The 127,409-nt window shown below is 39.6% G+C and overlaps 3 protein-coding genes across 13 annotated transcripts; 1 reads left to right on the top strand and 2 right to left on the bottom strand.

The window, feature by feature from the left end:
- The first annotated feature begins 16,488 nt into the window (after window positions 1–16,488).
- Window positions 16,489–39,233, top strand: MIER3 (MIER family member 3). Of its 5 annotated transcripts, none has more exons than XM_074568800.1 (13): window positions 16,489–16,701; window positions 17,448–17,472; window positions 19,448–19,593; window positions 21,535–21,669; window positions 23,095–23,215; window positions 25,395–25,480; window positions 25,673–25,745; window positions 28,188–28,339; window positions 28,795–28,876; window positions 32,768–32,859; window positions 34,749–34,876; window positions 35,063–35,208; window positions 35,295–39,233. In XM_074568800.1, exons 1-13 carry the CDS (start codon window positions 16,693–16,695, stop codon window positions 35,750–35,752), a joined length of 1,653 nt encoding a protein of 550 aa, XP_074424901.1. In that variant the 5' UTR covers window positions 16,489–16,692; the 3' UTR covers window positions 35,753–39,233. The 5 variants fall into 5 exon arrangements, with proteins under 5 accessions (XP_074424901.1, XP_074424900.1, XP_074424904.1 ...); XM_074568799.1 differs by having other exon boundaries at window positions 32,765–32,859; XM_074568803.1 differs by lacking the exons at window positions 16,489–16,701; window positions 17,448–17,472 and adding an exon at window positions 20,644–20,779 and having other exon boundaries at window positions 19,498–19,593; window positions 32,765–32,859.
- Window positions 39,234–45,679: 6,446 nt separating this feature from the next.
- Window positions 45,680–53,898, bottom strand: SETD9 (SET domain containing 9). 5 transcript variants are annotated; one of them, XM_074570466.1, is made up of 7 exons: window positions 53,753–53,870; window positions 53,412–53,609; window positions 52,654–53,009; window positions 50,779–50,902; window positions 49,471–49,586; window positions 48,132–48,237; window positions 45,680–46,052 (listed from the first exon to the last, which is right to left on the bottom strand). In XM_074570466.1, the coding sequence occupies exons 2-7, from the start codon at window positions 53,429–53,431 to the stop codon at window positions 45,965–45,967; spliced, it is 810 nt and encodes a 269-aa protein (XP_074426567.1). In that variant the 5' UTR covers window positions 53,432–53,609; window positions 53,753–53,870; the 3' UTR covers window positions 45,680–45,964. The 5 variants fall into 5 exon arrangements, with proteins under 5 accessions (XP_074426567.1, XP_074426566.1, XP_074426565.1 ...); XM_074570465.1 differs by having other exon boundaries at window positions 53,436–53,609; window positions 53,753–53,868; XM_074570464.1 differs by lacking the exon at window positions 53,412–53,609 and having other exon boundaries at window positions 53,753–53,898.
- A 4,583-nt stretch (window positions 53,899–58,481) lies between these two features.
- MAP3K1 (mitogen-activated protein kinase kinase kinase 1) lies at window positions 58,482–120,578 on the bottom strand. Of its 3 annotated transcripts, none has more exons than XM_074570237.1 (20): window positions 120,464–120,578; window positions 83,195–83,345; window positions 80,424–80,630; window positions 77,042–77,242; window positions 76,015–76,131; window positions 75,310–75,458; window positions 72,776–72,897; window positions 71,897–71,978; window positions 71,588–71,765; window positions 70,541–70,831; window positions 69,962–70,083; window positions 69,314–69,405; window positions 68,874–69,063; window positions 67,223–68,501; window positions 66,171–66,323; window positions 64,634–64,796; window positions 62,988–63,119; window positions 61,847–61,989; window positions 61,249–61,380; window positions 58,482–59,932 (listed from the first exon to the last, which is right to left on the bottom strand). In XM_074570237.1, exons 1-20 carry the CDS (start codon window positions 120,469–120,471, stop codon window positions 59,783–59,785), a joined length of 4,062 nt encoding a protein of 1,353 aa, XP_074426338.1. In that variant the 5' UTR covers window positions 120,472–120,578; the 3' UTR covers window positions 58,482–59,782. The 3 variants fall into 3 exon arrangements, with proteins under 3 accessions (XP_074426338.1, XP_074426339.1, XP_074426337.1); XM_074570238.1 differs by lacking the exon at window positions 120,464–120,578 and adding an exon at window positions 119,336–119,835; XM_074570236.1 differs by lacking the exon at window positions 120,464–120,578 and adding an exon at window positions 118,939–119,035.
- Between the last annotated feature and the right edge of the window lie 6,831 nt (window positions 120,579–127,409).

The following is a 127,409-nucleotide window of genomic DNA, read 5'->3' as shown; positions in this document are numbered from 1 at the left end:
TTACAAAAATGTCTCGAAGTCCTGACAAACAGGAGGATTTTTTAATGCATTCTGCAGGCATAGATATGCTATCAGAATAGCCCATTTTCATCATCTGACAAAATTACTAGAAATTACTGGAGAGCAACAATTACTAGAAAAACTACTGAAAACGAACAACTGAGAAAATCAGCAAGCAGAAAAATACATGAGTTTCATCTTTAAAAAAAAAAAAACCCTGACAGAAGCTCTGGAACGGCAGTGGTCGCGTTTACCTCCAGCCCAGCTCTGCGTCGTTCCAATTTTGAAGAGCAGCAAAGGTGTTTTTCCAGGTTCCCATCGCAATCCCGGTGGCCGTGCTGCCACCTCCTTGCTGTGCCTCGTCCTTGAAATGGTTTGTCCTTCTCCTCGCCCTGACCCACGCTGCAGATGCGAGGCCCCCCCCGCGCACCTCCATTGTCTTCTCAGCCCTGTCACCACCAAGCCCGGAGCCAGGAAGAGGAGCAAGGGACAGCCCAGCCCAGCAGCCCAAGTCTCACATGTCTACCTGCGGTCACCAGGCCCAGGGCACCAAAACTGCCCACGCTCTCAAGTTTCACTGTTGAAATCTTTTTCAAAATAGTAGCTTATAACCTACATATTGATCAGTTTAGCCTGTATCAGACATATGCTGCAGTGGTAGCTAGAAGCTAACGGGTTTGTTCAACCCAGAAAAGTCACCAAAACCATCTCAGGACTCAAGGACTCGCTATGCTGCATGATTCAAACACACATAATATCATGAGACCTCTGACCAAAGGGATCACATAGAAGTCCCAAAGCCACATACACAATCCTAAAATATGATACATATACAATCCTAAAATATGACGGGTAACAGTATCTAGGAAAACCATGAGAAGAGGTGAACCCAAAGCAAAGTGAAAGCAAAGTGTGTAGAGTCAGTAACACATCTCCAGGCCACCTTAACAACGTACACTTAACGGCTATATTAATGATCTAAAATGACCTTTCAATTCATTTGAGTTACAGCTAAAGCTACAGCTATTCTGAGCATCTTCCGGTTTTGCAATACGTTATATACCATGGGTATCAAAAGGGAAACACACTAAGTAGCAGGAGATTATAAATTTATCCATATCAATCCTCCTAGTAAGTTTCTGTTCGTGTTGCTTCATATATGATCCTTCCATTTCCTTCCAGTGACAATAACCACATCAGTTCTAGTAACCACAGGACAGGCTGCTATAGTCATTGGGGAAATTACTTTAAAAGTAGTAATGGCGAATGGCTTTGATTTATATCTCTAATTGCTTCATAAAATTGTACAGATAATGCGGTCGCCACTTCACGAAAAGCAAGGCTTTGACCCAGCAAACAGCTGAGGTGATGTCCTTACCTTACCAAGACCACTGGCAAACCTCACACTGAGCCCAAAGCAAGAGCTCCCCGCTTCTTACACGCTTTCATTTACACGTCACGAGCATTCAAGCAGTTCCAGCAAAGTCAACAGCACATTCTTGGCATGCAAGGATTAGTTTAAAGGAATTAATTTGCAAGTCTGCTGGCATGTGAATTTGGATTGTGAAGAGGTTCCTGCCACGCACAGCGTAACTATACCAGCTGGTTCTCCTGCTACACACAGAGTTTATACCACCAAAACAATGCTTCTACTAATGCAGGTTGTTTTGCTCGTGTGGGGAATAATTAAGCTACACTGATAAAACCATACGTATTCCATTGCTGATGAAGAAATCCTAGCATAAACGCAGTCATTGTCTGTCATGAAGAACAAGAGGAAAGACAGAAGAATGTCAAAAGCAATATTTACAGCATTTGTTGGCTGTAAGGCATGTTATTTGATCTTCTGAACCCAGACTGTATCAGGATCTTCAGAAGTATACAGAGCACAGAAGAGGGTGGGAGCACTTAAGTGGTTGACATTTAAGAGGAACAGCTTCTGAAACTAGGTAGGCTGAGCAGAACACGTCTGTTTTGGAAAACTGCTATGGGAGGCTATGATCTTTATGCCGGAAACTAATATGGGGGGAAGATACGTCCATATGAACAGTTCTCTTGTTAAGCAAACTTGGAAAAGTAGGCCAAGACTTTTGCCACAGATGCTCATGCGTTTTTAAAAGTCCTTTCAACAAACCATGATACGAGAAAAGGGTAACTCACGTGGAATTTAGACAACAGTTGAAATTCAGTAACAAGCTAAGAATTACTGGTTTTGCATGACCTAGGTACCTCAGAGTAGTCTGATGAATAGAGAAAAAAAACACACTTAGCACTTTCATACAGATTTAGTATTCAGAATACTCTATCCAATTTAAGGTACTGTTTGGTGTAGGTCAGACTGCAGACTGAGGTAACTGGAGAGAGCGCTCATTCCCTGTTCAGGGACTGTCTTCAATAGTATATGGAAGTAATTAATAAATACAATGAAACAAAAATGTGTGGAAAATGCTGAGATGTGAGAAATGAAACCAGAAACATTTCAGCTCCCACCAAACACAAACAGTCCATACTTAAATGTAAGTCTTTGTCGCAGACGCAGTGATTAACTTCACTCGTGAGAGAGAAGCAGTGAAATATTTATTGATATAAAAACGCAATTTAACAAAGTTTGACAGTAAATGCGACAGCGTTTTATGAGATTCGATGGCAAGGCACACTTGGTTATTTACTGCCCAGAGGACAGGGTCAGACAGAGCTGTCAGGGAGACCCTCCCGTTGAGTCATGAGGTTCAGAAAGGACCCCCTTGCTTTCTAAACTCCTTCTCAGAGAGGAGTCTGTGTGCAGCTGGATCCAATCCTAGTCATAGTCTTGGTCAACGGTTTATGCCTAAACGATTATACCTGCGCAATGAATCCTTTATATCACTTAGCTAAGACTTCAAAGTTTAGCATGCCATTAGCCACTTACCGAGGATCTGTCGTGGCAAGGAATCTCTTAACCTCAAGGAGTGACCTTGAGTCAGCGGCCCTGCTCAAGGGGAGATCCTGGCATGCAGCCTGCCGCCACGCAGGAGAGCTCAACAGGCCCTGGGCTGTCCACTATTTGTAGAGTAAGATGATTGACCTATTGTCATATTTGCATAGCAGCAAGACAGCTAGGTCCCCAGTCCAGACAGCGTTTGTCTATGTTGCCATCCGTCCCCTAAAGTCCAGGTGCAGCCCATCACAACCCCCACTGACAGTTATGGCTTGAGCCGGAGCCGGGGAGGGGGGAAGGGGGAGAGCACACTGCCACAGTCTTAGGACTCATTTTAATATGAAAAATGTATAACGAATTTAAAATTAAATTATTTACTGCACAAACTTGGATGATGGGATGGAGTTTGAGACCAAAAGCTAAAAATGTATTTTGGCAGGCACTTGAAATATGCTGACTTTCATTTGTTTTAGGAGTAGAATACAAGATACTTATGTGAGTGTATCACACACACAGATTGTTAATTAAGCGGAATCTAAAGAAAAATATGGAAATATACTTAATTCCTTACTATTACACATTTTTGTGTCACTCCATGAAGATGAGATGTACAAAACACTTGACCTTGAACTACAAACTCAGTGTGCCCAATATACAATCAATCTGAATCAAAGAATCAGGCAGAAAGCCAAAATGAAATTTTTCAAATAACAGGTTTAAAATCTGATTAATACAGATATGATCTAGAAAGCTTCTGATGCAGTGAGCCCAGTCTTTAAAAACTTGGAAGAAAATGTCCACCTAATATTAATAATAAAAAACCCAATTCTAATGTATGTTTTTCTCAATGGAGGAGTATTTATACAATCAGATCCCAAATACAGTAAGAATTCCTCAATACAGAGTTCTAATAAACAGACCTTATTGAAAATTTTAAGTATCTTTCAGCTGCACGTTCACAATATGACACATTTTAAGTAACAAAATTAGAAGAATGGAAGTATTATACAAAAATGCTTAGCAACATCTAGTCGTTATTATTTGTAGTAACATGACAAACACTAGTATAAAGTATCTGGGCTTGTCTATTTATCTGCATTATCCCTTCCAGGAAAGGAAGGTGAGCTGACTTTTCCAAGTGCTTCAGGATTTCAGTGGGTCTACTTACACAAATAAGACAATGGGATATGACTGTATTAAAGAATTGACCGTTATTTTTTGCATCGTAGGATGTATAACCTCTAGTTACCTGTTTTTTCAAGAGTTCTCAGCATCTCCAGGAGCAGCATTCTGAGCAAAGACTTCAATAAAGCTGTAGGTAACAGATCATATTTTGAAATTATACCTAGGTATTAATTTTGAATGACACATAAGTATAAATTTGACCTATATTATTGAAATTAATTGATCGTTTTATCTCTCTCAAGATAGTGACTCTTTCTAACTGAAAGAATCTATTTCTTGGTGACACTAGTGAAAAGCCAGGATAAGAACTCAGAGGCTATTACTTTGCTTAAACTAATTGGAGGTAAAAAGATTAAGAATCAATCTCAGTTAAGAAGAGCAACTTCTCCATTTCAAATTCTTCACCTACATTGTAACTGAAAATATCCTGATTAGTAGGTTTTTTCCCCTTTAAGAGCAAAAGCATCCATTTCAAAAACATTGGGCAGTATTAAACGAAGGGTTATTTGAAACTGTTTTAATAGTTTATCTACATTAGGTAGTATTCTTTCACGTCAGTTATCTAAGCTAACGAACTGAGGTTAAAAGGGTGCAATTGTTCTTCAAATGGGTCCCAGGTGAATACTGCCTACATGATATTTATTCTATTGAAGGATAAAGTCATGCTATACACCTTTTCTAAAATAATAAGCAAGCAAATCCTAAATGTACTCAACTTCATAGAATCATAGAGTCATTCAGGTTGGAAAAGACCCTTGGGAACATTGAGTCCAACCATCAACCCCATGCGACAAAGTTCTCCCCTACACCATATCCCCCAACACCACATCTAACTGATTCTCAAACACACTCAGGGATGGTGACTCCACCACCTCCCTGGGCAGCTTATTCCAGTGCCTAACCACTCTTTCTGTGAAGAATTTTTTCCTAATGTCCAGCCTAAACCTACCCTGCTGCAGCTTGAAGCCATTCCCTCTTGTTCTATCGCTAATTACCTGTGAGAACAGACCAGCACCAACCTCTCTACATTGTCCTTTCAAGTAGTTGTAGAGAGTGATGAGGTCTCCCCTCAGCCTCCTCTTCCTCAAACTAAACAGTCCCAACTCCTTCAATTGCTCCTCATAAGATTTATTCTCCAGGCCCTTCACCAGCTTCGTTGCCCTCCTCTGCACTCGCTCCAGCACTTCGATATCTCTCTTGTATTGAGGTGCCCAGAACTGGACACAATACGCAAGGTGTGGCCTCACCAGTGCTGAGTACAGGGGGACAATCACCTCCCTCCTTCTGCTGGTCACACTATTTCTAATACAAGCCAGGATGCCATTGACCCTCTTGGCCACCTGGGCACACTGCTGGCTCATGTTCAGCCGCTTGTCAATTAGAACCCCCAGGTCCTTTTCTGCCAGGCAGCTCTCCAGCCACACTTCCCCAAGCCTGTAGCGATGCATGGGGTTGTTGTGGCCCAAGTGCAGGATCTGGCACTTGGCCTTGTTGAAGCTCATTCCATTAGCATTGGCCCATCGATCCAATCTATCCAAGTCTCTCTGTAGAGCCTCCCTATCCTCATGTAGATCAACACTCCCGCTTAACTTGGTGTCATCTGCAAACTTACTGATGATAACACTCTATGTCCTTATCAAGATCATCAATAAAGATGTTAAACAGAAATGGTCCAAACACTGAGCCCTGAGGGACACCACTTGTGACCGGCCGCCAGCTGGATTTAAGTCTATAGACCACCACTCTTTGGGACCGTCCATCCAGCCAGTGCTTGATCCAGCAGATCGTATGCTCATCCAGGCCATGAGCCGCCAGTTTTTCCATGAGAATTCTATGGGGGACAGTGTCAAATGTTTTTCAAAAGTCTAGGTAGACAATATCCACAGCCTTTCCCTCGTCCAATAATCAGATCATCTTGTCATAGAAGGAGATCAGGTTCGTCAGGCATGACCTGCCTTTCATAAACCCATGCTGACTAGGCCTGATCCCCTGTTTGTCCATTATAAGGCTTGTAACGGCACTCAAGATGATCTGCTCCATGACCTTCCCTGGTACTGCGGTCAGACTGACAGGCCTATACTTTCCCGGATCCTCCTTTCTGCCTTTCTTGTAGATGGGTGTTACATTTGCTACCCTCCAGTCCATTGGGACCTCCCCAGTTAGCCATTACTTCAGGTAAATAGTGGAAAGTGGCTTGGCGAGCACGTCTGCCAACTCTTTCAGCACTCTTGGATGTAACCCATCCGGTCCAGCCTTCCTGGGCTCCTATATCCTTCAGGGCAGTGTCCCAAGGGATTTTGTGAAGCAGTCTTCTGAACAGGTCAAAGTTTGCCCTCCGGAAGTCTAAGGTGGCAGTTTTACTAACCCCTCTCCTTGTTTCTCCACGAATCAAAAACTCAATCATCTCATGATCACTGTGCCCTAGACAGCCACCAACCTTTACTTCCCCCACAAGTTCTTCCCTGTTCACAAGAAGCAGGTCCAGAAGGGCACCTTCCCTGGTCAACTCCCTTACCAGCTGTGTGAAGAAGTTATCCTCCACACATTCCAGGAACCTCCTGGACTGTTCCCTCTCTGCTGTGTTGTATTCCCAGCAGATACCCAGGAGGTTCAAGTCCCCCACAAGAACAACAGCAAGCGACTGCGAGATTTCTCCCGACTGCTTATAGAAAGATTCATCCACCTCACTGCTTTGGTTGGGAGGTCTATAGCAGACTCCCACAGTGATATCAGCTTTACTGGCCCTCAACCTAACCCAAACGCTCTCAACCCCATCATCACTATACTTTATTTCCGAGCTCTCACATAGCATTCTCTAACATACAGGGCCACTCCACCGCCTTGCCTTTCCTGTCTGTCCCTCCTGAAGAGCTTGTAGCCATCGACTGTGGCACTCCAGTCGTGTGAGGCATCCCACCATGTTTCTGTGATAGCCACTATGTCATAGTTTTCCTGGTGCATCATGGCTTCAAGCTCCCTCTGTTTGATGTTCATACTGCGTGCATTGGTATGGATGCACTTCAGGTGAGCTAATGATTCCAACACCTTTTTATGAGTGTGGACCCCATTTCCTGCAAGGCCCTTCTCAGGTGCTTCCATGATTTCTAAACATCCATCCCTTCTCTCAAATGAAATGGCAGAGATAGAGTCCTCATTAGTCCGCCATCCTTCAAGCCCTGGCATGCTTCCCTTGGGTTTACTGCTGACAGGCCCAGTTACCTTCCCTTCCCCCCTCACATCTTCTGCCCTGTTTCACCCACAGAAGTGAAATAACAGCAAATGAATACTCACTGTTCTAAATTTTACAAAACATTCAACATAATAACTGTTAATCACAAGAAACAGTTTAAATGAAAAGGAACAAGTTGAAGGAATCAGGAAGTAAACATACAATATCAAGTGACTAATTTTTTGTAAGACGCCTTGTCTTTACCCAACTCTTTTCTCTAAAAAATGAAATCCATATATTTTCCCTAAAAAGATGCTAGCTAACTGATGAACTTGGAGCATGTTAATTTTGAAATAATGAGACCACATGACCAACATGATGATAGGATCTCACATGTACTTAAATATGAGCGGATCTCATTTTAATGCAGGTGCACTTCATAGCCAAATCTATTTGCTTTATCCTTCCTTTTTCTTTAAAAAAAATCTGTATTGACACCAACTTGATATTTTATTTTCCCCATTTTTTAATGACTAGAAGTGAAGAAAACACTTTTGTAAGGATTTTCTGCAAGGTTTACCCACCATCAATGTACATATTGCTGTGTTTTTGAAAAGTACGCGTAGTCACTACAGAGGTTCACCTTAGGAAACCAGACCAGGAGATGTGCTGTTTCTCTACACAGACAGACATGATAAAGGAACTGCATGTAGAAAAGTCTGTCAGTGTCTTCCCAGCTATTTTAACTGATCTAATGAATAGAATAATCTCTCCCTTCCCCAGCCCAGCCTCCCCCAAAAAAGACACAAACTTATACCACTTTTAGGTCTGTTTGCTAGATGCTTAGATTTTGTCATGTATACTAAACACCGCTGGAAGCCTAGATTTTGTCATATATACTAAACACCAGGGGTTATAATCACAGTTCAAAGATCTCCTGAGTTTTGTGGCAAGATCCCCCAAAAGAACTACTATCAAGGTTGACAGAGTCTGCTCTGCTGCTGCAGTTCCTTACCTTTATTACCAATCAGCCTTTGAAAGAAAAAAAAAAAATAATACATCACATATGACCAAAATAAGATTCCCTTTTCATAAGTATTTTCAAGAAAGACTAAAATGGGCTTTCTGAGTAGCAGAAGGTTTCTTCCATCCTTAAGCCAGGCTGAAACACCCAAGCAAAGCTTTAGCATTTTAAAAAGGTTAAATGCAAAAGTTTAAAGAGGGAGATTTACCACTTTCTGAGTTGATCCTCTCTCTCTATTTTTCCCTTCATGGACAAAAACAGGCAGCAGATGTTCTACTATCTGTTGTGTGGTCCTGTTATCTGAAACTTTGCAAAAAAAAAAGGAAAAGGCAACCCAAGGAAATTAATGGTATGAAAGACTGTGAATAGGGTCAAAAGCAAATGAAATATTTTCTCAGACTTATCTTCCTGGATGTTATGCTGTTTTCCATATCCCTCTGAACAAATTTCAGAGGCTGTCTTTTATTTGTTCAGAATTGGACATTTAAAAATATGGTTCCTTCCTAATGGACACTCACCCAACATAAGTGATACTCACACTCTTACATAGTGACATCTTTGTATGTTGCTATTAGAAACTCCTGGTATTTGTAAATAAGTGGAAAATAACTCTAAATTTGAAATTGCGGAAATACAAACTTTAATCTATGAAGATGATGCAACAGCTTCAAATCAGCATTGTCTTGTTTTGATTTGCACTTCTGCCAGAGATCCTGCATTAGGCTTTGGCTGAGTTTTTTTTTATTTTTCTGTGCCTTAGTTTTTACATCTGCAGAATATAAATGTTTGTGTATCTTTTGTGAACTTTTTGAAGATGATGATACTTTCTGTAAACTTGCTAATTATTATAAATTGGCTCAAACGAAACAGGCAAAACACCCTCAAAATCCAAGTACAGGGTTTCCTGTTTAGGAAACATTCCTTCTCAATCCTTCCAAAACAATTATATCCTATTACACTATACTGACTTTGCCAGAATGGCTAATAGCATTTTTTTACTAAGTAAAAACAAGTTTCCTGTAAATATTTTTCAAATTATCATGGCTATTGTGTATTCATTTGAAATATTTTGAGAGATACCAAAAAGCACAATGGCTTTTTCCTTCATACAGATGTGACACATCTACCAATGCTATAAAATGAAAATTAGCGAGATGTAATACTATACTTAGGGGTAATTGTTTCTCGTCATGCTCTTAATTATTTAGAGTTTAATCACACACCTACCCTTTCATTAAAAACTCCTACACTCCTCCTTGCCCAACAGTAAGGCATACAGAGGAGGTACTCGGTCATCTGTTTGTCTATGCATAGCTGGCTAACAGTTGTTTTCAGTTATATTGCAAGTGAAGTCACATTTCAGTTTGAAGACAACAAGAAAGCTGCTTTCTCTAAGCAAGAAACACTTCCTGGGGAAAGCTGGGCCCTGGTGGGAGCATGCGGATCATCCCCTTCTCACCGGGATTATCCCACCCCTTCAGTGGTAAAACCAGGAGGGCTGTAGGAGGTCCCTGCTGTCAAGCCTTCCTGACCTCTGTAAAATGCCCGAAGGAGCTGTGGTGGGCAGGAGCTTGGTGGGGGTGAGTCCCTGCTATGGAACAGGCAGGGAGAGGCCACCTGGGAAGTGCAAGGTAGCATTGCAGGTGCTTGGAAAAGATGGGGAAGGGTCTGGAGTCTAGAAAGAGGGAGAAACTCAATACAGGCTACGCAGACAACATGTGAAAGAGGCTGGTGGGCCAACTGACCAAAATACTGTCTAGCTAGAAACCCCTTGGCACTTTAAACTGATTGACAAGTAAACCCAAACAAAATCAGTGATTCCAGTTAAGGATGATCTGGATGGAAGTAAGTGCTCATTGAAAAGCTGCTTCTCCTGATAAAAAGGAACTGAGGGAGTGATTTGGCCAGGAGAGTCAGGCTGCCTAAGTTCCTGCTACAATAACTAACCTTGTGTTTACAACTATTTATGATTATATACAAATGAAATTGTTTAATTTCACAAAAGAAACCATAAAAGAATCCCCTAAGTTAAAATATTTTTCATGCTCACTGTTGAGAGATATTAGAGATATTAGTTGTTTAGCTTAAATAAGTGAATTTGAATAATTTGAATGAAATTACTTGAATAATTTGAATAAATTACTTAGGGTTGTAATATGGTGTGATTTATGCTGTTTGCCTAGCTTTACTTAGCATTAGTAGCTAGATTTGCTGAAGCCTTTAGGCTGCAATAGAGTTAATTTTCTTAGTAATTTTCCTAGCAGCTGGTACAGTGCTGCGTTTAGTCTTCTAGTATGAGAAAAACATTGGTAACACACTGATGTTTTGGCAGCGTTTTTCCCTAAGTTTGGGACTTTTCAGTTTCCTATGTTCTGCCAATGATCACTGGCACACAAGAAGCGTAAACTAGAAGATAAAGATGCTCCAACCGCCATCAGAGACTGCAAATCGATAAGATAAGAGCAGTCAACGGCCTGCCTACCAAGAAAGAATTCAATAAGGTGTTAGAAGACCCCAGAACAAAATCACCATTGGACTAAAAGACATGTAAAGAGCGTGTGAGGGGCGGGTGTAGAGATTGCAAGGGTGTAATTCCCCAGGGATTTCTTTGTTCACGGTCCCTCTCTGGAGGCACCCAGCTGGCTGACCCTGCTGCTGTACCTTGCAATTAAGTTATTTATTTTTACAAAATCTGATGCCTGAGACTCTGCTGCAGAGAACCTGGGGTTGAGCCTGAAGAAGGAGGGAAAGTGCCCAAAAGCGTGTGTGTGTGTCAGAGAGAAGTGGGAAGGGTTCACCCATCTGCTGATGGGGAAGGGACCCTGGACCCAGCAGTGAAAGCCTGGGGTGGTCTGTGTGTGACTCCTTCTATGGTGTGTGAACGCTCAGGCAGCGGCTTCTCCTTTAACACTCACATTTGCACCATCTTTTATGTAATTACCAGTGCTGTCATTACAGGCATGTGCTGTATCTGTAAAGTCTGGGTAAAACACCTCCTTGCTGTAAAACTGCTGGCTGTTGATAAGCTTCACCAAAAATAAGCTGGTTTGCCTATTACTAAAATTTAATTATTATTATTACTATGAAAAGTAAATCACGTAAGACTTTTTATCCATGTTCTCTAGGGAGAAATTAGATTTTTCTCTTATAAAAACAGCCGAATATGAAAAGCTTGGGAAGGAGGTAAAGGGAACTATTCCCTTTGAAAATTTGGCATGAGAGGTAAGCGAGCAACACTATTTAAAAAGGTCAGACTTCCTTACATTATATGTCAGTCCAGCTAGTACTGCAGAAAGCTGTGTTACTTGCACTCACAAGAATTAAAGCACTGGGAGACAACAAAACTAGGGGATTTAAAAGCTTTCTTTGCCTATCTATTCTCTATCGGAGTTCTTTCCTTCCTCCCATCTCAAAGCTCAAGGAATGTAGATTTGCAGGAGATGGTGACTTGTAATTTTACAATTTTATCTTTATAATGTTATCTTTTCCAGTAAGTTAAATAGCGCTGGCACGTGGTCATCCATAAAATCAAACTACTAGGATGGTCCCTGCATGCTTTGTCCCCTGCTCCCACCAGCCTGCATCCTCAGTACCCTTCAGGAGTTACTGTGCTCAACTGCAACAGGCAGTCTCTGAAGGAAGCAGAGGTTTTGCTCGCAGAGATGTGGACAGTTCTGTGCTTTTTTAGCAGTTGAAGTGTCTAGGAACAATTCCTGAACATATTTAATTTACTAGTAGAGATACAGCCTGTGGGTCTAAGACCAGCTCCATTTTCTGAACAAGCAGGCCTTATTTTTTGCCATTACACCTAGAGAAAAAGGCTATTTGAAGCCATTACTCTAGGGCTTTGGGCCACAGGTTTGCTGGAAGACCGTGGACTGAAGTGTGAAAGTATCACAACATTCACTCCACCCAGATGCAGACCAAGACTTCAGACATAGTTATGGTATTCTCTGGTCACCATGTATCTGTTGGATGTACCCATGATAGCATACACCCAAGAGTGCAGCAAGTAACAGACTTAATACTTAACTTTATCATTCTTTAATGGTAAGGGAGAAAAAAAATGCTACAGATCAAGAGATTTTCTTCTAGAGCTTCTGCACTCTATCTCACAACTCCTCATCTATAACTGTTCAGCTATGTTGCATTATTGGTTTTGGGGTTCTTTTAAGGATTCTTCTCTCCTAATTCATTTTAGTTCTTTCAATTTTTTTGACTGTTTCAATTAATTGAAACAAAAAAATAAATTCAAATTCTTCTTTTTTCCTTTTTTTCAATCTGGATTAATTTAGATGACAAAACATAGTCAAAATATGGACATAAAATATATCTTCCTCCATTACTTCAGAAAGAACAGTTTAGGCAGATTTTTGCCCCATCTTCTTGATTCAAATTCAAGAGAAAAGACACCTTGAAATACAGACTTCCACACAGCCTTTTATGTCCAGCAGCTATGGAAAACTGCATTATGCATGGATGTAATGATTTGATTCACTGTATATATGCATACACATATTTTGTTCAGCTGTCTCTAATTCTGAGTCCCTGTAAAATGGAAAGAGCAATCTCACATTGCCTTTCTGCTCAGGGCGGCGAGGCAGAGAGCAGAAGCACACCCGTGAAAGCACTGGGCTCCAGTGGAAGCTCCATACCAACACCATACCAGACTCCACAAAAGCACAAGGTAGTTGGATTTCCAAGCTACATTTTAAAAGCATACCACGCTCTCACCCCTGTTTCTGGAGAAAAATGCTAATTGAGAAAGAGGTGGTGCAATCACATCCTTGTTCCTTTCCATACCCTTCAAACAGCTTACCCTGGTAACTTCACCATCCTCACTCTTTGTCTTGATCTGTACTTAGTGAAAACCACTGGGAGCTAAAACATGTTGTAACAGCAGAGAACATAATTGCACTATAGATATTGCTATCAAAATCCAGCCCCCACTCAGATACAGGATTATAGCAGCCCTTTTCAAATCTTCAGGATCCAGATTTTCACCATCTTTTTTTTTTTGTAGGTACTGGGATCTGCAAATATTTGTAAGCTTTTCTGTATAGCTGCAATTTCCAAGTGCAAAAATGAATCTCAAGGAAAGACAGGAGAAGAAAATGCTTGGGTTTTTTTCACTGTTATGCTTTAGAACCCATTAGGTTTTACTTTCCCCCCGCCCCCTGTCTTGCAGCCCTCCAACCACAACTCTGAGCACTAGTTTTTCCAATTCTTACTGCAACTTATACAACAGCTCTGGAACACACCTCATGACCTGCTATGGTAGAGCTATGAGTTCATACTATTTTATCGAAGTGGTCTGAATTATAATAAAAGCCCCTCCATTCTAAATCTGATAATAGATTTTAAGTGGCAAATTAATGACAGAAGATTTTTCTGTAAAATTACACACAATTGAAAAACTTAATCATGTTAGTTAAAAGACTGTTGAGTAAACTCCTTCAGAAGTTAGGAAATAGCTACTTGCATCCAAATTGGGGAGCATTCCTATTAAGAATATGTATATAGTAGCAATTCTATACTTCTCTGAAGTGTATACAACTTCCTTAATCTGTGTATACAGCTTTGGAAAAAGGCAAAGACTGATCAGGGACTTCCTTAATCTGTATATACAGCTTTGGAAAAAGGCAAAGACTGATCAGGGATCATTGGAGGACATACTGCTGGAGCAGCTTGTGACTGTGACAACTTTCCTATAAAATGTGTTTCTGCAGTGTCCTGGGATTTTTATGTTGTCAACGTCTTACCTCAGGTAAACCAAGAGCAGGTATGTCTACATCTTAGGCTGCTGTGTAGTTTGAAGGTACATAAACAGTTATATACTGGAATTAGACTAGGCTCAGCAGTGCAGCACATGACATAAGTCAATTTACTCTGTTTCTCAGAGCAACAGGTCCAAGCAGAACAAATAAAACAGCATAGAGCTCTGCTAATTTAGTACATAAACTAGCTTGGGATCTCTACACTGTCTGCAACTTAGAAAGTATCCAAAGAAGCCGTTCACTTCATGATACACCTCAAGCCTCCTGAATTCCCCGTGTGGGACACAGTCTGGGACACTCTTTGTCTTGGTTTGAGGTACAACAGAACCAATTTTCTTTTCAGTAATTTTACTTTTCAGTTAAGCCTCTTCTAACTCTCTGAAATTAATGGCATGTTATTCAGACAGTGTCTGCTCCCAGCGTGATAAGGCCTGATGTTTATAGTTGGTGCCAAGGAATGGTATCTACAGAGGCTCTTGCTTATACTTGTTGCTGTAAGAGCCAAGGTCAGATAACTTTGTTATTTGCCCCATTAGAGGGTCGGAAGTGGAAAACCGTAGAGGGGTTGCATCTGTGGGGAGGAGCGGACAGGACAGGTGACCCAAAACTGTCCAACAGGGTATTCCATGCCATCTGCCCCAAGCTCAGTATAAAAGCTGAGGGATCAAAGGATCAGCCTCTTTCTTCAATGGCCGACATCTGAGGAGGACTCACTCTGTTCATCTGCCTTTGGTCCCAGTCCATATGTTCCTGAATCCAGATCTGGAGTTCAGTTCCCATCCATCTCTAAGTCCAGTCTGGGACTTTTCCGATACCTGACATGATCTCATCCTCAGAGCTCAATGCAGGTTGTATATATTTCATTATTTTCTTATTAATAGTATTATATTTTCTTTTTATTATTTCATTATTAGTATTTTATTAAAGTAGTTTAGTTTCTTTTCAACTTGTAAGTCTCTGTCTTATTTTCTCTCTGTCATTCTCTGAAAGGAGACAGGTTGGGGAGAGCATCTGTTGTTTCCGTGGCCAGTCCAGCCCGAACCTCAACACTACTGCACCTGAGTGCTGCTGTGACACACACCACCCCCCAGCAGAGCAATAGCCAATAGAGCAAGTACGGCAGACACTGTTTTGGCCAGAAGCATAAACATGTGACTCCATGTCCTGGCTTAAGTCTTCTAACACTTGGAAAAATTGCACTCTTAGAAGACTTTAGTGTCTGAATTTGTGAAAATACTTACTTTGTAGCCAGCTATGGTATATGGGTTTCCAGGTCTCGGTGCTTTCAAGCCTTGCCAGGTACAGGGATGAGGAGGAGCAAGACCCGGGCACTTGACCTAAGCTGGCCAACAGGACTATTTCACCCCATGAACGTCACATTCAATATAAAGTAGGAAGTTTGCTGGGAAGTCCTCTGTCTCCCTTGATGGCAGCGGTCCAGAGAGCTCCTTGCCCTGGTGCCGGACCCCTGAGCCCTTCCCTTCCTCCCAAAGCTGCAGCGCCTGCCGTGTCCCACATTTGCAGTCCGCTGCAGGAGTGCACAGCTTCTACTGATAGAATGGGCTGGGTATGATCCTTGTGCATTTTATATTGGTGTCGGGATCAATACTGGTTCTTTAGGGTTATTAATGTTAATTATCTAGTCTAATTCTATTAAACCTGTTTATATTTCAACCCTCAGGTTTCCTTGTTTTTCCCAGTTCCCCTTCTGGGGTGGGGAGGCATCAGAGTGATAGCATAATTGTCTCAATGACAATAAATTGTGTGGGTTTCTCAAACCATAACACTCCAAAATTAAAAGCATGTGTCTTTATAGCCCGGGATGAAGAAATCAAGCTGAAAATGTTCCAATTCCTGCTTCATGTGTACTAGGACAAGAAAATACCACTAAAAAATGGAACAGATACTACTTGCATGTGAAACACCTCAACTTTTAGACAGAAAAACGCAGTGCAAATGCCACTTTCTCCTAAGTCACAGCAGGCAGCCAGCAACGGGGAGGTCTGAAAGCTTTGACATTTCCTTGCCTGCTCGGGACAGCTGGGTGCTGGTGTGGCTGCCGGCCTTGCTCCTCCACACCGCCACCGACCGAAGCCCAGGTGGCACGGACGGGTACCGCCCGCTCCCGGGACAGGGCGGCAAAGCCCCGGGGCAGCCAGCGACGGGCCGGGCCGACCCCGGCGGGGGGTGTCGGCCTCACGCGGTCTCCAGCCGACCTGGGGGCCCCTGCGGCAGCACGGCGAGTGCCCCGCCGCGGGGCGGGCAGCCTCTGCCGGCACCGGCTTCCCCGGGAGGGGCGGGTGGAGGGTGGAGGGCGGTGGCCAGCGCCGCGCCCCTCCGGGCCCAGGTTCGGCGGCGAGCGCCCTCTCCGGGCGGGGCACGGTGGGCCCGGGCGGGAGGAGCGCCCTCGCCGGCCGGGGCGGGAGGCCGCGGTGCCGGCGGAGGTGGGGTCCCGTCGCTGCCCCTGCCCCGGCGCCGCCTCCTCCGCCCCAGCCCGGTCCCGCCGGCCCCTCCGCTCCCTCCCCGGCCGGCTCCGGCTGGGGTTCGGCGGCTGCCATTGGCTTAGCGGCCCCATCCGGGCACTCGGCGCAGCGCTGCTCCTCAGCCCGATCGTCCCAATATGGCGGAGGTGAGCGGGGAAAGCGGGCTGGGGCGCCGGGGTTCGGCCGGCTCCCCGGGGGGCCCCACCGGCGGCAGACCCCCCGCGCCCGCCTCCACATCCCCGTAAGGCGCCTCCGGGGCGGCCCGGGGCGGGGGGAGGGGGGGCGGCCGGCGGAGCCACCGGGGCAGCGGGAGCCTGCGCGACTAGGCCGCACGGCGGGCGCCGCGCAGCGCGGGTGCCGGGTTCGCAGCCCGCCGGCGGCCGACAGGCCGCGACCGGGCGCGGAGGGGGGCGCGGTCGGCGGGCCGGGCCCCGGGGGACGCGGGCCGGGCCGGGCCGGGCCGGTGGCGGCGGGGCCGCCGCAGCACGGGCGATGGAGGAACGCCCGGCGGGAGGGAGGAGGAGCGAGCCCCGGGCTGGGAGTCGGGGAGAGGCGGCGGCCGGTCCGGCTGCCTCCGCCGTTGCCTGCCCCTGTCACGTCCCGCCCGGGCCGGGCCGGGGGGAACCGGAGCGCCGGTGGGGCCGGGCGCGGCTCTCGGGGAGTTCTAGCAGCGGAGGAGGAGGGAAGGAGAGCGGCCGGCGGAGAGGGAGCGAGGGAAGGAGGGATGGGAGCGGGTGAAGGGGATGGAGGGGCCAACAGGGCGGGACGCAGGGGCCGCGGCCGGCGGGGAGCGGCGCCGAGGGGGGCGGTGGGGGAAGGTGGAATGATGGCCCCTGCCCGCTGCCGGGCCAGAGGGAGCCCGCTCTCACCTCGCTCTCTCTTCTCCCCGCAGGCTTCTTTTGGGAGTTCGAGCCCAGGTTCGTCCTCGCCCACCGTCGGCACCCGGCCCGCCGCCCTCTCTTTCCTCCCCCTCTTTCCTCCCCCTTCCTAAATTCGTCCCCTCGTAGCTCTCCTAGTGCTTCATGTGCACGCAGTTAGACGCCTGCCAGATTTTTAGGAGGAGATGCGCGCTGTGGCGCCTTTCCCTTAACGCCGGTGGCAGTTAGTAGTTGTCCGCTCGGAACCCAAAATGAAAACAAAGTTTCATAGCGCTTTTAAGTCAGCATCTCAGTAAAGCCATTGTAGCTTGGAGAGAGACTGTTTCTCTTGTTGCTGATAACTACAGGCTTTTGTAAATTTTTGGCTTCTTGGTAATAACAGAAAATGTTTAAAAACATAATGATAAGTAATTTTTAAGGCTTTAACTGCCATTAAGGTTCTTTGGAATACTTTACACAAGCAAGCATAGTTAACATCAGCAGGGCTACTCTCGTAGAAGTTCTTGCGGAGTGTATTTGCCTCTGTGTACCTGCGTTCTGCATTGGCTGTTTGTCCTCTTTTTTAACTACGCTTCTGAAATCTATTGAGCTTGTATTTTTGAATATGGGTTTAAATATTTTAAATGGGATATTGAGCATTCAGAGCTACTATAGAAATGGGACTTTTTTATCTAAAGTCTGTGAGTGGAATAGAACTTCCACTTGAGTTACTCAAATGTAAAATGAGGTAGAATCGCTATTAGAAGTAATCATCTTGAGCATACATATATAAAATATATATTAGATTAAGGCAGCTGACAATTCCTTAAAACTGGGTCAGGGTGTGATGGCCAACAGCAGGGAAATTCAACATGTAATGTCGTTATTGTAATTGGAGTAGTGTTATCAGCTATACTGAAAGTTCCATGAGACCATAATATGAATAGCATGTGGATAGAAAGCATTTTAGGCCTGAATGTTCACTACAGTATGATATTATGAACTTTCACAGTATTGTCTTAAACAAGATAAACAAAGTTTACTTTAATTACCTGCATATAAAGAGTGAAGACTTAGCATAATTGCTGAAAAATTAGTTAGATGCCTTAAGACTCAGAAGTGTTAGTATAAACTACAGTCTCTTCCAAGGCTGGAAGCAGTGCAAAGAGGGATGCTGCTTTATTTTTTTGAAGTGGATTGAAGATTTGTAGCTATTTCCTTCAAAACTTCCGAATAAGTTCTTACGTGGAAATAATTTTTAACAAACCTTTTATTTGCGGCTTGTAAGCCAAGGATTGCAACAGAGCACTAGTATGTAAGGACTAGAAGGCGAAACCAGAAGTGGAAGGCAAATATCCTAGTCCATTTCTTTTCTCCATCCTGAAAGCCGTAGGAAAGTGCACATTAAAGAACAAAACAACCCTGTAATTCGGTGATTTTCATTGTAGAACACGGACTTTGTGGTGCAAGATATTTGCGTCTTTAAAAATCCCATCTTTAAAAGGTCCATCTGTAAGGCTAAACTAATCTGAAGTGAGTCTCATTGTTTATTTTGCTCTCAGTAGGAAGCTGATCCATAACCCGTTGTCTGTTTACAGTGAAGAACTATGCATGTTACCATATAAATTACATACATAGAATCAGAGTCTATAAATCACGGTCTTGCAGTATCTGAAATTTTGTGACTTGTGTGTTTGTACTTTAATGATGATTTCAAGGATGTTTTGAACAGCCTTACTCAGTAAAATATTAATTTGGAATTGTACTTTCTGAAACTTTGTTTTAGTACTTTAGGTACTTCTCCCAAGTGCCCTATACTGCAAGAGAGAAAATTGCACCTATTATTTACAAATATGAAAAGGGAAGACCAGCTAAAACAGCTGAATTTATCAACTAGTTAGGTGTTTGTTCCAGTTATTCCGTTAAGAGTTCTGACCGTGTATGTAAAAGAATTCATGCAACTGTATTTTTTTCTGTGATGTAATTTCATATATTGGTATAGAAAAAAGTGACTCAAATTAGGTGTTTTTGATAGTTGGCTCTTTATCGTCTGAGGATCATGACTTTGACCCATCTGCTGAAATGCTGGTACATGATTATGATGATGAACGAACTCTTGAAGAAGAGGAAATGATGGAAGAAAGCAAAAATTTCAGCTCTGAAATTGAAGATTTAGAAAAGGTAAGAGCGACTCGCACTCTCAATAAATGTCCGTACATGTTGTAACTTTTCTAGTGAAAAGGACACTTAACCAGTTCCTCAGTTTGTATTGTATAATGCAGTTTCCTGCAACGTGCCTTTGCAGCTTGTTTAAAAAAAGAAAAGAAAATCAGGTTTGATAATGATATAGCAGTGCATCCTCACGAAAAGGCTGAACTTAGCTTCTCAAAGACATTAGTGTTATGTTCAGTTCGTGTTTTCTTTGTCATTTAGCAGTCTTTTCACTTCAGTAAAGAAATCACTGAAGCAGGTTTTAGAGTCCTACCATCTAATATCACTCACCACTTCTCACTTTTGTAAGTTGGATATAAGTTGAAACTGTACATTTTGCATACATTTGTTAAGTGACAGCTATCTGTATTTCATTCTGTTGGTCAGGTTTTGCTTTTCCAATGTGCAAACAAACAGTGCTGTTTTAGGCGTGATGGATCACATTCATTTGCTCTGTAAATGGTAGTTCTGTGTCTTGAGTTTCATCAGTTTGGCATTCGGTGGGTGTACAAAATGACCAGCATGCTCCTTGGCTTTTCCTATTCCATTTTACACTCTTTAATTACGTGTTTTTCCTATTTACACTTCTTGTTCATCTGTGGCAGTGCATCACCCATTTTAAACGCCTGCTGAATGCTGAACATCCACAAATTGATGCTGCTTCCATTACTGTTCAGTGACCCACTTACACCACTCAGCATAACTGCAGATTTTGGTCAACAGAGTTCCAGAAAGGTGTAATTTTTAGCATCAGATATGAGGCTGTGTTTTTATAGTCCATGTGAAAACAGATTTTCTGAATGTGAAGTTGGCAGTGTTTACACTCCTGATTACTTTTTTTTTCTTGTCCTGCTACCTTTACGTTTTCGCTGATTATGAACTTGCAATTACAATAGCGAAGCAGCTAGCCAAGGCTGGTTGTTAAAATGGACTTGTTATTCCACAAAATTCTCTTATTGCTTCTATAATAGAAGGAAGAAGAACTGAGAGCTGCTCATCTTTAACGCTTTATTACTTTAGGTCCCGATCCTGGAAAGACTTGGACATGAGTTTACGTTTACCCATTATGAAAAGTCTTTGCAGGACCAAGACCTTAGCTGACTAAAGAAAACAAGTAATTTAATCAGTGTATGAGTTCAACAAGAAATTTTGAAAGGTAATATAACTTTGAAAGGTATAAATATTGGAAAGTATTTTTAATATCTTGATAGCTTGAATCAGGTAACTAAAAAATTCCTCACTGTTTATTGTTTTATTGATTGTACTAGGATGCAAGTGTGAGGATGCTGACTAAAATAATTTGATCAAAAACTCTTGGAAAAACAAAGTTATAAATCAAGCCTCTCTCTTGACTTTTGCCTTCTGTATCATTAGTTGTCTTTCTCCCATTATCTTGTCAATGGTCATAAAATTTATTGTGTGGGAGATGGGAAAGGAGGGCTTGAAAGTTGTTATATTTGTTCACTTTTGTGGGGGTTTGCAGCGCACTTGCAGGTGTAACTATGTAGGACCAAAGTCTTCAAGTTTTTCTGCATTTTTCTCTTGTAGGGGGTTGTTAATGTTCCTAGGATATCTTCTGTCTCGAGGAATTACAGCCAAATCATGCTCTACAGTATGAATCAGATAAGGAGCAAATTTTTAATAATTACTCTTTAGTTCCATCCAGTAAACACTTTTCTTCAGTAGCTTGATGGGACTTCACTATATGCCAAGAGACATGGTTATGAATTATTTCAGTCCTATGCTTGAAAATATTTTAAATCTTTTATCAATATTCCTGTTTTCAATTAAGTTTTTCTTGGTTTATTTTTTTGCTTTTGATCTTCAAAAATATGTTTTATCCTTTTAGGCCTGAACTGTTTACAAGTATTTGGCAATATGTTGAAATGTTTGTAAATCCTCTTGTATTAGGAAGGAAACATGCCATTGGAAGATTTACTGGCATTCTATGGCTACGAACCCACGATTTCAGTTATGGCAGGTTCCAGTGCGGATAGCTCTCCAAGTGAACTTGCAGATGAACTTCCAGATATGACTCTAGATAAAGTAAGTCAGAATTGTTTTCTCCTGTATTACGGTTTAAAAGCAGAAATCCAAGTGACCTTAAATTATATTTCACTATCTCTTGATATTACAAAATAAGTGTCTTTGTTAATTTCAATACACAGTATTATTCTGAATTCATTCTTTTTCGAGGATATTGAGGATCTGATTCTAATTAATCACATTTACAAATGCATAGCAACTTCAATGGCACTGTGTTACTACAAATGAGAAATGAGTAAGTTAACAGTTCTTCTAAAACACATCCACAGAACTTGAAATAGGTTGGGGTTTTTTTTCCAGTAGCAGTGGGGTTTTTTGATATATGCAATGTCCAAAAATTATAATTCCTGCTTCCAACACATATGTCAAGTATCAAAAATACACTCCTGAATGCTTTGGAATGTTGCTTTCAAATGCATATCATTTGGAAAGGTCTTAACTTTGGAGAGTGAGAGATTGTTTTATGTACAGTGACTATATGTGTTGCATTACTGATGTAAAAACCTGAAACTCCAGGTTTTGTCACTTGCAGCTAACTTTGAATTCTGAGATTTTAATCTGATTTTTGGCTATAAAGCATATGCAGCTAGTAGTTTAGATTATAAAGTATGTAGGTAGTAAGTAAATGTCTTTTTTTTTTTTTTTTAAACTTTCTGTGAGTATGATGTAATGGTAAACTCCACAGAAAGTAGGCTATAATGATGGCTCTGCACATCTGATTCTCATTAGGATTCACAATTGTGTTGAGGCTACAAAAATGTAGCCAGCTTGTTGTCTAATACAGTTCTTTCCCTTCCTAACCTCTAATACAGAGGGGTTCAAACATGTCTGCTAGTGGAGGAAGGGTGCTTTTTCTTTCTTTCTTTCTTTCTTTCTTTTTTAACCTACAGAAACATTATTTTTTTGTGTTTTGGGAAGGTAAAGGTTGTCTATTTTCTGCAACTGTCCTCTCAGCAAAAGTCTACAAAACTGCCTGGCGCTTTTTTTTTTTTTTTTTTTCCTGCCCCCCTCCTCCCCGAGTTTAAGGGGTAGCAGCCTTTTAAAGCTTTGGTATATCTGTGATGCAAAGAATGACAGAATTCTAAAGTTTTGAGGCAGTTTCCGCTCACGTTTTTCATTGGAAGCAGTTGGAAGAACATCTGAGATTGATGCTTGCAGAAGTTGTATCTTGTGTGTTTATTTTAATAGAAGACAAAGGGGAAATGAACTCCTGTGTTCAACTCTGAAACAAATGGTTATATTTGTTCTTAGATTTAGGAGGAGTAAACTAGCTTTTTAATTAACAGATTATGGTCTGATAAATTTATTTATGGTAAAATAATTTATTTTAATTAACGAGACTTACAGTTTGCTGGATCTAAATGCTCAGCAGTCTATACTTAATAGTCAGTCTGAGGTGGTATTTTTTTTATTTTAATGATACAGGAGGAAATCGCTAAAGACCTCTTGTCGGGTGATGATGAAGAAACTCAGTCCTCTGCTGATGACTTGACCCCATCAGTTACTTCCCATGAGGCTACTGACTTCTTTCCTCGGCCATTAAGATGTAGGAAACCAACTTTTATGATAGTACTCAAAAAGTTTCAGCGTTATATATAGCTTCCTAGCTTAAAATACCAAAATCGCAGAGTAGTGCTGACTTCACTGAGAATTGAGAAACAGTGCTTTCCGGGATGTTGTACGTGAATGTTGTCTTTGGTTGATATTACTGATTACCTGAAAGACTTATATTTGGTACTGTGCTCAAAGCACAAGTAAAATTAATTACAAATACAGTAACTTCATAATTAATAGTTAATGTGGTATTGAGGAATACCCTTCATGATTTTCAGTATGTTAGTGAATCACATGAACATGTAGCCCATTCTTTTAAATTAGTGTTTCTCTACTAAGATTTTTGCTGCTGCTTTTAAGCCAGTGACAACTCCGTGCACCCCGTACATGTGAACTGGGATGCGGTTTCTTTGTGATCATGTTCCTTCACACATGCATCATTTTTCCATAGGCCTTCATGGGGTGAACCAAAGTGGTTTTGTATGGGATGAGGCCTATAAACCTATGACCACCAAAATTTCACTACCCATGGAGCTATTATGGGAATGATCTGAGAACCAGTGGTTCAGTTATCCAACCTGGACAAGATATTCCTCAGTGCCTGTTGCAGCTCATTTGTTCACTGGAGTACTAGAGCTAGTTAGAGTGGAGGATTTTTATCACGATTTTAATTTGGCAAGTATCTTAAGCTGTTCCTGGGGGTTTTCATTCCTCTAGAGAAGGGGAATAGTAAAGGGGATGTGCTGCCTTAGTCGTCGGTAATTGTAGCCCTTTACATGCTGCCAGTTGTGTAATAAACATAACACATTTTTATTGAAAGAGAGATACAAAACCCTTAAAATTTGTAATGCCCTTCTTTCAGTTAAGCAAACCCCAGGATTGCTGGCACTTAAACATTGCTTGTGAACTGTTAATGAATATCACACTGAAAGTGCGGCAGCTTTATAAAAAAAAAAAATAAACCAGCCCTTCATCTTACTGAAAATTAAGAAACAGTCATCTTTGTTTTCAGCTATCATGGTTTTCTATGAGAATGTTGCTTTCTCTAGTAGTACTTTTGGCCGGACGTTTTAGAATCGAACGTTCGCCATTTCAGGGAGGGAGATGTCAGTTCTCTCAGTGCTGTTGGCAGTTTCATCTTTTTTCCCGATCTCTGTCCATTCCTCAGATACTAAGATAACATTAAGTTTTAGATAAACATGTCTAATACATAATATAGGATATTTTATTAAATTCGCATTAATTGGAAAAAATAATTGCTTATGATTATCCAGGCATATTGTTATTTCATGCATTCAGGTTAGCTTCTTGCTTGCTGTTTGTAACAACAAAAAGAGATAGACTGGTGATTGTGGTAATGACTACAGGAGAAGAGCCTCAGTCCATGCAGTCGTGGATATTGTCTCTGATGTTGGTGATTCTGTTTAGTTGTGATGAAGCTAAAATTGCAACCCCGTTTATGAGCATGTTGTTTCTGAAGTTTGAGAATACAAAATAGCTTTAATAGCATCAGAACTGTAGATTCCATTCTGCTGGGGATTATACAGCTATAAAAATAGAATTACTTCAGAACCCAGTACCACAGCACTACAGATTCTAAAATACGAGTTATTCTATGGAGTACTGTATTTAAATTGCTTGGAGTCCAAAAAAAAAAAAAAAAGATTGAAGAGGAATAAGCAGTCTTTTGCTGTCTTTTGCGTATTCCATTTTGTATAGCTCTCCGGTATCTTCAATTCATGCCGAGGCAGCTTTGAAGGAATCTTTTGAGTGCCCATTAAAACTTCTGATGAAAGGGTTTAGTAGGTAATAAAGACATGCCTTCAACTTTACTTTCTTTGTGATTAACCTGAGTCTAAGTCATAGTCCTGGAAGGTTTTTGTTTTTCTTATATCTTTTCTGCAAGGTACAAGTCTTTATTGAGAAAATTGATGAAGAAAAATGATCTCATTTCCTTTTGACTGTTAGAAATTGTTTCAGTTCTGCAGTGTACAAGTACCAGTGCCTTCAGACTTCACACTAGTTTGATAGAAATGTAGATCAACAGACTTGCGATGAGTGTCTTCCAGTATAAAAGCAGGTGTTCCTTTCAAAAGTAAAGGGTATCTTTTAGTTCTGTGTTTGAACTGAAAATTCTTCCTAGCTAAAACCAAACTTCTTTGTGTCTGAAGCGAACACTACGTGTGATGGAGATAAGGAATCAGATGGTGAAGACGTAGAGGCAGACAATGGTAATTCATCTGAAGATTTGAGAAAGGTAATAATTATATCTTAAAAAGTTAAAAAAACTTTACTGTTAAGAAAAATGCATTCAATTTTATAGTATTTATCTGAAATAGTACCTTAATACTGGAATTCTTTGCCAAATGCCAGCTTGTGGCATTTTTAATGCTTCCATACACAAAATACTAAGTTAATAACTTTCTGTATCTTTTCATTACGTCTTCAGGAAATAATGGTTGGTTCACAGTACCAGGCTGAAATTCCACTTTACCTTGGCAGATACAGTGATGATGAAAAGGGTAAGTTCTTCTAACTGTTTTTATTTTATGTTTATACATAGCACTTGATGGAAAAATGTTATTTAAATTTATAAGGTAAATTCAATGGCTTAGCTGAAGTCTCAGAGACCTTAACAAAAAAAAAAAGGCACTAGAAAACTGAAGTAACGCAACCACATAATTATATCTCAGAAATGTGATTCTTCAACTTTGGTGGGACGTTCTCAAGAAAACATAGGAGGCTGGATTACAGTGTTAATTCTGAAGTATGTAGTAATATTAAGAGGCAACAAACCGTGGGTCTAGAAGGAAATATTTTCATGTGAGTATCATAACTGGGCTATGAGCATGTAACTTAGTTTACACTGAAGATCTTCAAAACAGTATTTTTCTTTGCTTATTTTGTGGCAAGCACAACAGTGTGGATTACAAAATGAATATGGAAAACAAAGCAATAAACGGTTTTAAATTTCCATAGCATGACTAGAAGATGTAGGTCTCAGGGCACACTGTCTTTTTAAAAATACGATGTTTTAAGTATGATGTTATTCCAGTGTAAATTTTGGTTAAAAACGGCAATTGTGCTAGAGTGAAAAAAAAAGAACTTACTTAATAGAGTTTTATTTTGTGTCTTTAGAAACCTTCATTATGAGAAAAGTATAGCACATATAGCTATGGAATTCAAAAAGGAAGTAATGAAAGAAATTTGCTCATGGGTGGACATCTGTGAAATTAAGGAACAATTTGGGGGATCTGTTAATAAATGAAGGGCATTCGGTTCTTTTCTGTAAATTTTCAACATTCTGTAAGTTACTTCTATGTGAACTGTAATATTTCATAGGAATACTATTCTAACGAAGTATATCAAGTCTTCTCATTATCAGCTGCTTTTTTGAAGAATGATTCTTTGCAGTAGAGAAGAAGAATGTTTGGTATGAATGGAGCTGGAAGCATTAGCGAGTGAACATCTCTTGTGTTGCTTAAGAGATTTAGGGAAGCCTCCTATTTTCTAAGATTCAAGCATGATGCTTATGAGTTGTAAGAAACGGAGGAGTAAGTAACCAGAGAATGACCAGGAAGGGGTTAATCTGACAGCTTTCTGTGGAATGAGCTGGTGCTAGAGAGAACCAGTGACTCTCTTGTCTGATGGCATGGCCAAGAGCAAAGAGGTAGCTCCCAGACTGGAGAGCCTGAGGAGCTCCTCTTGAGATTATCAGCCATGGACTCCAGCAAAAAGTGGTGGGTTGTCTTGGTGGGTAAGGGAGGTCGAAGCTGAGCATCAGCAGTGCTTGGGAGAGGTTGGACCTGGCTGTAGGGGTGTATCATTCTGTGAAAGCCTCCTCTGTACCCCCTGAAGAGCTTCTGACGGCAAACGGGCTTATATGTCTGCTCTGTAGTCCCAGCTGCCAGAATTTTGCTAGCAGGCAGTTCTGCTCTTCTATAAACCTTACACTTGTAACACGTCTGTTTGAAAGCTTTCTGTGTTTTTAAGCCATAACAGAACTTTCAGAGATGTAATTTTATTCTTCACCTTAGTTTAATGTTGTTTCCTGCAGTTTTACGAGAGATTTGAGAATCTTCATCCCTTCTACTCTAACAGCCATTATGCTTTTGTGTTTGAATTGAAGAACTCTAATTTTGTATTGCCAAGAGAGTATGTGAAACATTATGTGCAATGTTAATCTCATCTGTTGGTCAGAGTAAAGGATTTAGAGTTTAGTCTAGAATTGAAGCATGTGCACAGACTGACAAAGGTTCAGGCCATGTCTTGCCTATTTCCAATAGATTGTCTTTCAAATAAGCTACTTAAGAGGTGCATATATGATTTCAGTGTACTATGAAGGAGGACTATACATCCTGATTGCTTGTAAAGTATGCAGCGTACAAGTTCTTAACAGCATTCAGTTGTTAGTGAATGGAAAAACAAATTACCACACTGAGACCTACTAGATTCCCGTTCTGTAAGTAATTTTTAGCAAATTTTAGTTGAAAATGCCTCATTAGCCACCTCCTCTTTTTTTTTTTGACATGTAATATTTGAAATATTAAAGCAATATCCTACACTTTTTTACAGTAAACTATAGTTTATTTTTTGAAAACAGCTGAATAAAACTGTGAATGGTTTTGCTAGTTTGTTTATATGAAGATGAAGAATACATACACGTAATTTGACTTGAAGTGTCTAGCTGTCTACAAGCTGCTCCTCTGTAAAGACTCTTCATCTCAAGAGTTCCATCCCTTGCCTCATCCTCATGGAACCTGAATCTCTTCGCCATGCCATACAGCAGAGTCTGTCCCTTAACTGAGGCTTTTGGGGAAAAAGTGAGGTGCAATTTAAAAGTGGCATGATGGTGCTTGATTTGATTACTTCTGCGTTCCTGTTCTGTGTCTTTCTGAAATAGTTTTTAATGTTACAGCCTTAAAAATGTCACACCTGGTGTTAATGGATTTCTGTTTTAACAGCCTATGAAAATGAAGACCATTTACTTTGGAAACCTGATGTGATCTCAGAAAGTAAAGTTAAAGAATACCTTTTTGAAACCTCCTTAAGAACAGGAAATGAAAAAACGATTGGCAGAATTCCTGAAGGACTACATACGCGGGATAATGAACAAGTATGTTTTATATCCTGTTCCGTTTGTGACAGATTGCTTTGTAATTAACGTGTGCTCTCTTTCTGTGCCTTGTATTATAAAGGCAGCAATACTGAATTTCTTTATTTATTTTAATTAGATGTTATTGGGGTCAGGATCTTATTTGTGATTTTAAGCACATGCTTAAAATTACAAGTATTTGAACGTTGGCAGTGTTGTGATCTCTGATGTTTCCGATTGCCATGCTGTTGACAAATCCAGCTTTTTTAATAATTGCATATAATGTTTCACATTTTAATTAAACCTTACCTCAACTTTTGGGTGGTTTTGGTTGCTATTTTAAATTTTTCATCATATGTAGAGATAAATCCTCTTTTTTTTTACATCATATATGCTCACTGAAAGGCTAGTTTTAGAAGTCTAGATTGGATGTTTGCAAACTTTGACTCTTTCTAAAGACTTTTTCTACTTTATAGGCGCTGTATGAACTTCTTAAAAGTAGCCATAATGTTAAAGAAGCAATTGAGAGATACTGCTCAAATGGAAAGGCATCCCAGGGTAAGAAAGAGTACTTGGTTTTTCCAAAATCTGTGTTTGGAAAAAAAAAAAAAAAAAAGAATAAAAAAAAAATGTGTAGAAAAACCTTGAGTAGATTGACGAGCACATACCTTTCCATGATGTCTTTAGCACAGATTGGGTGTATTCTGACTTGGGGCCAGTTGGAAATTCCTGCTAGAGGAGTTTGCAACTTGTATAAAGGTTGAGGATCAGCTTTGCCTCGTCCCTTCTTTCCTCCTGGCACAAACTGAGGAGAGGGGTTGGGGGAGTGGTGATTTTGCTCCCATAAGGCTGTTCTCACCCATATTATGGTATCCGTTTCCGATCATGATCAATTAGAATCTTATGACATTTATCCAAAATCAGGAAAACATAGCTGGCTATATAAGTAAGCCCCATTCTATTCTTCACTGTGCTAACATTGTGCTGTGCCAGCCCTAAACTGGTTCCACTGTTCCGTAGGTCTTTGGTAGAGCGTGGAGAGCTTTACTTGAGTTAACAGTGGAAAAAAAACTTCCATCTTCTTTGTCCCCAACTTTGTTACTCCCTTAAAGGAAAATCAGAGTTCATCATTTAGCAAAGACAGTTCTTTGTCCTGGGTGTCAACATATGTGTTGCATAAAGCAGAAATGGAGTATAAGTCCTGGTATAAATTGATATTCTGACAGATATTCCCTACACTCAAGTCCAAAGGGAACTTGAGTGTTCACAAATTAGGTGCTGTGCAAGCTAACTATGTAAGGTAAAGCTGAAGGGGACAATAAAGACTATCAGAGCGGTGCTTCATAAAGCTCATGTACAAGAACAGATTGCGTAGTCCTAAATAATAAGGAAGTACCAGTTGCAGGGTTGTATCCCTAAATCCCACACTTCTCTAGGATTTAGATTCCTGTTTCAAGACTGAAAAATGCCTCTGCCCATTTGTGGTTCAGAGCCCAGAATTCTTTCCTAAGGACTAGTACTTGCACTCCTATTCCCCACTGCATCAAGTCAGATGGGACTTGTTATACCCCCATTAAAAATGGTAAAGAATGACAGTACTGTTGGTGCCTGACTCTTACACTAACCGTTATGCTGTGACCTACTCTACCCACTGAAGTTCACTGCTATTCTCAAGATGAGAATTAAAAATCTGCCACTCCCAAGATAATTTCTTAACAGGGAGACTTTACGTGGAGATCTTTTCTTTTTTGAGGCTTGAGAACTTTGTAGTATGGAGTGCAAAATTAATGGGGTGAGAACGAAATAAAATGGCCTTGCAGTGGAATGATTATTGCCTTTATCTGGGAGCAGAAAGGTCTTGGTTCCAGTGTGTGCTTACAGGAATGTTTTGAAATGTGTTTTTTTTTCCCCCATTGGCTTTAAATGTCAGCTAAACAGAAACTTTTTGGATCATCATTGTGAATGTAAGATGCCTGAAATATCCCTTCTTAATTATATACAGACCCAAAGCCATAATCAAGATAGCAAAGCATCAATACTTGAGACAAAAGTGACCTATTCAAATAGTTGGAGCTACTTTGTTTTAAAAGTCTTACTCTTTTTTAAGTGATTTTTTTTTTTGTTGTTCTTGTTTGTAAAACTGATTTCCATCTTAGAAACTGCAGGTTTTATCTTTTTTTTTTTTTTAAAAAAGAGAGATTTGCAGTCCCTCCTTAAGAAGTCTGAAAGGGTTATTCATGGGATCTTGAGGAGCAGATGGTTATTGCTTTGTTCCAGACTGCCTGATACCCCTTTTGTTTTTCAAAAGCCTGGATCAGAGTAGGTATAGTCCCAACCAGTTGGTCCTGTATGGCTATCTGAGGTATGTCTAGCACTAAGGCTTTCCTCTGTGGCTTATTATGCCTCTTTTGTGGGTCTACTATCTCAGCAGGGGCTTTATGAGATGAGGGAAAGTGTCGGGGCTTCTGGGGAGTCTGTCTTACTTGCTGGATCTGTCTGTTGTCTGCGTCAGCTCGGAATCGCCCAGCGGGTGTTGGTTCATCCCACCCCATTTCTCAACAATGATTTACAATGCCATGCATCAAGTCTGCTCAGGTCGGGATGAGTTGGATGCGACGTTGTCCATCCTGACTGTCCTGATGGTTATGTTCTATGTTTTGTCTTATTTTGTCCCTTTTTGCAGGGAGGTATAATTTTAAAATAGCTGGGGTGGGGCTCCCCTTATTACTGGTTTTTTGGCTTTGGGGTCTACAGGGGCAGAGACAAGGTAATCATCACAACGTGCGCTTGTGTTGTTCATAGCCTGAAGGCAGGCTGCTGTTGTAACGGCAGTGAAAAGTTCATTTGATGATCTTATTGATATATCAGTGGGCTCCCTTCTATCCCGAGGGTCTTTCCCTCCTGCCCAATACACTAGTGAGTGGGTAATAGAGTGGGTTCAGTGTTAGGGGATAGTCCCTCATTCAAGAACACTCCTGGTCCCCAAACGCCATCCAGATCTAACATAATCTGGGCTGGGGGCTGGAATTATCATGAGTTCTAGTTTATCCTCTGCCTTTCTGGGTTTTTCTTTTTCCTCCCTTATCTGTTGAAGCAATTGGTCTATTAGCAGAGGTAACAGCATTTCTTGTCGCTTTCTTTGTTCAACCTCATCTTGTAACATTCTCATTTCTTATTCTTCATATTCCTTACACTGATACACATCTCCTAAATACCTCTTCAACATCTTTTATATTATTATTACCTTCTCTTTACCATCTTTCAGATTCCCTTTTCAGATTCAACTATTCTTTTACCTTATTCCAATTACCCTGCTTTTCACACACCCAATCATCTGAAAATTTCAGTGAAGGGTTAATTCCATGCCTCCGTAAGTAGTCTGTTACTGAATCTGTCATCCTGCCAACTACCCCTATTTTTGTCGCAGGTGAATTATTAAGAAAAGTCATCATTAAGGGGTTAAACGAAAAGGTTTTAATAGTGATTAAATGATGAAATGATAATTAATCGATGGTAATTAAATTGTAATTAAGCAATAATTGAATAGTAATTAAACAGTGATTTAACAATAATTGATAATTAGGCGGTGGTCAAACACACTACTACTTCCTATGCTTCCATTAAGCTATAGCTTGATATATATATATACATGTCGCTAGCATACAATATACTTCTAGGCGTAGCGTGAAGTGTCACCTTGTTCCAGCCAGCAGGGGCTGGGTAAGGGGAGCCTCAGCCCTGAAGGGCAACCTTGTCCCTTCCCTGCTGGAGGGGAGTTGGCCTCCGCGCATCCTGCTGCTCTGCAGGGGAGCTCCATGGGCTCGGGGGGCCTCCAGGTACTTCTGGCATGAAGTGACTGACTCACAGTCAGTCACCCCTTTGGTGTGTGTGCAGCTGTGGCGGTTGTAGTTTTGTCTAGTCCCAGCCAGGGACTGACCTCAACCAGGACCACTTGTCAGTGATGCCTGAATCGAAGTACTGCTCGTTCAGTTGGGGGGGGACGGAACAGATGACACCCACCACAACAGGTTGTTCCTTCACTCTTTTTTCCAACCACCACTGTTCTTTGTATCCTATGTAAGAACAAATACTGAGAAAAATTGCCTCACTTATATGTCAGTGGTGCTATCAAACCTTGTTTTTTTGATTAAAAACTTACTAAGAAATGATAAATCTTTTGAATGTCCCTTGCCCTTTTGAGTATCCTTTTATCAAGGATAAAAGATTTCAGAAATCAAACTCTTTAATGAGTCTTTATAAAGAAGAACGTTAGATTTCAAGTAGGATGTCTGTACAGTAGAGGAAAGGAAGTGGATCTAAATAATTGAACTATTAGGTCTTTTGGAATGCATGTGGATATTCATCCGTTAGCAACAAATATTTTATTCTTTGTAAAAGGTTAGTGAGTGCAATCAAGTTTATCATGCTACTTTTGTAATTGTCTAGAAGAGATGACAGCATGGACAGAAGAAGAATGCAGAAGCTTTGAACATGCACTTCTGATTTATGGAAAAGACTTTCATCTCATACAGAAAAACAAGGTTAGTATTTTACAGTTAAATGGAAGAATTGGTAGATGAAACGATGCTGAAAATCTGTAAAAGCAATCACATTTGTCAGAAGCCATGCAGAAGAGTGAAATAAGAACAAACACACTAAAACCAGCTTGGCATTTTTGAGCCAATTTTTCCTCAGACATCTTTGGAAAAGCTAGACGTTGCAAGATGAGTCAATGTATTATCTGTGAAATCAACTTATGTTGACGTTACTTCCATTTATGCTTTTATATTATAATTTAGCTTAAATGTGTGCCTCTCCTAGAAGTACACTGTTTGCATACCATGGTTGTGGGAGGGGAAAAGGCATCTTTACTTCATTTATTTTTGCCACTAGGAAGGTATGAGTTTACAGAAACAGGCTTAGCTTTTGTGTTTTCAGAAAGTGTATTCATCCATCAGTATTCTGTTTTCTGGCCAGCAAAGGAGTTCTAATCTTGATCTGGATTGCATCTGATTGATTCCTGTGTGCCTGAAGAATAGACCCCTTTTTTTTTTTTTCCTTTTGATTGAAAAGCAACAGTTGACAATATGGATGTTTCCAAATTTCTGTATATCTCCTTTATGCTTTGTTACCACCTTGAAGGCTTTTTTCTTTAGGAGTCTGGTGTTTTTGTTGTATTTCAGCTAAACTTTATAGGGTTGTGGTTGCTGTTCAACAACAGTGAGCTAGTCCTGCTCAATATCTGGTTTAACTAGTTATATTTGGGTGGTTCAGATTTTAGATGAACCTTACCAATTAACAGTAATTCATCAGAGATGCAAAGAAATAATTTTGAAATATTTTTTCCAACATGCGACAAAGTACGTGCATTGATGTATCTGTCACTACGGACCAGACTTTGTCTAAGAAATCCACTGGGTTTTTTTCCAAGTAGGTAAAATGCCAGAGAGTTTAGCGAAAGTTCTGGGATCGAGCATAAGCTGATGTCACTTGTATATGGAAAGTATCAATGAGACAAGATCTAGCGCATGGAGAAATTTAATAAGAGATAGTTCCTTATCACTGTACTGCAAAGCATTGTAAACTGTGACTTCATATGCTAGCATATGGACATCTGTTCATTTCCTCCCCTGCCTGGTATGTTTGTGTCTAAATTAGCAAGGTTTACTACTACACCCAAGGCATTTTGGATTCGCCTCTGATGTTTCTGTAAGTTTGATTAAGCTCAAGTATAGTTTACTGCCAGACTGTATCTGGGTAGAGTTGTATATTCTATTTGTAAAACTTAAACTGGAACTGTGGGCTGACAATGTTAAATACTTCTGCATCTAAAAACGGATATAGTTGTTAAGAATATAGATAGGAGTAATGACTTCTCCAAGAATCTGACTTCACATAGCAACCTCCACTTTGGAGAAAAAGACAAACAGTTAACATAGATCAAAATGAGTTTTTAGAGTCCTTTATACCTTCTCAACCAAGACTACAGTTTTATTTTGCTGTTTAAGCATTTACTGTTGTGATTATTTGTTGTCAAAGCCTCCAGAGTCTGGACTTTCCCAAAAGGAATAAGTACCCAGAGTCTTTTCCGCTTCGCTTCTCTTAGGTCATTGCTTTGCTCAGCTTTTCCCATCTTAACAGAGAGTCTATCCTACAGACAGTTTAAAAATTGTTATATATATTTATATATATGAATGCTTCAGATGTAGATACAGTTTCAGTCTAGCTTTAAAGAAGCCAATAAAATATACAGTAGAAAAAACGCAATACTTACTTGATACTGTATAGCTCTTTGAGGTCTCCTAATGTAATCGTTTTGTTCCAGATGCTAGAACAATAAAACTAACAATATTGCAGGCACAGGAACTGGGGAGATGACAAAATGTAAGTCTTTGCATTAATCTTGTCAATTCTTCTTGCCTTCTTTTAGGTAAGAACCAGAACAGTTGCTGAGTGTGTGGCTTTCTATTACATGTGGAAGAAATCAGAGCGTTACGATTACTTTGCTCAGCAAACAAGATTTGGAAAGAAGAGATATAACCATCATCCAGGAGTTACGTAAGTAAAACGTTCTTGCAATATGTTTTCTGTTGCTACTCATAAATAGAGAAGATTTTTTTTTTTTTCCTTCTGTCATTGCAGTGTAATGCTGCAGTGACTGTGTCAACTGAAATTAAATCCATCATTATTTTTAGGCCTTGTTTTACAGTTAAGTAATACATTATGGATGCAATATTCTTTTAGGGACTACATGGATCGTTTGGTAGATGAAGCAGAAGCCCTTGGTGGAGCAGTGCATTCTTCAGCCTTAACATCTAATAGTCGAACAGAAACCATTCCTGATCAACAACTAAGCATTCTGAACTCTATCACTGCCAATGAGTTGACGGGTAAATTGAGAAAAAAAAAAAATATCTTTTTGTTGTAACTATGCAAACAACTATTTCATTTGCATTTGTATTCATTTTTATTCCAGCGTTGACAAACAGTGTCGCTACAGTCTGCCACACTTCAGACGTGAACTGCCTGGATGACGCCTTTCCTCCTATGGACAGCTTACCCCGAGCACCAGTTAATCATGTGCCTGTTGGAACAGAAGAGTTGCTTAACTTGCCTAGCAATGGTGAAAGTGATTGTTTTAATTTATTTGAGACTGGCTTTTATCATTCAGAGCTAAACCCAATGAACATGTGCAGTGAGGAGACAGAAAGACCCACGAAGAGATTGAAAATGGGAATTGCTGTCCCAGAATCCTTCATGAATGATGTCTCTGTAAATAACCTTGGTGTGGACTTCGAGAACCACACACACCACATTACCAGTGCCAAAATGGCTGTTTCAGTGGCTGACTTCAGCAGTCTATCTGCAAATGAGACAAATGGTTTTATCAGTACCCACGCTCTTCACCAACATGCAGCCCTTCACTCAGAATGACTCTGGAAAACGGAACAAACAGTGGGTACTTTATGCAGTAGTAGTAAACTTGATGGGAGCTATCAGGTTTGCTTAGTCTTTCACTGGAAGTTTGAACTTTATGACATCAGTGATGTCTTTGTATGTATAGAACTATATCTTGATTTATCAAGAGTAATTTCTTTTTCAGTCCATAAATGTGGAAATGTCATAGGATGTTTGGCAGAGTTTGGGACTAAGAGAACTCTGTGGTGCAGCTTTAAGCTCTGCTTCAGTTTTTTTAAAGCCTGTAGATGGAGGCCACCATTTCAAAACCAGCACAGAAGTTCTGAACGGATTGGAGTGGCTTTTTAGTCTAAGTTACTTTTGCCGTACCGGATGCAGTGGAATAACAATGTTTACAGGTACCAATCCTGATCCCTGCTCAATGTAGCATTTTATTTTATTTTTTTCTTATAAAGGCAGGGATGGGTTTCTTTAATTTAAACTGCACAAACATACAAGGATGTTTTTTAAATGGAACCTTCTCTCATGTGATACTAAACTAGAGCACTTCAGTTTACAAAACAGCAAGTTCATCTTGGTGGAAGCTAGCACAAGGGACTTGACATGAGTAAAGTGTGAAGACCTGTACTTTGATGCTGTTGCAAAATGATAGGCCATGGCTACCTTACACAGAAGTAATTATGCTGCCATAGGTATCTGTGTACTTTAAACTTACTTATTGGCTTAAACAGAGGCGCTTTAGGCTATACTGTATTCGGATGGGGTTTGTCCACGACTTCTTAAGAGTAACGTAATCGTGTACCTTAGCTTTCCTAAGGCAGCTGATGCTGTATAAAGCTACAGTCTGCACAGCTTAGGATTTACCACTAAACAAAACAGTCTACATCTGGAAGACATAGTAAATTGTTTGTAGCACTGCAGTTCGAGGTGTTACAGGTTGGAGGAACTATCTAGTTTATACAGGAATAGTAGAACCTTGAAGTATGTATTTGAAAGTTTTTCTTTAGAGTGGTTTGCATTTACTTGTTTTGGCAAGTCATTGGCTCAAAAATGGCACTTGACTACTTTGGTCAAATAGGAAAGGATGAGTAAAAATGTTTCCCATAAAAGCAACTTTTTAACTTCAGTAAATTTTTTTGTTTTTAACATTGAGTGCAATTTAGCCATCCAGGAACTTTGTCTTGCAAACGTTTGTTCTAATTCTTGCGAGAGAGTCAAAGCAAACAAAGTATTGGCTTGTAACATGTTGTTGTAGCCTACAACTTGCAGGTTTTTTTCATGAGAATCTGAACCTTACTTCAATAGGATTACCCCCTTTCCCTCCATGCTTTTTCTTTGCACTGTTTGTATTACAAATTTAATTGCCACTACTTTGTTTTCATTATTCAAGTGATTAATTTTGCGTTATTGATGTTTGTAATAGTTGCTTCAAGGTTATGCTGGTAATTAGGAAGTAGTAACTTTAATATTTGAAAGGGAAGAGGGTATTTATTACGCATACTGTGAACTGCATTGACAGCCTGAGTTTTGGATGCAGCGTATGGAGTTTTCTTCACAGCATTGTAATGAAGATTGCTTTGAAATGTTTACGCAGTAGCACATTTACCATATTAAAAGCAAATTAGTTTAGCACAGTGGACAAAAGTAGAGATAATGTTGTAATCAGTTCTTAACTTCCACATCTGAAATATGTAATTTTAGTAAGTACACAGTAAGTAACAGATAGCCTTGGCCCTGTGTTGTACTCTGACATTTTTAGCCAAGTTGTCAGCTTCTTGTTGCTGTGTTTTGTGCTGAACTTTGTACCTTGTTTCTTTTGTTTATGAATCAACACATTTTATGTAATTTTGTAAAATACTGGCCATAATCCTCCATTCGTATACATTCAAGTTTATCTATGGGTTTACAGTGAGTGGCTGGTCTGTATAAAAGTGATTATACAAAGATGACTGAATGCTTATACCAGTTGCACTTAAATGAACATGCCCATTCTCATTAGCTGATGCAGTAATATATTCAGTTTATCTATGCATTGCTGGGCTCTTAATGTAGACAGAGACTTGTCTAAGGTTTGGGTTGTCAGCAAGTTGAATGGACACTTTAGTTATTTAATAAAGACTTTTGACCAAAATTGAGAAAACGATATGAGAGAAAAATGAATTCCGGCTAGTCTAATAGATTTTTAAATGTTGATCTTATTTAGCCTGTTGGCTAGCTAGCTGGTATCGTTTACTTTTAATTCCTTGTTAAAATGAGGCAATAATTTGCAAGATTTTGTAAATATGTAAATTCTTCATATCTTTTTAGATATCTATTTCAATATTTTCTGACTACTTCTGTGTATAGGAACATTTTTGTGCATGCTTGATGTGACATTCATAAATTTGTACCACTATGACTTTATCCATGTAAAATAGCTATTTATTGAACTTTTCTTTTTAAAGCTGGACTTAGTTATTTTTCTCTCAGTTTAAACATTTAAATGGAGAACTTGTTACTGTTTATTAAAAGAATTGCGTTTTGAAAGTCAGCATGAAGATAACTGAATTGCAACCACACAAAGAAATTACATAGCCTTGGTTCTTAGACGGTGAAGCACAATTCTTATAACAAACTGTGATGAATTCTTTGTCCTTTGCCACACTTTTTCTTCACACAGACAAACCAAAAAATCCATAATGGGCAACTGCAGTGTTGGTAAATGTATCCTTTTTATGTACAGGGAACCTGAAGAGGGTAGCTGATTCATTTAGAAGTGTAACTGGTGCTGTGATTATAGCAATACTTTTACGTTGGTTAGTCATAAGTCATCTTCTCATGCTAGGTTTTTGAATGTTTAGTTTTCCTCTTGTCATGGTCCAACTGCTGATTTTACTTGAAGGACGTACAATACTGGTTGAGGAATACTAAATTGTGTACAATTAGGTCAATGAATTGTGCAATGTTTTCCTGGTTTTAATCTTTAAAACTGAGGGTCAAAAATACAGGAAAACTTCAGATCAAGTAGAAATAGTGATACTACTTAATTTAACCAAAGTCTCTAGTGAGTATTTCAACTTTGAATGTAAACTAATGGATAAACTGACCAACAGGGACACTATTTGCCTAGCATTACAAGCACATTCTCTACAGACAGGGAAACTAAATACAGTAATTTATAAAATAATGACAAGGTTACTATTTTTTTTATTCCTATTTTTCATTGAAAGAAGAAGGAAGATGCTATCAATTGTAAAATACAGTAGGAAAGGTTATAGTTCTTCTAATAAAACAGAGATTCCAGTTATTCTCAGTTCAAAGTAAGTACCCTGTGCATAACAACAAATCTAGTGACAATCGGAACATGTTTTAGTATCAGATGTTCAAGAGGAAGTCGCTATTGTTGCATTGGTTTTAATATTTGTACATAAACACTGATTTTTTTGAGCATTATTTTGTATTTGTTGTACTTTAATACCTGGTGTACAGTTCCAGAAATAAATGTCTGGAAACCTTTCTTTACTTGTAAAGCTTTTCATGCATCTGCACTATGTTTGCTATTTCATTTTCAGAAATATTTAGCAGTAACTCTGAAGATGTTTTAAGAACTCCGGGTACCACTAAAGTGCACGCTGCCTAATAGAGGAGAGTGAAAAATGCAGCGATGACGGTAAAATAGGAAGTAAGGATTTCCCTCAAACATTAAACCATTATGGCTTAAATAAATATAGCAAAATCTTAGATGGGCCTTAAACGTTGCTTCAGAGTAACGCATTGCAGTATAACCCAGCATTCAAACTGCACTGTAAGCTGTGGGGAACGCGCTCCTGTTCTCTGATGTAAGAAGCCTCGCCCAAAGCCTTAAATCCATGTCAAGGTAGATTACAAAAATTCTACTCGGCTTAGGCCTTAATGCTGAAGTTAAAACTATTTGAAATGCTTTTTGTCTTGGTTTGCCTTTCCCTCAAGAAAACGAACGCTACTCTTGGACCCTGAAAAGCACTGCATTACTTCTAAGATCTTAACAAACACACCAATTCCGTCAAAGGCCAGAGTTAGTTGGTGCTGTGCCTTCCTAGGCGCAGCGTGCTTGTTTTTCCAATGGCTGGCACAATAAAGCTTCGGGTAAGGAAATAATTAGTTATTTTTTAATTAGATAGGAGTACAAGCTGATGTAATTCTGAACAGCAAAAGTTTCAATTTGCCAAGCAATGTAATGAGCTTTGCTTCCTATTAGTGTTTCAGAAAACCCGTAACAGTTTGTCGTCATTTAGACAATTACTCTATCACCTGATGACCCCTCCCCATCCCAGAAGGGGAACTGGGGAAAACAAGGAAACATGAGGGCTGAAATATAAACAGATTTAATAGGATAAGACTAAATAATTAACAATAATAATAAAAAAACAGTATTGCTACTGATACTAATATAAGATATACAAGAACGATACTCAGCCCATTCTATCAGTAGAAGCTGTGCGCTCCCTGCAACGGACAGCAAATGTGGGACACGGCAGGTGCTGCAACTTTGGGAGGAAGGGAAGGGCTCAGGGGTCCGGCATCAGGGCAAGGAGCTCTCTGGACCGCTGCCATCAAGGGAGACAGAAAAACTCTCAGCAAACTTTCTAATTTATATTGAATGTGAGGATCATGGTGTGAAATAGTCCTGTTGGCCACTTGGGTCAAGTGCCCAGGTCTTGCTCCTCCTCATCCCTGTACCTGGCAAGGCTCGAAAGCACTGAGACCTTGAAACCCGTATACCATAGCTGGCTACAAAGTAAATATTTGCACAAATTCAGACAAATTCAGAGTTCTCCCAAAAGTGGAGTTTTCCATGCATTAGAAGAGAAATTAGTCCTGTGTTGCTCAACCCACACTTCCTCTGATGAAGAAGAGATGCAAGGTAAGTGTCTTTGTAATGATGGTTGATACAAGGTGCAAAACAAAATACTTCTCCAGAACTGTGGTGGCAGGCTGCACCTCCCTTTTTCTAGTGGTTAATGTTGTTAGACTAAATCATAATGACCGACCGCATCTAATCCTTTCTTGTTTTGATGCAACTGTTAGCCTTACAATGCTGGAGTGTTAAAAATGGTTTTAATTAGTACACGTATGTATAAGGTAAACCTCTGCCCCCAACTCAGTAGTTCCTTACTTCCATTTCCATTAAACTAATCTCAGGACACTTCTGCTACTAAAAAGATAAGCAGCCCCTGAAGTCCTTACGGTGCTTGGCTACCTGGTGCCTAAGTCCTCGTTTTGTCCACAAAATACCAGGCAGCAAAGACTAGAAGCATAAACCCCAGTGATCAGTTTGCTAAAGCACTTTTTACTAGTTCTTGGCTTTCTCTTCCCCTTCTGTGGGGAGTTTAGCGCTCCCAGCAAATCTTGGCCCTGCGGTACGGGAGGAGGCCAGGGTGCCTCAGCAGAAACATGCTCTCCTGCTGCCTCCGAGGGCCTCCCCCTGCTTGAGGTGTGCCTGCTTGTCCCCGCCCACTCCTTTGCCTCGGTGCTGGGACACCTCTGTCTGCTCCCCAGACGGACTTCACACAGTCCGTTATCTCTGCAGAAGAGTTATTGACTCGTCTTTCCATGTTGCCAGGTGAGCTCCAGAACTAGCACAGGGAAGAAGGAGCACGCAGCTACAGCAGGCAATGAGGAGCTGCTGGGTAAGTACAGCATCACCTTTATATGCAAAAACTAAAAAAAAAAGTGCCTCTTAAAGCATGGCTTCATAAGATCCAATGAGTCAAATTAGAAACAGGCAGCCACCATAAAGGCTTCCCACTGGCTCTGTCCCCTCTCTTGAGCTGCTGCAGCTCCCTGCAATTGCAGACAACAAAACAAGCGAGAGCCTGGGGTTTGTGGTGGTGTCACCATGTTTAGCGAGTCAGATCAGCTCACAGTGGGGGCTGATGAGCAGCGGCCAGGAAGGAATGGTGGCTTGGAGAGCAGGGGAGGAGGGACAGATGAGCAGCATCATTCACCACGCTCACATCTTTCCCCCTCTCCTCCTACTGAGTGCCATGGGAGTCTCCTGGGGAACTGTTGCCTCTACCCCAGTCCCACTTAGGTATATGTATATTTGTATAGAAACACACCTCTGTGTGTGTATATATATATACATAATCACAGAATCATGGAATCGTCTAGGTTGGAGGGGACCTTTCAGGTCATTGAGTCCAACCATCAACCTAACACCGACAAAAACAACACGAAACCATGTCCCTAAGCACCATGTCTACCAATCTCTTAAATACCTCCAGGGATGACAACCCCACTGCTTCCCTGGGCAACCTGTTAGAATCATAAAATCTTCATGGTTGGAAAGGACCTTTGAGATCATCGAGTCCAACCATACACACACGAAAAAACAAACAAACAAACAAAAACAAAAAAAAAACCAAACGTATTGTAACATATATGAATGTGTATATATATACACACATATATGAATATATATACACACACGCATACCCTTCAGTAGTTTCACGGGCTATGTTTATTTCAGTGCCTGACAAACTCATTTGCCGGAGCACCTCTGCTATGAGGACAGGCTGAGAGAGTTGGGGTTGTTCAGCCTGGGAAAGAGAAGGCTCCAGGGAGACCTTATAGTGGCCTTCCAGCACCAGAAGGGGGCCTACAGGAGAGATGAAGAGGGACTCTTTAGCAGGGAGTGTAGCAATAGGATGAGGGGTAACGGTTTTAAACTGAAAGAGGGGAGATTTAAATTGGATATCAGGAAGAAATTCTTTACTGTGAGGGTGGTGAGGCACTGGAACAGGTTGCCCGGGGAAGTTGTGGCTGCCCCATTCCTGGAAGTGTTCAAGGCCAGGCTGGATGGGGCTTTGAGCAGCCTGGTCTAGTGGGAGGTGTCCCTGCCCATGGCAGGGGGTTGGAACGAGATGATCTTTATGGTCCCTTCCAACCCCAACTATTCCATGATTCTGTTCTATGACATTTACCAGAGGGGTAAGGAGTTCAGACAAATCCAGGAAAAATAAGCCTAAAACTCTCTGTGCAGTGGCAAACCTTTCCACTTTCCCCCTGCACTCCTGGTTTTCTTCTTATGTTGGCGTGGTGTGATAGAGCCCAGATACTCTATCACTCGCCTCCTCAGCAGGACCAGGGGGAGAAAGGAAGATGAAAAAGAACTTGTGGGGCACGATAAAGGCAGTTTAAAAATGCAAAGGCTGCACAGAAGCAAAGGAAAAGTGAATACGTATTGCCCACTTCCCATCAGCAGGCGATGTCCAACCACTGCCTGGGAGGCAGGGCCTCAGTACGCATAGTGGATGGTCCAGAAGACAAATGGCTTAATAACGAATGACCCCTCCCCTCCTCCTTTCCCTTAGCTTTTATAGGTGAGCATGATGTCATTCTGTATGCAATATCTCTTTGCTCAGCTTGGGACAGCTGTCCTGGCTGTGTCCCCTCATAACCTCTTGCCCACCCCCAGCCTACTGGACTTGGTGGTGAGGGGGTTTGAGAGATGACCCTGTCGCCATGCGAGCATTGCTCAGCAGTAGCCAAAACAGGGGGTGTCACCAGCCCTGCTAGCCACCCGTGCAGAGCAGAGTGCTGCAGGGGCTACTGCAGGCAAAGCCAGGCACAATACCACTGGTGATCCTCACCAAGGATCCCAGCCAGCACATCACAGCTGGCAACAGATTTAAACATACAAATCCTCTCTGTAATTAGTACAGTATTTTAACACATGCAGACCATGGGCTTGCATCTGGGAGAAGGACTTTGTGGATCTGGCCTGTCAGTACTTGAAACTACCTTAAATTTTAGTTTGATTTTCCTTCTTCTACCACTAAGTGTACAGGCATACAGAGGTAGAGTTAGCCAAGTCCCTAGTTTTAGGGAATTCCAAAGAAAATAATCCAGGCAAAGCATCTTTCAAGAAAGAGATTGTATTTACTGTAACGAATAATTTATTATTAACAAGCCATAAACAGGCTGCATAAAGAATTTTACTGGGTTATTATTGGATTGCACCTTACATTTGAAGTGCCTCCTCCTCTCTCCCAGGCACTGGCACTGTGGGGTTGGTGGTAATGAACGGGCACACAGGGAACTAGAATGACTTTCACTTTTAATGAAGAGATAGGAATCTAAAGATGAGAAGGAAGACTCTGACATACCTGAAGCCCTTTCACAGGCTGTAGCACTTTACTGGACCGTTATTTCTACTCTTTCATCTTCCTCTCTCCTGCCGTCCCTATGTTGTGCTGCTTCCTGCTCAGAAGTACCACCAGACTGCACCTCCTCCTCCTCCTGACACTTTTTGCCTTTCTGTAGCCACCAGCAGACAGAATTCAATTGCTGTTTCTGCCAGTTGCAGGCCAGGTCTTGCTTTCCCTCACTTATGAGCAGTCCCTGAAGCAGGCTGTCAGGTTTCCATATTCCAGCAAGTAGAATCCAGTCCCATGTGCCCCCTTAGCACCAGTAACCCACACTTCGGCACGGCGACCCTCCGCTACCACACAACTTTCACATCCAGCAGGCAGCCAGTGCAGTAAAGCAAGCCGTTCTCAATAAATAAGTTGTAAACTTGAGGTCCGCAGTCATCAGACAGGAGTATACTGTCAAATCTGGTCATTTATAAAGTATTAACAGGTGTAGAATGAAATAGCTGGAGTAATCTATGCCCTTGTATGACAGTATCTTTGCCTGGAGAGCACCTGCCTTTCCTGGCGTGCAGAGACTAGTATTCCTCACCTGCCCACAAACGCCAACCTGCTGAGCTAAGCAATGCTGCAGGCACGCCGACAACCAGCCTCCTCTTTGGAGATCAAGAGATGCCCAATAACCTCCTCCCAGAGAGAGCTGGGGAGGAGGCCCGGTTCAGGAGGTGGTGGACAAGGGTACTCTTCAGCAGACTGGAGATCACTACCTGCTCTGCTGTTACCACACAGTGAAGACACAAGGACTGTCACTTAGAAGTTGCCCCAGCATCTTCATAAAACTTGTACAACCCATGCTGAGCCACATGGCACTACCTCATAACTCTGCTATTTAAATCTTCCTGAAAAAGCCAGCCTTCTCTGGCTGAGGAGAAGTTCCAGATGAATATGAAAGACAAGGTTGAGGCTTGGAAGGAGACCAAGTAACACAGACACCAAAAAGCTTTGCACTCTGAAAGAAGACGAGCTGCTTCTGCTGCTAAGCAAGGCACCCTGGCTGCCCCAATCACTACCAGCTTTGTTAGAGCACACCATTTTCCATTCCTCCACAAATTCATCAGGAGGCTTGCTTGGACTTTTGCAGTAAATACTGGGATATTTTTCTTTCCCAAGTTGTTTACCCAGACCCGAAGACTGACAAGCTGTCTCTTGTCTACTTTCTGAAGGTCGTTTGCAGACAGGAAGAATTAATGTGGGAAGGGCTGGCTCTGTTTATGCCAGTAACTCATTAAAAAAAAAATACACAGCACACTTGGTTGGCACTATTTCCTCCAGCTATGCGCAACATGAAGTTCTCTCTCTCGGAGAATAAAAGCTATGAAAGTTGCCACATGCCAGGAAACTTTCACTGAACCACTGAAACTAGGACTAGACAGGGCTTCAAGATACATCCCGCCTTTCCTCCTACCCCAAGGCAGGCACAACTAAAGCCAGTGGCTCAAGCTGGCCTCTTGATGACAGCGCACCATGCAGGCATATCTGAAGTGCATATTAGCACTGTTCCAAAACTGGCTTCACAAAAGATATGGACAACTGGCTACACTGGAATACTTTCTAAAAGGAAACAGGTACCGAAGGGACCAACTCCAAGAAAACCAGAACGAGAACTAGTAATTACCATGAACTATGAGGATTCTCTGAGGAATACGTCACAAGAGGGAAGTCTTTTTACAAATGGTGTCCATTGTAAGCATGAGAAATGAAATGGCAAAATATTAAAACTGAGCCACAGTTACAGACAACTGTGCAAACTACAAGATTAAACGACAAGTCCAAAACTTAGTATTTTATTTTGTGAGCTACTGTATGGGCAGCTGAGCAACAATAAGCAACAATATCAACACCAGCAGACAGCTGAGAACCTAACGATGTAAACAGTTAAACGTTCACCTCTGCATCAAGTGTGAAGTGCTGTCAGGGAAACACAAGCCTGCAGCTTGCTTTCTAAATGGTACAGCTACAGCCCTCCATTATGTAAAAATGCTCACGAAGCTTGACATACACATGCAGTAACCATTTTAATGACACAGATTTCTTCAGTCTTGAGTCTATTCACTCAGTTGACAACAGTGTAGTAATTAGAAAAAAGTTCTTCTCCTTGCTTGATGTCTCTGAGAGTGACAAGCACTACACACCTCAGGTGGCTGTAAAAAAAGGAAATGCAAAACATGTAGAAGTGAACAATTATATTTCCCTTTTAATTTTTTTTTAATTCTTCATGGCATGGCACTAAAACAATGGCTCTGTCTAGATTACTTTTCGGAGTAACACACATAATGCAGGCCAAGGAGCCTGGAAAAACAACACTGAAATACAGACAGCAAATATAAGCAAAACGAACATAATTACCAAAACCAGCACAGCCTATGTGAGTATGCAAATAATGTTTCCAATCACACAACTATTCAGAAATAAAAAGAATTAGTCAAGACAGAGAAAAAGCCAGAGACAGGAGGAGAAGCTACAGCAAAGTTCATGGAGCAAAAATCATTCCTTTAGACATGCTTACCCACAAGTGCTATCTGGCTAAACCCACTCTAGCTAAACATCTGAACTGCACCAGAGACCTGCTGCAACCTATGATGATGGGTGAATTCTCCATAAACCCTATCTGAAATCAGTGGCTTGCAGTTTTCTTACACAGAGATTTTAGGAACCCACCCTGCTAAACTTCCTTTAAGTAAATGACCATGCCCTAAAGCTGAAGTATCTACTCTAGGAAGGAGCGCACCTTCTTCTGATGCTGATGAATGTGAAAGCAAAAAACATCATCAACCCACTACTAAGAAATTTAGTGTGAGGCTATTTTGAAACAAATCAAAAAAACACAAAAATGTAAACAAGTACTAAGAACTCCTTTACAAGACAGAAACCAGATTACCTATGTTCTCAGCACCGTAAATATCAGTATCAAAACAAGAAGCTAGAAGCAGATGGGATCTCATCTAGCGGCTGTACACTGGGAGAACTGATGACTAATGACTGCATTTTCTTGGACAGATTCCAAGGAAAAGAGCAAAAATTCCCCCTTCCTGAAATCGTCCCGTAGCTTAGTTCTGCTCATTGTGCTTTCACACTTCAAGTACAGCATCCAGACTTCCTGCAAATTCAATCTCGCTGCTTCTCTTATTATCATTTATTTACTTACCTGCAGATTACAAATGCGTCTTTAACCTTGCCTCAACAAAGTCTAAGTTTAATCAGAAAAGTCATTTTTCCAGTATGTGTCGTAACTTTCTTCAGTCAAATTTCAGTTTTAAAAAAGCTCTAGAATTACATTAGAAGTCCAGATTATCTGCCCTAAAATCCTTATATATCCTCTAAATGAAAAGGATTATTTAGTTCCTGAAGGTAGCAACTGGTCCAGAGACACAAGTTTCTCTGGCGTGTTAAATTCAGTACCAACATTATATCTTACTTTCTCACAGCTTCAAAGTTATTCTCCACTGCATCACAGTACAGGACACTCACTGCCAGACATACTGTCTGTTCTTGTTGCCCATATTGTTCCTGGTACATATTCATCTAATTGTCATTTTTCCCACATTTCCAAACGAAAATCTGAGAAAGGTTTCCAAGTGTTTTAATTTGTAAAAGAGGTGGATTGTCAGGTCACAGTGAGGATGTTGTAATTGTGTAGTGTAACTAAAAGTCACGTGCTTTTATACTACATAGTGTTTCACTTGTCTCAATACAAAATAATTTTAGGTTTCTTCCTTGCAAATTCATCTGCTTATTCCTCACATAAGCAGAAGACATGGAGAACAGGACAGTAAGAAGCCTAAATCTCAACTACCTCATAAGGGCTTTAACTGGTTAAGGGTTGCTAACTACATTTGAAATACATATTAAAAACCTCAGTACTGTAATCCAAGCAAATACAGCTAGTGCTTTATGGGATTCAGAAGAATCACACGTTGGTGTTAACACTGCTTATCAAACTGTCTTCAGAGCTATACGCTGATCTCACTTGTGAAGATGTGGAAACAGGAACAAAAAGAAATAGTCTTGTAAACCACTTGAAATCATTCTATTCAGAGAGCTAACTCTTCCATAGACGTGCATGCTTTTGTGCAACTCATTGTCATATGAACTAATAGTATTCTTCAGCCATATTTGTCTTTTTTATACACACAGTATGCTTTGTATTGTACAAATCTAGGAGGTCTATACAGTATGCTTTGTATCATACAAATCTAGGAGGTCTTTGATTCACTGCTAACCTGTCTATCTCATGGCTGTAGACGATGTTTGGAAGATACTGTTTCAGTTCTACTGGAAAATATTCCGGCACATCAAACTCCTGGTAACACACGTTGGCTGCTTTTTCTAGAAATAAGGGGGAAAAAAAAAGTCTCTATGATACTGAGAAAATCTTACGTAGGCCTTAGATATGTGTAAAAATATGAAATGAGCTGCTGCTTCAGTACCAGATGCTTCATCAAGCCTGAAAACCATGCCTCTGTTGGGAGCTGCTACACTCCTCTGAAGCCGTATTTTGAATTTACACGAGATACACAACCAACTATAGGACCTTTAATTCATTCTCGCTGCATTAAACAGGATGACCCAATTATCAACACATGTATGAAGGGGCATAACTTGCACAGTGCCAGGGGCAGCTTACAGCATGGCTAAATGTTGTTAATATACAGCATTTGCTTTTACAGTTAAAATAAAAAATTTGAAAAAACTTTTCCTGGTGGCAAAATATGTCATAAATACAGCCAGGAAGAAAATCACCATCTGCCCATCAGGAAAAAGGGAATTTTATTTACATGCACATGGGACCTGGAAGAAACAGTTTCACGGCACAGACCTTTGTCTCCGTGCCAGTAAATACTTGGTTTGCCACTCCAGCAACCTTTCTGGATGCTGCTTGGAGGCAGTGTCTTTAGTGTAATGCAGGCTCCAAAAGCCACTTAGAAGCTAGGTATGGTAGCAACTGATCTTTCTGTATCTCCATTCCCATGAGTTAGTTATTCCCCAAACCTTAAGACAAACACATGCTGTCTAAAACAGAATAAATGAAGTTCCCCTCTTCATGTCCAACAGCTAGATCATACCAACAGTGTCTCACATTTTGTGCATAAAATTAAGGAATTTTAAAAAAGCATTATACTCCTAACTGAGCAGTGACACACTCTTACTGCACGTGTCACTGTGCGTATGGTTTTCTCATGAAGACTGCTGGAACCATACTGCAGAACTTAATCTGCAACTCTCTGAACTGCCTTAGCCCAGCAGTGCTTTGCCAGACATCCTTTCCCACCATTTCACGTTTTGGGATGTATGCCTTTCATTCTACATAAAAGGAAGGAGACTGGGGAATCTGCGAGAGTGAGAAAAGCACAAGGATATTTGAAGCATTGCTGCACTGAAGAATTCTAAAACCCAGCTGCCACAAAAGGTCTCAGAAACTCTTTATCCCGTAAGTACTTACATTGTCTTAACCAGCACTATTGCCCTCCAACATTGGTATCTGACTCTCTCTGTCACCCCCAAAATATTTTATATCCACAATGACAAACGCAAGCCTGGAAAATTTACCTGGCAACTTACCATGTGAGCAGTTGTTGACATACTGTCCCACTGCCAATGGGTTTTGCAGGGCAGATGTGAGCCAGCTCTCATCACTCATTTGAAATGGGCCAAGTTGATCTCTCCTGCTGCAAGACCTGAAATGACCGGCAGCGTTAATGTGAATCACTGCTCCTTCCCTTAACAGATTACCTGTAATTCCTCCTGTAGGAATGGCCACAGTTGCTGGGTAACGTTACAGCTGCCCAGCCCACCTGGGAGACAGGATAACACTGAGGTGCGGACTGGGGGGCATGTGCGCAGACCAACACCTTGATGAACTTTAAGGAGTAGATTTAAACCACCCACTAGTGTGTGGTGTCTTTCAGAATCTGTACAACCACCATGTACAATTCTAGAAACCAACATCAAACGTTACCATGACAGAAACGTCCTCACATCTCGCTCATCTCTAAAGATGTGATGGCTCCTTAGTATCAACCTCAAACTCACTCCCAGAATTAAAATCTGGTATTAGTAGGTATTAGCATTCAGACTGTGTATTATTTTAGATTGTTCTGCTTGTTATTAGTTTTATCTTCTCTTTGTGTCATATTTAAACACAAATTGCTACAGATTATATTTTAAGGTAAGCTAAAACAGTCCAGGCTAGCTGCATCACTTGAAGTTCAGGTTGGTCATTAGGAAAAGGTTTTTCAGTGAGAGGGTGGCTGGTCCCTGTAACAGGCTCACTAGGGCACCAAGCCAGTCAGCGTTCAAGGAGTGTCTGGATGATGCTCTAAGCCGTATCGTTTAGTTTTAGGTAGTCCTGTGGGGAGGATGCAGTTGGACTTGATGATCCTTATGGGTCCCTCCCAACGTGAGATATTATTATTGTTATTATTGTTATTGCTCCCTTCTTAAGTCCTGCCCATCTGTAGACCAGAGCTGAAGTTACCAGATTTATCCTTTTTGTATCAGCAAGCCCATATAAAGGCTTTTATTTATTATTTTTTTATCCATTAAGCAGATTTGAGTAACAGCTCAGGAGCATTTAAAAATGTCATGCTACATCCTGTTCCTATTAAAACTGGAGCACGATGTAGCTTTACAGGAAACAGTCTCTGTATATCAAAACGCATCTCAACAGCATTACAGATGAAGACAAAAGTACGTAACAGATCACATCCAGCACCTCTTACTTTGTGTTGTTTGCATTATGAGATACACATAGGTGGACGATATTCAAATATAATTCAATTTATGGTAAGACAACAGGGAACTGAGACTGTTAGTACCACTGTTTTAAATCAGTGGAGTGACAATCCCCCATTTCTTTTGACCGCTTACCTGTACACTGATCTTGACAGTCCTCTATCATTCCCATCAATAAGGATGCCATCTATGCACCTAAAAATAAAGGGATTGCCAAGGGACTGGAAAAAGATGGGCTCATGCTTTCTGTATACTGTGCCTGTTGTAAGACAGATACGATTATTTCAGAGAAATTAAGTTAACTGTCAGAATGGGGTTACAATATCATCCAGCCCCCTCCACACAGAAACTCAAAGGGGGTAGGAGAGAACTACTCTCTCAGTTAACATTAACACTTGTAAACCTGCAAGCTTTTAGATACATCTTTGTGGGATGCAAAAAAAAAAAAAAAAAATCTACGCGAGATGAGATATTCCAAAGAGAGGAGTCATTGAGGGGAACCATTAAAGAGGAGGCCTGTGTCCAGTAGTGAGAGGTAGATAAACCACCATAGCCAAATGTCCTGCTTCTGAGAGGAAACATCAAGTGACATTTGTTCCAAGAAAGTGCAGCTGAAGATATTGTTTTGTTACTACTGCGTCATCATACTTTGAAAAGCACACTGACAGCAAAAAACCTGAAACACCTCCCTCTGCCACCCTGATCAGAGATTTTGCTTGGCACAGGAGAGGGGAAACGACAAAGCAAGAACAGGCAAATCATTTCAGCAGACCATTTCCCAAATCTGTGGGCAGGATTTAACTTGTCCCGAGTTCTAAGCACAGAAAAATGACATCAGACTGCTGTGCAGTTTTTCATGATATTGCAGTCCTGCATCCCTCACATCCGCTGTATCTTCAGCAACCCTCTGCAGGAATCCTTTGTTGCAATCTCACGAGGAGCTAGGTGAAGGCTCTGCTGGCAGGCTGCACTCACTGCAACAGGCAGGAGAGCGCTGACCTGCTCTCTCCACAGGGTCCCTTGCCCAGCCAGCAGCCTTGCAGTTTCCTTCTATGAAAAGGAAAAGCAGAAAAGGAAGGCATTTCAACAGCTCATCCTCTTCTTATTGCTAGATGAGCTTCTAGAGAAGATCCTCAATGAGCCTACACTCACGCTTAATATGTGCCTGAAATCTGAAGTGAGCTGCAAGAAGGCAGGCTCATTCCCTGCGATTGTCATTTGGCAATTAGTCAGTTTACCAGTCAACGGTAATGGCCAGACACTCCTGCTCTGGGATGGCAGAACATGCTCCGCTGCCCAGTGCTTGGACTGGTCCCGATCCTGCAATGCTGGCACAAGCTACACACTGCATGCAGGGGATGATTCTGTTGACAGATGAAACACAAACAAATCCAAAGCATTTCAGCAGAGCTGTCCTAGCCTGGCCTTACTGACAGAATTACAAATCTTTTTAAGAAATGTAAGCAAATACAGTTCCACGAAATGAGGAGGAGGAACAGAGAAGCGCTGATTTTCCAAACGTGCTTTATGGAAGAAACTTCCACTAAATAAAGGTTTTATTTTCATTCGCCAATCTGTTATTTTTGTGCTTTGAAAAAGTTCATACTGTTGTCAGCTCATCTATATGGAGATCTCAAAACCTCATTTTAGAGATGCTTATCCAAAAAAGAAACTCCAAAGAATTGTTCAGTTCGTCTACTTGAAATTGCTCCCATGCATTTGTGTGTAAAGAATCTGAAACAACTTTTCTAGCAGCTGAAAAATCAGAGTACTGAAAGGTTTTTTTGTAAGCAAAATTATACCCTCTTTCCAAATATTCTGTTTCTTATTTCCAAAAGAACTGCAGTCAGTTTACACAAAAATATTCTCATTCACCATAACCTGTTATTTTGTTAGGGAATGATGAGCATAAAACTGGTAGAATAAAAATTAGTGTATAACTTTGGCATTCTATAATAAAATGGTCAGAAATCATATCTAACTTAATCAGAAAAAAGAACATTCCATTACCAGGATACATAGATACAAGCGTCCCTTTTGGTACAAAACCTTTGGTAACAAAGACTCCAGTCCCAGCAGAAACCAGGGAACTACGGTCTCGAGTAAGACTGAACCCCAGTGTATTAAACAGAACTTCCTCCGGACTGAATACATGTTGGCTCTGATGGTTTACTTCTGATTGCTTCTGCTCAACAGTCACTAATTCCATATATTTACATCTGATTTCTGGAAGTAAGGCCAAAATATGTGCTTGTCTACTTAAGTCATTTATGAAGAGAGCTTTAAATATTTTCAGTAGTGTTTCAAAGACATCTTCATCAGAGATAATTTTGTCTTGAGAGCTTTCGGGAACATATCGGAGGGTCCTGTAAAGAAAAGAGAAATTGAGATTACATTTTTCCTAAATAAAATACGTAAGAGCCATTTTACAGCAGCAACTTATACGAACTGTCGCTTCAAACAAACCCAAACTCTAAAGAATATTCTTTCACACCTGTCCTACTATAAAACCACCATCTGTGTATTTACAGCAAAGCAAGTAGGTTAAACCCCACTGAGCTCTTAGTGACAAACACAACAAAAATCAAATGTATGTGATTATCAAAGTGTTTGTGTGTGTATATATATCGAAAGTTCATTACACTTTAAATGAGGCAAAGACAAATATTACGCTAAGAAGATTTTAATTTATGCTACTTATAACAACGCCATACTCATTTAAATTCAAGCACTACTTTACCGTTAAAAAGAGGGCAAAAACATCTTACCGAATAAAAGGAAAACCCATCTACCTAGTTTTAACGTTAAATTCCATTTTAAAGTAGCGAGGTATTCATCGAAGCGACGCACAAGGCTGAAGCGCTTTGTCAAAGCGGCCACCTCCCCGTGAAACATCTGAGTTGGCTCCTGCGCCGCCTCCGGTCACTCCCGAGAAGGGGGGAGCGGGGTCTCAGCTCCAGGAGCTACTGGAGGGGGAAAAACCCGGCGGGAAACCCACCTCAGCCCGCCAGAGGGCAGAAAAAGCCGGGGGGGGTGGGGGGGTGGAGCTCCCCGCCGAGCTGCCCTCCTCGTTACCCGGTGGCTCCCGGGACCTGCCCCTCCGCCTCACCTGCGCTTGCGGCGGAGGTTGAGGGCCAGCCAGGGCACGAAGCGGTACTTGTAGCCGTCCCACCGCCGCCTCAGGGATCGCAACATGGCGCCGGCTCCCACTCCCTCACGACCGCCCCGGGGGCACCGCCCTCTCGCGCGCCTCGCCCGCCCAAACGCCACAGCTAATCAGCGCTCCCGAGGGGCGACTAAATTTGCATACGGAGCTGCCAGTGGTCGGTGCGGGGCGAGCGGCCTGTGGGGCGCCGAGGACCGAGTGGCCCCGCTCTTTCGGACGGTGCGGTCCTGTTTGGTCCTCGGCGCCCAGTGGGGTGTAATAACAAGCAATACGCCGCCCGTGAGCTCAGACATCACTTAGGAGCATAAATAATGTATATTTTTAAGTGGTGGATAGCACCCTCGTGTAACATCGCTGGGCGTGTGACACACGAAGGCGTGAAGTGACGCCGTCAGGCTCGCCAGGCGCCATCTTGTCACTCCCTGGGGGAAGGTGGACGGTGTGGCCTGTCCTTTGCCCCAGACAGCTGGGCGGGGAGCAGCTTGTGCACAGCTACCGAGAGGGGGGAGCCTGCAAGCAGTGTGAGAAACTTTGTTTGAAGCATAAGAGTTGTTAATCGACGAAACTGGACTGAAGCAGAGCTGGGAGTCCCTGTTCTTCGATGGCTGACAAGTGTGAAGAGCTGGTTTACCAAGGTGTAAAGGCATGGTAGGATTACACCAAAGAAAGAGAGAGCTGCAGGCATTGGAAAAAACCCCTCATGTCCCATGGGTGCATGCTTATAAATGTAAATACTCATACATCTCTCTCTATGTAAATAATGCGACATGACCCTTCCGTGTTTTATTAAACAATTGCAAAAGGTAAGGTCTGATACCAAAAGGAAATTTAAAAAATGATCTAGAAGCAGTGGTGGAACCCCACCTCCTTGGCAATTCTGCCTCCCAGCACTATCTGATCACCTTTCCAAACTGACCCTGTGCCTGCCTCTATAGAGCCACGCTGAAGACTGTGCCTCAGACAATCCAGATCATAAAAAGAGTGGATCAATAACCCTGAGCTGAAGTCTGTGACATTTCTGTCCATGCTTGTGATTAGTATTGGGCCCTGGTGACAAGAAGACACACGTTGTGCTTTGTAGCATCATAAGTGATGGCAGCTTGGAAGATGCAGCCTGTTTACTGGTGTAAAGCAGCCTGCGGCATTTACTGCAAGCCTAACGAGCCAAACAGAAGTGATATATTCTTCAAGTATTTACGACTCAAGTACATATGGGGTGGGGGCATAAGCTCTTTTGGTGCCACACTCTACCATCAATTGCCTGTAAAATAAGCAAAAAAAAATCTAGAGCAGAAAACAATTATCTTCAAAAATTAACAGAGGCCCCCAAATCATTCTTTGCAAATCATTAAGAGATATCAAAGGTAACGTTACCTCCTTGGCCACTGTTCTCCCTTCTCTGCTTAGGTACCTATTTTCATAAAACTTACATCTTTGGATGCTGCTCCTTATCTACAGTTTTAGTTAAAATCTGCCAATGAAGTCAAAAGTTACTGAGAAAACAAGACAGAACGTGACAGCATGTTTCTTCCTTTCTTAGGAAACTAGTTTAAAAAATAATCATACGGAGCTAGTGCATGAGAATTGGTTTTTGGGTGAACAGCGAAATGAAACTTCAAACCACTGTCAATACTTACGCTCCTATGTCTGGACCCAAACTCGTGCCAAGAGTTTGATTTTGTGAGGCAGGCCTGCCAAAGCAATGAAACAAGCGGAATTAACTTCCCATCTCACAGCCTTGCAAATATTGATAAATTGCCTCTTGATTTACTCCATATTCACTTAAATTCTATTGTTGGCCTTGTACATCTTTTCCGAGAACAGGAACGGAGTGATGGTATATTGGAAACTGAAATAATTGAGGGAAATAAAAGGAAATGGCACAGTGGCTGCCTCAGAATGCTTTCCTGCCATCTTCTGGACTGTCTCGGTAATGACAGGGAAGAAAGGACTCGATTCACAACTTGAATTCTGGATTTCAGCAGCCGCGTGCCATAACGAGAAAACAACATCCATATTTGGCACAGTACTGCCAAATTGCCACATATTGTGGCTCTTAAAAGCAAGACTAGCCACATTCGTGATTCATCTCAGCAAGGAATACTAAGCAATGAGAGAAAAGTCAGTGAGGGAAACAGAGTGTCCTGGCAGGCAGGCAGTCGGGTCAGAGCAGCCATGTGTACGCGTTGCCCGCTCAGATGATGGAGGGGAAACACAGGATCCTCCTGACACTCCAACACGTTCTGGAAGCAATCATCACCTTTCAGTGAGAGCTTGCAAAGATGAAACATTGTCAGACTTCAACCTATGATGTCACGTAGAACACAGAATGTAACGTTATTCCCACCAGAGAAATCAAAATGGCCACAGTTTGCTATTTGCCTGTGGAAAAACAGAACATGCCCTTTGCAAATGAAGACATTTGGTTCTATGAGTAGGCATCTTTGACATTTACTGCCAACAGCTGGGGACAGGTGATCTCTTCCATCCCTTCTTCCTAAAAAGGAGACTGCAACATTATAATTACCACACGGTACTGTAAGATTCAGGAAATCTATAGTAAATCAAATAAAGGAAGATACCATTACACGCAATTTATCTTTTATTTAATCCTTGTCATATATTTTCCTTCTTGGCATTTCAGTTAGTATATTTTTGATTTTAAAAATCAGACACTAAAATTTATCTGAAGATTTCTGCTGGTGAATTGATATGTTTGTCTCTATTTGCAGAAAGTCACATAAGTGATACTGTAGAGACTATAAAGAGAGTGATCCCTCAAAATGTAGAATTTAGTAGTCACAAAGAAGGCTACAGAACACTTGAGCTAATTTTAAACTATCAAAAAAGTGATTAATATAAAAAAAATTAAAAAAATCAGGAGAAAGACCAGTAACCGAAACAAGCCCTAGCTTTGAAAACATATTCAGATTGCTGGAATAAGGAAAGGCCTGTTTGCTACTTAAATCACAAGCAACAGTATAATTTCACTGAAAACATAAAATAGCAGATTAACTTCCAAGACACACCTCAGTGACTCCAGAACTGTCTAACCAAATCAGCTCACCTAACATGGTAATTAATAGTTAGATTTGAAGTAACGCAAAATTTAGACATTTAATGTTTGATCTAAGAGCATAAGCAAGTGAAGTTCACAGATACAGTGTCGTCATAAGAGAAGTTCCTACCTTTATTACCGATTGAAAAAAAAAAATAGTGTTTGCTCCTACCTGTTATCTAAGCATTCTTTACTGCTATACATAAATACATATATCAGCCAGTACTTATTCATATGTGTCAGTTAATATTTGAAACTCTCTTGATATATCAAGTGTTGCATATGAAATTGTGTATAAACAGTGAAGTTTACCAGAAATATTTTATTCACACCAGTAAACTGAATGTGTTTCCTCATACAATAAGCAAAGGACAAAGTTTGTTCAAAAACTTTTATTTACTATAAAGACAAAAACCACCAAAATAGGTAAAAATTATACTATATAAAATTGGTTCAATGGGGTAAAAACTTTTAATTAAAATATCTTGATATATTTAAAATAACAAAGGATACAATGAAGCCAAATTTCTTAACCCAGAGATTTCTGTAAAATTTGCTTGCACAGTAAGGTGCTAATAGAAGTTAGCCCTTAAGCCCTGGAAGTCTTAGGAATCAGTCACATAGCAAATATAATTTCATGTGAAAGTGAACTTTGGTAGAAGAAACTCTATAGGACACCTGAGGTAGTAGAAACTGGAATAAACAGCAGTAGACGTTATTTACAACTTAAGTACCAAATAACATTAAGAACACAAAAAAATAATTACACAATACAATTTTCAGTCCAGCTTTGATCCAAAGAAAATAAGAATATTACATCACATCTGCATTTTAAAAACACCACAATTACCAGCAAGCTGAGGGAAATGCAAACAAACTCAAACAAATGCATTTGGACACTAGAGGCAGTTTGAGTTTGAAATGTGGTAGGCATGGTGATCTACAAAGTAATACTGATTAGCTGAGGTTCATCAGTTTATACAGTTTACATTTCTGCCAGAAACAGTATTAATCTGACAACTGATCTTCCAGTACATGAATTGGCAAGAGTGCATCCTTTAAAGCTTGCACATAAAAAAGACTTGGAAACAATCTTATTAGAATGAGAAATTCTAAAGTGGTAAAAAAAAAAAAGTCAAGTACAAAACAGTTAAGAGCTACCAAACTTCACATTTCGGTATTATCTTTTTAACTCTTCAAAGTCTGCCAGTCTTCCAAAACAAAGGAATGTAAAATTTCCAAAATAAAGACATTCACAACTAATGACACTGCTTTTTTTATTAGTATGAGCACTATCATTTCTGTAAACTTATCTTTAAGATGTTTTACTTCCAATTTGTATTGTACATTTTTAATGTACTATAGCTTATTTATTTTGTCCTGAGTCTTTGAAAATAACCAATTCTATTTCAGTCCAACAATCCAACTGGCTTCTGAAGAGTTAAAACATCAACAGTATTTTTTTCCAAAATGGATTAAACACAATCATTATTTGATTTAAAAAGATCCCCTTTCTTAAAAAAGCAAAAGAAAAGCTGCCATTTTCCTTCAGAATTACATGCATCATAATCTAAAAACCTGCCTTTAAAATATTTTTAAAAACCTGTTTTTAAAAAAAAAAAAAAACAACAAACACACCTGCTTAAAAACATAAGTTTTACACTACAAGTGAAGCTTTACTTCACATTTTACTTTATCTTGCTTTTCAAGTCCAAGTTTGTTTCTTGTTAACATAAATACCTTTCTTATGGTAATATTTTTAACATTTTGAAATTAAAATATCACTAATGGCTACAGTAAATAGATGATGTACGGCAGAAGGAAAACAGCAGGTAAAACTTATTATCAGTAGAGAATATGACCTCAGTTTTGTTACACAAAAAATGAGATTTGCTCATAGCTGGCACCTGCTCCCACTGAAGTACAGGACAAAGTCTCTCATAAACTTTAACGGGAGCTGGGTTTGCAGCCTTTGACATGAAACTTCTCTACATGATTTGCCATAAGCTGCTGCTATATGAAAAGAAGGCTCAACAACTTTCAGCATGATTCAGACTAAGCTGTTTTACGCATAACAGTCTTGGTTTTTTCTGTTTCGTTTTTTAAATAACCTATACTATCAGAGCCTTCAACACTGCCTTGTTGAAGGCAGCATTTATTTTTTTTTAGTACAGATTTCCAGCAAATCTGTTTTTAAAACTCTTGTGTCAGCAAGATGTTCTATGACACAGCTTGCATCTTTTTCTAAAGACTATTTTTAAAAGATCCCCTTTCCCTGAAAGTTAAAAATACAATGAAAACAAACTTTAATTTCAAAAGAAATTACATGGCCAGCAGTAAATGCACAGTGAACTACAACTTCCTGCTCTTACTTTAAGGAAGGCAAAATGTTTTTTTAAAGTATCCATCAATGTTTGGATTTGTATAATTAAAAGGGACAGATACAGAACTTGCTCTTAACCAGTGCTGAACACTGACTAATTGCAGAACCCTCTGTTTACATCTGCATGATGTGAAATGGAACAGTGATTGCTATATTAAAATAGATCCTGAGCCCCTCAGCTGCTAATATTGCTGAAAAAGTGCTCCAAATAAAATAAAAATCACTTATCTGCTAAATAATCATGCAGATTTAAGGAAAATTGCTTTTGTGTTCACATAGAGCCAGATGTTTGAAAAGGCACAGTTTACAAATCTCAGCACAAGTTGTGAAATGTTGCATACTGAGCTTAGGTAAAGATCTTGATTTGTCAATCACATACTTAGGTAGCATCCCCCGCTGGCCTTAAGTCCTTGATGTTTCTATCATTAAGGCCAGCAGAATAATACAAATTGCTGTGCTTGATGGCACCGCAAGACAGTTGTTGTATATTCAGTAGCATTTTCTTCAGTATATCAGCCTTATACGTAAGTAGCTACCATGTGGTACGAAAGACCGGGTGTTTCAGCAGCTCCCTTGATGGGGGTCTGTCCTGAGGTTGAAGTTCTAAACACCGAAGAGTCACATCTTTCAAGCCAGGAGACAGATGTGTAGGGACTGATGGAGCAGTAGTTGCACTAGCGATCTGAACAAAAGGAAAATAACTTCTTAGAAGTCAGTCATTCTCAAAGCCCCTCTCTTACCCCAAAAACCTTCCATGAGCTGATAATTTTCAGCTGACAAGTTGTATTTATGAGCTTTTTCTCCACTTAGCATATATCCTACTGCAGCTTGAAGATTACATTACTGCTTCCATTTTATAAAATGAAATGGGTCTTAAGTTGCCCTTACACCTATTGCCTTTCACAGTCTGCCTCTCTCCTGGCACTTTCTCTAAGTTTTATAGCAAGACTCTGCAGTGACCATCTGCTGAGCAGGCCATAAGAAAAGCTCTTATGCCATATATACGGTATTCTTCGATCTACTAGTTGCCATCACTGTTAACTGGCATAAGGCAACATGGAGATATATGTTACATTATGACATGTTAAGCTGGCTGTGCTCTCTTGTGTTGTCTTTATTGTATTTCTGCCACCACCCCAAAGGGCAGATAGGCACAAATCACTCCGAACCAAATTAATTCTGACCTCCTCTAGATCAAATTAAGTAAGATGATTGAGAACACTGGAATGGCACCACCAGATTCACAAAGCCACAGAACCAACGCAATTGCATCTCTTACCACAATTGGTTTGTACCTAATTAAACCATATTTGAATACTCCTGTGTTAGTTCTGTTTTGTGGAAACATTTTCTTCACTCATGCTACGGAAAATGGTAACAATCAGTTTCTTCACGTGAAGCAGTATTTACTTCATTCATGCCTACAGTTCAACTAGACTTTTAAAATTAAATATAGTAACTGATTTTAGTAAGAAACATGAATGCCAAAATGGATGGCCTAGAAAAGGGAGGGGCAGTATTCATATATAGCATGGCATAATGGTAAATATCTTTCAGCAAAATCTGAACGTGGAACATCATGTTTTTACCTAAAGACTTTCCCCACTATGAAACATGAATACATGCATACGTGTTTTGTGGTAGAATAACTTCTATTGCTCATGTATTTTACAGGATTGTAAGAAAGAGTTCAAATCCCAATCTTCTGCCTAGAGTCAAGATCAACTCTATTCCTAAATTTTTTTTAGCTTGTTACACTATGTATTTATATCTTAGAGTTTTGTTCTGTATATTATTGGTTTGGTAGCCTTTTTTTTTTTTTTTTGAACAATCAATTATGATTACGCTTCTATCAGTATTTATTTGTGCTAACAGCTCCAATATAAAGAAGTATTGCAACAACCCCTACTACTTGTACACTTTTCTAAAATTCACATTGCTGTGTATGAAATTAGTCAGCATCTTTAGTAGCATATTAGTAGCAACAAAATACCTCACCTTAAATATCAGAGCAAGATGATTGGAGTGTTTCTCTGCGTTCCAGGGAGGTTTAGCACAAGCCATTTCTATAACAACACAGCCAACGCTCCACACATCACAGCTCCTACCGTACTGCTGACCTCTCAGCACCTGACAGACAGACCAAAGCTCAGATTATCCACTTCAAAGTCTCTTAGCTCTAAGTAATTTAGATGCAAAAAAAATATCATCAACCAAGTGCATTCTCATTAACATTTTGGGTTGAGAGAGTGATCAGTGTTGTAAATGCTGTAAAATTTATACAGCTGTAGAGAGCTAGTAAATAAAATTTCTGATCACAGGGGAAAAGCAAAATACTTTGTGATAGTTAGGTTTTGACCCAATAGTCATTTGGGCTTTAATAACAATACTTATGATATGTATATCTTGTAACAAACTATTTAAAAAAACTTTGACAGTGAGAAAGAAATGTCATTGTTGCTATGTTGGAATAATTCCTATTCTTTAGAACAAGTACACTTTAAGCATAACAGAAAATACTTCTAATATTTGGTTTAAATTAGTTTAAAGAGTTCAAACAAACTTTTTGAAGTAACTTCCAAAACTAGTTTCTTACCTCTGGTGCCATAAATGCAATAGTTCCCAACAACTGTCCCTGAAACTCCCCAGCACCAGTTCCTTTTGATGCCAACCTGGCTGCAGCTCCAAAATCAGCAATTCTTAATCTATGACCTGTGCTGTCAATTAGCAAATTGGCACCTGTCAACAGCATAATAAAAATACTGATAGTTGGCTTTCTATTAAAGGCAAAAGGATCAACAGACACTCTTCCTCCCTCCATTTCAAAACTATAAATAGTTTTACATTCCCCACCCCCAGTATCAGGAAACCTAAAAAAATCAAGGACAAAGTCTAACAATGTCTATTTTCCGTAATTCCTGAATGATACTGCACACAGCTTGAGGCTGTCCGAGAGATTTAGAGAAGCAATCAAACTTTCACAGTAGGGCAAACACAGGATTCTGGAACAATGCCTGGACATGGAATAATGAAAGAAAATGGCGACCTAAAATGCTGGATGTTTTCATTGCCTGCAGCTCCCTGTGAAATTTAAACTTATTTCATCCTTAAGCAAATTCTAGTTGTCTTGAAGAGAATTACAGAGCAATTGAAAGTTTTCCTATTTTAAGAAGAAATATTAGAGACCAATATTTGCCATCACTATGTTGCTACTTATCTGAGTATCTCTCCAGTTCATTGACAGCTATAGTGGCATTAAAGGAAAAAATTTAGTAAAACTGCTGTTTCCCAATAAAGTCCACATTTTGTTCAAACACAGTACAACTGTATTTATGTTCAATTAGGATGAAGGAAGAAAACTCACAGCAATACTCCTTTACATTAGAAACCTGACCTCTTTATCTTAGCACGTTCACAGATTTTACTATCATTTCAGTGTAAACATTTACATCAATTTAACTAGCAATCTTTAAAGCTATATGTCAACTTCATATTTTATTTGAACAAATTGAGAAAACTGATTTTTCTAAACTACTGGCACAGGTAGCAAACATCCCCAAGCATGCTATGAACATTCTGATTAATTTCAGTTATTAAAGGTTCTTAAGAATGATCAGACAAACCCAACAGAAATACCACTCTTGAGATGGTACCCGAGAGAAGAAATAGGTCTCAAGCCAAAACAGATGCTACCTTCTGCACATTCCTGTTTAAGAGACATTCTAAGTAATTCTCACCTTTAACATCCCTATGGATTATCTGATTCTCATGGAGGTAAGAAAGGCCACGTAACAGTTGTTCTGTGTAATTAATAATAACCGATTCTTTGAAGGCTCCATATTTACTTAACAAATGAGCAACTGAACCCCCTAGAAAATAAAAACAATACATTTTATCAACACTTATATTTTGTATTAGTAGAATGCAGCACTGCCTCCTAAAATTGGAACTTGATATTGGCATTCCTAATTCATAACTGGATTGCTCCCCCCTAAAAGAACATTTTAAAAGTTTCATAGGAAAAAAGTACTTGTTACTTAATTACTGTCTACCTGAAACTGTACATATTAAAAGATATAAGTCTTCATGCTTCCTGATAATTTTATACTTCCTTAAAAGAAAGTATAAAACCCTAGTGTACAAAGTACTGTTGTGATAAAAACAGTACACACATTTATCCACATTTTGCATTAACGTTTAAGCATCATAACAGTAGCTTTCTTTGGGGCAATAGATATGTGCAGTCTCCAGTAAGTGTTCCCTATGAGGATCTTAATGTTTTTTTGTTACCATTCAAGTACCAGTATATAGAAGCAAGCAGACAAGGAAGGAAAGGCAGGATCTTCCTCTGTTTTCCAAAATTGGTATATAGATCCTCAAGATTTTGGTTTTCCATTGTGCCTCTCAAAGTATTCTAATATAACTTGGGCTTGAATGAGGTAAAGACAATTCCTGACATTTCATTACCTAATAATATTTAAGAAAAATTATACTTAAAAAAAAGTTAAAGACCCTTAGTTTTGAGCAAATCTTTTCTCCACTACTGCTTGTAATAACATATACTAGGGTTTTGCTTGTTAGCACTCTGGTATTGCTAAGTGGTTTCTGACAAAGAACACAAACTAAGGTGCAATGCTTTCTTTCGCAAGAAATAAAGATGTATAAAACACCAAATCTAGTCTTGATAACTGGACAGCAGCAATATATAATCCCATTCATGAAATTAATAAAGCTCCTTCTTCAAAAAAGAATGCAGACTTTTTTTTTCCCCTGCTCTATACAATAATGAAAAGATTTCACTATTTGTTACTAAACTACCACTTTATATATTTAAGATTTGATGCTTTTCCCAAAGCATCCTACTAAATACCTATTATTAGAAATTTAATGTAAGTTCTTAAATGCCTTTGCATGTCACCTCACACAATTTTAATGAAAATGCTTGGGGAAAAAAAACAAGTGACAGGTATTCCAAACTTTCTAGCAAAGTTATTTTTAATAATAACTTAAAGTTACACAGGTACACTGATAATGCAACGGTTTGATATATTTCCAACTGAACTGCCTGTCTCTCAAAGCTTGTAACTCCTCGTTTAGATTCAGAAATTCAGGAAAAAGTAGTACAATTTTTGTTTGGAGCTTCCAACTGTTTTAACTGTATGACAAATCAGGTATAGAAAATTCAAAATAAAAAAAACCTGATGCACCTTTAAGTATATTGCTGCTACCACTTGAACTGTTCTCTAAGTAGACTTTTATACTGGTTACCAACAGCAATGAAAATACAAATCTACAAACTGAAGTGATGCAAAACACAGTATGAAACTACATAGTTCAAGACTCAAATGACATTTTCATTTTCTTTGGCGTAGTAGTTGTTTACCTGCCATCCATTCAATAAAGAGGTTATAGTTGCTCTTCTCACACGTAGCACCCAACATTCGAATAATGTTAGGATGGTTCAGATGACTCATCATCCTTATTTCTTCTCTCAGTGCTTCAACTACTTCTTCTTGCTCAGTTGATGTGTTCCTGACATATGTCACCTGTTGTGAAATATGGTATTCAGATTTACCTTACATAATTACAGTCCTGTAACCCCCCCCTTCAGTACAGTAACAAGAATGGATAGTTTTTCATCCCTTTTTACCATCTGGAAATAGCAAGTATTCTTTTATCTCAAGTCCCTTCAGCTGAGAACATATCTACATGTGAGACAGTCATAGAAAATAGTGATCTTCTGGGGAAATACCAACAAAGATCTCTCCAAGGATGGAGTGGGGAAACTTCCCTCTTTCCTCTCCTCTGCTTAAACTAGGAAATTACTTTTTTTGTGCCAGATGTTAAAGGAAGAAAGATAAGGCCTGAAATGGAATTCTGACAGTGGTGGTGTTTGTAAGGTTTTTACCAGTTTAACCATACTATCTATTTCATAACTAAACCTCTTATCCCAGAAATTCACTGAGGGGAGTGGGAGGGAGAGCAGATCAGAAGTCCTGTAATGCAACTGAAGCCAACCCCAGCTCTGATCCCTACTAAATCTGAAATAATGGTATGCTGCAGAGAATTTTCCATAGGCATCAGAATCATCATCATCTGTCCAGGGGGGGCCTCAAGGACTACATGGACAGTCCTACTCTTTCACAGGCAAGAGAGTTTCAAAGGAGGAATAGCTGATGACAAATATTCTTTTCCTGATTAAGCGTTTTGAAATGGCTCACTTGCCTAGCTCTAAGTTCATTCTAGAATTAATAAGAAAATGCTATGATTAAGATTCCCTCTATGTTCGTGTCACTGATTCAGACCTAGGGCACCTTTAGTGTAAAAGATTCACTCACATCTAGAACCTTCAAAAATCTTGAGTGAAGCATGTGCATTTGGGCCTCTTCTCAGCCACACTTCTGTCTCTATTAATTTAAATATTACAAATACTTGCCTCAAAGTTGGCTGCTGGATCAGGGGAAACAAGTGTTAAACAACATTTCCTCCACTTAAACTTTTTAGGAAAAAAAGTCTTGACAAGTAAGGGGAAACTACTTTTAATAGCTACCTTGAAAGTAGGGCATTAATACAGAACCAAGAGATCTGGGCTCCATTCCTAACTCTGTCACTGATTTATGAACTTGATAAAAGTAAAAATACATTTAAGAACTAAGAAAGAAAATGGGCATATATATAAAAAAACACAGGTTTTTTTTTTCATTTTAAGGAGAAGTGAAAAAAAATGAGAATTTTATGTTAATACCATGCATGTAAAGACTTTTTATTACGTATTATGTGAGAACACATGACAGAGAGCAGAGGAAGCAAGGAATACAAGAAGTCAGTGAGAGCAGAGAGCTTTTAGATTTAATATTCCAAAGAAATACTGAAGAACAAACACAATATATTCAAGGAAGTGAAGTATTTAAAGTATTCACCTGTTTTACAGCCATTAATGTCCCCGTTCCTACATCTTGAGCTTGGTAACAGGAAGAGAAAGCTCCAAGACCAATTTGCTGACCTTTAAGCCATTCTGCATCTTCTCTGTAATGGTGTTTTGCTTTGGTGTGTCCAGGCAGGGTTTCTGGTGTCTGCAAATTAAATTCCAAGTCAATTCCGTGTTTACTAGCATGCATCTAAAATGTAGACACTCTGGAAGGTTATGAAACATCCAAGCTTATACGCCTCTCCTCCCCCTTACAGTTATTTCTGCTATGTGTTACACATGTTTCAGCTGAGGCCAGAACACCAGTGTGTTCCATAATCCACATACTCCTACTGTATGTAAGAGCAGACAGCCTTCTCTATGTTACCACCCGAATGTGAAAAACAAGATTTAAAGACACAAATAGGAGCAAGACTTTTTTTCTATTCCTGATCTCATGTCTAGTTAAGGTTTTAGTTAGCACACATAGTAAACAACCAAAATCATGTTGTTTTCTACTTAATTTATTTCTCCCTGCTTCGCATGTTGTTACCTCATGCAAAGGATTACAAACACTCCTTTCCCTATTCATATTCTTGTGCTTTTGTCTATTTGCAAACAAATATCTTTTTTCTGACTCTAACGTATCTCACATCTCCTGTCTCACAATGTGCCAACAATCTCTTCCAACTCTGCCTTTTCTTTCAGAAACTAGTTTGGTTTTGTATAATTACCTTCAAAGTAAACCAACATTAAGACTCAGTTGTACTCCTGCTAAAAACTTAGTTCACATTTCCTGGTTTCCCCACTTTAACACTTCCTTCTTTGCCATTTTAAAGGTTGGTAAATGACATGTTTGTCTTCCAAATACCTTCTCTAAACTTGTTAATAACCATGGAAGGATTCTGTTAGCACCCTCAACTGGCAAACTGTTTATACTCCAACTCCCAGGAGAGGGTATTGAGTACCTCTGTTTTATATAACTTTGGAAATATGACAGCACTGCTTTATAAGCTCAGTGAACCTCAATTGAGACTTATGCCAAATTCCCATATGTATACTTACATCCTGCTGAATTATTATGATATCTTCACCATTTTCGACCTGTAGTTGCGGAATTATTGGCAGGGCATCTTGAGACGCTGACATTGCCATAGCAATAGCTAAAGCTTCCTCCTCTTCAGCTTCCATCTTTTCCTTGCATTTTTGATTATGATTTACATCATCTTTGTAAGTATCATCATTTTCTGCCCGCTCAGGAGAAAGAACTGCAACTTCAGACTTGAATGTAACTGTGCCATCACTCGTTGGCATGGAGGCCTCGAGTAGGTCCTCAATACTGGAATTGAGCTCTGCATTAACATCCAGTCGGCATTTTTCATCTACTGGTGTGAACACTGTCTCTTCGCTTGGTATAACTGCGCTGGTACTACTACTACTATTGCCATCACACTGTGAAACATCATTCAGGTCAAGCGTCATACTGTTTTTTAAGGATTCTCCCTGCTTGTTCACATCACTTGGGGTGGGTCGTGATGGCTTTGGCCTGTGTATGTGACTGGATGGCAATGGCCTGGCTTGGGTAAAAACTGGAGAAAGCTTCTCTGGTTCTTTATTTTCAGAACAGTTTCTCTGAAACTGGAGAGAAAGTTTCCGCTGCGTTTGAGGAGAAGGTGAGGGGATTTTGCAGGGAACGAATCCCTGAGGTCTGAGTTTAGAGACATCTGTTACAGTGCCAGCTGGTACAGATGGGTTTGAAGGAGACAGAAGCGTTGGGAATAGTGACTGGGAATGACTGGACGAGGGAGAAGAGTTTAAACACTGACTGTGGGGTTTTCCTTTTGTTTGAATGGCTGGCTTTGGTTGCTCAGTGGTTACTGATGAAACAGGAAGTCCCACAGCAAGGCCAGCCAGTGTCTCAGAAATGTCCTCTGGACTGGCACTCAGGTTTTTATCACTGAAACCTTTCCCACTTTTCCCTGATAACTGGACAGTATTGTTAGGAGTATTACTCTCTGTAGCTTCTGGAGAGTTATCTGGTACAGGTAGCTGCAAAAAGTCTTCATGTCGGCATTCCCCAGAGCGCATTTCTTCCATGCCTAGCTGGATGGCTTCTGCAATTTCCATTTCATCTGCTATTGCCATCAGACGTCTGCGCATCCTTGCATAGTGAGTTGAGCTCGTTGCACTCAGCATTTCTAACAGCTTTACAAAAACATGGGGCACTCTTGCCACCATTCTTGCTGCACTCAAAAATACTCTCCGTGATAATTTACCGACCATTGAGTGGGAATTGTCAATTGACTGCAAGGCGAAAGTTAAGAGGGAAAGAAGTTTCTTATACCTAAAAAAAACAAAAGAGGTGTTTTATATGCTGGTATGCTATAGTTAACTAGTGCCAAGAAAGCCATTTCAAGATAATGTATTTAGCTGTCAGTTCTGCAGTGGAAAGAAGACTTATTACTGCACTGGTGCTTCAAAGTTGACTCACAAGTCAGAAGTTTCAAAAAAACCCCACAACCATTTATTCAATAAAATAAGCACACTTTTGCATATAAATGTATACTATTTGTTTACAGGAATTAGAACACTATTACACTTTTGCATATAAATATATACTATTTGTTTACAGGAATTAGAAAACTATTTTTTTGAAAAAATCACCAACACCACATTCAACTACGAAGAGTAATCACCACATAGTGTAAGGAAGTACCTGTCTACTATGGTATCAGCCTGTAAAACATCTCCACAGACAATATGGGGATAAAATTCACCAGGAAATTCCAATAGAAGTCTGTCTATTAGACAAAGTCGCCCCAGTAGCGCTTGCCAGTTGATAGATTCAGTTTGGGTTCCGAGAATACAATTTAAGACATAATCAACACCACCAATACCAATGGACCCTATAAAAAAAGTTGATAAAATAAGGATTAGACATGTTGACAATCTAAACTCTGATCTAAATAAAGACCTGAACTGTATCAAACAGGAATACACATTCTGTGCCCAAACTGCCCCCCCTCCCAAACTACTGAGAAAAATACTGTTCTCTTTGCCATGCTGATATTGTATAAATCCTCTATTAAATTTAAAACACTTTAGTATGTTTTGCTTGTAATTATAATTCAATTATATAAGAAGAGTTATTATTACCAGATTTAAGTATTTCTCTCCCAACTGCCAGCTCGCCCGCTTGGCCTTTACACATCTCCAGTAGTGTTGAGACTGAAAGTTGGCTTGTTCGACTATAAGAAATCAAAACAAAAAATAACTCTTTTAGCAGATGCTTTCAAGGAAAAACATTCTAATCATTACGTTTCAATAATCATTAGTTTGGAATTGCACATGGAAAATTATTTCACATCACTTTATTCCTATAACACATTTCTATAATCCTCTATCTGTGAACTACCAAGAGTTGTGATTTTTTTGAAGAAAAAAAAAAAAAAAGGATACTTCCAGAAATGTAATGTCTATCACTAATAAATAAATAAAAACCCAAACAGGACCTCATCCTCTTGCAAAAACAGGCCAAATCCAGGAATCCAGCAACACAAGGAACAGTTCTATTTCACTAATTCTTTTAAATTTAGATATTCTATTGCTAGAACATTGCTAGATATTCTATTGTCTAGCAATTAGACTTTAACAAAACCATGATACATTTATACTTAAGACCCACACATTTTTTCACCACCAGCTATAAACAGTCTCCTAATTCCACATAAATAGCAACAAATAAAACTTCAAGACATTTCAGTAACAATCCAAAATGAATTTGAAATTCATGAGACACCATACCTGTTGGCATCTGCACACTTAACTAATATTGTCTCTACAACTGGCTTGAGAAGTCGCTGTAGTTTAGTCCTCTCTGCCAAAGTATGACAGGGAGTATACACCAGCATGGCTCTTAAAGTTTTCTAAGAGAAAGGAAAAAAAAAAAAAAGCAATACTTATGAAGTCAAATTAGCTACATAATTTTTAATTTCTCTTTAAGTGTTGTATGTAGTTTTATTTAAATTGCATTCAAAATACCAGTGATATGTTCAAAGGATAAAAAGCTTAGTACATATTAATTGTCAGAATTAGTCATGTATTCTTTGAGATTGGAAAGAACCTAGTCATACAAGTAGTGTTAATACTTAGCACTGTAGCAAGAACTCCCTTATATTTGGCCAGTGGAGTCATGCTATTTCACTCTTGCTGAGACTTTTGTTCACCCCACTTGCAGGTGATGGTTAAAAGCTAAGTCATCATCTGGGCTCAACAACAATTACTAGGATTCCTGACTTCGTATGTATCTCCTCCCTTTCCCTCCCCTTTAAAAATGATGTAACTTTGAAATTTCTAGAATACAACGAGTAAACAACTACTTACTAAAGCAGCAACATACACTTTGTAGACAGGGTCGGCACAGACCATGGACAGCACGCTACAGCAGGATTCCACCACCACATCTCCTGAGATACTGGTCTGAGATGACCCACTAGCTGCTCCCAGAGCTCCAGCACTTGTGTTGTTTCCATTGCTGCTTCCAGAATTTCCAGTGCTTTCACCATTAGCCAGTAATAGAGCACCACTAACATCATGGGAAAGACGTCTAAGTGCCATCTCTCGTATATTCCAGTTGCGAGAAAACAAGCAGCCAACAAGCTCCATTCCAAACACCTGCCAAGGAAAAAGCAACATTTCAAGAGTCAAACTGAGTAATACTGCAACTTAATTACCTAAGAAGAGCAATCAAAAACAGCAAAAAATGCTTCTGGTGAAAAATCACCTTAAAAAGTCAGAAATGTGCCAGAAAGATTCTGCAATAGAAATGAAACATCATAAATGAGAAGTCATTGGTTCTCCAAAAACTCTTAAGAGAAGAGGGAAGATGACTGTATGGATGTTTTCATTCACTGAGTTTTAATTATTCAGTACGGAGTTTGTTTCTGGACATTGATACAAACAGCCCTGAAACCAAGGTCCAGCAATACCAGACAAAGATTACATCAGAAATATAGGCAATACAAATTCTCCCACTTCGAAGCGCATGACCCCTGCTCAGTTGAACCCACCCCTACACTCTACAGGTTATTTAGTTCATTTGGCTCCTACAACACAACTTGGGTAACAATAAATCCCAACTTCGTATTTATGTGACACTTGCACAATCAAAACTAGAATTAAGAACACTACATTTTATTACATCGACCTTTAATATGCGGCCCGAGATGAAGTAAAAAACCTGACACCTCAGCTAAAAAAAGACTGGAAAGACTTCCCTTCGGATTCAAGTTAAATATCATTCCTTCCAATAACAATAAACCATAAAGCTGATGGGATTCAGAATACACTTTTGAATTGTTGATCTGACAAGTCCAGCAAAACAGTTCAAAATCAGTTTTTACAGTTGAAACTTTTACAAAATAAAATTACCTGAATCCATGGCTCAGCTAAGTCTTTATAGGCAGAAGGGATCTGCTGGACCCCATAATGAGTAAGGTTAAAATTGCTCTCTTGGGTTCTTCTCTGTGATCCAGCTGTAGATTGCTGCTGAGTTTGTTGCTGAACCACACGGAGAACAGAGGAATCCACAGGATTTGGCAATTCATGACTACACATTAACAACAAATAACGTGGATTAACAAATGAAACATTTACTGAAGTAAATACTTCAGCATATTCAGGAACATCAACTAAGGATCCAGCAACAGATGGTTTGTTATACACGGACTGAATCCTTACCTGTAGAAATCATGAGATCTCCATTTAGATCTACAAAGAGGACAGATAAGTGGCTCTCTGTTTCTTCTGCATTCTTCTGCCCCTGGAAGACAGCAACAGGATAATAGATACTCCCTTTTTACAGTGTATAAAACCAGAAGATGGCATTACTATTTCTAAGTTTTACTGAATAATGTTAGTTTCAGGATAAATGCTTCTGAACTGAGCCATCTGCAGCAGCCTGATAAATATGGCCATTTCAGCATTTTTTTTTCACGCAGAAATGCTTCAGTTTAGCACTACCATTAATATTAAAACTTATGAACTGAAATGCAGTTCCTTTTGTACCTCAAACACAGGCAGTACTTCTTCCAAAGTATTACAATATGGGAGATGGAATTTTAGTTGTTAAAGCAAACTGTTAACTATTTATTTACTTTATTTAACGTAGTATGAAAATATACTCTATAATTCACTATATAAGCCTAGCTAATAGAAGATGAATTTCATGCATTCTAATGACAAGTCACAGGGGGCTAAAAGTCTGTTCTTAAACTTGCTCTAATTGGACATAATCTTTTCACTCAGGTAAAAGAGGCTCAAACCTCTAGCCCTGCAGTTAACTTCTTTCTCAAAGCATCAAATTACAAACTTTATTTGTGAATATCTGATAAAATACGGCATATCAATTATAGCAAAATGATACCAAACTCTTACAACGAGCTACCAGTCATCACTTAAGAACAGGCTTCTGTTTGGTTGGTTGGTTTTGGGGTTTTTTGGGTTTTTTTTTCTTTTACTTTTAAAACAAAGAAAACATCTGGCAAAAACACACTGAGTTACAATACTTTCCCATATTTAAAGCCAAAAGAACTTAACAAGACAAAGATGACAACATACATATTGACATGCAGTGGTGGTGTAATTTGTTCCTGCAGCCATCTTCACACACAGTTAGGCTTTCTTCGTCCAGCATGCCTAACAAACAAATGGGGCACATCTGTTCTTCTTCATCCTTCATACTAAAAAAAATATATATTTGTGATTGTAAAAGTGGCATATAAGAGTTCAGAACAGGCTTTAACAGTGGGAAAAAAAAATATTCACTTCCAGTTTGGAACACTCACTTCTGAATAACTATAGGCTATTCATGAATCATTCTCCTAAACCTTGGTCAGAGTAAGTAAGCCACTAAATTTTTCGAAGCACTGAGTACAGACAACACTTCGTTGAAATGAAAGGGAAAGTCACAAAATGCATGACATCTTTTCAAAGTAGGTCAGATAGCAATTAGAGCTTGAAAGGCCCAACCTTACAGTATTTTTCCTCCTAAAGCTTCTTTAAACAAACGAACCTTTGCTTTTTTACTTATCATTTGGTTTTGAAAAACTAAGAAATTTTTTATATTTTGAAAGCTATCCACATTTTTTTCCTCATCACACTCCTTTCAGAGTATTGAGTCACAAAGCAGTCTTTAGCACATTACAGAAACTGTAAAGACCATTTGATGAACATATGTAAAACTCAAAAAATTAACAGAAGATAACAGCCGCTCAAGAATTTTCTGCCACTAACAGAAACAGATGCAATAGATTCACATGAACACTAACACATGTACATGTCACGTGTAGATTTTTAAAAAAAAACATTTTCCCTATTTTATACGTTGCTTCCATTTTATTTACCTCCGCTTTAATTTTTAAATGGATATAACTAGAGATTTTACCAGAAAAATTATTCTGAACTTAAACAACACATAGTGAAAAACACAGATTTTAATATTCTATAGTATTGTTTAAATGTGCAAAACTCTTACCACTCATAGCAAAAATTTAAGTTATTTAAGTTATAGTTGGTGTATGTCTAAAAGTTTGCAGGAACCCTATATTTGTTCACCAAGAACATATTTTTTAAATAAAATTAATTTGTATATACATTATTTCTATACACAATATTCACTTCTATTTCCTTGCAAATGGTTGACACTATTTTTTGTCCTTGAAAAATCCACAGAAATAAGTTTACAGTGAAAAATTAATTTCCACGACACATATAGAAACATAAGTATTAGTTTAAAACTTATTTTTGAAGAACTAGTAGTAAACCAAAAATTAATGTAAGTCACAGTGATTATCAGAACTGAGTAAACCTCATCTCAAGTTAATCTAATGCTCAGTGTTTTCCAATACTTATATCATGCAAGACAGACTTGCACAAAATAGCAACTTATCTTACTGAACTAGTAATGCTAGGAACTAATCATCAGGTATACTGGCAACCAACTGAAAAACCTTCCATCCTGTAAAAAAAAAAAAAAATGAGAACTAATGTGGTGAAGTTCACCATCCAGTGAAGCCAATTCGACGGAAAAAAATATTCTCCTACATAAGGCATCCACATTAAAGGAACTGTCTTGCCAGATAAGTAGTTCTAGACTAGATTATGTATTTAACTGCTTTGTTTATGCAACTTACTTACATTGACACAATTTGGAAATTTGGAAAAATAAGTAACAGATGATGGGGAACTAAGGTCACAATCTGGACATCAGAATTATAAACCTGTCTGAATATATTCATCTAGCTATATGCTTATTATCACAAAGTAACATATCAAGGTATTCATTAAGTTAGATTACACTTTCCACAAAAGAAACGCTCAGTTTAGGTTGCCTTCTGTGGTTTGACCTCTCTAGAGGGTGTCTAGTTCACCCACTAAGGCATGCACAAATCACTTGTTTAAAAAATTAACTGACATCTTTTCAAATTCAAGGAAAACAACATGCAAAAGCACTCAAGTAGTAAAAGTCGGGGGGGGGAAATAATCAAAGAATCAAACATCACTTAAAAGTGATAAACAAGGCATCATTTTATATTGTATATACTATAAAAATCATAATACTTAAATAGTGCCCTTAAAATAATTTAATCACCCATTTTACATGAAGTGTTTTTTAAAATATATGCCTACTTATGTTTATATATTTTTTTTTTAAAGTATGTTTACACAGAATGCATTTACCCAAAAAAATTTTCAGTATTTTTTCACAGGAACAGTCATTTCTCCCAAGTTTCTTTATTCATCAACATTTGCACAAGTGCTATATTTCAACAAATGCACAAAAATAGGTTTCTAAAGTTAATAAAAATTATGCTTCATTCTTGCACTTAGATTTCAAAAGTTTGTTTCCCAAATACTTAAAGGGTCAAAAAAATTCTTTTCACAACTCAACATTTTTCAAATAGAAGTTATAAAGCAAATATGCTCACTTGGCAACTAATGTATCCTTGACTCAATTGTTTGCAAATACGGAGACTTAATGTGGCTTGAAATGAAAGCAGCTTTAAACAAAAGGAATGTAGGTGATTCTAAACCTCCAAAATTAGAAGAAAACTACACAATAAAGCTTTTAATTCCTTTAGAAAAATACTAACCTGTTTTCTGAACTAGATGTAGAAGTACTAGATGATGACAATGTATGAGAATTTGACATGCGTGAGACAAACTTCTGGATGGTGTTACGAGATGGAGCTTTGATCCTCGAGCTACGCCTACTGTGATATTTCTGGAACAAACTCTCAACCTAACATCAGAAAAAAATAGCAACAGTTGTATTTATGCTATGAATAGCTTGTAGTTAAAAGTAATATTACTGAAGTTTAACTACTGCTAAAAAAAGATCTATTCACCTTCACAATAATGCATTAGCAGTAGCAGCAGCAGGAATTTCAGAAGTCTTACTGATAAATAGATCACAAGAAACACTTTACAACACAAACTTAATTTGCTTATTAAAATGAATAGCTTTAAGTATACACACATTTACTTCTGAAGACCCTTGTTCTGTTTGCCTTTCAGTTAATCAGTAAGACAGATATCCAAATTTGAGTAGAAAATCCAAGATTTGAATCACTCACTAAACTACAGCTCTCTACTATTCTTTTAGTTATGTCTTTCATTTGCAGCTATTTTTTTTCTACTTACAGAGCTCCTGAGACTGAATTAAAGACATAATTAAAAACATGTATTCTTGCTGCTTTAAAAAGCAACAGTTTTCAGCATTTTTAAGATTATGCCCTAAAGACTTTTAACCGGAGCATATTTTAGATCTGCCATTAGGTTTCTTAGAAATTGATTACCTCGAAGTTCTTCAGTGTCTTTCTCCAGAGCATAGGGTCTGAGGGTTCAAGCTGGAACACCCGTAGCATAACAAACAGCAGATGAATACAAAACGTCCCACGGCCACAGCTACAAGTCTGCAAAGAAAAGTATATGCTAAGGCTCTACTGAATTGATAATTACGTAGATAATTTTTCCACATTTAAGTGCATTATAGAACATATACTTGCCCCTCTCCCCCCAAAAAGTAGTTTACACAAAATATATGACATACATAGGCTTATATATCTTCTTACACAGCCTTACAGAAAATGTGAATTCCCAAAATATTATTCAGGAATAAATATGGAAAAGCAAACAATTATTACACCAGTTTTGAATTCACTTTTTTCCACAGTTTTAAGTTTTTTTTAAAATCAACTTAAGTGGTTGCTACACTTCATACTATAAGGAATGTATGCATATAATCATCATCTATTCATAACATGACAACTATCAAACTTAAATGAGGTGCTTCTGTTCACTCAAAATGCTAGATGTTCCCCAGTGCAGCCTCATGTTAGTACTATGGAAGTCTATGAAAAGGACCTCACTATAGTATTAATGAAATCAACACACCAGTAAAGGAATTATGTCATGTGCTTGTCATTTATATATATATCACATGAATAGAGGAAATAAATTGTTTCAGAGTGAGAAACTAGGAAAATAAAGTGGCCAAATTTTAGCCAAAAATACTTAACATGTATAATTCAGAGCCACTTGTAGGAATGAGAAATAGACAAGACAACAGTAATTACTTCCAAACTAGAGTCTTTTTTTTTTTTTTAAGAGAAACTTTAGACAAAACTAATATAGTTGCTACATATTTAACAAAATACAAGCTGATAATTATATTATATGAACACAAATTACAACTTTTAAACATTACTTTATAGAACCGTTATCATGGATAACGACTAACTTGATCTAATTTGGTTTTGAACAGTTTTCTAAAATCAAATATAAATTAATAAAAGGTACAGACAACACAAAAATGTTCTCTACCTGAGGCCCAATAAACACTCTGTATTTATTATCAGGGCTGTCTCCTCCAATTAAGAAAGAGTTGGGTCCTATCTGCTGCAGCAAGTACAGCCTGGCTCGCATAACTTTGTTGACACGACGATTTGTTTCCTCAGGGCTGTATGGAGAGAAGCCATCTGGAGATGGGGCTCGTCGAGGTGGTGTTATTCGTCCACTCTGAAACTACATAAGCAGTTTCATCATAAGCATTTCCAAGACAACAGTAAGTTTAATTAAGTGGGGTTGTTTGGGATTTTTTGTTTGTTTGTTTTTTCTTCCAAACAACATAGAACAAGAGAGTCCCCCAAACCTGATACTACAGCCTGCTTAGACTCTATGACTTTTAAAGGATTACTTTTCTTCCATGCCCAAAAGTCAAGGGCAGAAGAAAAACTGAAATTTTTTTTAACTGAAATTTTGTCTGACTTTATGAAAGAAAAGCAGTCTTTTAAATTGCTTCTATTTTGAAGTCTTCATTGGTTGCCTTACCATATTACTACTGAGTTATCAAGTATAATTCAATCAGAAGATAATCAGACTTGTGATTCAATGCAGGAAATTATTATATAAGTTTATAACTCTAATATAATTAGAAGAAATATTATGACTACTGTCATAAAAGGGAATATACGGTCAACGAAGAACAAAGTTTAAGAAATTCCAAAGAGAAGGATACAGCTTCCTGTCCTTTGCATAACTAAAGCAACTTTCAGCTTAGGATAGGGGTTTTTTTGTTTGTTTCCCCATGATGAAAAATTCAATGGCCCAAACCTTTTATTAAAATTGTCTTGATTTAAATTCTTCACATTTCTAACGTTATGAGATGCATTAATGGCCCTCTCTAATTTAAAATATTCTGCTTTGATTTATATCCACTTTGAGTTTTATGTTATTATGCAGGTTACAATTGACTCACTGGCATCAGTTAAGTAAAAGATAGCGTGAACTCCTAAAATTTTTCATGTGAGAGGTTAATATAAAACAAAGAAAAACAATCAAGTAAAAATGGATCGAAGGCTAAATTAGATAGTTTGGTGGGTTGTTGTGGTTTGGTTTTGGTTTTTTCTTTTTAATCTTTAAATTTCTCTTGTCAAGAGGAAAGGCGCTGTGCTGTAACTTGTGATATTCGTCCCTAGTTGACAGAAATGGCAGTACACATTTTAATTTATACTGGAAATTTTGTTTAGAGCAATGGGACAATAAAAGCAATAGATCTTATTCTTACTCTAATGGCTGATGCAGTTGCCAAGCCACTCTCCATGATATTTGAAAAGTCATGGCAGTCAGATGAAGTCCTCAGTGACTGGAAAAAGGGAAACATTGCACCCATTTTTAAAAAGGGTAGGATGGAGGACTCTGGGAACTACCGCCCTGTCAGCCTCACCTCTGTGCTTGGGAAGATCATGGAACAGATCCTCTTAGAAGCTACGCTGAGGCAGATGGAGGACAGGGAGCAGATTTGAGACAACCAGCATGGCTTCACCAAGGGCAAGTCCTGCCTGACCAACCTGATGGCCTTCTGTGGTGGAGTGACTACATCAGTGGACAAGGGAAGAGCTACGGATGTTGTCTGTCTGGAGTTCTGTAAGGCCTTTGACATGGTTCCCTGCAACATCTTGCTGGCTAAATTGGAGAGATATGGATTTGATGGGTGGGCGGTTCAGTGGGTGAGGAGCTGGCTGGATGGTCGCATCCAGAAAGTAGTGGTCAAGGGCTCAGTGTTCAGATGGAGATCAGTGGCAAGTGGTGTCCCTCAGGGCTCTCTATTGGGACCAGTAATGTTCAGAATCTTCATCAATGACATTGATCTGTGACAGTGGGGTCAAGTGCACCTTCAGCAAGTTTGCAGACAACACCAAGCAGAGTGGTGCGGTTGACACACCTGAGGGACGGGATGCCATCCAGAAGGACCTGGACAGGCTTGAGAAGTGGGCCTCTGTGAACTTCATGAGGTTCATCAAGACCAAATGCAAGGTCCTGCACGTGGGTTGGGGCAACCCCCCAGTATCAATACAAGCTGAGGGATGAAGGCATTGAGAGCAGCCTTGCTGTGAAGGACTTGGAGGTACTAGTGGATGAAAAGCTGGACGTGAGTCGGCAATGTGTGCTCACAGACCAGAAAGCCAACCGTACAGTGGGCTGCATCAAAAGAACTGTGGCCAGCAGGTCAAGGGAGGTGACCCCACCTGGAGTACTGCATCCAGCTCTGGAGCCCACAGCAGAGGAAAGACATGGACCTTCTGGAGCAGGTCCAGAGGAGGGCCACAAAAATGATCAGAGGGCTGGAGCACCTCTCCTACGAGGACAAGCTGAGAGAGTTGGGGATGTTCAGCCTGAAGAAGAAGAGGCTCTGGGGAGACCTTATTGTGGCCTTTCAGTACTTAAAGGGAGCCTACAGGAAAGATGGTGACAAACTTTGCAGCAGGGTCAGCTGCAACAGGACAAGGGGTAGTAAGGGGTAGTGGCTTTCAAGCTAAAAGAGGCAAATTTAGACTAGATATAGGGACAACATTTTTTACAACGAAGGTGATGAAATGCTGGCGTGGGTTGCCCACAGAGGTGGTAGATGCCCCATCCCCGGAGGTGTTCAGGGTCAGGTTGGATGGGGCTCTAAGCAACCTGATCTAGTTGAAGACGTCCCTGAAGGGGAGGTTGGACTAGATGACCTTCAAAGGTCCCTCCCAACCCAACCTATTCTATGATTCTAATTGACTGTGAAGTTGTAGACAAGTCAACTGAAGCTTAACTGTGGATGAGCATTTTTATAACTAGCAAACCTGTTAGATACTATTGCTCAAAATATTACACTACTATTGCTCAAAACATTCTGTTCCGCATCTTCTCAAGTGTAATGATAGAGAATTTAGTTTTCTAACAATGCACATACCTGAATCTTTCCTAATCAGTACATGAAGATCAGTTCTGGAATAGCAGATCACAAAGAGCATACCAGTAATGCTTTTCTGCAGGAATCTTAATCTGGTCAACAATCCTATCCCCAACAGAAGATACCTACTTGGAGAATTTACATGCAAAACCACAGGAAAAACCCAAACTACTAGCACCATTTTTGTGCAAATCAAGCTAGGAGAACATACCTGTCTCCACAACTGAGTATCTATATTTCTTCATTTATTTCCTAGAAATAAAAACTTAAAGCAGGACTGAAGTAAAAGGAAACACATACCTAAGAGCAGAGAATAAAGTTCCACACATGAGAAACGCATATCTCATTCAAGTGATATCCTGTCGTAACCCCTTTTGTATCAGCATATTGCCCTACACAGGGAGGATTAATTGCCTCTATAACCAGAAGATTGGAGAATCTAGCCATACTAAAATTACATCATAGCTTGCAACTTACAGGCACTGGAGATACTCTTTTTCTTCTAACACCCGGTGATTCAGATTTAACCGTCCTAGAAGATGATGAAGAGGAGCTACTAGGAGAAGGACTACGTCTTCCTTTCTGTGTCAGTGAAGAAGCAGTGCTTTGTCCTTCAGCTTGAGGTTCCAGACAGAGTTTGTTCATTTCTGATCCATCTACTTTTGCGGGAATAGGTTTCACCACCTTGCAGGAATTAAACCATGTGTTAGAATTATGAATTGATCGTTTTACAATAAAGCAGAACAAATTAATCAAAACTTGTTTTGCTAGCATTATATAGTTAAGCCATTATCCAGACATCCGAATTTTGCATATTCCCTAGGTCCTAATATTAACATCTAATAGGAGTTATTCTGTTAATCTATACGCAACACAAGAGAAATAACCTTTTTTTCCTGTCCACCTGTGCTGCTTATGTTAGTTGTGGCAGCAACTAATTTGATTCCCAAAGTACTTCTGTACTTGTCATTCATGGTATCTCAAAGGGCAGCAGTTCCCCCATTGGGACAGTAGGAGCCAAAATATCTTTTTTCTTTCCTGCAGGTACTGCCCGTTTATTTAGAGCTATAACGTTGGATCCATCTATTATATACAGTAAGTATCAGTTGAGAAATACTACAGTTACTATATCTACAGCACAACACTTGTTGCAAAGCAAAAATTAGTTTAAATCTGGAGACAATGCAGCAAAATGAAGGTGTGCTGCACCCTACAAGAACCACAGCTGGGTTTTCTGCCTGCCATACAAGTAAAACCGCTACACCACATTTGGTATCTGAGCTCATCAATGTGCACAGTGCTGCGCAACATGAATAGACACATGTGCTCGAGCAGAGTATATACACTTCCAATACAGTGCTTTGTTGCTTGAACACTGAATTTTGACACTGAGGTACGGAATGTTTCAAGACAACTTTCAGCTGCCTGCCTTTCAGGCCCACATAATGCATGAGAAAAGTAAGGCCCCCTGGGAATCAAATTAAAAGCAGTCATAGCAGGCAGATTCAGTTTTAGTTCTACATTTCTCCATGTCTTAGAGGCTTGACTAGAAGCTGGAAGGAAGCTCCAAGTAACACTTTGGATTAACTGAGCAGACCTCTCCTAGAAAGTTCAGAGGTCTCTGATTAAGGCAAAAAAAAAAAAAAAAAAAAAAAGGAAGGGGCTTTCCCTGCTCAGGGTATGAGGAGGAAGAGACATCCAGACTCAGTGCTTTTCTACCTAATGACTTGGACTGCATCCACAAGGTCAAATGCTATTTTAAGCTGAAGCTTTAACTCATCCAGCTGAAGCTATTCCACTATCCAGAAATGCATTTCTGTTTCAGCAGGCTACAGGGAGAAGTGGACAATGAGGTGGTTGTGGTCTAGCAGTTAGGCACTGCCTAAGAGAAGAAAAATCTGCATTTACAGCCTTGATCCAAGCTCCGTTCATTTTACTTTAAGAAGTCAGCCTATTTAATGTATTGCAAACCTGAACTTTTCAGAAGCCTTTGTTGCTATTGTGTTTAAAATTTATGGCTATCTGATTATGAAAGTGAATAGGATAAAGGAAAAGTATAAAAAACAGTGCAATCTTTTTTTTCCTCCTACTGATTACTGAAATGCTTTTTCGTTCCTGAAAGGTCAGAATGCAAATTCATGTGCCTATGGACAAGTTACAGCTACCAGCTGCTAGTGCTTGAAAACATTTAAGATGTAAAATGGTAGTAATTGAGAATCCGAAGCACTGAGTTGTATTAAAAAACCCAGAAACCTCAATGGAAGTGGGCTGAGCAGGGAAATAATTTCAAGCTATGCAGTAACCAAGATGCATTTAAAAATTTTTAAAGTAAGAATTATTTTATGTTATTTGGCCCTTTGAAGTATTGCCTTTCTGGTGCACTTGTAAGTATTTTCAATGTTCTTTCTCATGACAGAAAGTTACCAACAGAACCCTCTTGTTTCTATTCTAGAAAAGCTGTCCCCAAAGACTTGTTTACTGCATCAGATGATCTTAGCTTTAAATTAGCACTCCCACCAAGGCATACATGGGCGTACATCGACCGATGCAACCACCCTTAGAGGTAACTACTGGCTATTACTGAATAGAATTGTAACTATGCTTAATAAGCTTCGGGTTTGACCTGCTCACAAATTCTTAAAGCTGCTTCTGAGCCGTTTATACAAAAGCATTACCCAAAAGGCTAACAGAATACTCTGGCATTCAAAGTTTAGCAGAGTTGAGACTTGTGTGAAGTTACTCAGCTTTGTTTTATTCTAGTTCTATTAAGATTGCAGTTTATTTTTTCATATAGCAAAAATTCCATACACTTCTGTTACAATACATAGAAAACGTTAACATTTTCAAACTAAGGAAAAGTGAAGTCATGAAACCCATAAGAATCACATAAGTACAAAGCACTATGGTGCAGATTTGCACTCAAACTTCAGTTTTTACCTAATGAACAGGAGCTACTTCTGTTGTTGACATTAGAGGGCAGTGTTGTCACAGTATTATTTTATACAACACAAATCAGCAGCATAGCTATATGCCTTTTTCTTAAAAATAAAGCTTAGCAAATGCATACATTTCAGAAAGTCAGCCACAGTTTCCTGTTAAACAGCTCATAAAAAAAAAAAAGAACAGCATGACCATGATTAAGAGTATGCAGATTGTTAAGAAAGAGACATTTCTAGTAGAAAGAAGTTTAAGGGATTTTTATTTGTAACAGCTGTTACAGATACTGCCCGTCCATCAGTGCCACTTACCACAGGGCCTCTCCTGCTTCTTCTTTCCAGCCATTCATGCTTCCACGCTGGCATACACGTTGCCTTGAGCTTCTCCCTGATCATGCGCTCTTCTGGGCGGTCATCCATCTTCTGCAATCCCCTGGGAGTTTCTTTATTCTCCATATCACGACTACAGCAAAAAAAAAAAAGTCATAAACACAATTAATTTTAGTTAAAGTACAAAACCACAGCATTCTTAAACTTTTTGCCATCCTATTCTCCCTCTCCTTACAACATAGCTGCTAAGACAGTACTTTCAACTGACTGCAGCAAGCCTTTTAAGAGTTATAACTAATTTGCTAGTCTGCCATTTGCAGCATACCTGCTCTGAGGACTATTTCTTTAAGATGTGTGTGCTGCTAGTAACATTGGACATCCAGTAAAAAAAGGATGATCTTGGCAAATATCAGACCAATACAAAAATTACCCTATATGTCATGTCATTCACCAAAGGTTTCATAAGTGTTGTGATGGTTCATGGCATTCAAAGCTTGCAATTTCTATTTTAAAACAATTTAACCATTAACTTATATTCATTTTGTAAAGTTTTCCATCTTCATAGGAAGCAGAAGCATGAAATTGTGTATGTAGTGCCTCAAAAAGAGGACTTGTAAACTAATACACAGTAAGTATGTTTAAACTAGACACAGAAGTCATGAAAGTAAGGCTAGTGGCCTTGAGATCTGCTTTCTGAGTGACTTATGACTCAAAAGCTCTTCAAGTCAGCTGTAATTATAGCAAAACTCACAGCAAGTTTGTATCTGTAAAATGAAAGTGCAATCCATCTGGGCTTATACTGTTTTGACCTACAGCAACGTAGTTGCTTGTGATTGCTGGCAACAACAAAAAAGCAAAAGATACTGTCAGACACTGAAAACCAAGTATGAACAGTCTGGAAGATTTCCTGATTCTGTTGAACTATCTGCTAAATCACCAAGAAAACCACATTCCTAAGCAGCAGCACACGATCCCCACCCATCTTCTTGGAGTTAACCGTCTTTAAAAATAAGCAAGCCTGATTAAGTCAACTGTCAGAATGACATTGTATCTCAAAAGTAAAATCACAACGTAAAGTGAACAACAAGGCTATATAATAATTTTGTTACAACCACTGCTTTCACGCATGCAGTCTTCAGCTTCTAAAACATTTAGCTGTGCAGTTAAAACTACATTTATGAACTGTATGATGACCTACAACTTGTTCCCTGTAACATTCATTGCAATAAGATGATGTTAAAATTAAAATTCCTATCTTCATCAGCATTGTAGTACTAAGGTTCATTTACCACAAACCCCGCTTAGAAAAATGAGAAGTTTTTGCTGGTCAGGAGCACTCCTGTTTTGTTTTGTTTTTTTTTCTCATTGTAAAGACAAAGGAAACAAAGTATTCTGAGGCAGGAAATAACTCTTCCTGTTCAGTGATGAAATGTAATGAGCAGATGGATACTGTAAACAAAATCCATTTTCTTTCAAGCAACATCTAAACCTACTGTTAATAACCAATTTTAGACACTCAGAACTGTCTAGTGATTAAAGACTTTAACATATTTATAAATAGAAACGCAATCCACCTAAGAATGAGAGTTTTTTCAGGGGTTAAGCATTAATGCTTGCTTAACTTCAAAACTAATGCAAGTGACATAAAAATTATTTTTGTCCCAGCATTGAATTCCACACTATTGCTTTCTAGAAACAGAGGGAAAAAAAAAAAAAGGGTGATAATTCATGAAAAACAAAGGTATTATAGCAGCAGGTAGAGTCCAAACAGAGAATGTGCCTAGAAGTTTAAAACAGGGGAAAAACTATTGTGTAAAAAGGGTTAACTTTACATTTTTACCTCAGTCAAAAAAAAAAACAGTTCAAAGACAAAAATCTTTGCATAAGAGCAGTACAGCTCTGAAATAATATAGGTGCAAGTTAAAAATATAGAGTTACTCTGTTTTTTGTATTAGTTATTCCATAGCATGAACCATCTCAGTTGCACGAATACTTTGTATACAAGACAGAAAACACTATCCCAGCAGTGAAAGAATGACACAGTATTTCATTTGTTCATATAACCATGATTAACTTCCCAACTGATATAAAAAAAGTCTTTTAGAGGCCCTTGGACTCGAATTCATGAACAATGTAATACAACAGTAGAGGCTTCACAATCTGTGCTTGTTCTCTAAAAAGCAGAAGCAAGTATCTTCCTCTCATGTGACAGCTAAGGCGATCTACTCTCGCCTGCACAAAGAACTCTTGTGCTTTTCCTCCATGCAGGTGGGAAAGACTAACTGAGTCTGACAGTTTTTTGCTTGGTAAACTACACTTATCTTTTTGCAGAATTTAAGTATTATATATATATGTATGGAGAGAGACAGAGAGTGAGAGAACGCATAGTTTCTGAAGTGCTCAAGAAAACTTCATATTTTAACTCAAGCTTGGCTAAAATATTTATCAAATATTCTTATACTGTTGGGTCTGTGGAAAAAATGTTTCTCCTGTGACTGCACAAAGCTCCTGCATATGGCAGGACATCCTCCTTTTGTGGCCCTAAACCTGCAGGGTTTTTGAATTATTTTTTTTAATCTAAAGCAAACCTCCTCATCCATTCCAGGCAAGCTGAAGTATTCCTACATGACAATGGCTAGGTTGCCAGTCTCCATATCACTGTACCTCATCACAAAATAAAAACAATAAGTCCAGAGCATATTCCACCAAGGAGTTTATCCTGCAGGGTACATAGCATTCTGATCTTCATACAGCAAAACCTGTTTGTGAGTCAAGGTAACAACGTGCTTAAATGACTGCCAGGTGGTGCTTTATTTGAACAGCAGTGATGAAGCTAAGGAGTAGGCTGAAAAACAAACCTTAGAGGATGTGCTAGCTTGGACCAGGGAGATTGAGATTTCTCAACAACCCATCCCTCTGCTTCATCAGGAAGAGAGCATTTTGCTCTTTTCAGCTTTTCATGAATCAAGCGAAAAAATACACAAGGTTTTTTTTCCAAATATATTTTAAACTTTGGCCCCCAAAAAGGCAGCATTAAGGATCTTTTAAATTGTTTTATAGTAGTTTTAAACCAGCTCCTATATTATTAGTCAATAAATTCCAAAGAAATGGATCTAAATGGTAATTCTAAAGTACTGAGCAAGCTCTACAGTGTGATGACTACCATTTTTTAATGCATAAACTCAGTGGTCTGCACATTAATTGCATTATTCACTTTGGATTATTTGCTTCATGAACTATAAAACTAAATACAGTAAGATTAATGTAATGCATGGAAACAGTCTACTGCAACATCTTGTGCAACAGGGAAGGCAAAACATTATCTTTTGTTTCTGTGTCTTAATTTTGAAGACTTGCAAACAGTAACTGAATGGTTAGATTATTAACAACTTGTTCTCTATGGATCAATGATTCAGTATTTTAAAACAAGGTATGCAATACAGGTGTTATTCAGCAAACTATTGTGAAATACACATGCAAGATTTACTTCTTAATAGCTCAGTGAATTTAATTCTCTCAGGAATTTTTCTTACAAAGTACATACAATTTTATACGAAAGCTGAATCATAGCTCCCGTTAATTTTCCTGTGCTTCTCAATGTTTAGAAACAGTTAGATGTCTTGGCTTCTCTGCTGTCTTATTTAGGCAAACAGCTTTATCCAGTAGCCACACTGGACCGTATTTTATTAGCAGCTGGAAAATGGAAAAAAGGCAAATTCTGAAATAGGAAAGAGTCAATTCGCCAACAGGAGGGAAGCTTTGTCTGCTATATCCACAAATACCCAGTCATAAGGAGGAAAAAAAGTTTTTCTGTTTTGTTTTTTTTTACATTTGTGTGAATCAAATTAGCAAAGGTAACTTGCATACCACCAGTGGTCAAACCAGGTATGACCATAGAAAACATTCATGAACAAAACCGGTCACACAGCAGCTCTACCAGAACAATCAATGCATTTAACAACAGGTTGTGAGGAGAAGAGCCCAGGGCTTGATGGAAAAGCACCAAATGAGAAGGAACAAATATGGGAGAAATTATATATTCTGCTCAGTGCAAATGCTATATATGGTGACAATCAATACTGGGGGCGAGCTTAGATGGGATGTACAAAGCTCATTTTGGGGAACTTAAGCAAGAATTAAGAATATGAGCACCCAGCTACCTGCAACCCAAAACTCAGCAGGTCCCAAGAACGCTGGGCTAGTCAGCTGGCTTGGAAGCATGCTAGGAGCAGCGCTCAGTGCAGAGCAGTGTGAAAAAGAGCTAGCCATTCCTTGAATTGAGAAGGCCAGCTATTAGTGTTTGAGACAATTTCTGTCATCTAACCATTTGTGTCCATCCTAACAAAGCAAAAGACCGTGTATGGCACATTCTATTAACATGAAAAACTTAACAAGGAATTTTCTTAACCTGGTACTAAGTGGCAGCAACTGCCACTTAAAGACAGCATTGAACACACTGCTTCAGAGACTAATGAATCTGGCTTCCTAAAACAGTTACAGAGATTTTAGCAAAATGTTATAAGTGTGAATTTAAGTTCTATTCTTCTGTTAAGAGTACCTGACAAACACAAAAGGGAAAACAATTATGTTTCTTTTTCATAGCTGCCTCAGCTTCTCCAATAGCTCTCCCCCATCTTCCCTTCAGTATAACGTAGGCTCTCTTCATTTCACCAACACACCATCCACAGAAGCTCACAAGGAGTATATATTGAGTGGCACTCTAAATCCTCTGTTTGGCTTTCACTCACATTAAAAAATTGCTACTTTCTTATGTCATTTAGATGAATCACTAACAACCATTCTGCATTAGAAACACCCATTTACCTCAAATCAACTTGTATCTTCTACCTATACTTTGAAACGTATACTATAAATACATTTATATGTTATATAAATACAGAAGCAGCATAAATGGTGCCCAGATATAATTAAACAGAGAAACATAACACCCAGCAGGTTCCTGTGGAACCTCTGCTGCCCTGGGGATCCCAGGCTGCAGTGTGAGAGCCCCTGTTGGAAAACACCACCAGGTGACAGCCCCTGCATCTTTACATCAAGCTTTAGAAGCTAAAACGTATCCTATCTCTTTCAGCATTTTTCTGTACAGAATATGAGAACATGAAAGAAAACTATTCTGTTATTTGGTTCTAAAAATGAGAACTACTGAGCCTATACCTCTACTAATTTGGTAATAATCAATATTTAGTCCCAGTTTGATGCCTTCCTTATCTTCTCTCCCTGTAAAGTCACTTTATCAAGCATCTCTCTTGAAGACTGGTATGTCAAAAGGTGCATTTGTCAAAGAGAATATTTCACTGCTAACAGGACAATATGCGCAGCCAAAGCTCTAACTCCACAGGCTGAGCCATCACCTTCAGTGGAACCTCACAGGCCCTGGTCAAGAAGGATCATCCCCTCAGTGATGAAGGCTCAAATCTCCAAAGATATATGTCTAAAGTTACAGAGGCAGATTACCTGCCTGGATTTTCTAGCTCCTATGAAGCCAAATCTGCCTACTTTGAATATGTAAAACATTGGTTGGATTGCTTGCTCTAAAGCCACCTAACCATACGTTGAGATTTTGGTAGTATTCAGTAGCCATTGAAAATGAGTCATCCTACAACAGAAGCCAAGAAATAACAGTCTGTTTGCAACATAAGCTCACTACAAAGCTAATGAAGTAGAAAACATGCAGAAGAGAGGAAGCCCAAGAAGGCTATCAGACATCTGAAACAAGCATTGCAAAAGCTCCTAAGGCTTTCTAACCCTTCCTGCTGTTATTAAGTCTCCCAGTACCAACTCAGATGCATCAAGGTATACACATGCTGTGGTATTTTCAACATGTAAAAATAGCAGTTACATTACCTGATCTCTCAAGACTCTTCACTTCCGTACTAAAAGGTTTGCTGAGGGATTTTGGTATTTTATCTCTATGAAACTAGAAGCTTATGCCATTACTGATGTTAATTTATAGAAATTATAGAAAGTAGATTATTTATATTGATACATGAGACCCAAAGCTAATAATTGTGCAGCTTAATTATTTTCATAATTTTATGTGTTTGGGCTAATATATCTGAAGTGTTACAATACAGGTTATGCAAAGATTCGTAAGTTTATTCTAGTACAAAAAACTTCAGTATCCCAACAGAGAACAGAATCTCGTATGCCCAGTTCACATTATGGCAACTGAAGAAAATACACAAGTCCTGCCTCCATCCCACTGCAACATGCTACTGGTCCTCACTCCAAGAACAGCAGTAATGTCATTAAAAAGACCGGAATATGAGCGCTCACTGACAGTCAGCTATGTGATTAGTTCACCTGCTCCAGGTTATAAGATTTCAACCGCAGGTGTTAGAAAGGGATTTTTTTCCCCCAGGTTAGCCCACCAAAGCCTCCTCTATCTCTTGCTGAAGTGTAAGACCAAGTTTTTACTTGGTCATATATCACTTAAATCAACTCCCCGTTTAACAGAATCAAATTCTTCACTTGTAGTATGCAGTAATCTCTTTGGCACCAAACTGACCTTTGGGTTCAGATTCTTTAAGCATGTCATACCCAAAACCAGGGGTATTAGGTGAAATGCAATTGGCTAAGACATAGAAAGCATCAGGTCAGAACAGATATGCTCCTTCTGATGTGAAAGTCTGAAGCCATTAACAGAAAGATGGGATTAAAAGTATGATAAAACCCAAAATAGAAGTCCTAAAACAAAAGGTGTCATTGCATATTATTTTTGTATGTCCATATATTAGGATATGAGAACTTTCATACTGCTTTGAGTTAAGTGTCTGTCCTACTTTAAAATGAAATTGCTTATTGCATATTGGATCACTGTCAGAGCAGAGTAAAACATCTCCTCACATAATGCACGGGATAAAGTATTTTTTAGACGATTTAACTCCCCCAGCCCCAACAGAGAAGAACATCAGATATTTTATACACAAAAAAATTATACTCTGAATCAGCTTAAGATAATGGGGATAAGCAGATAAAACTGCATACTACATTCTCCACCTCCAATTACAATGCTGGAAATATGATATCATACAAACAAGTAACTTGGACGGGGTGAGCTACGTAGAATTTCAAAAGCTACAATCTATACCTATTAAATAATTTCTGGAGGAGTTGTAAATAAGAAAGGAAATTTAGACAACTCTGGCACTGTTCAAACCAGCAGAATTATCAACACATGCCAAATATTCCAAGATTGCTGCTGGAAAGATAATTTTAAAGTTCCCTCAGCAAAAGATTATCATAAAAATAAACAACATAAGAAAGCAAATAAAAAATTACAGGCTTATAAACATGTTCTTTCTACCGACGAAACATAACATACTCAAAAATTTTTAAGCCTTAATGACTGGCTAGGCAGTAAATAGTATGTAAGTCAAATGGAGAACCCAACATACTCTTTTGAAAACAAGTCTTTAAATGATTTAAAGCTAAATTAAAAAAATTATAAAACCCAACAATCTCTGGCCTTACAGAAAGAGACCAGAGACCCAGAATGACGTCTGACAGGTTTGCTCTTGTTCTTTTCTGAACAATGATTTGACTGCCATGCTTCCACAATAAGAATCATTATTTCTCACCACCAGGGTTATATTTGTTTCTTAGCTTACACTGCTGACAGTTATAACAAATTATTACTGTCATCTACTAGTTGCACTGAAGTAGCACTTAGGAGTCATAAAGCAGGACCCTAGTATGCTAATCATCCCAATTTGTTTTTTCATTTATGGATCTCATCTGTATCTGATTTTGTTATTTGGATCTAATCTCTTTTTTAAGCTTATGCTCTACTTCGTTTTTTCTTCTCTTTTCGTATTTCTTGTCCATATATTTATCAATCTGAGTTACACTGGGAATTAATACCTTATAATAAAAAAAATCATATTAATAGGAATAATAAGATGTACTAAATAAGCACTAAACCTTGTTAAGAAGAGACCTGTCTTACTCACTGACACTCAGAGACGCACCCAAAACATCCTTGTCCTGTGAAGACTCACACATATGCTGAATTTTGCTCCAAAAGCCAAAGACGACTAAACATTTCCACATATATTTCTGGCTCTGGCATAAAAAGCTTTCCTGGGGTGCAGAAATAAAGTAGAAAATTCCTTGCATGCCTACTCAATGCAACTGCTAGGTGAAGAAATACAACCCTATAGCAACGTATTAGAACCCTTCACGCACTTATGGGAGGTGCATAGTGGACAGCATATTTGTCATCAGCAGAAAGTCACAGGTGAACTGGCTCTCACCATGAAGACCCAGACTTAGGCTCTTCAGTTCCTCAACTCTCACACACATAATGTCCTTGCACATGAACAGTGCCCTCTGGGCCGTACAAGGAGAGCACTGTCTCCCCGTGCAACATGGAGACCTTTCAGTGATATCTGTCAACTAATCTAGCCACAGGCCAAGCATACAGTAACTACACCCACTTTAACAATGGCAGCTACTATTACAAATGTTTATTTTTGTAAGATAACAACAAGTTAGCATGACAAAAAAAAATGACAGGAAAAGGCATTCAAAACTTCTGCAAGCATATAGCTAAAAATGGTTACAAGTTTCAGCAACTCTCATTTCGGCTTCTTTAAAATCCACAGTATAAAGAGAAAATAAGTGCCGGAATCTTATCTGATGGGGGGGGCATATTTAGTGAGGTAAATTAAAAAAAAAAAAAAAGAAAAATAATTTTTTTCTTATTGTCCTCAGTGTATTCCTGACTGAGATTTTATTTAAAAACTTTGCTGTGTTCATATCTTGCTTATAACAAGGTACTCAAGTTTTTAATTTATAGTAATGCATACTTCTTTAGAAATGTAATTCTTGATACTAATTACAAATTACGTACTGGGAGAGTAAAAATGCAGTGATCTTACATCCCTTTGATATAGGCATGGATAAAGGAAAAGGAGTATCTTCAGTATTTGCTTAAAAATTGACATAAAAATTGGAGACACATTCACATAGCAGTGTGAAAGCCTCTCACTAGAGAAGCATCGCTTTACAAGAGCTCCAGAGAGTCACCCGTGATTTGAGGAAGGACACAACATTCCACATGAACAGAATTTGATCAGAAAGGCTTTGCATGCAAGTTTCAATTTAGTCACTGCCTCCCAGGCTCCCAGGCATAATATATTCTCCTATAAGCAAGCAACTGGGAGAAACAGTTTCACAAACCATGCCATAAAAAGATAAAAATAACAGAATATGCATGAGCATGAAATTATATGGAGAGATATTACATGTATGCAAAATGTGCTAATATATGAAAAGGAATAGTCTAATTTCATCACGACATACTGTGCAACAGCAACTAGAAGCAGTATTAAGCATTTATACAGTATTTGAGGAAGGATGTAAGAAGTAAGAGCTTTTGGGTCAGCTGGATATAGTTTTTCCTGTGTCTATGAAAATCTTAAATGAAACAAGAAAAATTAATTTATTTTTATCTAGTGAGATGTATGTGGTCCTACTAAGTCAAGGTTCATGAAAGAATAGCAGTATTTGACACAAAGCGGCAAGTCTGAGTATAGAGGCACCGACAGTGAATAAGGATGCTTTCATGACCTTCAGATTTCAGTTAGGACACTGACTTCCAGTGGACTACTGACAACCTTCAGCAGGTTTTGTAGGCCATCAAGCACTGTGTCATCTCTCTGCTTACTAAAACCAGCACTCAGTACGTACAGTTCTACATGCCAGCTCCCTGCATTTCACTTGGACCGCATTCCTGAGTTCTCTAGACCAATAGCTTCAGTAATCATTACAGGGAAAGTAGTAAGAGAAAAACAAAATAAAAATAATCCAAACCTACACTTCCTGCAAAAAGTCATCAAAAAAGCATTTACTTGATTTGAATTCAAAATGTTACAGGGGAACAAGGGAGGTGATGCTTTCACTTCTGCCTTTCAGCAGTCTATCAGAAAATGCTTTGGCTACTTCTCATTTCTTGCATTTATTTTTGAAATTAAAGAGCAATTTTTTATTCAAGGCTAGCACTTTTTAGGATTCCCATGCTTCCCAGCTACAAGAAACTTTTTCTTTCCATCAAGACTGTGTAAAGTGATTGTTTTGTAAAATATCATCACTGTGTAAAGTGATTGTTTTGTAAAAATTTGTAAAGTATCATCACTGTGTTGATTGTTTTGTTTTGTAAAAATTTGTAAAATATCATCACCGTCCTGATTACGACACTGCACCACTTTGAACACTGAAAGCAATTCTGTATCTAAGGAAGTACAGCAAGATTAAGAGACGTGACCAACAAGACAAAATAAACCACACTGTGGAACGATCCCAAATCTACACTGACAGTCACCCATCTCCCACTATTGCATTACTGAAAAATTCTGGTATATATACTTACATGGTAGTTGGAACAAATCTGTCTCTAACCTCACGAAGGACTTTGAGGCCACAAAGTGAGTTGAAAATAAGTCGCAATATTTTAAAATAAGTAATGAACTCTAGATCATGCCAACTGTATCTGTGTTTGGCAGAATGATGAAACATTTCTTACTGCTGTTAAAAACCTCTTTAAAGAGGAATGGAGGAAGGTTTTTCCAGAACTGGAGAGTCAATCTTTCCATGTACTTTCTAGTAATCATCACAACTGAATGAGAGAGTAATTCCAGTTCATAATTCCATTCTGAAATCTCCTCCCTAAGGTTACTGTATGTGTTTTGGCTGGGAAAGAGTTACAATAGTAACTCAAACTTTTCTATACTATTGTTAAACAAAATCAGAGTAATTAAATTTACCCGTGTCACCTTTTTATTGATCCAAGAGAATAAGGTAAGGAAGAAAACAGTTGTGAAAGTGGTGAAACTTATAAACAGAAGTTAGCACAGGCAATCATCAGAAATTTTGTGCACATACAAGGGAGTTCAAAAAACTATAAGAAGTCAAAAAATTGAAACTGTCAAAAATTTTAAAAACTCTTATTTCAAAAATATCAACAGCAGCATTTAAGTAGTTTTCCTTATTGCCATAGACAGGTATCACATTAAAGTGACTTATAAGAAAGTTTTTTCGTTTATCCTAACCCACAAGCACAAAAAAGGAACGACCACTATCTTAGAAAAAGAAGCAGTCTTACACTGCTGAAGCTACAAAGTAAGTATGATTACCAAAAAAATGCATTTTCTTGCTTATTGAGAGAACTGTATTCAACAGCATTGGTTATAAGATAACCACCAAATTTTCAGTGGGATGCATGCCAAGTATATCTGTATGATACTTATCTGGAGCACAGAAATATAGAGATATACATATACTTCAGGCAGAGGAGACCTGTTTTCAATGACAAAGATGGAGCCCTCTCACACATTTCCAGAAATGGAATTACAACGATGCGCTTAAAATTTGATTTTGGCTCTATTCGGGGACTTGTTATGAACATTTAATACTGACAATGATCAGAAGTTGAATAAATATTTAGTACCTTACAAGTACACGATGTCCGATCCTTCTTTTAAACTATCTGCCCATTTAAACTTCTTACTTCATCAGAAATACATACATTCCTGTATGTTGTTGACCAGTTAAGATATCAGTTACCACTTAAGACCAGTGATAATCAATTTTTCTTCAATCACATATGACCTTCAACTACTCAGACCATTTTTCACGTAGCTTATAGAATAAGCCTGAGGCCCGCTTATGATTTTCAGCTAAGATGGTCAAAGCAGAACTGGAAGAAAGACGCCAAGCCATGAAGTAGCAACCAAGGAAATTTTGGTTAAGAATTGCCATGCAGTTCATCTATGCTAAAGGACTCTGAAAGGTATAGATAGGAAGCAGTTATTAACCATTTGTGCAGTACCCTCAAGCATCACTTCAGCTGAGACAGCAGCACTCAGTGAAGTCCACGGCTTCAAAGGAAAAAACACACATTAACATACAACCGTACTTCCAGATTTTTAAACTGCTCTCCCACATAGCCCAAAAGACAAAGACTGTGTTTGTTCTGCAATACTATACACTAGGCTTTTGTGGACTATTTGCGTAAGCTCATCAATGCAATCCTCAAACATCCATCTTCTGTCCACAATTGTGTTGGCCCTCTACAAATTAAGTCTGAAATATAATGGAACAATTCTCTGGAATTCTGACACTATCAATAAACTTACATTAAAAAAAAAATATCTAAAATAGTAATAGCAAGGCCCTTTAATGAATATTCCTAATATGCTCCAACATGAAATTCACAATGCCTAAATATTCATGCACAGCAATGACAAGGTTTCCTTGCTTCATCTCTGCCTCCCCACGCAAACAAACTAATTTAAAAAACTGATATAAAACGTGCGGTGAAGCTATCATGAAGCATTAATGCTTACCTGAGCTTTACAATGAAGTGAAAGAAGTGTACTACTTCCCTGAGACCAGAAAAACAGAATGTACTAATGCTTTTGTAACAGTAACTTTACTAATAAAAATAAAGGTATACTTTTTTACCTTAAATTAAGGTAGACGTTATCCAGTGTGCCAAAATTAAAGTAATTAAAAACATTTTTGATAAGTTGAACAACCACTTAATTACAAAAGTAAAGAAGTTCCACAGTTTTCTCAAACTTCTCATGATACATGTTTGAGAAAGTTGTATAAACAAAAGAGAAACCTCCTATCATCCATCTGGAAGATGACATTTCATGATTACACATAAGAAGCAAAACCATATTGAAATTAAAATCAGAAGAAATTAAGTTTTCTTTAGAAGGCTTTCTTACCAAGCCCAAATTTACAGCATGGTCTTGTTTTGCAGACTTCATTTTTCATTTTAAAATTATACCTTTGTACAGAAAGGCCTTCTTATTTTTATGGAATTTATGACATATAACTAAGCTATAAACCCTGGAGAAATGTGTAGGTAGGCCTCTGGTTCGGGACTGCCTGTTCTAGATCATAGAAACAATGGAGTCAAATATCAACATCCACTTGTTTTTTTTTTCCAAGGTGTCTTCCATCACTAAGCAGATTTGAAGACTAGTAGTATAACTTACGCGGCTGCATTTCATTCATTTATATTTGACCCTTGAAATCTTTAGCACAGAAATCCATTGCCAACAATATTCTCAACTGAAGGCACTTCCTTGTAGTATTTTTTCCTACATTTCTCAGCATGCCTCCCTAAAAAATAACATGCCCAAGTGCTACCATCCTGCATGTGAAATAATGGAAAGCCAGTTTACAAATATTTTGCATATATTCCTCTGCTTCCTAGTTGTCACTACCACCACCACCTGATTAACAAGAACAGTCATTATTAGGAATTAGCGAGTATGATTCAGCCAGCAATGGAATTGCAAACATTTTTGCATTTTATTTAAAATAGCTCAAGAGAAACTTCAGTCCTGAATAGCAGAGATTTTATTCAAATCATCCCTACATGCTTTTGTTTTTGTAAAGTGAAGACGTACCAGAGCTTTGATGTTTAGTTTCACTGTCCTCGGAATTTTTGTGTTTTATTTTATTGTGGGGTTTTTTTGGGGGGGTGGTAGTGGTTTGCGTTGGTTTTTGGGGGGGGGGGGGGGGAGTGGGGGGGGGGTTTGGTGTTTTGTTTTGTTTGTTTGTTTTTAAAGAAAGATCTTGCACAGGATCTATGGGAAGAGCACATAAACTGTGTCAGTCCCTGGTATGAGTGTCTCATTTATGAAGGCATCATAAAATGAACATATTTCATCTTAACTTTTGTTAAAAAGCTGTCACAGCTGTGTCACAGCAGTGTGTGACAGGCATTTAGGCTCAGGAAGGCTGCTGTGCTCCCCTTTTCAGGGAAGAGGCAGTGTTAGGGATGATATATTGTCGGCATAGAGCTATCTACTACATGAATGCAGCAGATTTCAAACTGAAGACTCAATTGAAAGCTTTGTTTTCGATGCAGTTCTGTCCAAAATAACTACTTCCTGATGGAAATTTTTAAATTAAACTTCCTAAAATTCAATTTATTGAAAAATACTAATGTTAGGCTATTAAGAAAAAACCCTGCGTAATTAATCTTTTAAAACCTGTCATGTATAAACACAAGGTGCAACATTTTCCCTAGTTAGCTTATTAGAAAATACAAATTCAATTAGCTGAAATTCAATTAAGCTCAAAACAAGTAAAGCTGACAATTTTATTTTTAATATTCCAACTAAAGATTGTGCTCATAGTGCAAAATGGAAATTGGACACATACAGTTTACTCTATGGGCCAGAATTGAACTAGATCATAAACCGGAAAAATCAGAAGTACTGCATGTTTTGCAACATAAATCAGCTCACGGCAGGCTGCAACAAAATTCTAAAGCCTTCCAATCTACTAGCAGTATGTGACAGAGATATTAAGTTATTTTAGCATTATAATGTAGTCTTGAAAAAAGCCAAATTTAATCCCAGGGAATGCTATCAAACTGAAGGTCATACAGAACATTTGTAAAACTGGAGGTTCAGGGAGATTACTGAAAATTTATCCCATGGGACAGCACAGAAAAAGTAAAAAAGGCAACTTTTTTCTTTCTTTACTGAGCAGCTTTCAAAAATTTATGAGGAATGAAAAGCAAAAAAGTTAAAACAGTTTTTCAGAGTATTCATCGGAAAGCAAGCCCACTTCAGCAAAACATCCAAATTTCATTTCTTATCACTCCCCCATCTGCCATTCCATATCCATTAAAGAAAAGCCAAGTTACTGCTGCTGTGGGTACTTAAGTTTTTCAGTTTGGTTATGGATCTAAATCTCAGCCATAGACACCTGAATTTTCTGATTAAGATGCTTTTAAGCATGAAAAAATACACTGAGTATTTAAAAAATAATAACCAAATAGCAAAGAGTCCATAAAATATTTATATGCAAGTAGGATCTTGAATTTGCTGCTAGAATACTCTTAGATCAAGTACTAACATTAGAACTAGAGTGATAATAAGCCTAGAAACAGATTAGGTAATTTAAATACCGAAGCTCTGAATAAACAGCTATATATGCCACTACAGAGGAAGAAGGGGCCAGAAGCTATCCTAACTTGGGTAAGTATCCTGTTGAAATAGTTCTGTGTACCATCTTCCCAGCAGCAATGTCAGTTTGAGGAGTTCCTACTCCCCACCTCGATTATTCATTTCTATTCTTCCCTACTGAGGTGGGTCTGACTTAAAAAAATAACCAACTTAAAAAAAAAACAAACCCAAACAAACCAAAAAAGCAACACAAGAAACAATACCACACATTTTGAAACTTGGACAGGAGAAAACGGAAGACTGTTGAACGGGATTTAATCTCCAATACAATTTATGACATGGTCCTTCAACAATTTCCCAGGAAAACAGAAAGGATGGCATTTCTGATGAACAAGCTTCAGTCAGTCTTTTAAGATACAATAGTAAGGTCTTTCATTTTCACAGTACACATACACTGTGATATAAATTTATTCCAGTAGAGATGTCCCACATGCGGCAATGGAATTTACCACACTGGAGACTACAGTTCCCAGGATAAAGTAAATTTTATTATTAAAATGAAGATGCAGAAGTAGGCACTGCAGCCCCCAAGATCTGAAATTTGGTCTCCTTCAACCTGAATTTACTCAGTAAGATAGCAGCCATGACCTGCAGCCATGAGATTAGATGTATTGGAAAGCTTAACACTCTGAAAGCAATTAATACTACTTTTTTTTTTTCCTGTTCAAGACGTTACTCACAAAAAAAATACTTCCTTTGTTTTGTATTTATGGTAGGAAGAAAGCTCTACATTTTCAGGACAGAAAGGAAGCATAGCAATATGACTGGAAGACAAATATAAGAATAGACCCTACAGGCAACTGCAGACGCTGTGCATTCACAAGGCTCCCAGCTGCATAGTTTGTCTCTCCCCAGGATCTCCCCATAAGAGCATCTTTACAGGACCAAACCAGAAGTCCACCTAGCCCAGTATCCTATGCCAAACAGCAACTACCTGTGCATGCTGTATTAAAACTACAAGAACAACCTGTGAGCAACTCATCCCCCTAGATTCTTCCCCACATTCGCCAGCAGTATGTGGCTTCAGGGAGGAATCAAAGGAGGATGCCTCCACATAAATTTGCCCAATTGATTTTTGATCTGCTGCAAACTTTCATCTGTTGGTTTGTATGTAGACTGCACTCTAGAAACCAAAGGCGTATCACACGAAATGACCCGAGATGCTTAAAAGATGTTGAGCTGACCTCAAGGAATAAGAAAAAAAAAAAAAGTTATGTTTACTCAGCACACCACAATACTAAAAAAGGCAAGAAGACAGCTGAAATTAACTGTAGTACAGAAAGTTGTTAGATACATGTTAGAGATAAATTCATGTTGTTTATTGCAATTTATATGCCACCTTTGTGTGCAAATGTAGGTCAGAGAACAAAACCCACTGTTAGAAAACAAAAAAATGGAAGGCCTGGGAATACAGTAACTTAAAGAATTCCCACAAAGACACACACACCACTTCAGTTTGCCCCTTTCTTTTGAAATCCTGAGGCAAGTTTTAAAAAGTTGTAATCATCAAATCTGCTCCTGTAGGTAATTCAAAAAGAAAAAGGAGGGTAACTCAGGTACCCTCCCAAGTATTAAGAAAATTAATTGGTGCACAAAGTACAGGCTTTGCTTTCCTTATTTTTGCTTTGATTAAGTTTATCCTAAGATGATCTTTGATTTCTCTAGGTAGAAGTCATTGCATGTTCTTGATTACATGTCACACTATCAGCATTAACACACAAGAATGATGTAAGAAATCTTACTGTTTCAATGTTCAGAAAAATCTTAAACCAGAAATGCCATTATATACAACTGCATTTAAACTACAAAAACCAAGTAATTCTCACAGTGCTGAGAACTATGGACTCCAATACATATTACCATGAGTTACACCGCATTTCCTAGTAATATATGCAATCTACTACCTCAGCTTTCCTGAAAACTTCTTTCCCCTTTAGGAAGGGGGATGACGAGGCAGAGAAATAATACTTAAGGTCAGGACATCCAATATTACCATAAAATGCTTTATGTATTCAATTAGTAAGTTTCACTCCAACTGGCAGACAGAAAATCACAAATGACCTACTTGACCTTTTGAGGAGGAAAGGAGGAGAAACTGTACAACTACGCTGCATGTTAAAACTCTAAAAGAAGCTGTCCATGCAAGCAGACATTCCACAGATCTGTCAGTGTCATCATGTACATACAGCCCCGAGAGGAGAAGGAAGGCAAGTTCCATTTCATGAAGGACCCCTTTTCCCAGGGGTCACTATACTAGCAAGGAATATTAGAAATAAGTTCTGATTGCACCATGGCTTGTTAAAAAAATCACTTTTAAGTCATACCTAAACAAATCGGAAGATGATTATCAATTACTACAGACTGTGAAGAAAAAAAAAAAAAAAAAGAGTGCTCAGTTAAATTAGTTTCCTCACAAACAGTGAAGCCAAAACAGAAACACTGCGTGTTCGTATCTTGGAACGTGTTCCTAGGCATCTCAGCAGTTCTTCCTGCTCTAGGCATTGAAGTTTCTGACAAAGCTTAAGAAGTCTGTAGTTTCCTGCTTTGCAAAACCACCAAAACGACTGTCACTTTTTCAACATTTAACAGGCAGACAGGAACAGATTACTGTACTTTGATGTTGATAATGTTTCATTAGCATGCTGAAAAGTGGTACATCAGCTATGAAGGAAAGCTGGCAGCAGAATTAAAGATAAACAAAACCAAAAAACAAACTCAAATTCCTGAAGGCATCAACAACAAAAAGGCAATCTCTTCCCAAGGCCTAGACAGAGCAAGACAAGGCATTTGTCAAGATGCATTCTCATGCTACCTCTTAAATACAAATACAAACAAGGACAGAAATTTCAATATACACATTAAAGTTATATTTGCCACAGCACAGATGGCACAAAGAAAAAGGTATTTACTACTGGAAGCTAAAGCAGGCTTCATAAGGACTCCTTCCCTTGCAGAAGTGGGGAATGAGAGAACATTTTGCAGAAGTCAGCTGCCTGCTTTCAGTTTCTCTTGTCTGGCTAAGAAAACACCTCTCTATTGTTGTAGCACACAAAAATCTCTGTGAAACTCAGTTCATGGTAGGTAGAAATCTGCAAAACAGAAATTATTTTCAAGTGCTGTTCTAACACCTGAGAACATTTTATGAAGCAATTCCTTTTCTATGGATCACTGCATTCAAAAAACCAAAATGGTTGGACAACGTAGAAATACAGCTGTTTGTTGCAACAATTAAAAAAAGGGAAACGTGTGACAAACAGTCTTACGTGGCATTTGCACTGAATTGTTATGAATAGCACAGTACACAGTTCACTCAATTTAAAGTACATAATAGTTAAACAAACCTAATAGATATGATCAGCACAGAACCGAATTTTACTATATGATCTGTCGCAATTCAGCTTCTGCTTACTCGTTTAAGTAATAAACAATTTACTCCGATAGAGCCATTAAGAACACAACAGGAAGCATTTCGCTGGAGATCAGGACTTTGTTTCCTTGCACTGCAGAATACACTGGCTGGGACCGTTCTTCACTGTAAGCATGTAGTTACTTTTCCTCAAGTCCACAGCAAACTCACCATCTGTTAAACATTCAGATGCATGAAGTAAGCTAAGAGAAAAAAGTATAGGGCACTTGTGACTTGCAATTTATCTCAGAAGACTTTTACAGCAGTATTTTTACATGTTCATCTCGGAGCAACAAACTCAGATTCGCTTTGGTTTTTTTAGGGAGAGTTGCTTTGCATTTCACAAAATGCAAATATTTCTCTTACAAAATTATTCTCTTTAGAGCAAAAGAAATCTTGTGTACATACAACACACAATACATCTACCTGAAAGTGGTACAGTAAAGAAAATATTAGCTAACTTGGGAGTTGTTACTATGTTAAGTAGCACCTGGCTGTTCCATTTGCAACTCACATTAAACTACTTATATATCCATAGGGTATGGGTATCTCTTATCCATAGGACAGCATACCATACTCCCTCCTCAGTCCAGGACCCAAGAAGCAGACAGAGGTGTTCCCATGTATGTAACAGCATTCATTTCAACGCAACGTTCCTACCAAGAAGTAAGCAGAGCATTAAATCTATCCCATGAAGGAAAGTGTTGCCAAGAAAAATGATGATCAATGTGTGAAGCAAGTTAGTTATCTGGACTTTTTCTTTTAGTTTACTCAATCAAAATATCTCTAGTTTTTCTCCCTTATGAAGGGCAGAAGAATTCAAATGTATGAGAACATTGAGCAAAAATGCCTATGTCTGATTTAACACAATGCACAAGTGTCAGTAGAGGTGGGGTGGGGGAGGAACAGTTATCCTCGTCTGAATCTTTTCCTGGTCTCGTATATCCACCATTTAGTACAACTGTAAGCAAACAAGATGATATTCCAACTGTATACCCCTTCAGTGCTTCACAAATTGTCATTTACGGCTTATTCTTCTGGGTTTGCCTTTGTTGTATAATTTGTTTCCCACTACTTTTAACCATTAGTCTGTAGAAGTGGCTTCCAGATTTTACAAAATCATAACAAATCCTGCATGGTGTTTTTATGCCCGTGTATCTACGACACCTTTCTAACTCCCAAGTGAAATGCAATGTAAATGGTTATCTGATAGAAAATTTCATATCGATCTGCAGGTTAAGATTTGTGCATCTGCAATGAAATCAAACTGCATAATTCTGTAATTTCTCTAATTTTAAAACCCTAAGAAAATATCCCAGAAAATAATAAAACTAAGTACTTTGCAGGACCTTCCTTGGTAGTAGACACTATTAAAAGATATTTCATAAATGTAAGGAGTTTTAAACAATACTATTAGACCTAGACATTAGTGTAATTGAGGAAAAATATGTACTTTATTTTTTAATCTTATGTTTGAAAGCCATCTACATGATTTTTGCAACTACCAGAACAGCTTTAAATTATCATTCCTTGGGTGTCTGTGCTTTCAGTAAAAAAGCTGAGAATCAGAAACCCACCTCCCAAAATCTAGCACAGAACCTAATTCTGGAAATATTTTTTCCTTAACTTTCATCCTACTGTTTAGTGCAGCGAGTAACAACAAATGGAAAATACTTGAAACATATGCATACAACAAAGGCAAACCCAGAAGAATAAGCCATAAATGACAACGCTGAACCAGCTCCAGTGTGTCAGTCAAGCCAAGACCTGTCTCTCTTCCTCTCCACATCCCACTGTGAGACACAAATCCCTACCAACACAGACTACAAGTTTTGAGGCTGACTAAGAAGCCATTTTCTCTTACAAAAGGTCCAAAAGCCTGATCATTTGCAAGCGTTGCCATTTCACTTTGGGACTAACCTAGAAGAGAGTTCCTCAGTCACTTCACAGCACTAAATTCACCAATTAAGATACCCTTTCTGCACTGCAGTTTTAACAGGATTTTCAAAAACTAATGCATACATTCCTGCAGCAAGTTTTTACTTCAATTTATTACCAGTTTCTCATGAAGGTTCTCCAGTAGTTTTGAACACGATGATGCCCTAAAATAAGAAAGGCACTAAGTGAATCTGTGCTTTCAAGTGTGTCTTAATCCGGTTTCTGGAGCTTTTCTAGTTCAATTTTATTTCAGTGGTCTACGGGAAGGTTAAACTAATGTTGACTGAATCTTGCGTTTCTCTTCAAAACCATCTTACAGTTTCTTCATGCAACGACAAATTCTGGTCCATTAAAATGATGACTTTAAAAAACCTTACTGGTTTTCAAATTGGTGGATAAAAGCCAGATAGTATCTCTTCAAAAACATTTAACAAAAAGCACCTCGAGCAAGTTGCATATTTTGAGAAAGCTAAAATTTTGGCATTACTCTCAGAAGGTCCCTAACCACTTCCAACTTCAAATAAATTTAATATTGTGCCCTCAATCCTAAAAAAAGTAAGAGCAAACTTTGAGCAAACTGGCTGATAAGCATACTCTTCTGTTAATTTGTTCCCACCACCAGGCTCAGAAAAAGAGGGCACTACATTTCTGAAAAAGGCGAAGTGACTGCTGTTCTGGATTGTTCCCCCCCTTGTAATGTGAATACATTACAAAAGCTTCACAATTCATATGGAAGTATCCATAGGAGTAATTTGGTTTTCTAAAAAAATGCCAAGCCTCCCAAAGCTGTTACCAAATTTAGGCTTCACATTTAAGTAACTAATTCTATATTTCAGCTGTATTTAAAATCCAACCTCCACTTTCTGCATAAGCAATTCTAATCAAAGAGGGCACAGTAAAGAACAAAGAACAGAAGATGCATTCATCTCCATAAAACACATAAATCAAAGACCGACAAGAGAAATTCAGAACTATTAATTGAAATTTAAAAGAAATTTGAGTAACTCAAGTGGGTTTTTTTTGCATGAACATTCAGACAGAAGTATATCAATCTAGGAAGCAGCAATAGAAGACAAGAATGTGTTTTAAAAGTCCAATATTGAAAAAAAAAGAAAACAGAACACTCAATAAAGAGATATGACAGTTACTTTGAAAAAAAGCCTAATCACAAGGAATATGAAACTACAATGAACGAGAATCCAACTGGATATGAAAAAAAAAATAAAGAAGAAGTTGTTAGCTAGAAGTTTTGGTATGGTTTGTGATCTTATTCAAGTACCAGTATGTACTTAAGCACAGGTGAGACTCAACTCACCAAATCCCTTTTTGATTTGATGAAGCACAACTCATTTCTGTTTGAACTGATTTCTGTAATTCTCTGTACACTCCATTAGGTTGAAGTATCTTCACATTGTAAAAATCTAAACTTGGACAACTCAAAAAAGGGTCTATCCTTGTGGCTTTATTTTTTTTTCTTCCTTCTGAAGCGAGTTATTAGTTGCTCACTCTGTACTAGACTCATTAGACCAATCTACAATTTTTAAACAGATTTCATTTATTTGCAAGCAGCCATAACTGTCTCACTCAAAATTAAGCAAAATGAAAACGAAGAGCTAAGTACCTTCAAGAACATCAGTTCTTATTTAGAAAGATCAAACTGTCAAATCTGCCTTATAAAGCTTTCCTCCAAAGTTTCTCAGGTGTTTTTTTTTGCAGGAACAGTCATAAGTGAAATCTCTCAGCTTCATGTTGTCCACACCTCCACAATCTACTTGACAATTTAAATCATAATACATATAAAAATCAGTAGTAACCTGAAGCAGAGTGGGGTTTTTTAAGCAATACATTTAAAGGTAAGAAACACAAAACACAAACTAGGACTGTCACTTGAAACAGTAATACCTACTCTAGTAATGAAATTGTCATAAAAATGTGGGAAATAGGAGTGCAAGGTTTCACTGGACCAGTTTAAGAAAGGGGAAATTATCTCCCTTGTTACAGAGGAAATATCTTTCACCCAGAGGAAACCAATAACAACTGAAGTAATTCCCTGAAGTGCTACCAAGAAAGCTACTCATCAGCTGTGCTTCAGCATATGAAAGGATAAAGCAACAACAAATTAAACAGGTGATTGCCAAGTAGTCTAACCAGCATGGCAGCTGTGCTATAGTCTCATTTATGACCACCCTGCTGTGTTACAACTCCTCTGGACAGACCTTCAACCTTATTAAAAAACAACTTGTGTTTTTTACACAATATAGTAAGAAATCTATCCCAGAATTTGTCTGATTATTACAAATTCATAATCCAATTTCATTTTCTCTCCTTTGCTACACAATATAAGTTTTCCTTCGAAAGAATGAGAAAAGTAAGGGGAAAAAATCCACACCTCTTACAACTCTGGAAGGTGCTGTAGTTTAGTGACATTGCCACATATTAAGAGATTACAAAAGGAATTTTAGGTCAAATCAACGCATGATCAGATGTCTTACATGTTTAACTACCATCACTGAAACACATTTGCAATTTACTTAGGTCAATGAAAAGCATACTATTCTGAAAGACCTTTACAAGACAAACGTCTAAGAAAAGAGGATGTAAAAAGCATTTGCTTTAACACAGAGATATGTTCCTAATTAAATTTTAATAAAATATTCAAAGATGAAGCAAACATTTGCGATGACTAAAGACATCAGACTCATTTTACTTACCATGAGGACTTGTATCACAGTAGCAGCCTCTCAAAAATGGGACAGTAACTGGAAAGCAGTCTCACTAACTTTAAACAGGTGTGTAAGTGCTTTTCAAATCACAATGAAACTACATCATATATATGAAAGACGAGAAATAAAAACTAGTTTTTCCAGGAACCACTGGTGGAACTACGGTTGGGGGAAAGTCTGTGTGTGAAACAAGTCATGCCCTTGTTTCTTTCTAATGGACTTTTATGGAAATATTTTTCCCAACAAGTTAATCTTATACCAGGTACTGGAAGTGACCTGGCTGTGAACTAGATGCTGAAGATTGATGTCACCCACTGAATTAATCGCTACACTAAACTGACAGGCAATCTGCGATTAGGGTGCCAGAGCCGAAGTCCATGCAGATGTCAGAAGGAAGACACACCTTTGAAATGGAGTTGGAACAAGGGCGACTTCAGCCCAGACTGCACAGGACTAGTGAAGAACACACTGTCACGCAATCTTATCCCGGAAAACTAAAGGCGTTTGCATAGCCAGCTTCAGCTGTGTTTCCAGCAACAAATACTACATGAACATTCAGATACAGGACCCAAACTGTCTCTCTTTGAACACTGCAAACAGGGAAGGTCAACACTTTCAGAAGACAGCCTTTCCACCTCCTTGCTTAATAAGTCTGGGTTAAGCATTAGCCAGCCATGCATCTAAACAAAGTTAGAATCAAGCTGCTATACAAATACGGAACAGCACAGTTCTTAATTCTTATACCCTGGCTGCCCATTTGCAGCTTCTGAAGGATTAAGGTAGTTAAACTGAGTTAAACATTTCAAATCCTGTAATTATAGATTATTTTAGTGACTACAAATAAGTATGCAGTAACCCAACAAAACCTTATCAGAAGTCGCCATGGTAAGAACCAGCTACACTGACCACTTCCCTTGTGAGAGCCAGCTTTATCCCCTCCCAGTTATAAAAACATGCCATTTATTTGAACATGGAAAGGGAGTAACAGCGCTAGACGCATATTGTCTCATTTCCCATTTCCTTTTAGGTATCAAAATGCAGACCTTGTCACAATAAGGCTCAGAAACGCAATGAAGCAGACATGGAGCCTTGAGGAGAGGAAGCGAGATGTTGGTTCTGTAAAGTGAACTTAGGGGGAAAAAGAGCAAGTTCTACACAGTATTTTTTATTTTCTGAAAGTGATGGTAAAGAAGCCTGAGGAAAGACTGGATAGACTGATGTTACTGACAAATGCCAAAAACTTGCCCAATTATAACTACAATGAAAACTTTGACTGCATTTATGCTTATGCACTAGTTATTTGTGGTTTTAAGCAAAAAAAAAAAACCAAACACAAAACAAAAAACTTCTAAAAACTTCTTTAGGGCAAACCCCATAGGCCTGCTTTGTGCTTCCACCAAATCATAAATTTATTTGTTATCACGTTTGCTGCACAAGAAAGTGTTTTGAAATCCGTAGGCAATGCTGCGTTCTCTGCCAGAGATTAACCAAAAATACTTAATGGAAAAAAGAGCCTTTCCTTCTTAAGGTTCCAGCTCCTGTAACACAAGCTGTGTTCTCCCCACTGAGGGGAGACAGAGCACAGCTGGTCCCAACTAGCATAACCAGTAGAGCTCTTTTGCACAGATGACACGGTTTCACAGATCTGAAAATGTTGCAATTGCATAAATCAGTCCTCCATCTGTTTTTGGCTTTGTTCCAATCCAGTTTACCTAGTTACTAGTTGTGCAAATCAGGGACACGCGTAGCCCTTTTGGCTCTACAATCAGAGAAACTTCATGTACATTTTGTACCAATGGTAACTGGAGAAGTTAAATTTGTTCAGTAGTCTTTCCCTTACAAACATTAATTGGAAAGTAATTCAGCTCTGTTACAATAAGCTGGAAGAAGCAAACTGAATATTTTTTTCAAAAATCTTATGGCTCCTTAAGCCGTTTGTAGTTAAAAAGTTCCGAGGTATATTAAACGGAAAAAAAAAAGGGGGGGAAAAGGAAAAGGAATAATCAGCATGCACGAAAACACAATCAGCATGGCCTAGGCAGAAGCAACTTAAGACTGCTAAACATACATAAACTGAAACACATTTATATGTGGAAATTCTGCTAGAATTAAGAGGTTTGTAACACATACCACGCTACCAGATCTTGAATCCTTTTTTTCCCCAAGCTCTACAGGCACCTGCTGCCTGAAGCATCAAGATGGTTCATCTCACTTGCCTTATGAGTCCCATACCATGTTTGATGTAGCTGAGGGCCACAAGATGCACAGCACTTACCTAGACATTATGAGTACAACAGGTTTTGTGCTATCATCACCCTACTGCCAGTAGCTTGTCAGAGTTGGCAAGCACAGAACCTTCACTCAGAACCCCACAAAAGTCACATGTAACTCCAAGGCGGGAATAGCGGTAATTTGGGTCCTGATTTTCCTATGAATTGGGATTCATGTTTTGAACGAAACCCAGATTAGTTTGACCTAGTGATAAACCTTGCTTTATTTCAGTCTAACACACCAATATCACAAATGGGACAGATAAACAAGAAGTGAACACTTGTTCACAAAGAATACCAAAAAAGCCTATAAGGCTCCACTTTTGCATAAGGGTTTTATCAGATGCTCACTCATAAGATTCCGTTTAAGTCCCAGCTATTTACAGCTATTTAGGTCTCAACTATTCTATGCACATGTGAGTAGTTTAAAGACAGTGGAAATATTTATGCATACAGCTAAGCCACTGCCTAGAAAGAAATACTTTAAAAAAAAAAAATTACTTGTCAATTTTAAAAAGTCAGAGACCAATTTTGATGAAGCTTTTATGGAACTTTGTCTACGTGGTAGAAGCTGGCAGATTGCCTACTAGTTCCCCTTGCTAGCTCCTCAGCAGTCCACCCTGTGGGCTGAAAGGAAGCCAAAAGCCTTTTAAGTTCTGGCTGTGCTCTCCCCTGCAGTCCTGATTCACAGGGTCTACAAGTGGCCTGCCCTGGCACTGGACCTATATGCCCATTTGCGGTCAATTTTAAAATACAGGAATGTAATTCATACACGGCTGATTTCAAAATGCCAAAGCAATTGTCCTTCCCCACTTGACTTTGCCGGGCATCCTTCACTGGTGGCAGAACTGTAAAATAATGCCACAAACATGCAGCTCAGAGCAGGTCAGAACAAGCAAACAGTAGAGCATACTAATTTTCTGCTGAGGTACTAAGAGGAATTATATACTTCAGCATATTTAGTGGGACAAGATGGTTTACCATTGTACCTGAACATGCTGGAACTTAACCACATGCTTAGAAGTCAAAACTGAAGATACAGCAGCACTGTTCCTCTTACCACACATACATATACATAACTTTCTGAAGAGCTAATCTATACTTCAGAATCTTCAATGTCAATAATGTAGTTTCAAGATTAAGTACAATTACATTCCAAATCAGTTTAAAAAGACAAATATTAAACAGTTTCCTTAGTTTAATACAATTAATTAGAGAAAACAGGGGAGAGATTTGGTTAAAGACAATACCTTTCTGAGAAATGCCAGAGTTTTCACAAAGGTTTGTGATGTTAGCAAACTTATGTAGAGTATCCCAAGAACAACAGCCAAAGACAGTTACTAACACTGGTACAGACAGCAAACATTTGAATGAGTGTCATCAAGACCTTTCTCACAGACATCTCATAGGGCAACTTTCAAAGCCTCCTGACAATTGTATTTTTTCCTTCAGAAAGGGAAGTCCAGCTTCCACTGTAGAAAAGAAACAGAATTTGTAAGAGCGTTTAGGCATGTAGTCTGCAAACCCTAACTCCTCTTTAACAGACAGACAAAAGTTTAGCCTGAGAAATTCTTTTGGGCTGAAGTGATGAGCACCCCAGGTACAAGGAAACACTTCACATTTGTTTATTTTACTGATCTGCTGCTTTCTAACACTTTCCCCCATGTTTTCCATCCCCAGGAGAGTCCCTTGGACCCATCTGGCTTTGAAGTACCTATACAAGGAAAAAGCTTTCTTTTTAAGAACTGAAACCTTCACTGCGTCCTTCACTGACAACATAGCTCAAATGAGTGACAACAGTAACCATTTTGAATGAAGGCGTACTGACCTGCATCAGACGCCAAAAGCAAGTCAGGCATTGCACCACTGTAACCCACTGCAGCAATTCTGAATTGCCCTGTATCACCTAAGCCAAGCACTTTGCCAGACATTAAAATTTCTCCTCACTCAGCTTGCTGAGGTTATCAGTGTATATTGGTTTACGATACCAAACACGTCATTACACATGAAAGCACCTTACAACTTTGCACAGACGGAAGACGCATTAGTTTAATCAAAAAATACTTTCTTACTCAGTTCCCACAAAAAAAGGTAGCCCGAGAGTCAGTCTGCGTGTCAGTCTTCACAGTGAGAGAAACCAAATAGATCAGTCATCCAATCTTGCATGGCTTAAGGAGTTTCATTTCATGTTTCTTGTACACAAGGCCAGGGCTGGGGGTGGGTGGGTGGGGAGGGAGCTCCATCTCCTCCCTCTTCCTGTAATACTGGCCTAAAACAATCTGCATGTCTTTAAGACCTCTTCCCCACCTACCCCTGCTCTTCCTCCCAAGAGCCTCTGGGAGGGATAAGAAACATGCAGTTGCAACTCAGAGCAAATTCTTGTCAGGGAAAGAAACTAGAACTCTCAGTTAATTTTAGGAAGGTATCTGAAGAAGGTGTGAACAAGCCTGTGTGGAGCAAAACGTACCGGTGCAGGAGATCCTGTCCCTAAACTTGGAGGTTCAAAGAGAAACCTAGATGTGCTAGTTACAGTGACCTTGTCAGAAGCCACTGCGGGGCAGGCAGTAAAGAGCCTGGCTGCGTTTGCTCAGCAGTATAGAAGAACTAGTTTCCATGCTTACCATGGAAAACCTAATAGAAACCCCAGTGCCTCTGCGCTTCCTACAAGTCCAGGGCATTTCGTGTGCCTGCAGAGGTCAGGAAACCTACTGTATTGAGATCTTCATTACAAATAAATGCAGAACATACAGTTAAGAGCCCGAAGTAATGTCTCCTCTATATTTGCAGAAGAGCTCATTTTCTGGAACTATATGCAGACATTATTGAAATAACTTTTAAAAAACAAACTTATGCATATCAATGTACTGTTAGGAGAAACTACATCCAGCTCCACTCTGTTTAAAAAACAGCTGTTCACAGAATCACAGAATGATAGGGGTTGGAAGGGACCTCTGAAATCATCTAGTCCAACCCCCCTGCCAGAGCAGGTTCACCTACAGCAGGCTGGACAGGAACATGTCTAGGCAGGTTTTGAATGTCTCCAGAGACGGAGACTCCACAGTCTCTCTAGGCAGCCTGTTCCAGTGCTCTGCCACCCTCAAAGTAAAGAGGTTTTTCCTTATGTTCAGATGCAATTTCCTGTGTTCCAGTTTGTGCTCGCTACCTCTTGTCCTGTTGCTGGGCACCACTGAAAACAGTCTGGCCCCATCCTCCTGACTCCTACCCTTTAGATGTTTATAACCATTGCTAAGATCCCCTCTCAGTCTTCTCTTCTCCAGGCTAAACAGACCCAGGTCTCTCAGCCTTTCCTCATAAGAGAGGTGCTCCAGTCCCCTGATCATCTTCATAGCCCTCCACTGGACTCTCTCTAGTAGTTCCCTGTCCTTCCTGACCTGGTGGACCCAGACCTGGACACAGTACTCCAGATGTGGCCTCACCAGAGCAGAGTAGAGGGGGAGGATGACCTCCCTCAACCTGCTGGCCATGCTCTTTTTAATGCACCCCAGGAGACCATTTGCCTTCTTGGCCACAAGGGTACATTGCTGGCTCGTGGTCAACTAGTTGACCACCAGGACTCCCAGGTCCTTCTCTACGGAGCTGCTTTCCAGCAGGTCAGCCCCCAACCTGTACCAGGATATGGGGTTATTCCTCCCCACGTGCAGGACCCTACACTTGCCCTTGTTGAATTTCATTAGGTTCCTCTCCACCTAACTCTCCAGCCTGTCCAGGTCTCGCTGAATGGCAGCACAGCCTTCTGGTGTGTCAGCCACCCCTTCCAGTTTTGTATCAGCAAACTTGCTGAGGGTACGCTCTGTCCCCTCATCCATGTCGTTGATGAATATATTGAACAAGACTGGACCCAGTACTGACCCCTGGTTACAGGCCTCCAACTGGACTCTGTGCCGCTGATCACAACCCTCTGAGCTCTGCCATTCAGACAGTTCTCAATCCACCTCACTGTCTACTCATCTAACCCACACTTCCTAAGCTTACCTATGAGGATGTTCATGTAACTATGAAGATGTTACGAGAGACAGTGTCAAAATGTTCACATTTCCATTTCAAGTCCGAACTGCGTAAGAACTTTACACAACCACAGGAGCCATCACCTATGTTTTATTTATTGAATAATACAACAAAATTCATAAGTAATATGAATCCTTGATATGGGAGATCCTTTCAAAATTTTTAACACATTAGCACTGTTTCAGTGAGCTTCCATGCTAGTTACAACTGAGATATTTCCTTACACTAAACAAACAAGTCTTTAATCATAGGCTAGGCATTTATGTTAGTGAAATAACAAACATTGCAGATGTATTTTATGGGAACACTTACGATACTGATTATATATCTGGTGGTAAGGCTAGAACTTGAAGAGAAAAAAATTGAAAGGAATATTAGTGTCACACCTGGCAACTCTGCAGTCTGAAAATATGGAGGAAGTAAAAAAAAGTGTAAGATATGATAAACTGAGAAAACTGTCACTGACTACACATGAATTTTCAAAGTACACATTCAGCAACCAGAAATTAAGGTACTGTCATCATTCAAAGCAATTGAATATTGCGTTAACCATGACAATAAAGAAACACTTGCCTGCTAGAGTGTATTAACCTGACAAGCTCAATAAACTTTACATGAACTGAAAACTGGAGGTCACTGCAAGTGTCACCACACATTTCAGGTATTTGCATTTTGTATGCCCCTCCAGACGCAGAACAGTTAAATACTACCTGAAGGTAATGGGGAGACCCTATTATCCACTGAGCTCTGAAGCTTCCCTTTAAACGAATACAAAGAATTACTAAAATAAAAATTCTACACGCATTTATTGGCAGTAGAATGGGAGGTATTACTGACTGTTTTAAAAAAATGAAACTGTTTCTCAATTTGGTACTATCACGAATTAGATTTTCTTCCTTCAACACTTAAAAATATTTACAGCAAGCACTTTCAGAATCTGAAAGGAACAATCCTGAAGATACAAGCATGACGGTCATACAGAACATAAGAAAAAAAAACTCAGGTTATTTGAGAGAAATAACTAGTGAAATGAAATGCATATCTGTGGGCCAAAACAAAGAATATTAGTTGTACACCTTTGAGGGTTAACTACCAGCTCACAAAAGGACCAGATCATCATTGCTGACGGCTAAGCCAAGACTCACTTCAGCATTCTCAAAAGCAAGATGACTGGATGGTCAAGAGGAGGGTGGGAAAGAGCTCAGAAAACAAGATGTCAGATGTGATCAGATGTCAGTGTGGTGTAGCAGACACAACTAATTTTTCAGCACTTTACTCCCACCTTCCACAGTGACCCTGGGTAAGTTACAAGAAGCTGCAGTGTCAACACCAGTGTGAAATCACTGATGAGAAATACTAGGGAAGAATTTAAGTCACTCAGTGTAGTAAGAACATTAGCAGCCATTCCACTACAAATTAGATTATTAGGACAAGAGAGATGAGAACAAACAGTATTAGGTTATATTTCCAAAAAGGATGCAAATAGTTTACACTTCGGGAACGCAAAAGAGACAGTGTGAAATAAAGGTAGACTGACTTAAAATACAGTTTAATCTCATAGCAGAGAAACAGGAATACTCAACAACATTCTAAGTTTAAAGAAAAAAAACCCACACTTTTGCAAACATCTTCAACTCCTTAGTTATCAGATGCTGAGCACTACTAAAAAACTGGACATTTCTGAGCAAAATTGAGAGCTTTTATTAAGACAGTTTGAAACGTTTCATCAGTTCCCAGACAGAAGGTAAACAATTCCCAATTTCAAATGATTCTTAACTATCAAGTAAATTGAGCTGCTGTTTTTTCAGGACATTTTTCAGTGAAGATTCAACAAAACTGATCTACTAAAAAAAAAAGCAACAAACAAACAAAACCAAAAAAAAAAACCCCAACCCCCCAAAAAACCAAAAAAAAAATCCCCACCAACAAAAACCAAAAAACCCCCAGAAACCACAAACCAAGAAATGAACAAAAAACCCCAAAACACAAAAAAAACCCCAACCAAACACATCTTATAGGAAAAAAATAATCAAGACTTTTCACCACCAAGCAGGATTCTCCAGTTCTGCAGCATGGTGAGACAGGAAATCGGAAGCATCCCGCAGGCAACACACTCAGCCTACGGGTAAAGATAAGAAGGGCGGGAAGCAACAGAAAGCAACTTTCCACTTAGCCACATTCTCCTAGTCACCTAGAGACAAGTAACGAAGCCCTCTTAAAGGCTTTCTGTTCACTTTGCTTCAAGCCAAAGAATGAACTGTAATTCTAGAGTTTTAGGTGAGAGCAGAGCAGATAAAAAGTAAAATAAGACCACCTTTGGGTCTTCGCAGAGAATCTGAGATTAGCAGTAGAAACTCAGAACTCAAACTAGATCCATTCTCTTATCACCACTGCTGCTGAAAACTAGCTTTACAAGTTTGTTTAAAGAACTGCTATACAGCACCATATAATTTTTTTTATTTAAACAAGCTTAAGCCAAGTTTCACCAATACTGGAAGCCAGCAAAAGCCAACAGAAGCATTCCCACAGTCACCCCACCCCCAGCCACTTGCTTCCACTCCCGCCCCATCCTCTCCTGCACCAGGATAAACTCGTGCACAGCTGGACCATCACCTTTACTCCAACTTCAAATGACAACAAACACATTAGCGCACTAAAAGATCTTGCGGAGTTCAAGCCCATGATACAGAAGGAAAAACTGATCTTCAGATCTCGTACTCTGCACGTTTGATGTTTGGGTAAGGCACAATTGCACATATCTACACACAGGTATCGCACCCAGCAGTACTGAGACTCCACTGAGCGACAGTGGAGACTGAACCTTTAGTATCACTAAATCCAATGAGACAGAAAGCTCCAGATTAGTTAGTTACAATCTATTTACTTTGCATAGGAACAAAGAAACTGCCATACCGGATCAGACCATTTAAGCAGAACCCTACCACTTGCAATAACTAAGAGTGATAAAAATCAGACACGGTAGATGATGACCCTCTTCCCAAAAGTATTCTCAAGCCAAAGAGCACAGAAGAAGTAGGAAGTGAATTTTCTCTTACAGTAATATCCAGCTCAAACTGGAAACAGAAGATTTAGTGTCTTATTTAAGCAGGCAGTTAAAAATATTCAGCATTATGGATTTGGTTAAAATTATATTGTACCTTAGCTAGGAATAGCTAAGGTCAATAATAAGCTGTATTTTTTACCTTTAGCTACATTTTGACAACACGAACAGAGAAAGTAATTATAATTTCAGTAAAGAAAAAAACCCAACACAACAAAAGCAACACACAACCAACCAAACAAGAAAAAAGCAAGTCAGACCTTGGCCACGCTGTGCTTTCACTGTACGTGCTCTCCCTCTGTTCCCACACCACTGCCCAGTCCAGTGCTCTGTTAAAGCATTCATGCCCTCCTTTCAAAGTCATCAAAGGTGCTACAAAGTGACATGCAGAGCTAAACCTGATGAGCTTTTACTAGTACAGTTGTACATAGTCAAAACTTCAGTTTCACTGTGTGTCTTTCATGTCTCTAGCAGGCGTCAAAAACAGCAACTGCAGAAAATACAGTATAAATATCTACAAAGGTTGTCTTGCAGCTGAACTATCTGACAAGTCTGACACATCTAGCATATACGTTTTCAAATTCAAACACAGTTTTCACACAAGTCACACAGTACATGGTTACTGTATGCACAGCAGATGAACTGCACCATTTCCGGCTTTTGATTTTTATAGAAGCATGGCTATGGCGGTATAACTAATCCTGCACTTGGGTATGTAATAAGTCACTTACACCAATTTCAGACGCAAATAAACATCACTTAAAGGGTCTGCATGTTTTAAAAGAACATTGTTAAGGTTGCAGAGAAGGACATGCATTTTGCCTTCACGGATTTCCCTCAAGTTACAAGAAATCATACCACAGTTGCCACTGAATTCGCTGTTTGAATCTTTTTATATAAATCAAATCAATATACTGTCAGTACAGATATGGGATAAGAGGTCTGAAGCACTTTACGTTGAAGCTGTATTTCCTAGAACAACAACTCCCCCCTCCTCTTACAGTGATATAAAAAGATCTCTTACAATGTTCACAGCTTTTAGTGAAAATATTTGCTCTACTGCCCCGACAAGAAGAACGCTTGAGAGATTAAAGAAAAAAGATAGTATTTACATTTCGGACTTAACAGCAGAGTCAATTCCCCTTCTCAGCTTCATTCTGAGGCTCATGCAGGTCTCCCAGCATAAACAGAAAATGTATTTAAAAAGAAAGTAACTGTAATACCAAAGAGACTGATAGGGGGACTTCGGAGCAAGCACAGTACCTTTTAACTAACAGTAGATCCTTACAGGAAAGTACAACTGCTGTATTTAAAAACAGAATAGAAAACTTCCACATAATACATTATTTTGATTATGTCCCTCAGTTTGCCTCTTAATAAATGTCTGGGCAACAGCTGCACGCACAGTTTTAATATGTAATACACAAACTGTTACTCATAGAAATTAACCTGTCTCCTTCAGCTACAGCAAGTCAATTAATAATACAGTAAGGGCAGAGAGACGTTTTAAATTCCTGATACGGCCTGACAAAGTAGTACTTTGTCTAACATGTGTTTATTGGTAACATGACATACAGAATTACTGAGATACTCTACATGAGCATTTATAGGATATTTCTGAAGAACAATCACTATTGATGTTACCATGCATTTTCAACTGTACTTATGATAAATTCAAAGTAGACTACCTCACTAAAAATACTAAAGAGAAAAGCACTTGGCATTTAGTATTTTCTCTGATTTGTTAACGTTCCAGGTCAAACATCAGAGGGCACTTAGGAGAAAGGTATTAACTTTTACACATACTCAAAACACTGACTTCTCCAAATGCAGGTACTTAAATGCAAAACTTGTCCATGTGAAAGGAAAAAAATCCACTGCTCTGTCATTACTGCTGTGAAACTGACTAGCAGTGATGGACTCAGTGTTCCAGCATCAATGCGACATATATTAACCTTCCTGAACCTCTAATAACAAGCCTAACTCCCACTTGCTATCACCACGAGATTCCGAGTTGTTTTAAAGGTATTCCTACACTGTTTCTTTATTTCCCTTGAAAGCCATGAAGCTAGTTATAATCATATGACGAGATACAGTACATTATAATTTCATTACTTGACAGAAGTAGACAGTCCTAAGAGTCATAAAAAGGCAAGTTACTCGCTAAAACTCATACGTTATTTTGCCCCCTCAAACCACTTAAGATTTCCCACTAATCCTTCTGTAAGTACAGAAGCATTTCTTAACTGTCATGACCACACTGTATCAAGTATTTTTACACTGCCCTAGAAATAGACCAAAATCCATCTGAATTGCTGAGAATTCATATAAGCAGGACATTGCTCTAGAAAACAGTTCTTATTACAGTAGTCCCAAGATAAGTCAACCTTTAAAAAATATCCTTGACGTTCAACTGACATAAGACACAACTGAAAAGAATACGCAAGTCATGTGCCCAAACTGGAACTACATTTCTTATGAGGTTTAAATAATTAGCCAGATAAACTCTAAGGCAGCATTAAAATAGGTCCTTGGATGTTAATAGTAAGTCCCTAACCTGCACAGTCCACATCATATAAAACCTTACAAGAAATCAATATGAAATTGTCAACTTCACATCAAAATTACACTGTCAATACTGCAGTGTGCCTTCCCACACACATACCAGTTAGACCTAGCAAGTGTATGTTAAAGTTGAAATGTTCTCTGAAGTACTTAAACTGCTTCACCATGGACATGACCTCGCTTTCATCCTGAACACTTCCACACATGTCAAACAGGCAAGACCACAGGCAGTTCCATAAAACCTCAGGAAACTGGACTTATCAAATAATACACACAGAAGGCAAATACAGGCTACAAACACCAGGGCACTAAATGAAACCATTGAAATCTACCACCCAGACTAAACCACCACAACATTACTTTCTACTGGAAAAAGAGAGAGGATGTTTATGTTTGAAAGCCTTTCCCCCCTCCTTACTAAGAGTTAAAGAAATCAGTTCTGCAATAACACCATGCTGCGTATTGGAATTAAGACTTGCGAGAAGTCATTTAAAATAAAAAACAAAACAAAACACACACCCCCCCTCAATTTCGTGCAGCGAACTGCCAGGACCGTGCCGGGAGCGGCCAGGTGCCGGGCGAGCCCCCGCAGCAGGGGCAGAGCCGCTGCCCGACCCCGCCGGGGCTGCGGGACAGCGCGGGGGGCTCCGCTGGCCCCGCACCGCCGCCCCCGGCCCCTGCCACCGCCCCCGGCCCCTGCCACCGCCCCGAACTCACTCTTTCAAAGCCCCTGGGGGACTCCGGCAGAAGTTAAACACAAAAGCACCCCCCGCACACATACACGCCCGGCCGCCGGGCCCCGCGCAGCCCCACACCGCTGACAGCTGCGGGACGGCCCGACCAGGCGGGGCCGCCCCTCCCTCACCCCCACGCCAGGTGCCCCCCACGCAGCCGGGGGGAGGCCGGCCGGCCGGCGGGCGAGAGCTGCCCGCCGCGCCCCAGCCCTGCCGCCCCCGCATCCGCTGCCGGCCCGCGGCCAAGCGGCGGCCGGGCGCCCGCAGGGGGGGAACCGGGCGCCGGAGTCCACCGCGGGGGGAGAGCCGCGCCGCTGTCACCCGCCGCCGCAGGGGGTCGAGCCCTGCCCGCCCGCCCACCCCCCTCGGAGCCCTCTCACCTCCCGGGGGGGGACGGTTCCATCCTCCGCTCGGCAGCGGGGTCCGTCCCCGCCGGGCTCCCCGCCGGCAGCGGCTCCAGGAGCTCGGCGCAGCGGCTGGGGGAAGCAGCCGGACTGGCGGGGCTGGAGCGCGGCGGCCCGGGCAGGTAGTGGAGCAGCAGCGTGTCGGGGGGCTCCGGCGAGGAGGAGGAGGAGGAGGAGGCGGCGGCCGGGGCGGCGGCAAGGAAGAGGGGCGCCTCGGGCAGCCGGTCCAGCTCCACGCTCCGCACTTTGCGCAGCTGCTTCCGTCTCCAGTCAGAGCGCTGCTCCCGGCAGCCGCCGCCGCCGCCCGCCTCTCGCGGGAGCCCCCCGCCGCTGCTGCCACCGCCGCTCCCCGCCGCCGCACCGCCCTTCAGGCTCCCACAGGCGGCGGCGGCGGCCGCCTCCGCGCCGCCGCCCGAGGATAATCCCGACGACGAGGTGCGATTCCCCGCCGCCGCCGCCATTTTCTCTGGCGGGTCACATCGGGCTGCGGCGGATCAGGGGGGAGAAGGCGGGGGGGGGGGGGGGAAAGCAGCGCTCCGGCCCAGCTGCGGAAACGGCGCTGCCTGCGCAAACGGCGTAGAGAGGGAGGAGCAGGAGGCGAGTGCGGATTGGCGGCAGCGGGCGGCGTGGGGCGGGGCGGACGGCCTGTAGGTGCGGCGGGGGCGGGGCTGCGCGCCGCCCCGCCCCGCCCGCCCACGCGCAGGTGTTGGCGGTTGGAGGCAGCCGCGCCCGCCGCCGCCGTTTCCCTCAGGGGCAGGGCCGGGACCAGGACCGGCCGCCCGCCGCCGGTGGGGACGGGCCGGGACGGGCCCGGTCCGGGAGCTGGCGGAGGCGCCGGGCGGGGAGAGGATGCCCCCGTCTCCCCGCGTGTGGGAGGGCGGCGGGGGCTCCAGCGGGCCCCAGCCGGCCCCAGACGCCGCCGCCTCGCTGTGAGGAGCTGAGGCGCGGGGAAGGCCTCCCAGAAAGTCGGGCTGACGCCGCACCCCAGCTGGCAGCACCCCGTCCGTGTGCCCCCTCTCCCCGGCAACCCCAAAACGTCCTCCCCGGGAGCCGGCCGAGGGGCCAGGAGGCAGTAAAATCACTCGCTGCTGTGCCCGATCTTACCTGCTCATTCCTCTCTGGGATTAGCACGGAATTCAATGCACATCCTTGCTTGCAGCCTTCGTGTGTCCTTATCCGCGCTGCCCTCACTTAGCCCGCGCCGCTTCACCCGTCCTCAGATACTTTTCCATGTCTGGAAACTACTTAGAAGCGTTACTGTCTCGCCAGAGCACAGCCGGTTTCCACAAGTGCGTATGTACGCACATTTAGTTTAGATTACAGCCTGCCACATGTACCTACCGCTGCGGCCGTTTCCCAAGAGACTGGGAGGGAGAAGAAAGGCAGGAGACATCACATGACCAGAACCTCGGGGAGGTCCAAGTGAAATTTACTCTTGGTCTAGATTTCCACCCAACCACAACTGGGTGGATTTGTTCCTCAACCTCCGAGCTGGGGAGAAGGGACTTAAAACTCTGCAAGAACAGACGGGTGTGCATTGCTGTCAGAAAGGTGCTGGTTTGCTGCCGTTAAACAAGCCTGCCTATTTGAATGCTGATTTAATCTGACACGAGGAAAGGAAAACTAAATGTTGCTATGCATACCAGGTTGTTTTCAGGATGGTGTGATTTTGCATACAGTAGAGGTCACACGGTTCAAAGCACTTTTCTTTAGCTGAATATCTTAGGTTTATATCCCAGGATTTGCTATGTATCCCCGAAGTTTAACATTAACCGAGTATCTTGACAATGATTATTAGTACAGTCTCTTTGCTGGGATCACTGCTTTGATCTGAAGCACTAGTTGAGTGAGAAGTACCTCCTAACAGAAGCAGATTCTTTCTTGTTTTACATATGTGATCAGATGCTGACCTAAATGTAGAGTCTTCACTGAAGGATGTGACGAGCAGACTAGAAGAGGTCTTTCCCTCTAGACTTGCAAGAGCACAAGCCCGAGGAGACTGTTTGTACTCCATATAATTGCAGAATAGTATCAGTATGCAGATGGCCTCAAGGTCACATGAAGTGAGTCACGTAGGTGGTCTGACAAGAAGACACACTAGCTACCCTTGTGAAGGTTTTTCAGTAAAGGATGCTGTGAGAAAGTCAGTTACATTTGTTGTCATCTTTTAAATAGTGTACCTTTGTAATAAGCAGGTCATCTAAGTATCCTCTTGTAATGTACATTTAAAGATAAATTAATTCTCAATTTCATAAAAATAGTATTTGACACTTACTTAAAACCTCTACTATAAATTAGGGACGGTTTTCTGGAAGATTCCTAAACCAAGCCTTATTGTCAAAGTGAGGACGTTACTAAATGCAGCGAAGAATAGAGCAAAGTATGTGCTTTGTAGAAGTGGCAGGAGATTAGTTGCATGCAAATTCTGAAGCAGACAGTTGAAATGAACTCAAATTATTACCAGTTGTTGGCAGTGTAACCTGCATGTACACAGGATCGTCTAGTCTTCAATAGGAATAAAACCCCAACAAACAATGCCATATTATATCTTTTTCAAATATTCCCCTCTGCCATAAAATCACATTCACAGAAAAAAAAACAAAAAACAAAAAACCCCAAAACAAAACAAAACCACCCAAACCATGTATTTTTAAAGTATTCTAAATAGGAAAAGAAAACAGCTTTACAAATTTACTAAACACTTGTCACATGGAGAAGGAATACAGCTTTGAATAGCAGTTGGTTAGAAAAGGGCACAGAGAAGAAAAAGCAAATCTCTAATAAAAGTAAATCTAGGAGATAAGAGTGCACATACATCCTTTCAGTCTGACAGAGTCCTAGGGGACACCTCTCCCAGCATGACAAGGCTCCAACAAGGCTTAAAGGAGAAGGAAACTTGGGAAATTCAAGGCAAAATGTCAGAGTGGCAGTGGAGCATGGAGGAATGTGCATGAGCACTGAGGTGAAATGCTTTCTGGAAAGCAACTAAGAATGGAGCAAAACATGAAATCCAGGGTCAGTGGGAGGCACCACTGTAAGAAATAATTAAGCGTGGACAAGTGCTGTCACCATCCCTGTTAAGGCACGAGTTTGCCTTTTGATTAAGGCCAGCACTATCAAGGTTTTGAGTTACTTTTGGGTAAGATGGAAAGTGGGAAAACCTCACTATGTAGTCATTAAAGAATACATGGCATGCTTTATAAGAGCTGTTTATCCCCTGATTATTGGATGAAATACAACTCTAATAAATTACATTTTGCCTATGATCTGTATATTCACCTTATTCTTTCAAATTGATGTTGCTCCACTCTGCCTTGACCAGGGCATCTCAGCAGCAAACAACAAAACACCTGCCATGCCTCACTCTAGAATGACAGGTAATACAATGCCTGTGGGTGGCATAGGTTTATGCACAATATAGAGGCTCTAATAGAAGTACTAATTTCTGAAATCAATAACTGAACATGCTGCCTGTGTTTTCTTGTGATCCACTCTTAAAAATCCTTTTGCACTTAATCAATGTGAGTTGACCCGATTGTAAAAAGCATAAAACTTACAGAAGAGCTCAGAAAGATACTCAGTTACCTCTTGCACAGATTTCTCAGACTATCTAAAATACAGCTCTGGAGGGTAACACAAGGCTTTTAGCAGTTTTCAGTGGGCCTGTTTCCCCTAAGTCATAACTAGCGGCACCCAGGGTTTGTTATGAAACAGAAGCCTTTGGCCTCAAATTAGCATCGTGCAACATTTGGAACATCAACTGTTGTACACAAAGAAACTTCTGTTTGGGAACACGCTAAGTTTTTGCAAGCCAAGGAGTTTCCTTGTTGCACAAAACCTGTAACAGTGTTATGAATAACCAACAATTTTCAACATGCTAGAGATAGGAATCTGCCGTGCCCCTGAATACATAATCTAGGCATCATTATCCACAAACAGAATAAATATCAGAGATAACACAGTCCATAGCTCTGGTCTTGACTAAACATGCAAAAAGCGCTTTAAGACTGTATACAAACTAGATACTCCTCATCTTGTTTTACTGTGTAGAAAGACTTATCCCCACCTTGATCTTCTGTTCATTCTTTCCATCGTGAGAAAGGGAAAACAAACCTGCTCCTAAGCCATAATCCTTTCCTGTTTATTCCTCTGTGCAATGGAGAAGTCAAGCAACTAAATGAGGACATAGAGTCTGAGGTCCTTTCATTCTTGTTTCCTAGAACCTGCTGAAAATCCACTGGTGTCTCCATGGCTTGTAGATATTTTTGCCATCTTGACAATGCTCAGTTCTTACTTCATAGCATAACAGGTGTGCCTTTTAGAAGCAATTCCACGTCAGAAAATCAGGATACCGTATCACTTTTCAGGAGAAAGCCAAGTAAAACCAGAGTCTCTTACAGGGAATTCTATGGGCTTCATTCAGATACTGGGAATGCCTAGTCTCACTGTTATTTAAGTATTTTTCTTACTGGTTTAGCTATTAATTTCAGCATTGATTTCAATGGAAGATATGTTTAAAGATTTCTTCCCTCACATTTTTGTTCACACAGAAATGAACTTTTGTCAAAAATGTTTTTTGGATCCACAAAGCTTGAGATTATGTCTTGACCAAGGTGTGTCAGCCATATTATATATGAAAAGAGCTGTATTTAAACCTCCTTTTTTTTCTGCCAAAGCACGTAATAACAGTTCTCTGTTTCTTTTTAAGAACTAACAATACTGATGTTTCTTCTAACAGCCCTGCACTATCTAGTCACATTCATCACAGTTATCAATTTTCTTCCCATAGCCTCTACTCATGAACTGGGGAACCTTTTGGTCTATATACCATATGATTCAAAGAAAAAAGGTGGTCTGTTCCCACAGAGTTTGCAATTTAAGTATGAAAGGCTGACAAGAAACAGAGCAGTCAGCAACCTAGATTGCAGTCCTTGTACAGCGGAAGTCTTATCTGCTGCCTTGATTTTTTTTGTCACTAGTTTGTACATCTTGCATAACTACTAAAATCAGTTCAATTTGTGGCCTTAGGTAGTCTTTAAAATATTGATACTTTGATGTTTAATTTGGATATTCTTCCTGGTTGTGCTGCAGAGGATTTTTCAAACCTCGAATAAGTCACTGTCCTTTCATGGGTCAGTTTTTCACAGCTGTATCCGGGTAACAAATATATTTACCTACCTCAGGCCTGACACAAGGCTGAGGGATTTATCCTTGAGTTTCCAGGTGAATATTTGCTCAGAGGAAGTATAGTAATGAAGTGAGCAAGACCTGTAAATCTTCTTCTTGTACGTCATTTATGAAGAGCTACCAAAATTATTGCAGCCGTCATCTCTTTTTCTTGTATTTTTCCAGTCTCCCATATTGACAACATAGCTCCCATCCAGATCAGCAGTTACATCTATTACAAGAACCATTGTTCCCTCTCCAGGGGAAAGCAACTGTACCATTTCAGACTCAGGAGACCAGCAATATCTTAGTTTTCCTTTATCCTACTGCTACCACTGGCTGTTACATCTCTTTCAGCCTAGGTGCTTATTATTCCATCTGTTCTGTGAGACAAAGGCACAGGGCATAAACACAGCTGTTAATAAACTGTGAAAGCTTTTCTCCACTGAAAGCTATAGATTTCCAAATTACAAGGGAACAGATGAAAGAATTTCACTCTTATTTTTGTCTGTAAGGACAATATAGCAACCTACCGAAAGGCAGCGTGAAGGGTCAGGATGGAAGAAGTACCACTTCCTCACTCCCACCAAAGAGGACCCCGCAGTTATTCTTTTTCTCTGACTGCTGCTCTGCCATTCTTCTGCCAGCACCAGAATCATACAGTACCAACAATAAACTGCAGTTACTAGAGGACAGTAACATGACAACAGCATAAACATTCAACCATCAGCTAACATAAAACCAAGGCCAAGTATTGTTGGTGTGTCTCAGCATGGCTGCGGGCTGCAAACCAACAGTCTCCCGTGATTGGTATATCCAGCACATACCACACAAATCTTATGAGGATCCCGCAGAAGAGGAGCAGACAAAAGTGACAGAAATTGACAGCTACCTCTGGATAAATGCCTGCCTAAATAATCACCAGACGTGCAAGGAACTGGCAAGAACACCCTCCACAGAGTACCCTACTTGCTTTCTCCAGAGCCAGTGCATATCTGAATAATCCTTTCTGGGTGCAGTAATGGCATCCAGCCTGACACATTCTCTCCCTCCTTTTTATTTTTGTTCATCCCACCCTGCCCTTCTAGTAATACTGTCTGTATGCTTTCATTCATGATGGCTAGCGGTGGTGGCAGTGCTGTTCCTCTTCCTAAATCCAGCAGGCAGACCTGCCAAGGCCCTCACAGCTGTCAGAGGGAATAAGAAAACTCAGCAGTGACATTAGTGCCTAGTTTATCATGTGATCCCTTTATGCCAAGCCTGTCAACTTTCTGGCACCATGGCAGCTTTTTGCTGTAATGATGACAGAGAATCCACAGATCTTAAAAATAGTTGTGGAATCTTTTGTGTCCAAACAGTCAAATCTTTGTCATAGCCAGCTTTTCAGAAAAGGCTGCATAAATTTTTTCCTGGGGTCTTAAATTTAAGTTATTCCCTCCAGCAATAATAGTAGGTTCAACACTACTTCATTGCTTGTATGCCAGTGACAGTCCCTGAGAATGATGTTTTCAAATCCACTTAATCACAGTGTCCCAAGCTGTCGTCTGAACTAAGCATCCTCCAAAGCTAGATGATCTGGACATGAGTAGTAGGCATTTTCCTATCCTGAGACAAAACATTTTCAACATCGTATTACTTCAACCATCCTCTCTTCTGTGCATACACAAGCAAATAAGAGCCAAAGAGTCATAAAAACTTTTCCCAGACAGATTCTGGAAAAAGAAAGATTGCACTGGAGAGTTCTGAGGAAAGTAACTTTTCAGTCTTAATATTTTATTGGTATTAAACCCAAACACCTTACCTTTATATTGCGTGAGCAGCTGTCTCCAAAAGAAATACAATGAAATGAAATATATCTTTGCAAAACAAATTTCTTACCTTTCTTGAGATCTGACTTGCTGATAAAAAGATATTTCAAAAAAATATTCTCCCTATTCCATGGTATAAACCTACTTCTTGAATTTGGCTGCTTTTCCTGTGGTTTATTTATCATTCCTAGGGCTCTTCCTGCTCTATATCATAACTTCCTTTGCTACATCTGGTTCATTTGCATCTTTCTTGATGTTTGTAGAGACTAATGAATCTCACCTATCAATAAACCATCAGTAGATATATCCTCTGCTTTCTGCATACTTTCCTTCTCCTAGACACTGAAATCACAGAAAATAGGCGTTGTATTAGTTGATCATCTTTGACATTTGCAAAGTTAATTTGCATGTAATATAATTACATGTATATACTATAAATATATGTATAACATATTTATGTTATACATATATTGCTGCTTCTTTAAAAGATTTGGTTTATATTTTGCAATTTTAATTTTGATGATTTTGTTTCATCCTGCTGATGTAACCTGAAAATGTTGCCGAGGTACAAAACTGAGCTGACTCCACATGCTTTACGTGTTCTCACCATGAAAGGCCTTGAGAATCAAAGAATGACCTTGACAGAGAAGACGTTTGCGTGGATTTGGGGGCGGGCATTAATTTAATGCTTGCCAAGGTAGGATACATAATTTATTTTGACAAATTGCCTATCTTCCTTGTTCTTTGTGGTTTAAGCCAAAACTTTGCAGATTTTGAACAAAGGCTTGCAAGTCTCAAGAGCAAAACTGACCACTCACTGCTGAAAGTATTAACCACGCAAACCACTTCCAGTGAGTTGTGTAACTGCTTTTCAAGGATGGTGCCTTAATCACATTTATCATGCACGATACTAACAGTGCAAATCCGATCAGTTAAAAAATACATGTCACTATTTTCTTGTGAATTTCATTAACAAATTAATGGAGCTGCTGCTTTTAGTTTCCTGTCCTCTAGACACAAGATTTGGAGGTGATTTTATTTACAAATTTTAACATCAATTTCATTATATTAACTTC

The sequence above is a fragment of the Larus michahellis genome, chromosome Z, assembly GCF_964199755.1.
Source record: "Larus michahellis chromosome Z, bLarMic1.1, whole genome shotgun sequence".
In the NCBI taxonomy this organism is placed as follows: Eukaryota; Metazoa; Chordata; class Aves; order Charadriiformes; family Laridae; genus Larus; species Larus michahellis.
Note: the sequence above shows the minus strand (reverse complement) of the source record. Positions and strands in the feature narration are given on the sequence as shown.

Bases quoted from the DNA above. Each gene is read 5' to 3' on its own strand.
- MIER3 (XM_074568799.1), top strand. The intron at 25,481-25,672 runs GTAATAATTATA...TTACGTCTTCAG, and splicing joins CATCTGAAGATTTGAGAAAG to GAAATAATGGTTGGTTCACA. The intron at 28,340-28,794 runs GTATGTTTTATA...TCTACTTTATAG, and splicing joins ATACGCGGGATAATGAACAA to GCGCTGTATGAACTTCTTAA.
- MAP3K1 (XM_074570238.1), bottom strand. From the start codon at position 119,820: ATGGCGGCGGCGGCGGGGAATCGCACCTCGTCGTCGGGATTATCCTCG. The intron at 75,459-76,014 runs GTAATCAATTTC...TTCTGATGTTAG, and splicing joins AGACACTGAAGAACTTCGAG to GTTGAGAGTTTGTTCCAGAA. The intron at 72,898-75,309 runs GTTAGTATTTTT...TATTTTTTTTAG, and splicing joins ACATCTAGTTCAGAAAACAG to TATGAAGGATGAAGAAGAAC.
- SETD9 (XM_074570464.1), bottom strand. From the start codon at position 53,838: ATGTTGCGATCCCTGAGGCGGCGGTGGGACGGCTACAAGTACCGCTTC. The intron at 50,903-52,653 runs GTAATGGAATGT...GTCTTACAACAG, and splicing joins GCTTGTATCTATGTATCCTG to GCACAGTATACAGAAAGCAT. The intron at 48,238-49,470 runs GTAAGTTGCCAG...CCTTATTTCTAG, and splicing joins TGTCAACAACTGCTCACATG to AAAAAGCAGCCAACGTGTGT.